We start from the raw sequence: 143,635 nt of genomic DNA on the forward strand, positions 1-143,635 counted from the left end.
AGAGCCTGTCAGTAGGGGGCGATGGTTGATGTGGCATCTTAGTTGTGGAGTTTGTAGGTAATGTTTAGAATTTGATCAATTTTGACTCAGACGCCAGCATGCAATGGCCTACTCGTTTTGAATGATGCAACAATAGTACGTTGTACATACACTGTTAAGCAGACGGTGCGTATTTTTTTAAATAGCTTCTTGTTAATACGATGTAACGTGGTGCAGTATATTTCAGTGCAGTAATTCAATTTTGTTAATATGCCTGTCAATAATTTAGAATGAATACTTGTTTGATTGTGTGCGTACATATAACATTTTGTCTGAGGGTCAAACATTGAATAAATGATGTTAGGACAAAGTGTGTGTGTGTTTGGAAGTAACCTGTACAGATAACTCAGGTGACACTCATTGTTCTTGTGATACAGGTCAAAGGGTATTTTTGTTTTTCGATTTAAAGCTTTCGTGACTGCAAGGATTCATCTTCTGTGGTTCTTTCGGTAAAGTCATGTAGAATGAGAATAAAATATTAAATTGATAAAATAAAATAACACAATAAAATTATGACGTTTCGGCCACAACACAAGTGGCCTTCATCAGGTGAAGGGACGAGACTGTCTGGAGGAAAGAACCAAAGAAGGGTATTTTTGTGTTTTCAGGAAGCATCTCCCTCTGGAGCAACTCATTGTCTTTGAAATAGGGAGAACACTCGGATCATTAATCAGTTACATGGCACACCACTCAAAGATTAGACGTAGAGGAGGTTCATTCTCTGCAACACGAATTGTAGTTTTGTATTACGTGTTGACGTAGATTTTGTCGAACAAGGACATAGTTCATAGTTCATTTATTTGGTATAGCCCTGTGAGCCATTCGGCTCTTGAATCGGGTGCAACCACAACAAACAAAAAACATGAACAAGAAAACATCTTAAAGTGACTTTGTGTGACTGTGCAAACAGAAAATACAGGAAAAAAAATATCAAAATATTCCTGAAATAGCACCGTACACCAACGCTGTGTGCAAAAATCCCAGTGGGATGCAAGTCAAATAACAACAACAACCACAACACAACTAAGATTAAGGCCATCAGTCTAACTCCGTACTACAATAAACAAAAACATGGCCAAAACAAAAAAAAACTTTTCGAAATCAAAATAAAAGCCATAAATCCAATGTAACAGTGATCATAGGGACTGTGACCGAATTTTTAACAATAAACTACATAAATTATAACACCAAAATCTAGAGCCATATTTTAGGCCACTGAATAGCAGTGGCAGCTAGGGTTGTACAACTCCTCTAGCGCAGTTTTGAGTGAAGATCTCATAGGTAGTGATTCAAGTTGCAGTTTATTGGCAATAGCATTACAGACCCTGGGGGCATCGATAGCAAAGGCCCTTCCTCCGGTTTTTGTACGGCAATAGGGAATGTGAAGCTGGTAAATGAGCGAAGACCTGAGGTCAAATTTGTTCTTTGAAACAGGAGATCCAGTAGGTAGTCTGCGGAATTTTTTGTAAGCACATCGTGAATAAATAAGATCTGGTGCACAAGCTGTCGAATATTAAGAGATGTTAAGTTTGACCCAATGTAGAGATCACAGTGGTGAGTCCTATATGGGCAGTTCAATGCAAATCTTAAGGCCGAGTGATAGATGGAATCAAGCTTCTTCAGTACAGTACTTGGGGCTGATTTATACACGATGTCACAGTAGTCAAGTAGAGGCAGTATGGTAGCTTTTATCAATTCCAAACGGAACATTGGGGGGAAGCAGTGCTTGTGTCGATACAGAAAACCAATTTTTATTTTTGTCTTTTTACCAATATAATCAATGTGATCTTCAAAACTAAGTTTTGAATCCAGGATGACCCCAAGATACTTATAGATCTTGACTTGCTCTATTTGATAATTATTCAAGGAATTGTAATTGGGGAAAAATAACTTCCTGCTTTAGTCCCGGAGAGAAGCATAGCACCTTGGTTTTGGAGGTATTCAGGACTAGTTTAAGAGAAACTAGCTGATGTTGTAGTTTGTTGAAATCACCCTGGAGCTTAGCAATCACGTCATCCGGAGAGCGGCCAGCAGTAATCAGTATCGTGTCATCTGCAAAAAGATTTACCCTGGAATTATCCAGTTCAGTGGCCAAGTCATTGACATACATACATACACACACACAGAGACACAGATACACACATACACACAGATACACACACTATTACACTATTCAACTACAGACGAGAGACCTTCTGCAGTGATCTGTCAGTGCAGGAGCGGAGCTGCTGTGAGGCGAGGCGCTTGGAGCTCTCTGATTGGTCCAAGCGGCGACTTGGAGCCAATCAGATTTGGTTCCTCCCTAGCCACGTGACGCGGGATTTTTTTTTTCCGCCAAATTTTTGAGACTCCTCCTCGGCCAGGCGCCATTTTGAGAGTCGTGAGGTGCGGATTTGAATTTTTTTTATTTCGGAGCAGAAATTAACGACGATGACGACCCCCCAGGGGTGCGAGATCGCCTCTCGTGAGGGAAAACGTGAGGTAAAAAGTGGCCTCAAATGTCCAGCCCGTGATTCTCAGATAGTTTAAATATGCACTGTTGAATTTATGGGCAGTGTTGGGTCTATGGGGCGGTGCTGAATCTATGGGGCAGTGTTGAGTCTATGGGCAGTGCTGAGTCTATGGGGCAGTGCTGAGTCTATGGGGCAGTGTTGAGTCTATGGTGCAGTGTTGAGTCTATGGGGCAGTGTTGAGTCTATAGGCAGTGCTGAGTCTATGGGGCAGTGCTGAGTCTATGGTGCAGTGTTGAGTCTATGGGGCAGTGTTGAGTCTATGGGCAGTGCTGAGTCTATGGGGCAGTGTTGAGTCTATGGTGCAGTGCTGAGTCTATGGGGCAGTGCTGAGTTTATGGGGCAGTGCTGAGTCTATGGGGCAGTGCTGAGTCTATGGGGCAGTGCTGAGTATATGGGGCAGTGCTGAGTCTATGGGGCAGTGCTGAGTCTATGGGACAGTGCTGAGTCTATGGGCAGTGTTGAGTCTATGGTGCAGTGCTGAGTCTATGGGACAGTGCTGAGTCTATGGGGCAGTGCTGAGTCTATGGTGCAGTGCTGAGTCTATGGGGCAGTGCTGAGTCTATGGACAGTGCTGAGTCTATGGGGCAGTGCTGAGTCTATGGGGCAGTGCTGAGGCTATGGTCATTGACAAAATACAAACGATTTAATTTGTGAATAGTTTACCTCGTGAGGGGCATAAGATGCGCCAGTATTCGTCGAGATGACTGTTTTCTTTTCACCCCGTGAGTAATTTATTGCTTACAGGAGACATCGTGGAGGGAAACAATGGGAGTGATATAAAACTACATCTGTGTGCTTTGTGGTTGTTCCTACAAGTAACTAAACCTACCCACGTGACGCGGGAGTTTTTTCCCCGCCACATTTTTTTTGGCTCCTCCCCGCCCCCGCCTTGGAGCCAATCAGGTTTCGTTCCCTCCTACCCACGTGACACGAGATTTTTTTTTTATCCCGCTAAATTATTTTGGCGTCTCGCCCTCCTCGCTACGCCTTGGAGCCAATCAGGTTTGAGTCCTCTCTACCCACGTGACGTGATATTTTTTTCCCGCCAAATTTTTTGTGACTCCTTTTCCTCGGCCAGGCGCCGTTTTTAAAGTCGTGAGGTGCGGTTTTGATATTTTTTTTATTTCGGAGCAGAAATTAACGACGATGACGACCCCCCAGGGGTGCGAGATCGCCTCTCGTGAGGGAAAACGTGAGGTAAAAAGTGGCCTCAAATGTCCAGCCCGTGATTCGCAGATAGTTTACAAATGCACTGTTGAGTTTATGGGCAGTGATGAGTCTATGGGACAGTGCTGAGTCTATGGGGCAGTGCTGAGTCTATGGGGACAGTGTTGAGTTTATGGGGCAGTGCTGAGTCTATGGCACAGTGATGAGTCTATGGGACAGTGCTGAGTCTATGGGACAGTGCTGAGTCTATGGGACAGTGTTGAGTCTATGGGACAGTGCTGAGTCTATGGGACAGTGTTGAGTCTATGGGACAGTGCTGAGTCTATGGGACAGTGCTGAATCTATGGGACAGTGGTGGGTCTATGGGGCAGTGCTGAGTCTATGGGACAGTGCTGAGTCTATGGGACAGTGCTGAGTCTATGGGGCAGTGCTGAGTCTATGGGACAGTGCTGAGTCTATGGGACAGTGCTGAGTCTATGGGACAGTGCTGAGTCTATGGGGCAGTGCTGAGTCTATGGGACAGTGTTGAGTCTATGGGGCAGTGTTGAGTCTATGGGACAGTGCTGAGTCTATGGGGCAGTGCTGAGGCTATGGTCATTGACAAAATACAAACGATTTAATTTGTGAATAGTTTACCTCGTGAGGGGCATAAGATGTGCCAGTATTCGTCGAGATGACTGTTTTCTTTACACCCCGCGAGTCATTTATTGCTTAAAGGAGACATCGTGGAGGGAAACAATGGGAGTGATATACAACTACATCTGTGTGCTTTGTGGTTGTTCTTACACGAATGTAGACTGTAGTAATGGTTATTAACCAGAGTGTACTGACAGTCTATAATGTAGACTGTAGTAATGGTTATTAAGTATGGTGAGTGTACTGACAGTCTATAATGTAGACTGTAGTAATGGTTATTAAGTATGGTGAGTGTACTGACAGTCTATAATGTAGACTGTAGTAATGGTTATTAAGTATGGTGAGTGTACTGACAGTCTATAATGTAGACTGTAGTAATGGTTATTAAGTATTGTGAGTGTACTGACAGTCTATAATGTAGACTGTAGCCTGGTTATTAAGTATGGTGAGTGTACTGACAGTCTATAATGTAGACTGTAGTAATGGTTATTAAGCTGAGTGAGTGTACTGACAGTTTATAATGTAGACTGTAGTAATGGTTATTAAGTATGGTGAGTGTACTGAGAGTCTATAATGTAGACTGTAGCCTGGTTATTAAGTATGGTGAGTGTACTGACAGTCTATAATGTAAACTGTAGCCTGGTTATTAAGTATGGTGAGTGTACTGAGAGTCTATAATGTAGACTGTAGTAATGGTTATTAATTCTGGGTGAGTGTACTGACAGTCTATAATGTAGACTGTAGTAATGGTTATTAAGTATGGTGAGTGTACTGATAGTCTATAATGTAGACTGTAGTAATGGTTATTAAGTATGGTGAGTGTACTGACAGTCTATAATGTAGACTGTAGTAATGGTTATTAAGTATGGTGAGTGTACTGACAGTCTATAATGTAGACTGTAGTAATGGTTATTAAGTATGGTGAGTGTACTGAGAGTCTATAATGTAGACTGTAGCCTGGTTATTAAGTATGGTGAGTGTACTGACAGTCTATAATGTAAACTGTAGCCTGGTTATTAAGTATGGTGAGTGTACTGAGAGTCTATAATGTAGACTGTAGCCTGGTTATTAAGTATGGTGAGTGTACTGACAGTCTATAATGTAAACTGTAGCCTGGTTATTAAGTATGGTGAGTGTACTGAGAGTCTATAATGTAGACTGTAGTAATGGTTATTAATTCTGGGTGAGTGTACTGATAGTCTATAATGTAGACTGTAGTAATGGTTATTAAGTATGTTGAGTGTACTAATAGTCTTTAATGTAGACTGTAGTAATGGTTATTAAGTATGGTGAGTGTACTGACAGTCTATAATGTAGACTGTAGCCTGGTTATTAAGCTGGGTGAGTGTACTGAAAGTCTATAATGTAGACTGTAGTAATGGTTATTAAGTATGGTGAGTGTACTGACAGTCTATAATGTAGACTGTAGCCTGGTTATTAAGTATGGTGAGTGTACTGACAGTCTATAATGTAGACTGTAGTAATGGTTATTAAGTATGGTGAGTGTACTGACAGTCTATAATGTAGACTGTAGCCTGGTTATTAAGTATGGTGAGTGTACTGACAGTCTATAATGTAGACTGTAGCCTGGTTATTAAGTACGGTGAGTGTACTGACAGTCTATAATGTAGACTGTAGTAATGGTTATTTATTATGGTGAGTGTACTGACAGTCTATAATGTAGACTGTAGTAATGGTTATTAAGTATGGTGAGTTTACTGACAGTCTATAATGTAGACTGTAGTAATGGTTATTAACCTGAGTGAGTGTACTGACAGTCTATAATGTAGACTGTAGCCGGGTTCTTAACCTTGGTGAGTGTACTGACAGTCTATAATGTAGACTAGTAATGGTTATTAACCTGAGTGAGTGTACTGACAGTCTATAATGTAGACTGTAGTAATGGTTATTAAGCTGAGTGAGTGTACTGACAGTCTATAATGTAGACTGTAGCCTGGTTATTAAGCTGAGTGTACTGACAGTCTATAATGTAGACTGTAGTAATGGTTATTTATTATGGTGAGTGTACTGACAGTCTATAATGTAGACTGTAGTAATGGTTATTAAGTATGGTGAGTGTACTGACAGTCTAGAATGTAGACTGTAGTAATGGTTATTAAGTATGGTGAGTGTACTGACAGTCTATAATGTAGACTGTAGCCTGGTTCTTAACCTTGGTGAGTGTACTGACAGTCTATAATGTAGACTAGTAATGGTTATTAACCTGAGTGAGTGTACTGACAGTCTATAATGTAGACTGTAGTAATGGTTATTAAGCTGAGTGAGTGTACTGACAGTCTATAATGTAGACTGTAGCCTGGTTATTAAGTATGGTGAGTGTACTGACAGTCTATAATGTAGACTGTAGTAATGGTTATTAAGTATGGTGAGTGTACTGACAGTCTATAATGTAGACTGTAGCCTGGTTATTAAGTATGGTGAGTGTACTGACAGTCTATAATGTAGACTGTAGCCTGGTTATTAAGTACGGTGAGTGTACTGACAGTCTATAATGTAGACTGTAGTAATGGTTATTTATTATGGTGAGTGTACTGACAGTCTATAATGTAGACTGTAGTAATGGTTATTAAGTATGGTGAGTTTACTGACAGTCTATAATGTAGACTGTAGTAATGGTTATTAACCTGAGTGAGTGTACTGACAGTCTATAATGTAGACTGTAGCCGGGTTCTTAACCTTGGTGAGTGTACTGACAGTCTATAATGTAGACTAGTAATGGTTATTAACCTGAGTGAGTGTACTGACAGTCTATAATGTAGACTGTAGTAATGGTTATTAAGCTGAGTGAGTGTACTGACAGTCTATAATGTAGACTGTAGCCTGGTTATTAAGCTGAGTGTACTGACAGTCTATAATGTAGACTGTAGTAATGGTTATTTATTATGGTGAGTGTACTGACAGTCTATAATGTAGACTGTAGTAATGGTTATTAAGTATGGTGAGTGTACTGACAGTCTAGAATGTAGACTGTAGTAATGGTTATTAAGTATGGTGAGTGTACTGACAGTCTATAATGTAGACTGTAGCCTGGTTCTTAACCTTGGTGAGTGTACTGACAGTCTATAATGTAGACTAGTAATGGTTATTAACCTGAGTGAGTGTACTGACAGTCTATAATGTAGACTGTAGTAATGGTTATTAAGCTGAGTGAGTGTACTGACAGTCTATAATGTAGACTGTAGCCTGGTTATTCAGCTGGGTGAGTGTACTGACAGTCTATAATGTAGACTGTAGTAATGGTTATTAAGTATGGTGAGTTTACTGACAGTCTATAATGTAGACTGTAGTAATGGTTATTAACCTGAGTGAGTGTACTGACAGTCTATAATGTAGACTGTAGCCGGGTTCTTAACCTTGGTGAGTGTACTGACAGTCTATAATGTAGACTAGTAATGGTTATTAACCTGAGTGAGTGTACTGACAGTCTATAATGTAGACTGTAGTAATGGTTATTAAGTATGGTGAGTTTACTGACAGTCTATAATGTAGACTGTAGTAATGGTTATTAACCTAACCATTACTACAGTCTACATTATAGACTGTCAGTACACTCACCATACTTAATAACCAGGCTACAGTCTACATTATAGACTGTCAGTACACTCACTCAGCTTAATAACCATTACTACAGTCTACATTATAGACTGTCAGTACACTCACTCAGGTTAATAACCATTACTAGTCTACATTATAGACTGTCAGTACACTCACCAAGGTTAAGAACCAGGCTACAGTCTACATTATAGACTGTCAGTACACTCACCATACTTAATAACCATTACTACAGTCTACATTCTAGACTGTCAGTACACTCACCATACTTAATAACCATTACTACAGTCTACATTATAGACTGTCAGTACACTCACCATAATAAATAACCATTACTACAGTCTACATTATAGACTGTCAGTACACTCAGCTTAATAACCAGGCTACAGTCTACATTATAGACTGTCAGTACACTCACTCAGCTTAATAACCATTACTACAGTCTACATTATAGACTGTCAGTACACTCACTCAGGTTAATAACCATTACTAGTCTACATTATAGACTGTCAGTACACTCACCATACTTAATAACCATTACTACAGTCTACATTAAAGACTATTAGTACACTCAACATACTTAATAACCATTACTACAGTCTACATTATAGACTATCAGTACACTCACCCAGAATTAATAACCATTACTACAGTCTACATTATAGACTCTCAGTACACTCACCATACTTAATAACCAGGCTACAGTTTACATTATAGACTGTCAGTACACTCACCATACTTAATAACCAGGCTACAGTCTACATTATAGACTCTCAGTACACTCACCATACTTAATAACCATTACTACAGTCTACATTATAGACTGTCAGTACACTCACCATACTTAATAACCATTACTACAGTCTACATTATAGACTGTCAGTACACTCACCATACTTAATAACCATTACTACAGTCTACATTATAGACTATCAGTACACTCACCATACTTAATAACCAGGCTACAGTCTACATTATAGACTGTCAGCACACTCACCATACTTAATAACCATTACAACAGTCTACATTATAGACTGTCAGTACACTCACCATACTTAATAACCATTACTACAGTCTACATTATAGACTGTCAGTACACTCACCATACTTAATAACCATTACTACAGTCTACATTATAGACTTTCAGTACACTCACCCAGCTTAATAACCAGGCTACAGTCTACATTATAGACTGTCAGTACACTCACCATACTTAATAACCATTACTACAGTCTACATTAAAGACTATCAGTACACTCACCATACTTAATAACCATTACTACAGTCTACATTATAGACTGTCAGTACACTCACTCAGCTTAATAACCATTACTACAGTCTACATTATAGACTTTCAGTACACTCACCCAGCTTAATAACCAGGCTACAGTCTACATTATAGACTGTCAGTACACTCACCATACTTAATAACCATTACTACAGTCTACATTAAAGACTATCAGTACACTCACCATACTTAATAACCATTACTACAGTCTACATTATAGACTGTCAGTACACTCACTCAGCTTAATAACCATTACTACAGTCTACATTATAGACTGTCAGTACACTCACCATACTTAATAACCAGGCTTCAGTCTACATTATAGACTGTCAGTACACTCACCATACTTAATAACCATTACTACAGCCTACATTATAGACTGTCAGTACACTCACTCAGCTTAATAACCATTACTACAGTCTACATTCTAGACTGTCAGTACACTCACCATACTTAATAACCATTACTACAGTCTACATTATAGACTGTCAGTACACTCACCATACTTAATAACCAGGCTACAGTCTACATTATAGACTGTCAGTACACTCACCCAGCTGAATAACCAGGCTACAGTCTACATTATAGACTGTCAGTACACTCACTCAGCTTAATAACCATTACTACAGTCTACATTATAGACTGTCAGTACACTCACTCAGGTTAATAACCATTACTAGTCTACATTATAGACTGTCAGTACACTCACCAAGGTTAAGAACCAGGCTACAGTCTACATTATAGACTGTCAGTACACTCACCATACTTAATAACCATTACTACAGTCTACATTCTAGACTGTCAGTACACTCACCATACTTAATAACCATTACTACAGTCTACATTATAGACTGTCAGTACACTCACCATAATAAATAACCATTACTACAGTCTACATTATAGACTGTCAGTACACTCAGCTTAATAACCAGGCTACAGTCTACATTATAGACTGTCAGTACACTCACTCAGCTTAATAACCATTACTACAGTCTACATTATAGACTGTCAGTACACTCACTCAGGTTAATAACCATTACTAGTCTACATTATAGACTGTCAGTACACTCACCAAGGTTAAGAACCCGGCTACAGTCTACATTATAGACTGTCAGTACACTCACTCAGGTTAATAACCATTACTACAGTCTACATTATAGACTGTCAGTAAACTCACCATACTTAATAACCATTACTACAGTCTACATTATAGACTGTCAGTACACTCACCATAATAAATAACCATTACTACAGTCTACATTATAGACTGTCAGTACACTCACCGTACTTAATAACCAGGCTACAGTCTACATTATAGACTGTCAGTACACTCACCATACTTAATAACCAGGCTACAGTCTACATTATAGACTGTCAGTACACTCACCATACTTAATAACCATTACTACAGTCTACATTATAGACTGTCAGTACACTCACCATACTTAATAACCAGGCTACAGTCTACATTATAGACTGTCAGTACACTCACTCAGCTTAATAACCATTACTACAGTCTACATTATAGACTGTCAGTACACTCACTCAGGTTAATAACCATTACTAGTCTACATTATAGACTGTCAGTACACTCACCAAGGTTAAGAACCAGGCTACAGTCTACATTATAGACTGTCAGTACACTCACCATACTTAATAACCATTACTACAGTCTACATTCTAGACTGTCAGTACACTCACCATACTTAATAACCATTACTACAGTCTACATTATAGACTGTCAGTACACTCACCATAATAAATAACCATTACTACAGTCTACATTATAGACTGTCAGTACACTCAGCTTAATAACCAGGCTACAGTCTACATTATAGACTGTCAGTACACTCACTCATCTTAATAACCATTACTACAGTCTACATTATAGACTGTCAGTACACTCACTCAGGTTAATAACCATTACTAGTCTACATTATAGACTGTCAGTACACTCACCAAGGTTAAGAACCCGGCTACAGTCTACATTATAGACTGTCAGTACACTCACTCAGGTTAATAACCATTACTACAGTCTACATTATAGACTGTCAGTAAACTCACCATACTTAATAACCATTACTACAGTCTACATTATAGACTGTCAGTACACTCACCCAGCTGAATAACCAGGCTACAGTCTACATTATAGACTGTCAGTACACTCACTCAGCTTAATAACCATTACTACAGTCTACATTATAGACTGTCAGTACACTCACTCAGGTTAATAACCATTACTAGTCTACATTATAGACTGTCAGTACACTCACCAAGGTTAAGAACCAGGCTACAGTCTACATTATAGACTGTCAGTACACTCACCATACTTAATAACCATTACTACAGTCTACATTCTAGACTGTCAGTACACTCACCATACTTAATAACCATTACTACAGTCTACATTATAGACTGTCAGTACACTCACCATAATAAATAACCATTACTACAGTCTACATTATAGACTGTCAGTACACTCACCATACTTAATAACCAGGCTACAGTCTACATTATAGACTGTCAGACAGTCTATAATGTAGACTGTAGTAATGGTTATTTATTATGGTGAGTGTACTGACAGTCTATAATGTAGACTGTAGCCGGGTTCTTAACCTTGGTGAGTGTACTGACAGTCTATAATGTAGACTGTAGCCTGGTTATTAAGCTGGGTGAGTGTACTGAAAGTCTATAATGTAGACTGTAGTAATGGTTATTAAGTATGGTGAGTGTACTGACAGTCTATAATGTAGACTGTAGCCTGGTTATTAAGCTGAGTGTACTGACAGTCTATAATGTAGACTGTAGTAATGGTTATTTATTATGGTGAGTGTACTGACAGTCTATAATGTAGACTGTAGTAATGGTTATTAAGTATGGTGAGTGTACTGACAGTCTAGAATGTAGACTGTAGTAATGGTTATTAAGTATGGTGAGTGTACTGACAGTCTATAATGTAGACTGTAGCCTGGTTCTTAACCTTGGTGAGTGTACTGACAGTCTATAATGTAGACTAGTAATGGTTATTAACCTGAGTGAGTGTACTGACAGTCTATAATGTAGACTGTAGTAATGGTTATTAAGCTGAGTGAGTGTACTGACAGTCTATAATGTAGACTGTAGCCTGGTTATTCAGCTGGGTGAGTGTACTGACAGTCTATAATGTAGACTGTAGTAATGGTTATTAAGTATGGTGAGTTTACTGACAGTCTATAATGTAGACTGTAGTAATGGTTATTAACCTGAGTGAGTGTACTGACAGTCTATAATGTAGACTGTAGCCGGGTTCTTAACCTTGGTGAGTGTACTGACAGTCTATAATGTAGACTAGTAATGGTTATTAACCTGAGTGAGTGTACTGACAGTCTATAATGTAGACTGTAGTAATGGTTATTAAGATGAGTGAGTGTACTGACAGTCTATAATGTAGACTGTAGCCTGGTTATTAAGCTGAGTGTACTGACAGTCTATAATGTAGACTGTAGTAATGGTTATTTATTATGGTGAGTGTACTGACAGTCTATAATGTAGACTGTAGCCGGGTTCTTAACCTTGGTGAGTGTACTGACAGTCTATAATGTAGACTGTAGTAATGGTTATTAAGTATGGTGAGTGTACTGACAGTCTATAATGTAGACTGTAGCCTGGTTCTTAACCTTGGTGAGTGTACTGACAGTCTATAATGTAGACTAGTAATGGTTATTAACCTGAGTGAGTGTACTGACAGTCTATAATGTAGACTGTAGTAATGGTTATTAAGCTGAGTGAGTGTACTGACAGTCTATAATGTAGACTGTAGCCTGGTTATTAAGTATGGTGAGTGTACTGACAGTCTATAATGTAGACTGTAGTAATGGTTATTAAGTATGGTGAGTGTACTGACAGTCTATAATGTAGACTGTAGCCTGGTTATTAAGTATGGTGAGTGTACTGACAGTCTATAATGTAGACTGTAGCCTGGTTATTAAGTACGGTGAGTGTACTGACAGTCTATAATGTAGACTGTAGTAATGGTTATTTATTATGGTGAGTGTACTGACAGTCTATAATGTAGACTGTAGTAATGGTTATTAAGTATGGTGAGTTTACTGACAGTCTATAATGTAGACTGTAGTAATGGTTATTAACCTGAGTGAGTGTACTGACAGTCTATAATGTAGACTGTAGCCGGGTTCTTAACCTTGGTGAGTGTACTGACAGTCTATAATGTAGACTAGTAATGGTTATTAACCTGAGTGAGTGTACTGACAGTCTATAATGTAGACTGTAGTAATGGTTATTAAGCTGAGTGAGTGTACTGACAGTCTATAATGTAGACTGTAGCCTGGTTATTAAGCTGAGTGTACTGACAGTCTATAATGTAGACTGTAGTAATGGTTATTTATTATGGTGAGTGTACTGACAGTCTATAATGTAGACTGTAGTAATGGTTATTAAGTATGGTGAGTGTACTGACAGTCTAGAATGTAGACTGTAGTAATGGTTATTAAGTATGGTGAGTGTACTGACAGTCTATAATGTAGACTGTAGCCTGGTTCTTAACCTTGGTGAGTGTACTGACAGTCTATAATGTAGACTAGTAATGGTTATTAACCTGAGTGAGTGTACTGACAGTCTATAATGTAGACTGTAGTAATGGTTATTAAGCTGAGTGAGTGTACTGACAGTCTATAATGTAGACTGTAGCCTGGTTATTCAGCTGGGTGAGTGTACTGACAGTCTATAATGTAGACTGTAGCCTGGTTATTAAGTATGGTGAGTGTACTGACAGTCTATAATGTAGACTGTAGTAATGGTTATTAAGTATGGTGAGTGTACTGACAGTCTAGAATGTAGACTGTAGTAATGGTTATTAAGCTGAGTGAGTGTACTGACAGTCTATAATGTAGGCTGTAGTAATGGTTATTAAGTATGGTGAGTGTACTGACAGTCTAAAATGTAGACTGAAGCCTGGTTATTAAGTATGGTGAGTGTACTGACAGTCTATAATGTAGACTGTAGTAATGGTTATTAAGCTGAGTGAGTGTACTGACAGTCTATAATGTAGACTGTAGTAATGGTTATTAAGTATGGTGAGTGTACTGATAGTCTTTAATGTAGACTGTAGTAATGGTTATTAAGTATGGTGAGTGTACTGACAGTCTATAATGTAGACTGTAGCCTGGTTATTAAGCTGGGTGAGTGTACTGAAAGTCTATAATGTAGACTGTAGTAATGGTTATTAAGTATGGTGAGTGTACTGACAGTCTATAATGTAGACTGTAGTAATGGTTATTAAGTATGGTGAGTGTACTGACAGTCTATAATGTAGACTGTAGTAATGGTTATTAAGTATGGTGAGTGTACTGACAGTCTATAATGTAGACTGTAGTAATGGTTATTAAGTATGGTGAGTGTACTGAGAGTCTATAATGTAGACTGTAGCCTGGTTATTAAGTATGGTGAGTGTACTGACAGTCTATAATGTAGACTGTAGCCTGGTTATTAAGCTGGGTGAGTGTACTGAAAGTCTATAATGTAGACTGTAGTAATGGTTATTAAGTATGGTGAGTGTACTGACAGTCTATAATGTAGACTGTAGTAATGGTTATTAAGTATGGTGAGTGTACTGACAGTCTATAATGTAGACTGTAGTAATGGTTATTAAGTATGGTGAGTGTACTGACAGTCTATAATGTAGACTGTAGTAATGGTTATTAAGTATGGTGAGTGTACTGAGAGTCTATAATGTAGACTGTAGCCTGGTTATTAAGTATGGTGAGTGTACTGACAGTCTATAATGTAAACTGTAGCCTGGTTATTAAGTATGGTGAGTGTACTGAGAGTCTATAATGTAGACTGTAGTAATGGTTATTAATTCTGGGTGAGTGTACTGATAGTCTATAATGTAGACTGTAGTAATGGTTATTAAGTATGTTGAGTGTACTAATAGTCTTTAATGTAGACTGTAGTAATGGTTATTAAGTATGGTGAGTGTACTGACAGTCTATAATGTAGACTGTAGCCTGGTTATTAAGCTGGGTGAGTGTACTGAAAGTCTATAATGTAGACTGTAGTAATGGTTATTAAGTATGGTGAGTGTACTGACAGTCTATAATGTAGACTGTAGCCTGGTTATTAAGTATGGTGAGTGTACTGACAGTCTATAATGTAGACTGTAGTAATGGTTAAGTATGGTGAGTGTACTGACAGTCTATAATGTAGACTGTAGTAATGGTTATTAACCTGAGTGAGTTTACTGACAGTCTATAATGTAGACTGTAGTAATGGTTATTAAGTATGGTGAGTGTACTGACAGTCTATAATGTAGACTGTAGTAATGGTTATTAAGTATGGTGAGTGTACTGACAGTCTATAATGTAAACTGTAGTAATGGTTATTAAGTATGGTGAGTGTACTGACAGTCTATAATGTAGACTGTAGTAATGGTTATTAAGTATGGTGAGTGTACTGACAGTCTATAATGTAGACTGTAGCCTGGTTATTAAGCTGAGTGTACTGACAGTCTATAATGTAGACTGTAGTAATGGTTATTTATTATGGTGAGTGTACTGACAGTCTATAATGTAGACTGTAGTAATGGTTATTAAGTATGGTGAGTTTACTGACAGTCTATAATGTAGACTGTAGTAATGGTTATTAACCTGAGTGAGTGTACTGACAGTCTATAATGTAGACTGTAGCCGGGTTCTTAACCTTGGTGAGTGTACTGACAGTCTATAATGTAGACTAGTAATGGTTATTAACCTGAGTGAGTGTATTGACAGTCTATAATGTAGACTGTAGTAATGGTTATTAAGCTGAGTGAGTGTACTGACAGTCTATAATGTAGACTGTAGCCTGGTTATTCAGCTGGGTGAGTGTACTGACAGTCTATAATGTAGACTGTAGCCTGGTTATTAAGTATGGTGAGTGTACTGACAGTCTATAATGTAGACTGTAGTAATGGTTATTAAGCTGAGTGAGTGTACTGACAGTCTATAATGTAGACTGTAGTAATGGTTATTAAGTATGGTGAGTGTACTGATAGTCTATAATGTAGACTGTAGTAATGGTTATTAAGTATGTTGAGTGTACTAATAGTCTTTAATGTAGACTGTAGTAATGGTTATTAAGTATGGTGAGTGTACTGACAGTCTATAATGTAGACTGTAGCCTGGTTATTAAGCTGGGTGAGTGTACTGAAAGTCTATAATGTAGACTGTAGTAATGGTTATTAAGTATGGTGAGTGTACTGACAGTCTATAATGTAGACTGTAGCCTGGTTATTAAGTATGGTGAGTGTACTGACAGTCTATAATGTAGACTGTAGTAATGGTTAAGTATGGTGAGTGTACTGACAGTCTATAATGTAGACTGTAGTAATGGTTATTAACCTGAGTGAGTTTACTGACAGTCTATAATGTAGACTGTAGTAATGGTTATTAAGTATGGTGAGTGTACTGACAGTCTATAATGTAGACTGTAGTAATGGTTATTAAGTATGGTGAGTGTACTGACAGTCTATAATGTAAACTGTAGTAATGGTTATTAAGTATGGTGAGTGTACTGACAGTCTATAATGTAGACTGTAGTAATGGTTATTAAGTATGGTGAGTGTACTGACAGTCTATAATGTAGACTGTAGCCTGGTTATTAAGCTGAGTGTACTGACAGTCTATAATGTAGACTGTAGTAATGGTTATTTATTATGGTGAGTGTACTGACAGTCTATAATGTAGACTGTAGTAATGGTTATTAAGTATGGTGAGTTTACTGACAGTCTATAATGTAGACTGTAGTAATGGTTATTAACCTGAGTGAGTGTACTGACAGTCTATAATGTAGACTGTAGCCGGGTTCTTAACCTTGGTGAGTGTACTGACAGTCTATAATGTAGACTAGTAATGGTTATTAACCTGAGTGAGTGTATTGACAGTCTATAATGTAGACTGTAGTAATGGTTATTAAGCTGAGTGAGTGTACTGACAGTCTATAATGTAGACTGTAGCCTGGTTATTCAGCTGGGTGAGTGTACTGACAGTCTATAATGTAGACTGTAGCCTGGTTATTAAGTATGGTGAGTGTACTGACAGTCTATAATGTAGACTGTAGTAATGGTTATTAAGCTGAGTGAGTGTACTGACAGTCTATAATGTAGACTGTAGTAATGGTTATTAAGTATGGTGAGTGTACTGACAGTCTAGAATGTAGACTGTAGTAATGGTTATTAAGTATGGTGAGTGTACTGACAGTCTATAATGTAGACTGTAGCCTGGTTCTTTACCTTGGTGAGTGTACTGACAGTCTATAACGTAGACTAGTAATGGTTATTAACCTGAGTGAGTGTACTGACAGTCTATAATGTAGACTGTAGCCTGGTTATTCAGCTGGGTGAGTGTACTGACAGTCTATAATGTAGACTGTAGCCTGGTTATTAAGTATGGTGAGTGTACTGACAGTCTATAATGTAGACTGTAGTAATGGTTATTAAGTATGGTGAGTGTACTGACAGTCTATAATGTAGACTGTAGTAATGGTTATTAAGTATGGTGAGTGTACTGACAGTCTAGAATGTAGACTGTAGTAATGGTTATTAAGCTGAGTGAGTGTACTGACAGTCTATAATGTAGGCTGTAGTAATGGTTATTAAGTATGGTGAGTGTACTGACAGTCTATAATGTAGACTGAAGCCTGGTTATTCAGTATGGTGAGTGTACTGACAGTCTATAATGTAGACTGTAGTAATGGTTATTAAGCTGAGTGAGTGTACTGACAGTCTATAATGTAGACTGTAGTAATGGTTATTAAGTATGGTGAGTGTACTGACAGTCTATAATGTAGACTGTTGTAATGGTTATTAAGTATGGTGAGTGTACTGACAGTCTATAATGTAGACTGTAGTAATGGTTATTAAGTATGGTGAGTGTACTGACAGTCTATAATGTAAACTGTAGTAATGGTTATTAAGTATGGTGAGTGTACTGACAGTCTATAATGTAGACTGTAGTAATGGTTATTAAGTATGGTGAGTGTACTGACAGTCTATAATGTAGGCTGTAGTAATGGTTATTAAGCTGAGTGTACTGACAGTCTATAATGTAGACTGTAGTAATGGTTATTTATTATGGTGAGTGTACTGACAGTCTATAATGTAGACTAGTAATGGTTATTAAGTATGGTGAGTTTACTGACAATCTATAATGTAGACTGTAGCCTGGTTATTCAGCTGGGTGAGTGTACTGACAGTCTAGAATGTAGACTGTAGCCTGGTTATTCAGCTGGGTGAGTGTACTGACAGTCTATAATGTAGACTGTAGCCTGGTTATTCAGCTGGGTGAGTGTACTGACAGTCTATAATGTAGACTGTAGTAATGGTTATTAAGTATGGTGAGTGTACTGACAGTCTATAATGTAGACTGTAGTAATGGTTATTAAGCTGAGTGAGTGTACTGACAGTCTATAATGTAGGCTGTAGTAATGGTTATTAAGTATGGTGAGTGTACTGACAGTCTATAATGTCGACTGAAGCCTGGTTATTAAGTATGGTGATTGTACTGACAGTCTATAACAGGGGTCGGGAACCTTTTTGACTAAGAGAGCCATGAAAGCAAAACATTTGGAAATTTATTTCAGTGAGAGCCATATAATATATTTTAAAAGTGAATTCAACTAAATGTCAGTATAATAAGCCTCTGAATTTATTCTTTTAAATAATGTTGTTATAACACTCACCATTAATGCGACTTCTGGTGCTGCATGGATTGCTGATGTCTTTGTAGTCGGGTTGGTACTTGGTGAGGTTAAGCTTCATGCAAGCGTTGAGGCTTTCATCCGTTAAACGTGATCGTAGGTTGGACTTGATGTTTTTAAGATGTGAGAATGACTGCTCACATGCATACGTAGATCCAAACATGGTCAATACAGCAATACTCACACGCTGCAGTGTGTGGTATGTGACAGGAAGCGCGTTCCAAGTTTTGAGAATCAGCTGGTCTTCGGGTTGGAGTTTTTTCATTTCTGTCCACATGTGCTTGCTCGCCAACTCCGCTTTCTGTCATGTGATTCTTTCCAAATCTTCATTCAGTGACTTGAACTTATTCACCCACATGTCTGAGGCCTTCAGGTCAGCCACTTCTGCTTCAAAATCTCTGACGGAGACCCCAGGGATGTAATTCAGGTCGGCTGTGTTCAGTGAACACTCGTTTGGATGGGTGATGAACTTAAAAAGACGAGTGTGCTCACGAAATTCTCCAAAGCGTGCTTTGAAGGACTGTAGGAGACTGGATGTGCAGCCAGCTAGCTGGTGGAGATCAAGGTTTTGAATGGGCTCACTTGCTGTGCATGCATCTTTAAATTGGCTCAGTTTTTCAAAATGTAGTAAACGACCTGTTTCAAGATCCGTGATGAAAAGCTCCAGCTTGTTTTCAAAAGCAAATACAGCTTGTTGAAGGGATAACACTGTATTTCCAATGCCTTGCATTTTCACGTTGAGCTGGTTCAGATGTTCAGTCAGATCTACGAGATAGTAAAACTTGAGGAGCCACTCGGTGTCGGCTAGCTCAGGATGCCCGACGCCTTTCATTTCAAGGAAAGTCCGGATTTCGTTCAGGCAAGCCGCAAAACGGCTAAGCACCTTCCCTCTTGACAACCAACGCACATTGCTGTGCAAAAGCAGACCAGGATAGTTATTTACAACTTCATCCAGCAGTGTTTTAAACTGGCGATCATTTAAGGCTCGGGCAACAATAAAGTTGATCACACGAATGACCAGCGACATCACTTCGCCAAACTGCCTGTCACACATCTGAGCACAAAGTGCCTCCTGGTGTATAATGCAATGGAAACTTAGGATGGGTCTATTTTCATGTTCACGGAGAAGCGCCACAAATCCTTTGTTTTTCCCCACCATACACGGAGCACCATCAGTACACACTGAGAGAAGTTTATCCATAGGTAGACTTTTTTCTTGAGCAAACTCCATGAAAGACTTGAATAAATCCTCACCTCTTGTGGACCCTTTTAATGGCAGAACAGCAAGACTTTCTTCGCGCAGTGTGTCACCAACAGCATATCTTGCAATCACGCTGAACTGCGACAAATGGCTCACGTCTGTTGACTCATCCAAAGCCAGAGAAAAGAACGGCGCTGCATTTATGTCCTTCACTTGCGTTTCCTCCACTTTGTTTGCCATCACGATGGTACGATCATGAACAGTTCTTGCCGACAGAGGCATGTCTTGTATCCGTTTGATTATCTTGTCTTTGTTCGGAAGATCATCAAAAAGTTCATTGGCTACATCCAGCATGAACGTTTTAGCATACTCGCCATCTGTGAATGGTTTTCCGTTCCTCACTATTGCTAAAGAACCAGCAAAGCTAGCCGAATTATAGTCACCTTGCCGGGTCCATACGCGGAGTTGCTGCTGGCTAGCTTGCACCCTGCTCATAAGCTCTTGGCACGCTTTCTTTCTGCTGTCTCCCGCAGGGTATTTTGATGCAAAGGTAGCGTGGCGCGTGTCGAAGTGCCGCTTTACATTCGACCGTTTCAACGATGTAATTTTGTCATTGCAAATTAGACACACCGCAGAACCCGCTCTCTCCACAAAGGCGAATTCTTCGGTCCATTCGTCCTGAAATGTACGATACTCGTCGTCTTTTTTTCTTTTCGCCATCTTCTTCGTCGAAGGGTTAGCTTTGAGCTAATGACCGAGCAGACGCAGTCTCAGACTGATTAAAAAGGGGGCGTTTACCTGTTTTACCCAGCAACGGCAAACGTAGGCCAGTATCATCCAATTAAAATAATGGACAATTGCTCCTGCAGCCCTGAACAGGACATGCGCAGTGAAAAATCGATGGATGGATTAAAACAAGTGAGAATATTTAGTTTTATCTGCGAGCCATATGCAATCATCAAAAGAGCCACATCTGGCTCGCGAGCCATAGGTTCCCGACCCCTGGTCTATAATGTAGGCTGTAGTAATGGTTATTAAGTATGGTGAGTGTACTGACAGTCTATAATGTAGACTGTAGCCTAGTTATTAAGTATGGTGAGTTTACTGACAGTCTATAATGTAGACTGTAGCCTGGTTATTAAGCTGAGTGTACTGACAGTCTATAATGTAGACTGTAGTAATGGTTATTTATTATGGTGAGTGTACTGACAGTCTATAATGTAGACTAGTAATGGTTATTAAGTATGGTGAGTTTACTGACAGTCTATAATGTAGACTGTAGTAATGGTTATTAACCTGAGTGAGTGTACTGACAGTCTATAATGTAGACTGTAGCCTGGTTCTTAACCTTGGTGAGTGTACTGACAGTCTATAATGTAGACTAGTAATGGTTATTAACCTGAGTGAGTGTACTGACAGTCTATAATGTAGACTGTAGCCTGGTTATTCAGCTGGGTGAGTGTACTGACAGTCTATAATGTAGACTGTAGCCTGGTTATTAAGAATGGTGCGTGTACTGACAGTCTATAATGTAGACTGTAGTAATAGTTATTAAGTATGGTGAGTGTACTGACAGTCTATAATGTAGACTGTAGTAATGATTATTAAGTATGGTGAGTGTACTGACAGTCTAGAATGTAGACTGTAGCCTGGTTATTCAGCTGGGTGAGTGTACTGACAGTCTATAATGTAGACTGTAGTAATGGTTATTAAGTATGGTGAGTGTACTGACAGTCTATAATGTAGACTGTAGCCTGGTTATTAAGTATGGTGAGTGTATTGACAGTCTATAATGTAGACTGTAGTAATGGTTATTAAGCTGAATGAGTGTACTGACAGTCTATAATGTAGACTGTAGTAATGGTTATTAAGTATGGTGAGTGTACTGGCAGTCTATAATGTAGACTGTAGCCTGGTTATTAAGTATGGTGAGTGTACTGACAGTCTATAATGTAGACTGTAGCCTGGTTATTAAGTATGGTGAGTGTACTGACAGTCTATAATGTAGACTGTAGTAATGGTTATTAAGTATGGTGAGTGTACTGACAGTCTATAATGTAGACTGTAGCCTGGTTATTAAGTATGGTGAGTGTACTGACAGTCTATAATGTAGACTGTAGTAATGGTTATTAAGCTGAATGAGTGTACTGACAGTCTATAATGTAGACTGTAGTAATGGTTATTAAGTATGGTGAGTGTACTGGCAGTCTATAATGTAGACTGTAGTAATGGTTATTAAGTATGGTGAGTGTACTGACAGTCTAGAATGTAGACTGTAGCCTGGTTATTAAGTATGGTGAGTGTACTGACAGTCTATAATGTAGACTGTAGCCTGGTTATTAAGTATGGTGAGTGTACTGACAGTCTATAATGTAGACTGTAGCCTGGTTATTAAGTATGGTGAGTGTACTAACAGTCTATAATGTAGACTGTAGCCTGGTTATTAAGTATGGTGAGTGTACTGACAGCCTATATTGTAGACTGTAGTAATGGTTATTAAGCTGAATGAGTGTACTGACAGTCTATAATGTAGACTGTTGTAATGGTTATTAAGTATGGTGAGTGTACTGGCAGTCTATAATGTAGACTGTAGTAATGGTTATTAAGTATGGTGAGTGTACTGACAGTCTATAATGTAGACTGTAGTAATGGTTATTAAGCTGAGTCAGTGTACTGGCAGTCTATAATGTAGACTGTAGCGGTACGTAGCTAACCGTGCTAATTGTGTTTTGGTTGCATTTTGCACAATTATAATCGTACAATATGGCACCAATCTTTAGCACGAATGTTCAGTTTTATCCTGAACATTCAGCTCTGACACTTTCAGTGAATACCTGAAATGATTTCCATTGAGAATGTCAATCTCTTGACGCTTAAGGGGAAAATACCCCGGTGGGTTATGACCACGCGATGCCTCGCATTCACCAAGACAATGCAGTGAATGTGCTAGGGGAAAGTAAGCACATTAAGAGCAAATATCCTAAAAAATTTTTTTTTATAAAACTTGACCATAACGTACTCTTTGGCTTTTTCGGTGAAGTCACATAACGGCCAGCATGGTTTTTTTTCCCTCCAAATGTTTTTGTAATCTGTGCACATGACCTGATGAAACGAATAACCTTTTTTATTTAAATAACCCACGTGACAGATCCAACTCATCTCTCTTCTTAAACTATAAACTAGTTTTCTATTTTATTGTACAAGGTAAGGACCACTGAGCTATGTAGCGTTTTTTCACAAGCGACCTGCCCATCACAAATGAAAGCTCAACACAAAGTGACTTAATCGTGTGGAAATGTATTGCAGTTAAATATTTTAAATGCGTGATGTTAATTCTAAATCTGGAGGGGGGGAAACCGGAGGAACCAGAAACAAATCCACGTGACCACGAGGCGAGAGACACTCACACTCCAAATATACTACCAGCAGCTCCACTGTCAACAACAACAACCGCAGTTCGCCACCAAGTGGCGGTGACGTCACCACGACGCTTGTGCCAGGCCATGTGCACCTTGAGGCCACGTGAAATGTCGAACGCCCGCTGGCAGGAGGTCACGGGGCAGACCCAGGTGCCACGGGTCGACTGACTGAGACGACTGGCTGATGCACCACCTGTGCCCCCTACTGTGCCAACTTGCTGTCCTCAACGGATGGCACCTCAGCCAGCCAATCACAGTGGGTGACTTCCTCCAATATTTGAGGCACCGCAACCTCAGCAGGGTCATCCCCACTTTGTCCCACGTTTTCCTGGCTGAGGGATTTCCCCTTTCCCAGGACCTCAGGAATGCTCAGAAAATCTGCAAACCTGTTCCTGGGGGTCGGATATTGGATCACCGTTCTTTCCCCTAATGACGGTAATAGGTGTGGCGCTGCAGGTTACTTTTTTGATGGAGTTAAATAGAGATTTGTGATCGCGGGCCACTGAGGCAGACTCCATCTCCTCAGCAACCCGCGACCACCACCCATCCTTGCAGCGCCTCACGGCTCCCCGAACCTCCGAGCGAAGGCTGCGGTAAGCCTCCTCATTCTCCGACGTGGGACGCTGTAGCCGATGAGAGTGGGCCTGTCGATTTTTCTCAGCCAGCTTGAACACCTCCTCTTGTCAGCCAGGGTCTCTGGGGAGGTCTGGACCGTGTACCCAAATGCAGCCATTGCAACTACATGAGCTACAGTCCTAAACCTCGCCCATTTCCCCTCGACATCAAGAGGAGTGGGAGACGATGCCAATCCCAGCCGCAAGCGATGATGAAATTCTCGTTTGTAACTTTCATCAGCTAGCTGAGACCATGCCACTAAGGGTTTGAATGGGGTCCTGGGTGTACACCCACCACCGGAGTGGAAGAATTGCAGGTGCATCTTACAGATGACAAGTCGATGGTCAGTGGGCAGATCAGCTCCACGGTCGGTCCTGGTGTCAAGGACATGGGCTCGCATTCGCTGTTCCGTCACTATGTAGTCCAGCAGATGTTCTTGCTTGGACCCGGCATGCATCCATGATGTGGTGTGGATGCTCCGATGCCGGAACAGTGTGTTGGTAATTACAAGCCCATGGGTTGCACAAAAATTTAGCAGCCTCCTGCCGTTGTTATTGAGCTGATCTGCCCGATGCCTTCCAATTACTCCAGACCAGGTGCCAGCATCATGACTAACTTGGGCATTGAAGTCACCCAACAAGATGACTATCCCGAGGGGCCACTTTAGCCAGCACCTGTGACAGGAGGTCATAGAAGGCATTTGACTCATTGGCCTTGCTTGCATCCCTCCACGGATGTTCGTCTTTGGTGGGGGCATAAGTTACCATGACCACCACTCCTCGCCTGTGGTTGATGGGAAGGCGAGCCCAAAGTAGCCTGGAGCTTACAGCTTCCCACACCTCATCACCACGCTCCCACAGCCCTTCATTCTTTTATTCAGAAAAAGAGCCACACCCTGTTGTTTGGCAGTCTCCTGCCCCGTATAGAGGACTGTCCACCCCTCATGGTGGCAGGAGCCAGAGCCGGTCCACAGGACCTCCTTATTACCACAGAGATCCAGGCGGTACCGGTCCAGCTCTTGACAGAGGAGTGGCAGCCTCTCCTCCGCAGTGAGCATTCGAACATTCCACGTGGCCACACGTAGTGTTTTTTTTGTTGTTTTTGGAGGAGCCCCGAGAGGAAGGATTCAGTCTCCTGGCTCCGCCAAATGGGGTTTGGTCAGGAGACGTCATAGACGCCTGTCCCCCCGGGGCCTCCGGCACAAGCTTATTTATAAAATGTTGTGGTCGTGGTTTAGTGGTAATTAATTGGAGGTGGAGGGGTTTCCAGCCCTTCACACCTGTCCAGAGCCCCCACTTAGCCACTGTGGTGGTTACAAACGCCATGAGGGGAAAGGCCAATCCGAATTGGCCCTCCCCCCCGGCACTGCCCACGGCAGCATTGCCCGTCCGGCACCACAAGGAGGTAGGGGGTTGTTTTGCCGGACACCACCACCATTACCACCACTACTACCACCAACACTACCACCACCATTACACCACCACTACTACCACCACCACTAGCACCACCACCACTTCCACCACTTCCACCATTACCACCACTACTACCATACACTACCATCACTACCACCACCACCATTACCACCACTACTACCAGCAACACTACCACCACCATTACACCACCACTACTACCACCACCACTAGCACCATCACCACCACCACTTCTACCGCCACTTCCACCATTACCACCACCACCACCACTACTACCATACACTACCATCACTACCACCAATACCACCACCACCACTACTACCGTACACTACAATCACTACCATCACCACCACCATTACCAACATCACTACAATCACTGACCACCACCGCTACCACCAATACCACCACCACTACCAGGACGTTTGCGTGCTGAATGCTGGAATCTGATCCCGCGTCTCCTCCCTCTCCTCCGGCCCTCCCCCCTCACCAGTGGCCTCCCAGACGGCCTCCCCCGGCCCGGGCCCCGGCCCCGGCCATGGCCACGGCCGCCCCCTCCGTGAGGGCTCGCTCCTCCTGGCCCATCCGGGTGCCCAAGCGCTCCGCGGACGACGCCGGAGGAGGAGGAGCCGAGTCCCACGCGGCGCCCTCCAAGGTCGCTCGCCCGCTCCACGACGACGACGCTGGGGGGCCGGGGCCCGCGCCGGGGCCTCCCCTCCACGACCGTCATCTTCGTCGCCCCGTGACGTTCCGGGCTCTCGAGGGGGGGCGCCGCTGCCGGGAGACTCCGGTGGCGGCGGCGCCCCCCCAGGAGAGCTCCCGCGGTGGCGGCGGCGGCGCCCGGCCGACGCCGGGAATCGGCCCGAGGGTCGCCCCGAAGCGCGGAGACGGCGGCGGAGAGTCGGGGCCGGCGCTCGGTGCCGACGAGTCGGCGGGCAAGGAGGAGGCGGAGGCGGAGAGACGCAGGGAGGCCGCGGTTGGACCGCGTGCGGCGTGGAAGAGACACTTCGACTTTTGGTGGCAGGGCGTGGGCAGGAGGGCGAGCAGCAGGATGGGCGGAGGAGGCGGAGCGAGAGGAGGAGGAGGGGAAGAGGAGGCCGAGGCGGTGATGAAGGCGGAGGAGGAAGAGGAGGAGGTTTTGGCCGGGCGGTCGCTGCTAAGCAAGCGGCGGGAGGTGGCGGCGGCGGCGGATTGCCCGGCGGGACCGAATCCCGATCCCTGCCCGGGCTCCTCTACCTGCCGCGCTCCTCCGCCTCCTCCGCCTCCTCCGCCTCCTCCGCCTCCTCCGTCGCCGCCGGCTCCTCTTCTGCCGCCGCCGCCGCCACCGGCGCCGGCGGTCGCGGGCAAGCGGCGCTCGGCCCCGCGTGGGGCGACGTTCCACTTCTCCTCGCTGATGCCGCGGCCGCTGGCTGAGCCGCCGCCGCCCACCGAGAGGCGCCGGGGTCGCGCCCTGGAGAAGCAGCGGCAGCGACGGAAACAAACTCAGCAACAATACCGGCAGCAGAGAGCGTCGTCGTCGTCATCCAGCTGTTGGTCGTTCTCGGACGCATCGTCGTTGTCGTCGTCTTCATCATCGTCGTCGTCATCGCCGGAGGAGGTGGTGGAGGGGGACGAGGCGAAGGAGCGGAGGGACGAGGAGGAGGAGGTGGTGGTAGATGACGAGGTGAAGGAGCGGAGGGACGACGAGGAGGAGGTGGTGGTGGAGGGTAACGAGGTGAAGGAGCGGAGGGACGAGGAGGAGGAGGAGGTGGTGGTGGAGGGTGACGAGGCGAAGGAGCGGAGGGACGAGGAGGAGGAGGAGGGGGAGGTGGTGGTGGAGGGTGACGAGGTGAAGAAGCGGACGGACGATGAGGAGGAGGAGGGGGAGGTGGTGGTGGAGGGTGACGAGGTGAAGGAGCGGAGGGACGACAAGGAGGAGGAGGTGGTGGAGTCTACAGGGGGCGTCCGCAGGCTGCTGCTGAAGTTTCGCGCCAGCCGCCTGCAGCCGAGCGTCGACAGAGCACGAGACGAGGAGGAGGCGGCGGACAACGAGGAGGAGGAAGAAGAAGAAGAGGAGGAGGAGGAGGGGACTACGGAGATCACGCAGTGCAGCCGATGATGGCGACTGCAAGTCGGGCGACGGGGTGGAGGAGGAGGAGAGGGTGGCGAGTCTCAAGAGGGTGGAGGAGTGCCGGATTCTCAAGCAGATAGACGACATCATGGCTGAGATACACCAGCTGGAGGGGAGATGCAGGGTGAGGAGGAGCAGATGAGGTGTAGGGTGGTGAGGAGGGGCTGGGTGGTGAGGTGTAGGGTGGTGAGGAGGGGCTGGGTGGTGAGGTGTAGGGTGGTGAGGAGGAGCAGATGAGGTGTAGGGTGGTGAGGAGGGGCTGGGTGGTGAGGTGTAGGGTGGTGAGGTGGGACTGGGTGGTGGGTCTTCCTCTGGATTTGGAAACTCGACAGATATAACATCGATTTGGATTGGATGATTTTTTTCTTTCAGCCAGATTAAAATATGAGCGTGGGGAAGTCATCTACATCATTAGACCTCCTTTGGCAGTACCAAAATATAATAATAGGGGTTTTTCCCCTTTTTTCTGGCAACAAACTGAAACCTTTTTACAAGGATTTATATTACAGCATTAACCACAATACCTGCAGTCAAAATGCAAGCAAAAAACACGCACTATGATAATATATATGTGGAATTGTCCTTGAAACCGCTTGTTCCACACCAAGGGACGGCTTTCTTGAGAGCCTCGACCCAATTGGTGCTCGACCAGAGGACGCCAAAAGGTTTCAGTTTTCTTGCCACAAAAAAAGGGGAAACCCCTATGATGTGGAAGTCCTCGTTTCTGCCACTCAGTTGAGTACATCCAGCATCGTTTCTCCAAAAAACACGACTCTCAGTGAATGCTCTCGATGAATTTGACTTGCTTTTGTCTGAACACCCTGGCTGTGAAGTCGTATCGACGGCTGGGTGTCTGGCCGAATGAAAGTTATTATTATTTTTGTTTTATCTCAGGCCAAGCTGGATTACATGTAAAGGTAATAAATAAGTCGGGGACATCCATACGCTTGAACGTATGACATGGCACCTTGAGCATATTTGTGCATGCGTCTAGGGCTTCCTGTGAACGTAGCAGACGCCTGGATGCTACAAGGGGGGGGGGGGGATGATGTAACGCCATTGTTGGGCTGTATGCGTATTACCACGGGAGCTGACCTGTAATAGCGGACATGTGTCAGCAGGGGGTGGTGTACAGACCAGGTGTGACGAACAGGGCCCCCAGACCCCAAGATGGGGGGGGGGGGGGCTGGGGGATGTTCCAGGGCCCCCTAGAGAGTTCCAGAAGGCTTGGCCAGGGGCGGAGAGACCCTGGAACGGGGATAAAAGCCGGACCCCTGAACGGGTTTGGCGGTCCTCGTCCACCTGAAGCTCTGAAGAAGTCTCTGAGCGCTATCCAAGGTCGCTCGCCCGCTCCACGACGACGACGCTGGGGGGCCGGGGCCCGCGCCGGGGCCTCCCCTCCACGACCGTCATCTTCGTCGCCCCGTGACGTTCCGGGCTCTCGAGGGGGGGCGCCGCTGCCGGGAGACTCCGGTGGCGGCGGCGCCCCCCCAGGAGAGCTCCCGCGGTGGCGGCGGCGGCGCCCGGCCGACGCCGGGAATCGGCCCGAGGGTCGCCCCGAAGCGCGGAGACGGCGGCGGAGAGTCGGGGCCGGCGCTCGGTGCCGACGAGTCGGCGGGCAAGGAGGAGGCGGAGGCGGAGAGACGCAGGGAGGCCGCGGTTGGACCGCGTGCGGCGTGGAAGAGACACTTCGACTTTTGGTGGCAGGGCGTGGGCAGGAGGGCGAGCAGCAGGATGGGCGGAGGAGGCGGAGCGAGAGGAGGAGGAGGGGAAGAGGAGGCCGAGGCGGTGATGAAGGCGGAGGAGGAAGAGGAGGAGGTTTTGGCCGGGCGGTCGCTGCTAAGCAAGCGGCGGGAGGTGGCGGCGGCGGCGGATTGCCCGGCGGGACCGAATCCCGATCCCTGCCCGGGCTCCTCTACCTGCCGCGCTCCTCCGCCTCCTCCGCCTCCTCCGCCTCCTCCGTCGCCGCCGGCTCCTCTTCTGCCGCCGCCGCCGCCACCGGCGCCGGCGGTCGCGGGCAAGCGGCGCTCGGCCCCGCGTGGGGCGACGTTCCACTTCTCCTCGCTGATGCCGCGGCCGCTGGCTGAGCCGCCGCCGCCCACCGAGAGGCGCCGGGGTCGCGCCCTGGAGAAGCAGCGGCAGCGACGGAAACAAACTCAGCAACAATACCGGCAGCAGAGAGCGTCGTCGTCGTCATCCAGCTGTTGGTCGTTCTCGGACGCATCGTCGTTGTCGTCGTCTTCATCATCGTCGTCGTCATCGCCGGAGGAGGTGGTGGAGGGGGACGAGGCGAAGGAGCGGAGGGACGAGGAGGAGGAGGTGGTGGTAGATGACGAGGTGAAGGAGCGGAGGGACGACGAGGAGGAGGTGGTGGTGGAGGGTAACGAGGTGAAGGAGCGGAGGGACGAGGAGGAGGAGGAGGTGGTGGTGGAGGGTGACGAGGCGAAGGAGCGGAGGGACGAGGAGGAGGAGGAGGGGGAGGTGGTGGTGGAGGGTGACGAGGTGAAGAAGCGGACGGACGATGAGGAGGAGGAGGGGGAGGTGGTGGTGGAGGGTGACGAGGTGAAGGAGCGGAGGGACGACAAGGAGGAGGAGGTGGTGGAGTCTACAGGGGGCGTCCGCAGGCTGCTGCTGAAGTTTCGCGCCAGCCGCCTGCAGCCGAGCGTCGACAGAGCACGAGACGAGGAGGAGGCGGCGGACAACGAGGAGGAGGAAGAAGAAGAAGAGGAGGAGGAGGAGGGGACTACGGAGATCACGCAGTGCAGCCGATGATGGCGACTGCAAGTCGGGCGACGGGGTGGAGGAGGAGGAGAGGGTGGCGAGTCTCAAGAGGGTGGAGGAGTGCCGGATTCTCAAGCAGATAGACGACATCATGGCTGAGATACACCAGCTGGAGGGGAGATGCAGGGTGAGGAGGAGCAGATGAGGTGTAGGGTGGTGAGGAGGGGCTGGGTGGTGAGGTGTAGGGTGGTGAGGAGGGGCTGGGTGGTGAGGTGTAGGGTGGTGAGGAGGAGCAGATGAGGTGTAGGGTGGTGAGGAGGGGCTGGGTGGTGAGGTGTAGGGTGGTGAGGTGGGACTGGGTGGTGGGTCTTCCTCTGGATTTGGAAACTCGACAGATATAACATCGATTTGGATTGGATGATTTTTTTCTTTCAGCCAGATTAAAATATGAGCGTGGGGAAGTCATCTACATCATTAGACCTCCTTTGGCAGTACCAAAATATAATAATAGGGGTTTTTCCCCTTTTTTCTGGCAACAAACTGAAACCTTTTTACAAGGATTTATATTACAGCATTAACCACAATACCTGCAGTCAAAATGCAAGCAAAAAACACGCACTATGATAATATATATGTGGAATTGTCCTTGAAACCGCTTGTTCCACACCAAGGGACGGCTTTCTTGAGAGCCTCGACCCAATTGGTGCTCGACCAGAGGACGCCAAAAGGTTTCAGTTTTCTTGCCACAAAAAAAGGGGAAACCCCTATGATGTGGAAGTCCTCGTTTCTGCCACTCAGTTGAGTACATCCAGCATCGTTTCTCCAAAAAACACGACTCTCAGTGAATGCTCTCGATGAATTTGACTTGCTTTTGTCTGAACACCCTGGCTGTGAAGTCGTATCGACGGCTGGGTGTCTGGCCGAATGAAAGTTATTATTATTTTTGTTTTATCTCAGGCCAAGCTGGATTACATGTAAAGGTAATAAATAAGTCGGGGACATCCATACGCTTGAACGTATGACATGGCACCTTGAGCATATTTGTGCATGCGTCTAGGGCTTCCTGTGAACGTAGCAGACGCCTGGATGCTACAAGGGGGGGGGGGGGATGATGTAACGCCATTGTTGGGCTGTATGCGTATTACCACGGGAGCTGACCTGTAATAGCGGACATGTGTCAGCAGGGGGTGGTGTACAGACCAGGTGTGACGAACAGGGCCCCCAGACCCCAAGATGGGGGGGGGGGGGGGCTGGGGGATGTTCCAGGGCCCCCTAGAGAGTTCCAGAAGGCTTGGCCAGGGGCGGAGAGACCCTGGAACGGGGATAAAAGCCGGACCCCTGAACGGGTTTGGCGGTCCTCGTCCACCTGAAGCTCTGAAGAAGTCTCTGAGCGCTACCCTGAAGACCCTGAAGACCCTGAAGCGAAGAGCCCAGTGACCCTGGCTAGGGTCGGGTTCAGACATAACCAGTGTAGGGTTAGCGCTAGAACCAGAGTAAGGGCACCGTAGTGTGGAGGGACTGCCTCCTGAGGTTATCGGCTGTGAGGGGTCGTCACCCCTCTGTGCTGTGGTTCCCTTGTTGAATAAACGTGTTGCCTCCAGCGAACCGTCTCGCCTCGTCTTGGACCCACTGCACGTGTAACCTGTGGTAATGAAACCTCTTGTCGCAAAAAATTAGCGGCGTGCGAACGTGAAAGGTGTTAACGAAGTAAAAATAAATTTTGATTTTAAGCTTTCGTGACTGCTAGGAATTCATGTTCTTGGTTCTTTCGGTAAAGTCACCACGTAGAAGGGAAATAATACAATAATAAAAATATAAAACAATACAATTCTCACGACGTTTCAACTGCAACACAAGCAATCGTCGTCAGGTGTGAAAACCACAACAAGAAAAATAATAAAAATATAAAATAAAAATTCTCACAACGTTTCGACTGCAACACAAGCATTCATCATCAGGTGTGAAAACCACAGCAAGAAAATTTGAAAAAAGTGGCGTTTTTTTAACGTTAGCACCACGGAGAGCGATTTGACAGTCATTCAGATGGACGAGCCCATCTATGTTCGGGATAGAGGAGGGGGGAGACGAAAATAATGGATGCGGTCTGAAAGCCACCATAAGTGTGAACAATCATTTAAGACCCGAAATGGTTTATCAAATCCTTCCAATGATTGCTAAGCCAGAATTCCTTCCTCTCGGTTGAAATTGTCTCTGTGTATATGTGGATAGCCTCATGAACGAATCTCTCATGGTAGCCAGATGGATTGCAAAGAACCTCCGTCTTGGAGAAGTCAATGTCATGTGAGCCTACTGAATAATAACAGTGATCTGCCACGGCCGAGGTGTTGGTCCTACCGTTTTTTAGGTCTGCATTCTGTTCACGAATGAGGTCCGAGACATGTCGTTTAGTTTCTCCAATGTAACTACTACCACAGAGGCAACTTAGTTTGTAGACGCCAGGGTACTGTATGTCCGGAATCACATCTTTTACAGACGGAACCAGATCACGGATTTTATGTAATGTGTTGAAACGGAACTGGATCTTGTCTTTAGTCAAGATTTTGGAGATCTCTTTTGTGATCCCCGCAATGTAGGGTAAAGTGATGGTTTTGAAAGTCTCCTCAAGAGGGTCCTTCTTCATGGTTGGAGTGATAGCTTTGCGGATTGTGTAGTCGGAGTAACCATTAGCCTTAAGAGCTTGGTGTACGTGCTTGAGTTCACTGGCTATGTGTTCCTGGTCGGATATGCATTGGGCTCTATGGTGCAGAGTCTTGATGAGGGAATTCTTCTGGGATGGATGGTGGTGGGAATCCGGTTTCAGGTAAGCATCCGTATGGGTAGCTTTCCCGTAGACAGAGTGGCTCATTGAACCATCATTTTTTTTTACCAATTCCACTTTACAGTAAAATTGTAGACACGGCACAATATATACTTCTGAATCTTTATTTTTACCAACATTTAAAAAAAATATTCTCCGTTAAGGCAAAATTCTGAAATATTGGATTTTTTACCAAGCCTTGTGAATTCACCTTGTATCTGAACAAGTTAAATTTGTGCAAATATTTGTTTTCAAACGTAAAAATAACAGACATTGCTTACAAATATCAGCTCTATGTTTTCAAGTAAATACATTTTGGGTAGTGAATAAATTATAGTCTAAATAAGCTACACATGACGAATTGTAGGCAATTATAGTTATAATCAAATACATTTTTAAACAATCACGTGGTCCCTGTAGTCGCCGTTAGAGACAATCTGCTTGAAACAGTTTATCAACATATATACGAATACATTGATTCGAATAAGCAGAGTTAATTTCCTATTTATGGCATGCCAGTTATGTGTCAGTTTTCAATATTAACATCACCTTATAAAAGAATAACATTTAAAATACGCACAGAGAAGTATTCATTCGTAATTATTGACAGGCATATTAACAAAATTGAATTGCTGCAGTGAAATATACTGCATCAGGTTACATCGTATTAAGAAGCTATTTTAAAAATACGCACCGCCTGCTTAACAGTGTATGTACAACAAACTATTGTAGTGTCATTCAAAACGAGTAGGCCATTGCATGCTTGCATCTGGGTCAAAATGTAGCAAATTCTAAACATTGCCAACAAATAATAGATCACGGAGTTTAGATCGCAACACAAACAATCGTCATCAGGTGGGACAACCACAGCAGCAAGACAACTGCTGAAGTAGGCGCCTACTTCAGCGTCTTCTTCTTGCTGTGGTTGTCCCACCTGATGACGATTGCTTGTGTTGTGATATAAACGCCGTGATCTGTTATGTTTCTACCCACGTGGTGACTTTACCGAAATAACTTGAGAGTGTGGATTCCTGCAGTCACAAAAGCTTCGAATCAAGATTGCCGACAAACTACACAACTGAGATGATGCATCAATCATCGCCCCCTACTGACAGGCTCTTGTCCACATGCAGGCCGGTGCAGGGCCACCACCTTGTGCCACACAGGGGCAGCTGCTACCTGGGGATGCCCTTCGAGCATCTCAGACGAGATACGAAACTCCGAGTTGCCGAGGCGATTAAGCAAGCACCATGTAAAAGCAATTATCATTAGAACATCGTGAATGCTTGGGAGCGTATTGGCTCTCGCTCCTGGTCAGAGATTGACCCAACCCACAGGTCCACAAAGACTGGCCGCTCGCTCTTACTCTGCAGGTTAAACCTAGGAATTGAGTGTTCAACTTCACATTCTTGTCATTAAAGGCCTGTGACAAAGGTGCATCTATTGGAGCGACATCGTCTCTGGCTTACACATCTACCGGGTCTCCACTTGACTTTGTATTGTCTAGGAAGTCCACCCACACCTCCACTTCCACAAACTGCTGAGAGTTGCCTCGCTCTGCCTCACAGTCAGAATTCTCCTCCTGCTTCACGTTGCCTCCATCGATTAGAAGGTCCCATTTTGGAGTTGAATCTTCATCTTCACATTTCACCTTCACTTCTTCACATTTCACCATCACTTCTTCACATTTCACCTTCACTTCTTCGCTCTTCACCATCACTTCTTCCCTCTTCACCATCACCTCTTCATATTTCACCTCGATACCTTTAAAAGTGTCCAAGCTGGAATTTTCTTCCGGTTCTTGTTTAATGAGGGATGGGCTCATGGTGGCACTTTGACTTTCACAAGTGGATTTCAGACTCCACTCCTTGCAGATCTTCTGATGCTTCTGTGTTCTCTGGTGTACTTGAAGATTTGATGAATCTGCAAACGCCTTCCCACACACACTGCACTTGAAGGGTTTCTCTCCCGTGTGTGTTCTCTGGTGTACTACAAGAGATGAACGTGCAAATGCCTTCACGCACACACTGCACTTGAAGGGTTTCTCTCCTGTGTGTGTTCTCTGGTGTTCTACAAGAAGAGATGAACGTGGAAACGCCTTCAAGCACACACTGCACTTGAAGGGTTTCTCTCCTGTGTGTGTCCTCTGGTGTATTACAAGAGCAGATGAATATGCAAACGCCTTTCCACACACACTGCACTTGAAGGGTTTCTCTCCTGTGTGTGTTCTCTGGTGTGCTACAAGAGTACATGAATGTGCAAACGCCTTCACACACACACTGCACTTGAAGGGTTTCTCTCCCGTGTGTGTTCTCTGGTGTGTTACAAGAGCAGATGACCGTGAAAATGCCTTCCCACACACACTGCACTTGAAGGGTTTCTCTCCCGTGTGTGTTCTCTGGTGTTCTACAAGAAGAGATGAACGTGGAAACGCCTTTAAGCACACACTGCACTTGAAGGGTTTCTCTCCTGTGTGTGTCCTCTGGTGTATTACAAGAGCAGATGAATATGCAAACGCCTTTCCACACACACTGCACTTGAAGGGTTTCTCTCCTGTGTGTGTTCTCTGGTGTGCTACAAGAGTACATGAATGTGCAAACGCCTTCACACACACACTGCACTTGAAGGGTTTCTCTCCCGTGTGTGTTCTCTGGTGTGTTACAAGAGCAGATGACCGTGAAAATGCCTTCCCACACACTGCACTTGAAGGGTTTCTCTCCTGTGTGAGTTCTCTTGTGCCGTGTCAAATCTCCAGTCCGATCCGTGCTGTATGCACACCAGTCGCATTGTTGACTTGTCCTACCGAGCTGCGCTGAGTGCATTTGCTCCATCAGACCAATTCTGCAGAGGAAGCGTCAGAGGAAGCGTCAGCTGCAGACAGAAAAAAATAATATCCACACCATCTACACGTCAGTATCGATGCACAGAGGAAAGCATACATACACAGTAACACGTGTGTCTATACTTATTCATATATTCATGATATAGTGGAAAAGTGTCCCAAATTCATCACATGGGCTGTTATGGCACACAATGAGAGGGCAAATGGTTATAAACATGCCTGGAAGCCCTCGTATCTTCAAAATGAATGTTCACCAAAAACTCCGAGCACACAATTATAGCTGTCTGGCTACAAAAGGAATATTTATGAGAGCTAAATTCAGCTGACATAGCAAAGGGTGTTGAAAACAATACTATTTGTCTTCTTTGGTTCTTTCGGTAAAGTCACGTAGAATGAGAATAAAATAATAAATTGATAAAATAAAATAACACAATAATATTCTCACGACGTTTCGGCCACAACACAAGCGGCCTTCATCAGGTGAAGGGAGCGAGACTGTCTGGTAGGACAGCGCTGGAGTGAGAGAGCCACGTTCAGATCACGGCTTTTAAGCTGTGTGAGAGGAACAAAGAGCCTTCACGAAGGAATTAGCATAAAATTTAGCATTGAAAAGGCTGAATGATTAGCTTGTGACTGGTCAAAGAAATAGCTATGTTAAAAGTTAAAGCATACACATCCGCAGAGGCACCCATTGTTAAAAGGAATTAGCATAGAATTTAGCATTGAAATAGCTAAATTAAGGCATTCGCTTGTAACTGCTACAGAAATAGTTACGTTGAAGTCAGAGCATACACATTCACCGAGGCACTTAGTACAAATCAAAACAGGAGAATTTAGCATTGAAATAACTAGGCGAATTTAGCATTGAAATAACTGGGTGATTTGCTAGTGACTGGTCACAGAAATGACTACAAATCTGAGCTATTCACAGTACTATATAGTGAACCAATAAAAACTAAAATATAAATTACCTTCATGTTATCAATAAACTCTATATTCTCCAATCAGCTAAGCTACCAACCATGAGTCGTTATATATCACAATGCTATATGGCGAAAAAATGGGTGGATTCTTACCCTCAAATTTCCGTACCACAGATAGCTACGGGCCCCATTCAGACGGACGAGTTCGTCCATGGTCGGAACAGAGGAGGGGGAAAGAGACAGCTGCGAAGCCCTAGTATACTCCATGTTGTAAACCATACCATTAACCGTGGTGTGAGAGGTATTAAGAGGCAATGCTGGCGAAAGAGCTGCGGTCTGAAGGTCATCGTAAAATTACAATTAATTAAGAACAGAAATGATTTAACACATCTTTCCAGTGGTTACTGAGCCTGAATCCATCTTCTCGGTTGAAATTGTCTCTGTGCTTGTATATGTGAATGGCCTCATGAACGAATCTCTCATGGTAGCCAGTTGGTTTGCAAAGAACCTCCGTCTTGGAGAAGTCAATGTCATGTGAGCCCACTGAATTGTAACAGTGATCTGCCACGGCAGAGGAGTTCGTCTTACCGTGTTTCAAGTCTGCTTTATGTTCGCGGATGCGATCCGAGATATGTCTTTTGGTTTCTCCAATGTAGCTACTACCACAGAGGCACTTTAGTTTGTAAACGCCCGGGTACTGTATGTCTGGAAGAGCATCTTTTACAGATGGAACTAAATCACGGATTTTGTGTACTGTGTTGAATCGGACCTGGATCTTGTGTTTATTCAGGATTTTGGAGATCTTTTTAGTGACCCCTGCAATGTAGGGTAAGGTGATGGTTTTGAGTGGCTTGAGTCACATCTCTGCAGACGTAGCAAGATCTGAAATCGCTGCAACCCTCAAAAACGCTAAGTTGCCACCTAGCAACATCAGCAAAGACGAACGTTTTGAATTATCTCAATTAAAAAAGAGGGATGATATTGTCGTTCTCTCAGCCGACAAAGGCAATGCCACTGTCATCATGGACAAAACAGAATATAACAACAAAATTCAAGAACTACTCAACGATGGCAGCTATACAAAAATAAAAAGAGATCCCACCAACAGCCTGGTCACCAAAACGAACAAAATTATCTCTGATTCAACAGCATTAATTGATGAGAACAAACAGTTCTTGTTGAAACCCTCTGCTGCCAGACCACCAAGATTATATGGCCTTCCAAAGATACACAAAGAAGATACACCCCTTCGTCCCATCGTCTCTACTATCAGCTCCCCCACCTACAAACTGGCACGTTTTCTGGCTGATATACTGCGACCTTTCACTGGAAAAACCACCTCTGCGGTACTAAATTCTACTCACCTGGTATCGACAATCAAAGACATTTCCCTGTCCCCAAACGACCTGCTTGTCAGTTTTGATGTGGTGTCCTTGTTCACCAAAGTCCCGGTACCTGACACCATCGCTATCATTGAAGACCTGGTTCATCAAGGACTGCATACTGATGTACCCCCCTGGTGAGACATTGCTTAACCAACACATACTTCACCTGGAATGGAACTTTCTACAAACAAACTGAGGGCACCCCAATGGGCTCCCCCCTATCTCCGGTTGTAGCCAACGTATTCATGGAAAAATTTGAAACTGACGCCATCCAGACTGCCACTCTACGCCCGACCTTATGGAAGAGGTACGTTGATGACACCTTTGTCATCTGGCCACATGGCCAGCCTGCTCTAGACCAATTCCGCGACCACATCAATTCCATACACCCAGCCATCAGATTTACCATGGAGGTCGAAAAAGATGGCAAACTACCCTTTCTGGATGTCTTAATTAAAAGGAGACATGATGGTTCAATGAGCCACTCTGTCTACAGGAAAGCTACCCATACAGATGCTTACTTGAAACCAGATTCCCACCACCATCCATCCCAGAAGAACTGCCTCATCAAGACTCTATACCATAGAGCCCAATGCATTTCCGACCAGGAACACATTACCAGTGAACTCAAACACGTACACCAGGCTCTCAGGGCTAATGGCTACTCCGACTACACAATCCGCAAAGCCATCACTCCAGTCATGAAGAAGGATCCTCTTGTGGAGCCACTCAAAACCATCACCTTACCCTACATTGCAGGGGTCACTAAAAAGATCTCCAAAATCCTGAATAAACACAAGATCCAGGTCCGATTCAACACAGTACACAAAATCCGTGATTTAGTTCCATCTGTAAAAGATGCTCTTCCAGACATACAGTACCCGGGCGTTTACAAACTAAAGTGCCTCTGTGGTAGTAGCTACATTGGAGAAACCAAAAGACATATCTCGGATCGCATCCGCGAACATAAAGCAGACTTGAAACACGGTAAGACGAACTCCTCTGCCGTGGCAGATCACTGTTACAATTCAGTGGGCTCACATGACATTGACTTCTCCAAGACGGAGGTTCTTTGCAAACCAACTGGCTACCATGAGAGATTCGTTCATGAGGCCATTCACATATACAAGCACAGAGACAATTTCAACCGAGAAGATGGATTCAGGCTCAGTAACCACTGGAAAGATGTGTTAAATCATTTCTGTTCTTAATTAATTGTAATTTTACGATGACCTTCAGACCGCAGCTCTTTCGCCAGCATTGCCTCTTAATACCTCTCACACCACGGTTAATGGTATGGTTTACAACATGGAGTATACTAGGGCTTCGCAGCTGTCTCTTTCCCCCTCCTCTGTTCCGACCATGGACGAACTCGTCCGTCTGAATGGGACCCGTAGCTATCCGTGGTACGGAAATTTGAGGGTAAGAATCCACCCATTTTTTCGCCATATAGCATTGTGATATATAACGACTTATGGTTGGTAGCTTAGCTGATTGGAGAATATAGAGTTTATTGATAACATGAAGGTAATTTATATTTTAGTTTTTATTGGTTCACTATATAGTACTGTGAATAGCTCAGATTTGTAGTCATTTCTGTGACCAGTCACTAGCAAATCACCCAGTTATTTCAATGCTAAATTCGCCTAGTTATTTCAATGCTAAATTCTCCTGTTTTGATTTGTACTAAGTGCCTCGGTGAATGTGTATGCTCTGACTTCAACGTAACTATTTCTGTAGCAGTTACAAGCGAATGCCTTAATTTAGCTATTTCAATGCTAAATTCTATGCTAATTCCTTTTAACAATGGGTGCCTCTGCGGATGTGTATGCTTTAACTTTTAACATAGCTATTTCTTTGACCAGTCACAAGCTAATCATTCAGCCTTTTCAATGCTAAATTTTATGCTAATTCCTTCGTCAAGGCTCTTTGTTCCTCTCACACAGCTTAAAAGCCGTGATCTGAACGTGGCTCTCTCACTCCAGCGCTGTCCTACCAGACAGTCTCGCTCCCTTCACCTGATGAAGGCCGCTTGTGTTGTGGCCAAAACGTCGTGAGAATATTATTGTGTTATTTTATTTTATCAATTTATTATTTTATTCTCATTCTACGTGACTTTACCGAAAGAACCAAAGAAGATGAATCATTGCAGTCACGAAAGCTTTAAATCGAAATACTATTTGTGTTAGGCAGAAATTCATAAATTAATGTTCAATCACAACTTAGAGGTGTGAATCCAGGCTCAGATGTCCTTGAATGCTGGGATGAACAGTTCCGACTTCAGCTGCATGTGCGTGCTGTGTTCACCTCCTGTTTCCATTCTTACAAAGAGTTCCAGAGGAAAACAAAAGTAAACTATTGTTTTGATATAACCTCCGTGTTCAATAGAGTTGATAGACTTTACTGCAAACACAAACTTGACACTGTCACACACTGGCGGTGGCGTGTCCAGAATCATGCCTGGCCACCTTCATCTGCTCAGCATTAATGCTTCCTCACTACACCAAGTAATTAATCGAGGATCAACGAACATAGCCGAGGCTAACTGGAGTTTGCGTGTCTCTCTCCGTGGTGAGATGTTAACTACCTCACCTGGTGTACAGGAAGTCGTGGGTTTGATCCCGACCGTGACGCCTGCTGTATATTTGGAGTTTGCACATCTCTCCGTATAGCGTCTTTGACCGATAGACATTGACACACGTATTCTTGTTTCTTTCAGCAAAGTTACGTAGACAGAAAATAACAATAACAGATAATACAATTACATTAAATTAAGACCACTTGTGTTGCGATCAAAACGACGTCAGTTTTTTTAGCTTTATTTACAATTTTTTAAATTATTTTTATTTTCTGTTATTTTCATTAAATTTTCTATCTATGTGACTTTACCGAAAGAACCAAAAATATTAATTCCTGCAGTAACCAAAGTTTTAAGTCAAAACATTCACACACGTTGACAAAGCCTCACCTTGTGTTGTTGTGGGCAGGTCGCTTCTGATAACAAGAGCGGTATAGCAGCTCAAGCGGGCTTGGCCTTGTGAAAAATATAAAAACTGCGTGAATATTTACAATAAAACAAAGCTACAAAGTGGTGATCCGGGTGAAGGCAAATTAAACTTAAAGCGAGATAATTAAAGTGAATGCAATCAGGCGAGGGCAGGAGGCAAGGCCACCGCGTGGCTAGGCCCCGCGTTGTAAAGTTCCAACTTGGACATCGATTCCCATGCTCGCTGCTACTCAACTGACATCCCTACGAGAGAGAGCGAGGCTCTACCTTGGTAAACAACAACCACCACCACCAGCACAACAACCACAATCGCAATGAGAATTTCTCACCTCGGATTTCAGTGCAGGAAGCGATAGCTTCCTGTTACCTCGTGACGTCACGCAGCAGCAGGTGACATGACGTCACATCCGAGATACGAGACACGCTCCTCCCACAATGAGCGGTCTGTAACTTACTATATTAGAGAATGAATAAATTATGTTAATGTACCATCCGTTATGTCGTGAGTGCTGAACCCGTCGCAATAAACTCGCGAGGGCTTTAACGAGTACATTATGTTAATGAGCCGCCAGTCACTGGGCGTAGCTTTGCCCAAATAAGGATTGGCAATGGAACGATATCGGCAGTGACCCCAGCGGAGGTGACGTCACGCTCAAGAACGCGGTGGATGGGGGAGGGGTAAATACTTTGGTGACATGACGTCACTGGCAAGGTACACCACCCCATGGCGTTTCACGCTAATGAAGTAATGCTGAGTGGTGACGTCACAGAGCGGGGTTGGAGTTTAAGTTGATTTAGATTCATTTTACATTGCTCCCTCCCTTGGGTGCGTGGGCTCAGCTGCAACAACGTGGACATTATTGTGTGTACACTGTGTGTGTGTGTACACTGTGTGTGTGTATACTGTGTGTATACACTGTGTGTGTACACTGTGTGTATACACTATGTGTGTGTGTACACTGTATACACTGTGTGTATACAGTGTACACTGTGTGTATACACTGTGTGTGTGTACACAATGTGTGTGTACACTGTGTGTGTTTACACTGTGTGTGTGTACACTGAGTGTGTGTAGGTGTTCACGCCACGTCCCTTTCTCTGTGTGTGTACACTCTGTGTGTGTGTACACTGAGTGTGTGTAGGTGTTCACGCCACGTCCCTTTCTCTGTCACCATTTTAATTCTGGGCCAAAGAGGTCCCGCAAATGTAAACATTTTCTGTTTAAAATGTAACACGAACATAACAAACAATGAATTATATTCTTGGTTCTTTCGGTAAAGTCACGTTGAAGGGAAACAATAAAAATATATAAAATAATAAAATTCTCACGACGTTTCGACTGTAACACAAGCAGTCATCATCAGGTGTCAAAACCAACGGCAAGAAACATTTGAAAGAAGTGGCGGTTTGTATTTATTTTTAAACGTTAGCGCCACGGAGAGTGATTTGGAAGGTATTCAGATGGACGAGTCCATCTATGTTCGGAAAAGAGGAGGGGGGAGACGAAAAATTAATGTATGCTGTCTGAAAGCCACCGTAAGCGTGAACAATCAAAAGACCCGAAATGGTTTATCAAATCCTTCCAATGATTGCTAAGCCAGAATTCCTTCCTCTCGGTTGAAATTGTCTCTGTGCTTGTATATGTGGATAGCCTCATGAACGAATCTCTCATGGTAGCCAGATGGATTGCAGAGAACCTCCGTCTTGGAGAAGTCAATGTCATGTGAGCCTACTGAATTATAACAGTGATCTGCCACGGCCGAGGTGTTGGTCCTACCGTGTTTAAGGTCTGCTTTGTGTTCACGAATGCGGTCTGAGACATGGCGTTTGGTTTCTCCAATGTAACTACTACCACAGAGGCAACTTAGTTTGTAGACACCAGGGTATTGTATGTCCGGAATCACATCTTTTACAGACGGGACCAGATCACGGGTTTTATGTAATGTGTTGAATCGGACCTGGATCTTGTGTTTATTCAAGATTTTGGAGATCTTTTTTGTGATCCCCGCAATGTAGGGCAAAGTGATGGTTTTGAAAGGCTCCTCAAGAGGGTCCTTCTTCATGGTTGGAGTGAGAGCTTTGCGGATTGTAAGAGCTTGGTGTAACGTGCTTGAGTTCACTGGCTATGTGTTCCTGGTCGGATATGCATTGGGCTCTATGGTGCAGAGTCTTGATGACGGAATTCTTCTGGGATGGATGGTGGTGGGAATCCGGTTTCAGGTAAGCATCCGTATGGGTAGCTTTCCTGTAGACAGAGTGGCTCATTGAACCATCATTTTTTTACCAATTACACTTTACAATAAAATTGTAGACACGGCACAATATATACTTCTGAATCTTTATTTTTACCAACATTTAAAAAAATATTCTCTGTTAAGGCAAAATTCTGAAATATTGGATTTTTTACAAAGCCTTGTGAATTCACCTTGTATCTGAACAAGTTCAATTTGTGCAAATATTTTTTTTCAAACGTAAAAATAACAAAGACATTGCTTACAAATATCAGCTCTACGTTTTCAAGTAAATACATTTTGGGTAGTGAATAAATTATAGTCTAAATAAGCTACACATGACGAATTGTAGGCAATTATAGTTATAATCAAATACATTTTTAAACAATCACGTGGTCCCTGTAGTCGCCGTTAGAGACAATCTGCTTGAAACAGTTTATCAACATATATACGAATACATTGATTCGAATAAGCAGAGTTAATTTCCTATTTATGGCATGCCAGTTACGTGTCAGTTTTCGATATCAACATCACCTTATAAAAGAATAACATTTAAAATATGCACAGACAAGTATTCATTCGTAATTATTGACAGGCATATTAACAAAATTGAATTACTGCAGTGAAATATACTGCATCAGGTTACATCGTATTAACAAGAAGCTATTTTAAAAATACGCACCGCCTGCTTAACAGTGTATGTACAACGTACTATTGTAGTGTCATTCAAAACGAGTAGGCCATTGCATGCTGGCGTCTGGGTCAAAATGTAGCAAATTCTAAACATTAGCTACAAATAATAGATCACGGAGTTTAGATCGCAACACAAGCAATCGTCATCAGGTTGGACAAGCACAGCAGCAAGAAGAAACTGCTGGAGTAGGCGCCTACTACTTCAGCGTCTTCTTCTTGCTGTGGTTGTCCCACCTGATGACGATTGCTTGTGTTGTGATCTAAACGCCGCGGTCTGTTATGTTTCTACTACGTGGTGACTTTACTGAAATAACTCGAGAGTGTGGATTCCTGCAGTCACGAAAGCTTCGAATCAAGATTACCTACAAACTACACAACTGAGATGACGCATCAATCATCGCCCCCTACTGACAGGCTCTTGTCCACATGCAGGCCGGTCTAGGGCCACCACCCTGTGCCACACAGGGGCAGCTGCTACTTGGGGATGCTCTTCGAGTGTTTCAGACGAGGTACGACACGAAACTCCGAGTTGCTGAGGCGGTTAAGCAAGCACCGTGTAAATGCAATTATTATTATAACATAGTGAATGCTTGGGGGCTTGTCTCTCGCTCCTGGTGAGAGATTGACCCAACCCACAGGTCCACAAAGACTGGCCGCCCTTACTCTGCAGGTTGAATCTAGGAATTGAGTGTTCAACTTCACATTCTTGTCATTAAAGGCCTGTGACAAAGGTGCATCTATTGGAGCGACATCGTCTCTGGCTTACACATCTACGGGGTCTCCACTTGACTTTGTATTGTCTAGGAGGAAGTCCACCCACACCTCCACTTCCTCAAACTGCTGGGAGTCGCCTCGCTCTGCCTCAGTCAGAATTCTCCTCCTGCTTCACGTTGCCTCCATCGATGTGAAGGTCCCATTTTGGAGCTTAATTTTCATCTTCACATTTTACCGTCACTTCTTTGCTCTTCACCATCACCTCTTCACATTTCACCTCGGTTCCTTTACAGTGTCAAAGCTGGGATTTTCCTCCGGTTCTTGTTTCATGAGGGATGGGCTCATTGTGGAACTTTGACTTTCACAAGCTGATTTCAGACTCCTCTCCTTGCAGATCTTCTGATGCTTCTGTGTTCTCTGGTGTACTTGAAGATTTGATGAATCTGGAAACGCCTTCCAGCAGAGTGCACCGGAAGGGTTTCTCTCCTGTGTGTGTCCTCTGGTGTTTTTTTAGAAAAGATGACTGTGAAAAGGCCTTCCCACACAGACTGCACTTGAAGGGTTTCTCTCCCATGTGTGTTCTATGGTGTCTTTGACGATTTGATGAACGTGCAAACGCCATCCCGCATAGAGTGCACCTGAAGGGTTTCTCTCCCGTGTGTGTTCTCTGGTGTACTTTAAGATGTGGCAACTGTGCAAACATCATCCCGCACAGAGTGCACCTGAAGGGTTTCTCTCCCGTGTGTATTCTCTCGTGTCTTTGAAGATGTGACACACGTACAAACGCCATCCCGCACAGAATGCACCTGAAGGGTTTCTCTCCTGTGTGTGTTCTCTGGTGTACTTTAAGATGTGGTGACTGTGCAAACGCCTTCCCGCACAGAGTGCACCTGAAGGGTTTCTCTCCTGTGTGTGTTCTCTGGTGTTTTACAAGAACAGATGACTGTGAAAATGCCTTCCCACACACACTGCACTTGAAGGGTTTCTCTCCTGTGTGTGTTCTCTGGTGGATCTGAACAACTGATGAATATGCAAACGCCTTCCCGCACAAGGTGCACCTGAAGGGTTTCACTCCTGTGTGTGTTCTCTGGTGGGTCTGAAGAACTGATGGCCAGGCAAATGCCTTCCCACACACAGTGCACTTGAAGGGTTTCTCTCCTGTGTGTGTTCTCTGGTGGGTCTGAAGAACTGATGGCCATGCAAATGCCTTCCCACACACAGTGCACTTGAAGGGTTTCACTCCTGTGTGTGTTCTCTGGTGGGCCTGAAGAACTGATGGCCATGCAAATGCCTTCCCACACACAGTGCACTTGAAGGGTTTCTCTCCCGTGCGTGTTCTCTGGTGTTTTTTCAGAGCAGATGAATTTGCAAACGCCTTCCCACACACAGTGCACTTGAAGGGTTTCTCTCCCGTGTGTGTTCTCTGGTGTCTTTTAAGATTATATGACTGTGAAAATGCCTCCCCACACACACTGCACTTGAAGGGTTTCTCTCCCGTGTGTGTTCGCTGGTGTCTTTTATGAGCAAATGACTGTGAAAATGCCTCCCCACACACACTGCACTTGAAGGGTTTCTCTCCCGTGTGTGTTCTCTGGTGTATTTTAAGAGCAGATGACGGTGAAAATGCCTTGTCACACACACTGCACTTGAAGGGTTTCTCTCCAGTGCGAGTTCTCTGGTGCTGTGTCAAATTTCCAGTCCGATCCGTGCTGTATGCACGCTGGTCGCATTGTTGACTTGTCGTACAGAGCTGCGCTGAGTGCCTTTGCTCCATCAGACCAGCGTCAGCTGCAGACAGAAAATAAGAATATACACACCATCTACACGTCAGTATCGAGGCACAGAGGAATGCATATATACACAGTAACACGTGACTTATACGTCTATACTTATTCATATATTCATGATGCAGTGAAAAAGTTTCCCAAATTCCTCGCACGGGCTGTGATGGCACACAATGAGAGGGCAATGTCATAAACATGCCTGGAAGCCCTCGCATCTTCAAAATGAATGTTCACCCAAAACTCTAAGTACACAATTTCGGCTGTCTGGCTACAAAAGGAATATTTATAAGAGCTAAATTCAGCTGACATAGCAAAGGGTGTTGAAAACAATACTATTTGTGTTATGCAGAAATGCATAAATTAATGTTCAATCGCAACTTAGAGGTGTGAATCCAGGCTCAGATGTCCTTGAATGCTGGGGATGAACAGTTCCAACTTCAGCTGAATGTGTGTGCTGTGTTCACCTCCTGTTTCCATTCTTACAATGAGTTCCAGAGGAAAACAAAAATAAACTATTGTTTTGATATAACCTCCGTGTGCAATAGAGTTAATAGACTTTACTGCAAACACAAACTTGACACTGTCACACACTGGCGGTGGCGTGTCCAGAATCATGCCTGGCCACCTTCATCTGCTCGGCATTAATGCTTCCTCACTCCACCAAGTAATTAATCGAGGATCAATGAACATAGCCGAGGCTAACTGGAGTTTGCGTGTCTCTTTCCGTGGTGAGATGTTAACTACCTCACCTAATATACAGGAAGTCATGGGTTCGATCCCGACCCTGACGCTTGCTGTATATTTGGAGTTTGCGCGTCTTTGACCGATAGACATTGACACACGTATTCTTGTTTCTTTCAGTAATGTTACGTAGACAGAAAATAACAATAACAGATAATACAATTAAATTAAATAAAGACTACTTGTGTTGCGATCAAAACGAGGGTTTTTTTTTGCTTTATTTACTATTTTTTTATTTTTATTGTTATTTTTTATTTTCTATCTACGTGACTTTACCGAAAGAACCAAGAATATTAATTCCTGCAGTCACCAAAGTTTTAAGTCAAAACATTCACACACGTTGATAAAGCCTCACCTTGTGTTGTTGTGGGCAGGTCGCTTCTGATAACAAGAGCGGTATAGCAGCTCAAGCGGGCTTGGCCTGCTAACAAAAGAAAATAAAAACTGCGTGAATATTTACAATAAAACAAAGTTACAAAGTGACGAGCCGGGTGAAGACAAATTAAACTTAAGCGAGATAATTAAAGTAAATGCAATCAGGTGAGGGCAGGAGGCAAGGCCCCGCGTGGCTAGGCCCCGCGTTGTAAAGTTGCAACCTGGACATCGATTCCCATGCTCGCTGCTACTCAACTGACATCCCTACGAGAGAGAGAGGCTCTACCTTGGTAAACAACAACCACCAAAACCACCACCACAACAACCACAATGAGAATTTCTCACCTCGGATTTCAGTGCAGGAAGCGATAGCTTCCTGTTTAGATCGTGACGTCACACGGTAGCAGGTGACGTGACGTCACGTCCGGAGAACGAGATACGTTCCTCCCACAATGAGCGGCTCCGTAACTAAATTAGAGAATGAATGTTAATGTTACTCGTCCCATGTGTCGTGGGCAATGAACTCGTCGCAATTAACTCGCGAGGGCTTTAACGAGTACATTATGTTAATGAGCCGCCAGTGACTGGGCGTAGCTTTGCCCAAATAAGGATTGGCACTGGAACGCAATCGGCAGTGACCCAAGCGCAAAGTGACGTCACGCTCAAGAGCACAGTGGAATACTTTGGTGACATGACGTCACTAGCAAGGTACACCTCCCCCTGGCGTTTCACGCCGATGAAGTAATGCTGAGTGGTGACGTCACAGAGCGGGATTGGAGTTTAAGTTGATTTAGATTCATTTTCCATTGCTCCCTCCCTTGGGTGTGTGGGCTCAGCTACAACAACGTGGACATTATTGTGTATACACTGTGTGTGTGTACACTGTGTGTGTGTGTGTACACTGTGTGTGTACACTGTGTGTGTATACACTGTGTGTATACACTGTGTGTGTGTACACTGTGTGTGTACACTGTGTGTGTGTACACTGTGTGTGTGTACACTGTGTGTGTGTACACAGTGTGTGTACACTGTGTGTGTGTGTACACTGTGTGTGTACACTGTGTGTGTGTGTACACTGTGTGTGTACACAATGTGTGTGTATACACTGTGTGTGTACACTGTGTGTGTGTACACTGTGTGTATACACTGTGTGTGTATACACTGTGTGTGTATACACTGTGTGTACATTGTGTGTGTATACTGTGTGTGTACACAATGTGTCTGTGTGTACACTGTGTGTGTACGCAATGTGTCTGTGTGTACACTGTGTGTGTACGCAATGTGTCTGTGTGTACACTGTGTGTGTGTACACTGTGTGTGTGTACACTGTGTGTGTGTGTACACAATGTGTGTGTACACAATGTGTGTGTATACTGTGTGTGTGTACACAATGCGTGTGTGTGTACACTGTGTGTGTACACTCTGTGTACACTGTGTGTGTTTACACTGTGTGTGTACACTCTGTGTGTTTACACTGTGTGTGTGTGTTCACTGTGTCTGTGTACACTGTGTGTGTACACTGTGTGTGTTTATACTGTGTGTTTACACTGTGTGTGTACACTCTATGTGTGTGTACACTGTGTGTGTGTACACTGTGTCTGTGTACACTGTATGTGTGTGTACACTGTCTGTGTACGGTGTGTGCACACTGTGTGTACAGTGTGTGTGTGTACACTGTGTGTGTGTACACTGTGTCTGTGTACACTATGTGTGTTTACACTATGTGTTTGTGTACACTGTGTGTGTGTGTACACTGTGTGTGTACACTGTGTGTATGTGTGTACAGTGTGTGTACACTGTGTGTGTACACTCTGTGTGTGTACAATCTGTGTGTGTGTACACTGTGTGTGTGTTTACACTGTGTGTGTGTACAATGTGTGTGTGTGTACACTCTGTGTGTGTACAATCTGTGTGTGTGTACACTGTGTGTGTGTTTACACTGTGTGTGTGTACAATGTGTGTGTGTGTACACTGTGTGTGTTTACACTGTGTCTGTGTATACACACAGACACAACCTCTACCGTCAGCAGTGGATGGGTGTAGCGAGGTGCAATGCCCCCCCCCCCCATCTCTGTGATTAAAACACACAAACACCACTAGCCTATAATAATGTGACCAAAAAGGACAAAGAGTACGTTTGACCTGTCAACTGATGTAAATTCCACATTTATATGGCGTAGCCCAGTCTCTCCATTGGATGACTCCTGTTAACCTCACACAGAGTAGTACTCAATTTATTGAGCTCTGATGCCCAAACTGTATTTTGAAATTGCAACCTTTAAAACTGCGAGACAAACGTTTTAACCACATCACTTTCCAGCCAGATATCTCTGCCCAAGTTGGAGCACTCTACCAATGAATCCAGTCATCTGAAATGAACGTTATTGTAACATGCATTCGGAATTCCTTTGGTCGCCAAAATGAGCCTCCGCACCTTGGCATGGATAGCGAGTCCTGCACTCACGTCAGAAGCAATAACGTCCAGCTATTTTATTTCAGCATGGCAGATTTTAAGCCACGTTGACTTGGGATAAACCTCCCCACGTACTTGGTCCGATTGAAACTGTAAAAATAAAATTGTACCCTTAGGGGTTAGCCTGAATTGAACCCATGAGATCGGATCCAAGCGTAATACATCAAAGCAGCACTCCCATCTCACTGGGTTTGTACGAAATATCTGTGCTATACACCATACTACTTTACAGTCATATACTACTATACTTTAGCTGGAATGTAGCATGTTTATGGTAGAGTGGATTATTTGTAAATTTTGATTGAAAATCCGAAGTGTCTTCAGTTATAAGACTCCGTCATTCTTCAAGCTGCATACCAATGTTGAACAAACATTTACATTGCTAAAGGACATTTGCAGATGATACATTATTAATGTTTGAGACAGAGGGACATGCCAATGCACGTGAATGTTTTTCAATAAAACATATCAAAACTATACAGTTGCAATGATATTAAAATTAAATCCAAGCAACATTACCATTTTCCCTGCTCCTTGAGTTTGTGCTCAATACTTTAACGTGTACAGGGCCATGGCGGTGTGGGGGCCGACGTCCACCCCACCGCCCTCGCTGGGCAGGTGGGGCGCGACGTCCGCCCCTTCCGCCGCCTCCTCCACCGCGTCGGTCGGCTCCCGCCGGGACCCCGCCAACCGAGCGATCGGGCCCCCCGCGCTAGCGCCCTCTCCGAGGGACAGACTCGTGCTGCTGGCTCACGGCCGCACGGAGTAAACCCACGCACCCCCGCGCGCACCGCGGCTATCGCTAATGCAGCGGACAGCGGCACGCTAGCGCCTACACCGGCGAGTGATTACCTCCACGAGCATCCGCACGCACCGCAGCCGTCGTTAACACGGGGCCTGAACGGTCTCGCACCTGCGGGCGATTATCTCAACGCGTGTCCGTGCACGCCGCGCGCCCACTACGGCTGACGCTGACGCAGCACGCGGCGGCCCACCCGTGTCCACGCCGACGGGCGATGATCTCAACGCGCGAGCTCCGGCCGCGGTTCCGCCCTCGCTCTCGCCGCGCATCCGCCCACGGAGCCACTCCGCACGGGAATCACACGCGCACCACACCGATGCTCTCTGCTAACTTTTATTCGTGGCGCAAATTCCCGCACCGCCCGAAGGGAATATTCTACGAGCCGACCCTAGGCCTACCGCTACCCAAGTCCGCAAATGCTCGCACGCCCCATCACGTACCTCGCGGCCGTGCTCACGGCGTCGCGCGGACGCCGTGAGAGTCGGAGGGACGAAGACGAAAGGGAACTTTGCCTATCGCCGCCTCGTAGCGGCGCTCGCCGGCGTCACACGGATTCCGCGATCGGCTTGAGACGGCGGGGAGCGTCGCGTGCGACTCGTCGCCGCCGACCCGGCGAACCTTCGCGCGCCCAAACAATTTGAAGCCAACTCAGGGGCGCCGCAATGTGACTTGCTCTGCGAGGGTCGGCCATTCTCCTGGCACCGGGAAACCGCGGGACTTCATCCCAGAGACCCTTCGGATGAAAACCCGTCGTGACGGGCAATCCCCCGCCAGGACGCTACATGTGCGCGCTGCAGGTGCGTGCTCGGTGTGGGGGGCCACGGGGGAGTCGAGGCGGCGGCAGAGTTGCTCCGAGACCGTGGCACCACAACGGATCGGGAATTGTGTTGAAATCCGGCTCACGCAAAAGCACAAAAGGGGCGACCCAACGGGACCCGAAATCAAATCGATTCGCCGAGTCGACAAATGTGCACATTGCCCCGGGGATGGCAACTGACAGTCGAGTACGGAAAATCGTGATGTGAACAGATTCTGTTTATGTGCGACACAACTTCACGCCACATGGTCCCACGGGGAAAGACGGTGGCATAAGTAAATACAAAAACGAACCAGTAAACCATTGGTGATTGAATTTAGATTTAAAGCTTTCGTGACTGCAGGGATTCATATTCTTGGTTCTTTCGGTAAAGTCACGTATAAGGAAAACAATAAAATAATAAAAATATAAAACAATAAAATTCTCACAACGTTTCGACTGCAACACAAGCAATCATCATCAGGTGTGAAAACCACAGCAAGAAAATTTGAAAAAAAAAGTTGGTAATGGATCAAAGCTATGAAGGTGATGATCCAGGAAAATTATATTATGATGCTGTGGGAAAAGGTAATAAGTTACTCTAAAGTGCCTGGCCATGGAAACGTTGGTAATGATTAGGAAAAAGTCTTAAATATGTTGACGTGTAAATCAGCAAATCAAATTAAATCCACAGAGGAGGGAAAGAAGGATCCCAAACATGCGACACTCAGAACCAAAAGTGGCAGAGACTCGGCCGAGAGAGTGGAGAGAGAGAGAGGAAGAGACTTTTCAGGACTTTATTTCCACTAAAAAATTTACAAAAAAACATTACAGGAAAAAAACACCTAAATGGAAAATCAATAAAACATCAAACTCTTAACAGCGGTATGTGCATGAAATACAAATGGCAGCGGGATAGAAGCTGTGGAAACGAGGCATGCACGGACATCTCCGTGTGCAGCAAAGTTGTTCAAGGGTTTTTGAATTTTATAAAGAATCAAATGTTTTGACATCAGAATGCGATGTGAACAATATATATTTTTCTCCCGTACAAAACGAAATGTCAAACACCTGAATTCGTTTTTTCTTCAAGGATTCTGTTGTCGTAGTTACGTATGCAGTCTGCAAGTTTTTTTAATGTGGGCACGTGCAAATATTGTCTGGGTACATGAAAATATTTCTTTGAAAATGTGTCCTAGACAATATATTTGTAAGTTAATAAAAGTAGAATTGAAACATTAGCACAATGTAGATTTGTATATTGTAGGGTAGAAATATATTTATCATAGCGATGATCTAACATTGGTTTAATACAATTTATATTTTTACTTAGAATACTTTAGCCATGCAATAGACTAAATATAATGCTTGTGTTTTAAAAGAAAAAAATATATTTACTAGGATTAAAGTTGCGCGAAAGATTTTCTAAAATCTGAGGCTTGGAGAATTGCATGCTGGGAATTAAATTGAGACAGAAAGGGGTTAATGCATGGCTTGCAGAGCAGTCGCACGTTACAGAGATCATTGACAAAACAGAATGCGATGTGAACAATATATATTTTTCTCCGCTACATTTTCAAAACGAAATGGCGTCGACATGTCAAACACCTGAATTAGTTTTTTTCTTCAAGGATTCTGTTGTCGGTTTTCATTAAAGTGCAATGACAGGGTGACACCTGCTGACATCACAGGGTGACACCTGCTGACATCACAGGGTGACACCTGCTGACATGACAGGGTAACACCTGCTGACATGACAGGGTGACACCTGCTGACATGACAAGGTGACATCTGCTGACATCACAAGGTGACACCTGCTGACATGACAGGGTGACACCTGCTGACATGACAGGGTGACACCTGCTGACATGACAGGGTGACACCCGCTGGCCTGGCAAGGGCTTCACGGGTACGGCCACGGAGGTAACAACCAATCAGGGAAGGAGGCGCATCTGGGGCAAAGGCAACAGGTGGGGCTAGCCGAGTTACTCCGGTAACCTTTGCGAAAGGTTCCACGAGAGGGCGTGGCCGGAGGCGGGGCCTAGCCACGCCTCTGGCCACATTCTCAGAGGATTTGCCTTGCTGAGGATGTTGTAGGCGAGCTGACATGCCACCTCCCGTGCTCCCTCCTCGCTGGAGCTCAGAAATTCGGGGAAGATGTCGGCGCCTTCTTCCACCCCGGGAATCGACACCTTATAGAGGAGGCCCACAGGTATCCCGGGCTCCGAGTGAGCGTGCAGCTCGAAGATTGGGTAGCTGATGCCGGCGGTCCGGCACAGCATCCGCAGCCGCACCTCCCACGACAGCATGGCCGCCTCCGGCAGCGCCTCGAGAGCTACGGGCATGGGCCGCAGGTGGAGAGGTACCCACCACAGCCACGTGCGTGCCCCCCAGCCCTCAAACAGGCTGTGTGCGGCTTTGCCGGTGCCCGTGCACTCCGGCTGCAGCAGGTCTGGCACGGCCGCCTCCATCTCCACCGCCGCGGCCGCAGCCACCCGTTCCGGGATGGCCCAGTCCACCTTGATGGTCCGGCCCCATAGCTGCAAGGTGATTCGAAGGAGCTTCTTCCGGGCCATGGCGGCCGCGCGATGGCTCCCGTACTCGACGAACGCGTAGCCTCGGTTGAGGGTTTTGTCCCAGCAACAGAAGCTCATCTTGACGTCCACCACGCCCTCCGTGGCACCGCTCATCGCCATCATCACCTCCGCTCGCTTCTTGTCCTTTGGCAGCCCCCCAATGAAGAGGCAGCGATTGTCCACGCTGATGCAGACTGCAATGCGGCGTCCGGGACGGATCTCTACCTTGTCGAGTTTCTTGACGGGATCCGTGGCTTGGGCGAGCGTCGTGTAGGTAGCGAACGCGTAGCCGCGGTTCTCTCCGCTATAATCCATCATGAGGTGGAGCTGGTAGAGCTTCCACACCGTCTCCAGCACGGGCACCAGCTCATCCTCGTAGAGGTCGCGCGGGATCCTCCCCAGAAACACCTCGCAGCCACGGGCGGGAGGGGGCCCCCGCCAGTCGGGCGGCGGTCCGAACCTCCTCTGTCCGTTCTCCCGAACGATGTTGTACCCCGTGCGCAACATGAGGTCCAGCAGGACCTTCTTCATGCAGGCCATGCCGAGCACCGGTGGTTTGGCTGCTACGGTGGTGCTGGGGCAGCGCCTTGGGGCCCGGTGGAGCCCTTGACGCTCTGCGCGGTCGCCTCGTGCCGACAAAGCCACGGGGGGAATCAACCCCTGAAGAGCCAAATCCCCGGCAGGAACTCGCTCGGGCCCGAACCTACAGGGGATAGGAAGAGAGGGAGAGAGTGGAGACAGAGATGGATGGAGAGAGAGAGAGAGAGACGCGTTTAAGCAGAGCCACCTATATAGACTCATGATAAAGGTGTTTGGGTTAGATCGCGTTATTTATAAATGTGTCGTAACCCTCCACCACCCGACACGGCCAATCAGCAAAAAAAAGTGTCACGTTGACAAAAGACAAATAATTCACAATAAAACCATCTTTTTGGTTTAGATATGTGGATGACACTTTGGTTGTCTGGCCACATGGTAAAGATACGCTTAATGATTTTCTAAGTCATCTCAATGCACAAAACCCGGCCATCCAGTTCACCATGGAAATGGAGGTGAATAACACACTCCCATTCCTAGATATTTTGCTTGGACATGGCCTAAACGGTAAAATAACACACAGCGTTTACAGAAAGCAAACGCACACTGATGCCTATCTGAATGCAGATTCGCATCATTATCCAGCTCAGAAATCCTCTCTTATCAAGACGCTCATACATCGGGCTAAAACAGTGTCAGATGGTGAAGTCTAGTGAGAGAGATCAAACACGTTAAAGACGCACTACGACAGAATGGCTACAATAATGTTCAAATCAACAGAGCACTGAATGCCAAATCACGGTCGCAAAGCAATACTGCTGAAAGCGATCAGATTGTTAAAACAATAAAAATTCCATATATCTCAGGAGTAACTGACAAATTAGCTCGTGTTTTGCAAAAGCAAAACATTACAGTAAGATTTGGTACAGTACACAAAATTCAAAAACTAGTATCTTGCACTAAAGACGCATTACCTAAATTATCAACATAAGGTGTATATCGGATTGATTGTTTATGTGGCAGATGCTATATTAGACAGACGGGACGTAACATCAGCGTAAGACTAAAAGAACATCAAATAAATATTAAATTATCTCAAAAACAACTGTCGGCAGTGGCAGAACATGCTTGTCAACAAGGACACTCAATTGATTTTGATAACGTTGAAGTGTTGTGTAAAACTAATTATTACTGGCAAAGACTAATTAGAGAATCCATTGAAATTGAGAGGAATAAAAATAACTTTAATCGCTCTGACAGCTACAGGCTTAGTGCGGCCTGGAAGCGTATTATTAAATAATACATATTACAATTCCTTATAGGGGAAACACATACTAATTAACGGATTACTAACATAGCATATAATCACTAACTCATATTACAACTAATTACTAATCTACAACTCATTACTAATCATAACCATTGACTGATTACTAATCGATTACATAATTACAATACCCCCCTCCGCCTCTAATCACTGCACCTGATATGAGTTAAATGATGACGTCACCCTGCTGCCCTATATAAAACCGGGAGCAAGCGAGGGCTTTACCATTCTGGCGAATTGCCCGATGATGCTGGATGTATTTACGAGCGAAAAGTCACAGTACTACTCACACTGTAAATGTTGTGGATTCACTCTTCAACACACCGGTGGGTTTAAGTAGTGAACTATTTGTCTTTTGTCAACGTGACACTTTTTTTGCTGATTGGCCGTGTCGGGTGGTGGAGGGTTACGACACATTTATAAATAACGCGATCTAACCCAAAAACCTTTATTATGAATAATATTGGTCGCGAAAGCCTACGTGTTAAACTTTATAAACTCGAAAAATCCAATGAACTTAAAGAGAAACCCAAGAAACTGTGTCCTAACTTTTGGACTGCCTTGTATAATAATCATTACCCCTCACCCCCTGTACATCCCCCCCACCCTCCGCAGCACCCCTCCTCACTCATCCACTCACTCACCGAGTCGCTCACACATTCACCCAACCATTTACTCACCCACTCACTCAGCCACTCCCCAATCACTCACCTGCTGGCTCACCCACTCACTTGCTCACTTACTCGCCCACTCACTCAGCCACTCACCCACCCACACACTCACCCAACCACTCATACACTCACTCGTCCAGTCGCTCACATACTCATCTACACACACACCCACTCACTCACCCAGTCGCACACCCAGTTGCTCACTCACTCACACAGTCACCCACCCACTCATCCACCTACACACTCACCTAGTCGCTCACCCAGTCGCTCACACACTCACCTCACACACTCACTCACTCACCCACACACTCACTCACCCAGTCGCTCACACACTCACCACCCACTCACCCACCCACTCACCCAGTCGCCCACACACTCACCTCACACACTCACTCACTCACCCAGTTGCTCACCCAGTTGCTCATTCACTCACACAGTCACCCACCCACTGATCCAGCCACACACTCACCTAGTCGCTCACCCAGTCGCTCACACATTCACCTCACACACTCACTCACTCACCCACTCACCTACACACTCACCCAGTCGCCCACACACTCACCTCACACACTCACTCACCCACTCATTCACTCACTCACCCACCCACACACTCACTCACCCAGTCGCTCACACACTCACCACCCACTCACCCACCCACTCACCCGCTCGCTCACCCAGCCACTCACCCACTCACTCACCTGCTCGCTCACCCAGCCACTCACCCAGCCACACACAACAATCGCCACTAATTGGCGGTGACGTCACCACGACGCTTGTGCCAGGGTCACGTGGTTAGCGGTAATCAATTGAAGGTGGAGGGGTTAATTAATTGAAGGTGGAGAGGGGCTTAATTCATTAATTACTGCTAACCACGTGAGCCTGGCACATGCGTCGTGGTGACGTCACCGCCAATTAGTGGCGATTGTTGTGAGTGGCTGGGTGTGTGGGTGAGCGTGTAAGTGGGCCACTGGGTGATTGGGCGACTGGGTGAGTGGGTGGGTGAGTGGGTGGTGAGTGTCTGGATGAGTGTCTGGGTGAGTGGGTGGGCGACTGGGTGAGTGGGTGGATGTGTGAGTGTCTGGGTGAATGGGTGGGTGAGTGGATGTGTGAGTGGGTGGTGTCTGGGTGAGTGGGTGGGTGAGTGGGTGGGCGACTGGGTGAGTGGGTGGATGTGTGAGTGTCTGGGTGAGTGGGTGGGTGAGTGGGTAACCCCTCCACCTTCAATTAAGTAAATGAAGGTGGAGGGGTTACCAGCCCCTCCACCTTCAATTAATTAGCCGCTATGGTGGTCGCAAATGCCCTGAGAGAAGAGGCCGATTGGAATTGGCCCTCCACCCCACAGCACTGTCCACGACAACGTTGTCCGTCCGGCACCGCGGGGAGGTAGGGAGTTGTTTTTGTCAACAACAACAACAATCGCCATTCGCCACTAAGTGGCGGTGACGTCACCACGACGCTTGTGCCAGGCTAGGTGCACCTTGAGGCCACGTGAAGTGTCGAACGCCCGCTGGCAGGAGGTCACGGGGCAGGCCCAGTAGGTGTCACGGGTCGACTGACTGAGATGACTGAGATGACTGGCTGATGCACCACCTGTGCCCCCTACTGCGCCAAAGTCACCCACTCACCCAGACACTCACACCCACCCACACCCACTCACTCACCCAGACACTCACACACACACTCACACACTCACCCAGTCGCCCACACACTCACTCACACACCCAGTTGCTCACCCAGTTGCTCACTCACTCACACAGTCACACATACACCCACTCACCCAGTCGCTCACACACTCACCCACACACTACCCACTCACCCAGTCGCTCACTCACTCACTCACCCACACACTCACCCAGACACTCATACACTCACTCGTCCAGTCGCTCACATACTCATCTACACACTCACCCACCCACACACTCACCCAGTCGCTCACTCACACACCCATTCGCTCACACACACACCCACTCACTCTCCCATTTACACACACACTCACACATCCACTCACTCACACAGTTGCTCACTCACTCACACAGTCACCCACCCACTCATCCACCCACTCACTCACCTAGTCGCTCACCCAGTCGCTCACACACTCACCTCACACACTCACTCACTCACCCACCCACACACTCACTCACCCAGTCGCTCACACACTCACCCACACACTCACCACCCACTCACCCACCCACTCACCCAGTCGCCCACACGCTCACCCACCCACTCTCTCAGCCACTCACCCACTCACTCACCTGCTCGCTCACCCAGCCACTCACCCAGCCACTCACAACAACCGCCACTAATTGGTGGTGACGTCACCACGACGCTTGTGCTAGGGTCACGTGGTTAGCGGTAATTAATTGAAGGTGGAGATGGTTTAATTAATTAATGCTAACCACGTGAGCCTGGCACAAGCGTCGTGGTGACGTCACCGCCAATTAGTGGCGGTTGTTGTGAGTGGCTGGGTGAGTGGGCGGGTGGGTGAGTGGGTGAGTGGGTGGTGAGTGTCTGGGTGAGTGGGTGGGTCAGTGGGTGGGCGACTGGGTGAGTGTGTGTGTGTGGGCGGGTGGTTGGGTGGGTGAGTGGGCGACTGTGTGAGTGGGTGGGTGAGTGAGTGGGTGGTGAGTGTCTGGGTGAGTGGGTGGGCGACTGGGTGAGTGGGTGGATGTGTGAGTGTCTGGGTGAGTGTGTGGGTGAGTGTGTGGGTGAGTGGGTGGGTGAGTGGGTAACCCCTCCACCTTCAATTAATTAGCCGCTATGGTGGTCGCAAATGCCCTGAGAGTAGAGGCCGATTGGAATTGGCCCTCCACCCCACAGCACTGTCCACGACAACGTTGCCCGTCCAGCACCACGTGGAGGTAGGGAGTTGTTTTTGCCAACAACAACAACCACCATTCGCCACTAAGTGGCGGTGACGTCACCATGACGCTTGTGCCAGGCTAGGTGCACCTTGAGGCCACGTGAAGTGTCGAACGCCCACTGGCAGGAGGTCACGGGGCAGACCTAGGTGCATCGGGTCTACTGACTGAGATGACTGGCTGATGCACCACATGTGCCCCCTACTATGGCAACTTGTTGTGCTTTAGCCACCTGGCGCTCCGCTCGTTGTTCTGAGCGTCGCTCCTCCGCCCTCCGTTGTTGTTGGAGGGCGACTATCTCCAAGTGCCCAGTAACGTCCTTCACGAGCCTCCTCCACAGAGGCCGATCTTGACACCGCTGGTACGAGTCAACGTCAAGTCCACTCAGCTCCACGTCCTCCTGTACCACATCACTCCATCTCCTCTCTAGCCCTTGCCGCGCCCGTTTAGCCCCCTCGATCCGGCCGGACAAAATCTGTTTCGGCATGCGGTGGCTGGGCATGCGGGCTACATGACCCAGCCAACGCAGCCTTGCCTGCCGGAGGAGCTCACCGTTGGGACCGTGCCCAGATCTTTCAAGGATTTGTGAGCTCCTCACACAATCCAGCCTGGTTAAACCCAGGATGGATTGTAGGCGGGCCAGCCTAAATGTTTCTAACCGGCGAAGATGTTCCATTAGGGGGTCCACGTTTCGCAAGCGTAGAGAAGGGAGGGAATGACCGTGGCCGAGATCTGAAGCTTAGTGCCGAGCGACAGATCAGGTAGCTTCCACACAGCGTTACGCAACCGATGAAAAGATATTGGCGCTCGACTGATTCGGAGTGAGACCTCTGCTGTTAAACTGGAGCCGCTCATAAGCACACTGCCCAGGTATGGGAAACTCTCCACTCTCTCCACAAATGCCCCATCACCGATTGGGAGTTGTGGGGGTGGAGTGTCCGATGGTACAAAATACCCAGGCAGGTGCTTAGTTTTGGTGAGGCTGATGGTAAGGCCCCATCTCGTAGTGGCACGCTCCAGTCTCAGCAGCAGCGTCTCCAACTCCTCCACTGCATGAGCAGAGTCACACACACACAGACACACAGACAGACACACAGACAGACACACACACAGACACACACACAGACACACACAGACACACAGACACACCCACACACAGACACACACACAGACACACACAGACACACACACCCACACAGACACACACTCACACACACACAGACACACACACATCCACACAGACACACACACCCACACACACACCCACACACACACAGACACACCCACAGACACACAGACACACATACACCCACACACACCCACACAGACACACACACACACACCTACACACACACCTACCCACACACCCACCCACCCACACACCCACACACACACACCCACACACACACCCACACTGACACACACACACCCACATACACATCCACACACACACACAGAGACACTTACACAGACACACACACACCTACACACAGACACACAAAAACCTACACACACACCCACACACACACCCACATCCACACAACAACAACAACCGCCATTCACCACTAAGTGGCGGTGACGTCACCACGACGCTTGTGCCAGGCTATGTGCACCCTGAGGCCACGTGAAGTGTCGATCCACACACACCCACAGACACCCACACACACACATACACCTACCCACACACCCACACACACACACACCCACACACACACCCACACAGACAGACACACCCACCCACACACCCACACACAGAGAAAAAGACAAAGATCCCCCATATAGCCTTAACAGACTGTAGGGGCAAGTGCTGCTAGCGAGTAGCACCTGTAAAGGCTGGAACAGTACACGAGGGGTTGGGTGTCCAGCACCACGCCCGACCACCTTTGTCTCCCCCGTGGCGATGTTTACACACCGCACCAGGTACTAATTTGAGGCTGAGTCGACCTAGGGGAGGCCCGGGACCGGTTCAGATAATCGTCACTGGTGTTGGCCGTGAGCGGGATTCGAACTTGGGTCGCCGGGTTCGTAGCGCAGCGTAGCGCTAACCACTACACCACCGCTCCCCACTTTGACACACACACACAGATAGACACACACGGACACACACAGACACGGACACACACACAGACACACACACAGACACACACACGGACACACAGACACACACACACAGACACAGACACACACACGGACACACACAGACACACACAGACACACACACAGACACACACACACAGATAGACACACACGGACACACACAGACACGGACACACACACAGACACACACACAGACACACACACGGATACACACACATGAATACACACACACACATAGACACACACACGGACACAGACACACACACGGACACAATGTATAAACCTCCACCCACTCGTGCGAGTGATGAATATAATAGATAAGTGCCAATGATGCATTGTAAACACGCGTCCACGTCACGTGCTCTCGCAATTAACTCATTAACCCGATTGGCAATCATTGACATCCACGCGCGTGGCTTCCCAGCGTCACGTGGCCGTCAAGGCATCGGCCAATCAATTATGCAAATTAGTGTCGCAATCCCACTGATTGATGAATCAAGGCGGGCAGGCTGAAGGAGGAGTGAGCCTAGTGAATAGTGAATTGTTCACTCGGTGTGTGTGTGGAGCGGTGGCTACCGCCGGCGCTGTGGAGGGCTTGTTAATGATCGTTCACTGGACTCGACATTGGTGGTGGTGGTGATGTTGTAAGGAGTTGGGGCACAAAGTGAACCTTCACCTGGCCAGCAGGACGGTCTGTTGTCTCGAGTTTACGACGTTTGTTATTCGAGCTACAAATAGCTGAGTGGGGGGTGGGGTGTGGACGCGTGACAGACCCCCAACTCTGTGCGTTCTCTACCGTAGTCTCCAGATTCATAGACGCACTTTCTGGAGAATGTGATCATTCTTAATTTCAACAACAACAACAAACACCGCGTTAAGCAGTAGTGGTAGTAATAATGCTGTAGCTCTTGGGTTACGTTATGCATTTCGTACAATGCCGAGCCGTTAGGATGTTTTGCGATGACCATAATATTAATGACTTAAAGCTTTCGTGACTGCAGGAATCACATCTATGTTTCCTGCCTCAGCAGCTCTCCCGCTATATGATATTGTTATTATTTTTATATATATTTTTTCTATCTACGTGGCTTTACAGAAAGAACCAAAGAATATAATAATCATGTTTGTCAATCATCATCATCGTCACCAGCTGCGATAGCATTAAGTGGCATCATCAGTTGAATCATCATCATCAGCAGCATCATCATCGGCCCTCGACAGCAGCAGCATCATCACAGCCCTTGTCGCTATCTGACAGCATCATCATCACTGCCCTTGTCGCTATCTGACAGCATCATCATCACTGCCCTTGTCGCTATCTGACAGCAGCATCATCACTGCCCTTGTCGCTATCTGACATCATCATCATCACTGCCCTTGTCGCTATCTGACAGCATCATCATCACTGCCCTTGTCGCTATCTGACAACATCATCATCACTGCCCTTGTCGCTATCTGACAGCATCATCATCATCACTGCCCTTGTCGCTATCTGACAGCATCATCATCGGCAACAGAGGCAGCAGCAGCGTCACGACCGCCATGCAGTGCAGCGCTGCCAGCGAGACTCTTCCCAACTCCAACTCCTTAGCAGGAGGAGAAGGAGGAGAGGCCGCAGCCGCGAGCACCATGTGGCCACTCGCAGGCGCTGCGTCACGTGGTGTCGGCACCGGGCTAGTCTCACAATCGCAGGGTTACCTGCACGTACCTCCAGGTGTGCCTCGGACAGGTGTGTCTGTGTATCGGCCAGGTGTAGATAAGTACCAGCCAGGTGTGTCTGTGTATCAGCCAGGTGTACCTGTGTACCAGCCAGGTGTGTCTGTGTATCAGCCAGGTGTGTCTGTTTATCAGCCAGGTGTGCCTGTGTATCAGCCAGGTGTGTCTGTGTATCGGCCAGGTGTGTCTGTGTATCGGCCAGGCATGACTGAGTGCCAGCCAGGTGTGTCTGTGTATCAGCCAGGTGTGGCTGAGTGCCAGCCAGGCTCTCAGAAGGGCTACGCTTGTTGGGGGTTCGCGACGGGCGTGCGGCCGGTGTCGACGCCGGCGTGGGCAACGGGCGAGTGGCAGGTAGGGCGGCTTATTCCACGTGCTAGCAGCGGTGATGGCAGTGGTGGTATTGATTACGGTGGCAGTGGTGGTTATGACATTGGTGGTGATGGTAGTGGTGGTATTGATGGTGGTGGTGGTGTTGGTAGTGCTGGTTGTAATATTGATGGTGGCAATGGTGGTGATGGTAGTAGTGGTATTGATGATGGTGGTGGTGGTAGTGTTGGTAGTGGTGGTTGTAATATTGATGGTGGCAATGGTGGTGGTATTGACGGTAGTGTTGGTAGTGATAGTGCTGGTTGTAATATTGATGGTGGCAATGGTGGCGATGGTAGTAGTGGTAGTGACGGTGGTGTTGGTCGTGGTAGTGCTGGTTGTAATATTGATTGTGGCATTGGTGGTGATGGTAGTAGTGGTATTGACGGTGGTGTTGGTCGTGGTAGTGCTGGTTGTAATATTGACGGTGGCGATGGTGGTGATGGTAGTAGTGGTAGTGACGGTGGTGTTGGTAGTGATAGTGCTGGTTGTAATATAGATGGTGGCAATGGTGGCGATGGTAGTAGTGGTAGTGACGGTGGTGTTGGTCGTGGTAGTGCTGGTTGTAATATTGATGGTGGCAATGGTGGTGATGGTAGTGGTGGTATTGACGGTGGTGTTGGTAGTGATAGTGCTGATTGTAATATTGATGGTGGCGATGGTGGCGATGGTGGCGATGGTAGTAGCGGTAGTGACGGCGATGGTGGTGGTGGTAGCAGTGGGGTGTTATTGTGGCACGGCGTGAAAGCCCTCGGCGCTGCTGCCGCTGCTGCCGCTGTGAGCCAGGCCGGCACCAGGCGCGCCCCGCCGGCACCCCCGGCCGGGGTGATCTGCTGCGTGGCGGCGCGCGACGCCTCGCACGGCCGTGCCATCCCACAACGCTCACAGGTAACGGAGCTCCCTCACACCCCCCCTCCCCCCCGCGATGTCGCGAACGTCAACACACATTGCACAGTAGGTCCTCATTAAGACCACACATTTATTTCACCGATCTGTAGTGCAAACGAATGAATGCATGTGTGTGTGTGTATGCATCTTCATTCGCGTGCGCCTATCTCCGACATTTCAGGAGATTAATTCCCGCCGCCTTTCCAGTCCTGCCAGGGTCGATAAAATAACGACCACTTTGTTGGGGGGGGGGGGGGGGGGGAGTTGAAAGGGATCGGCCCCGCCAGAGGAATATGGAATTTCCACCATCGGCTCAGGGCTGTGAAACCGGACACGAGCACCGCCGCTCACCTGAGCGGCAAATCACTTTGACCTCGACTTGACCTTCAGCAGAAACAAAATCACGTGCCTTGTGAACGCCTCTGATGCACCACAGTGCCTTGTGAATGCCTCTGATGTGCCACGTGCCTTGTGAACGCCTCTGATGCACCACAGTGCCTTGTGAATGCCTCTGATGTGCCACGTGCCTTGTGAACGCGTCTGATGCACCACAGTGCCTTGTGAACGTCTCTGATGCACCACAGTGCCTTGTGAACGCCTCTGATGCACGTGACGTGCCTTGTGAACGCTTCTGATGCACCACAGTGCCTTGTGAACGCCTCTGATGTGCCACAGTGCCTTGTGAACGCCTCTGATGCACGTGTGTGCCTTGTGAATGCCTCTGATGCACCACGGTGCCTTGTGAACGCGTCTGATGCACCACAGTGCCTTGTGAACGCCTCTGATGCACCACAGTGCCTTGTGAACGCCTCTGATGCACGTGACGTGCCTTGCCTTGTGAACGCCTCTGACGCACCACAGTGCCTTGTGAACGCCTCTGATGGACCACGGTGCCTTGTGAACGCCTCTGATGCACCACAGTGCCTTGTGAACGTCTCTGATGCACCACAGTGCCTTGTGAACGCCTCTGATGCACCACGGTGCCTTGTGAACGCCTCTGATGCGTCACGTGCCTTGTGAACGCCTCTGATGTACCACAGTGCCTTGTGAACGCCTCTGATGCACCACAGTGCCTTGTGAACGCCTCTGATGCACCACAGTGCCTTGTAAACTCCTCTGATGCACCACAGAGCCTTGTGAACGCCTCTGATGCACCACGGTGCCTTGTGAACGTCTCTGATGCACCACGGTGCCTTGTGAACGCCTCTGATGCACCACAGTGCCTTGTGAACGTCTCTGATGCGCCACAGTGCCTTGTGAACGCCTCTGATGAACCACGGTGCCTTGAGAACGTCTCTGATGCACCACGGTGCCTTGTGAACGTCTCTGATGTACCACAGTGCCTTGCGAACGCCTCTGATGCACGTGACGTGCCTTGTGAACGCCTCTGATGCACGTGACGTGCCTTATGAACGCCTCTGATGCACCACAGTGCCTTGTGAACGTCTCTGATGCACCACAGTGCCTTGTGAACGTCTCTGATGTACCACGGTGCCTTGCGAACGCCTCTGATGCACGTGACGTGCCTTGTGAACGCCTCTGATGCACGTGACATGCCTTATGAACGCCTCTGATGCACCACAGTGCCTTGTGAACGTCTCTGATGCACCACAGTGCCTTGTGAACGTCTCTGATGCACGTGACGTGCCTTGTGAACGCCTCTGATGCACGTGACGTACCTTGTGAACGCCTCTGATGCACGTGACGTGCCTTGTGAACGCCTCTGATGCACCACAGTGCCTTGTGACCGCCTCTGATGCACCACAGTGCCTTGTGAACGCCTCTGATGCACCACAGTGCCTTGTGAACGCCTCTGATGCACCACAGTGCCTTGTGAACGCCTCTGATGCACCACGGTGCCTTGTGAACGTCTCTGATGCACCACGGTGCCTTGTGAACGTCTCTGATGCACCACGGTGCCTTGTGAACGCCTCTGATGCACGTGACGTGCCTTGTGAACGCCTCTAATGCACGTGACGTGCCTTGTGAACGTCTCTGATGCACCACAGTGCCTTGTGAACGTCTCTGATGCACCACAGTGTCTTTTGAACGTCTCTGATGCACGTGACGTGCCTTGTGAACGCCTCTGATGCACGTGATGTGCCTTGTGAACGTCTCTGATGCACCACAGTGCCTTGTGAACGTCTCTGATGCACCACAGTGCCTTGTGAACGCCTCTGATGCACGTGACATGCCTTGTGAACGTCTCTGATGCACCACAGTGCCTTGTGAACGCCTCTGATGCACGTGACGTGCCTTGTGAACGCCTCTGATGCACCACAGTGCCTTGTGACCGCCTCTGATGCACCACAGTGCCTTATGAAAGCCTCTAATGCACCACAGTGCCTTGTGAACGTCTCTGATGCACCATAGAGCCCCGTCGCCCCCTGCCCCACGGAGCGGCTGCACGCCGGCTCCCGGGGGTCACGTGACCTGTGGGGCTCCGTGATCCCTCTGGGACCCGTGGCCTCCGCGGACCCGGCGAGACTCCGGCAGTGGCCTTCGGGACCCGCGGGGCCTTCGGAGCCGGGCCGACCCCCGGGGCACCCCTGGCCTGGCCAGCCGGTGAGGGGCGGTGTTGACTGTGTTGTCTTCACTGTGTTGTGTTCACTGTGTTGTGTTCGATGTGTTGTGTTCGCTGTGTTGGCTGTGTTCGCTGTGTTGTGTTGGCTGTGTTGTGTTCGCTGTGATGTGTTCGCTGTGTTGTGTTGGGTGTGTTGTGTTGGCTGTGCTGTGTTGGCTGTGTTGTGTGTGTTTGTTGTGTTCGCTGTGCTGTGTTCGCTGTGCTGTGTTCACTGTGTTGTGTTGGCTGTGTTGTGTTCACTGTGTTGTGTTCGCTGTGTTGTGTTCGCTGTGTTGTGTTGGCTGTGTTGTGTTTGCTGTGCTGTGTTCACTGTTTTGTGTTGGCTGTGTTGTGTTGGCTGTGCTGTGTTCGCTGTGTTGTGTTCGCTGTGCTGTGTTCGCTGTGTTGTGTTGGCTGTGTTGTGTTCGCTGTGTTGTGTTCACTGTGTTGTGTTGGCTGTGTTGTGTTTGTTGTGTTGGCTGTGTTGTGTTTGTTGTGTTCGCTGTGTTGTGTTGGCTGTGCTGTGTTGGCTGTGTTGTGTTGGCTGTGTTGTGTTTGTTGTGTTCGCTGTGTTGTCTTCGCTGTGCTGTGTTCACTGTGTTGTGTTGGCTGTGTTGTGTTCACTGTGTTGTGTTGACTGTGTTGTGTTCGCTGTGTTGTGTTCGCTGTGTTGTGTTCGCTGTGTTGTGTTCGCTGTGTTGTGTTGGCTGTGTTGTGTTTGCTGTGTTCACTGTGTTGTGTTCGCTGTGTTGTGTTGGCTGTGTTGTGTTGGCTGTGCTGTGTTCGCTGTGTTGTGTTCGCTGTGTTGTGTTGGCTGTGTTGTGTTCACTGTGTTCGCTGTGTTGTGTTCACTGTGTTGTGTTGGCTGTGTTGTGTTCACTGTGTTGGCTGTGCTGCGTTCACTGTGTTGTGTTGGCTGTGTTGTGTTCGCTGTGCTGTGTTCGCTGTGTTGTGTTCACTGTGTTGTGTTCGCTGTGCTGTGTTCGCTGTGTTGTGTTCACTGTGTTGTGTTGGCTGTGTTGTGTTGGCTGTGTTGTGTTCGCTGTGCTGTGTTCGCTGTGTTGTGTTCACTGTGCTGTGTTGGCTGTGTTGTGTTCGCTGTGTTGTGTTGGCTGTGTTTGCTGTGTTGTGCTGTTTTGGCTGTGTTGTGTTCGCTGTATTCGCTGTGCTGTGTTGGCTGTGTTGTGTTCACTGTGTTGGCTGTGTTGTGCTGTGTTGGCTGTGTTGTGTTCGCTGTGTTCGCTGTGTTTGCTGTGTTGGCTGTGCTGTGTTCGCTGTGTTGTGTTCGCTGTGCTGTGTTCGCTGTGTTCGCTGTGTTGTGTTCGCTGTGTTCGCTGTGCTGTGTTGGCTGTGCTGTGTTGGCTGTGTTGTGTTCACTGTGTTGTGTTAGCTGTGTTGTGTTGGCTGTGTTGTGTTCGCTGTGTTGTGTTGGCTGTGTTCGCTGTGTTGTGCTGTTTTGGCTGTGTTGTGTTCGCTGTATTCGCTGTGCTGTGTTGGCTGTGTTGTGTTCGCTGTGTTGGCTGTGTTGTGCTGTGTTGGCTGTGTTGTGTTCGCTGTATTCGCTGTGCTGTGTTGGCTGTGTTGTGTTCGCTGTGTTGGCTGTGTTGTGCTGTGTTGGCTGTGTTGTGTTCGCTGTGTTCGCTGTGTTTGCTGTGTTGGCTGTGCTGTGTTCGCTGTGTTGTGTTCGCTGTGTTGGCTGTGTTGGCTGTGCTGTGTTGGCTGTGTTGTGTTGTGTTGGCTGTGTTGTGTTCGCCGTGCTGTGTTGGCTGTGCTGTGTTGGCTGTGCTGTGTTCGCTGTGTTGTGTTCGCTGTGTTGTGTTCGCTGTGTTGTTTTGGCTGTGTTGTGTTCACTGTGTTCGCTGTGTTGTGTTCACTGTGTTGTGTTGGCTGTGTTGTGTTCGCTGTGCTGTGTTCGCTGTGTTGTGTTCACTGTGTTGTGTTCGCTGTGCTGTGTTCGCTGTGTTGTGTTCACTGTGTTGTGTTGGCTGTGTTGTGTTGGCTGTGTTGTGTTCGCTGTGCTGTGTTCGCTGTGTTGTGTTCACTGTGCTGTGTTGGCTGTGTTGTGTTCGCTGTGCTGTGTTCGCTGGGTTGTGTTCACTGTGTTGTGTTGGCTGTGTTGTGTTGGCTGTGTTGTGTTCGCTGTGTTGTGTTGGCTGTGTTCGCTGTGTTCGCTGTGTTTGCTGTGTTGGCTGTGCTGTGTTCGCTGTGTTGTGTTCGCTGTGTTCGCTGTGTTGGCTGTGTTGGCTGTGCTGTGTTGGCTGTGTTGTGTTGTGTTGGCTGTGTTGTGTTCGCCGTGCTGTGTTGGCTGTGCTGTGTTGGCTGTGCTGTGTTCGCTGTGTTGTGTTCGCTGTGTTGTGTTCGCTGTGTTGTTTTGGCTGTGTTGTGTTCACTGTGTTCGCTGTGTTGTGTTCACTGTGTTGTGTTGGCTGTGTTGTGTTCGCTGTGCTGTGTTCGCTGTGTTGTGTTCACTGTGTTGTGTTCGCTGTGCTGTGTTCGCTGTGTTGTGTTCACTGTGTTGTGTTGGCTGTGTTGTGTTGGCTGTGTTGTGTTCGCTGTGCTGTGTTCGCTGTGTTGTGTTCACTGTGCTGTGTTGGCTGTGTTGTGTTCGCTGTGCTGTGTTCGCTGGGTTGTGTTCACTGTGTTGTGTTGGCTGTGTTGTGTTGGCTGTGTTATGTTCGCCGTGCTGTGTTGGCTGTGCTGTGTTGGCTGTGCTGTGTTCGCTGTGTTGTGTTTGCTGTGTTGTGTTCGCTGTGTTGTTTTGGCTGTGTTGTGTTCACTGTGTTCGCTGTGTTGTGTTCACTGTGTTGTGTTGGCTGTGTTGTGTTCGCTGTGCTGTGTTCGCTGTGTTGTGTTCACTGTGTTGTGTTCGCTGTGCTGTGTTCGCTGTGTTGTGTTCACTGTGTTGTGTTGGCTGTGTTGTGTTGGCTGTGTTGTGTTCGCTGTGCTGTGTTCGCTGTGTTGTGTTCACTGTGCTGTGTTGGCTGTGTTGTGTTCGCTGTGCTGTGTTCGCTGGGTTGTGTTCACTGTGTTGTGTTGGCTGTGTTGTGTTGGCTGTGTTGTGTTCGCTGTGTTGTGTTGGCTGTGTTCGCTGTGTTGTGCTGTTTTGGCTGTGTTGTGTTCGCTGTATTCGCTGTGCTGTGTTGGCTGTGTTGTGTTCGCTGTGTTGGCTGTGTTGTGCTGTGTTGGCTGTGTTGTGTTCGCTGTGTTTGCTGTGTTGGCTGTGCTGTGTTCGCTGTGTTGTGTTCGCTGTGCTGTGTTCGCTGTGTTCGCTGTGTTGTGTTCGCTGTGTTTGCTGTGTTCGCTGCGCTGTGTTGGCTGTGCTGTGTTGGCTGTGTTGTGTTCACTGTGTTGTGTTAGCTGTGTTGTGTTGGCTGTGTTGTGTTCGCTGTGATGTGTTGGCTGTGTTCGCTGTGTTGTGCTGTTTTGGCTGTGTTGTGTTCGCTGTATTCGCTGTGCTGTGTTGGCTGTGTTGTGTTCACTGTGTTGGCTGTGTTGTGCTGTGTTGGCTGTGTTGTGTTCTCTGTATTCGCTGTGCTGTGTTGGCTGTGTTGTGTTCACTGTGTTGGCTGTGTTGTGCTGTGTTGGCTGTGTTGTGTTCGCTGTGTTCGCTGTGTTTGCTGTGTTGGCTGTGCTGTGTTCGCTGTGTTGTGTTCACTGTGTTCGCTGTGTTGGCTGTGTTGGCTGTGCTGTGTTGGCTGTGTTGTGTTGTGTTGGCTGTGTTGTGTTCGCCGTGCTGTGTTGGCTGTGCTGTGTTGGCTGTGCTGTGTTCGCTGTGTTGTGTTCGCTGTGTTGTGTTCACTGTGTTCGCTGTGTTTGCTGTGTTGGCTGTGTTGTGTTCGCTGTGTTGTGTTCGCCGTGCTGTGTTGGCTGTGCTGTGTTCGCTGTGTTGTGTTCGCTGTGTTGTGTTCACTGTGTTCACTGTGTTGGGTGTGTTCGCTGTGTTGTGTTTGCTGTGTTCGCTGTGCTGTGTTCACTGTGTTGGCTGTGTTGTGTTTGCTGTTTGCCACGAGGGTGACCGCGGTTTGTCAGTGACTCGCAGTCTCTGTTGCGGTCTCTGTGGTGCGGCAGTCGAAGCCCAACGGGGCAGGTCGCGTGCGGCGGGCCGAGGCGTGGGGGTGGCCGCCGCCTCTCCCCGAGTCGTCTTGGCCAGCGTGGAAGAGCAGGCCGACGAATTTACCCCCCCCCCCCCCCCCCCATCGAGAGGGGTCGCTCGCTCTCGCCCTGCGCTTCTCTTTCCGCAGCGCCGAGCACCGGGCCACCGGGGGGGAGGCCCGGCGCCGCCACCCCGGTTGTTCCGCACCCCGGCACCGGAGCTCTTCTCTGCCGTGCAGCGCGGCGAGACGACTCCCAGCCAAGTCTCATCGATATCGTCCTCCTGCAGCACCACTACCACCAGCAGCAGCAGCAGCAGGTCCACTACCACCAGCAGCAGCAGCAGGTCCACCACCAGTAGCAGCAGGTCCACTACCACCACCAGCAGCAGCAGCAGGTCCACCACCACCACCAGCAGCAGCAGGTCCACTACCACCACCAGCAGCAGCAGCAGGTCCACCACCACCACCAGCAGCAGCAGCAGGTCCACTACCACCAACAGCAGCAGCAGCAGGTCCACCACCACCACCAGGTCCACCACCACCAGCAGCAGCAGCAGCAGGTCCACCAGCAGCAGCAGGTCCACCACCACCAGCAGCAGCAGGTCCACCAGCAGCAGCAGGTCCACCACCAGCAGCAGGTCCACCACCAGCAGCAGGTCCACCACCACCAGCAGCAGGTCCACCACCACCAGCAGCCACAGCAGCAGCGGATGCTGCAAACTGGGTCGTCCTGCGTGGTTCTCAAGGGGTCTCAGATTCCAGCTGGGCTCTGCAGGACTCTCACGGGTCCCTCCAGCACCTCCAGCACCTCCACCACCTCCACCGCCGTCTGCTCCACCACCTCCACCGCCGTCTGCTCCAGCACCACCACCACCGTCTGCTCCACCGCCGTCTGCTCCACCACCTCCACCACCGTCTGCTCCACCTCCTCGCGCTCCTCCCGCTGGAGCTCCTCCGCCTCCCAGAGGACAGCGGCTGCTGCCGCGTTAGCTCGGAAGAGCAAAGCGAACGTGCGCGAAAGGTTCCGGGTGAGAAGCCACGATCCCCTTAGGTTGACTCAGACTAAAATAAAACTTGGGGGGGGAGGGGAGGGGGGGTGATATGGCCCAGCGGTGGCACGTTCGAGACTCAGTTCGGATCTCGCAGGCCACCCCAGCGATTACATGAATAGAGTAGCCCATCGTGGTCCATGTGAGTGACGTTTTAAACATTGACACTGCACCTACATCAGTTGGGACCACACGTAGCAGCGACAGTCTCCTCCAGACTGGCCCCCACTTGCAGGCCGGGCGTCACGTGGTGCAGCACGAGGACAGCTGCCACTGGGAGAGCTGGCGGGTGCCCTTTCAAACGTCTGAGGTGTAAAACGTAAAGTCGCTCATCGTCGCGCGAAGAAATGGCCCAAGACGAGGACGCCGCGTAAAACAAATAATTTTTTAACTTAAAACTCGGATCCGTCCGTCCGTCCGTGTGCCCATCCTCCCACGCGTCCGTTTCTCTCCCCGTGCTTTTGAGTGACTTCGCGTTTACATTATGAGACCTCCTTTGCCAGTAACAAGATATAGTAATAGGTTTTACCCTTGTACGCCTTTTGGCGTCATCTGGTCCAACACCAATGGAGACTAGGCTCTAAGAAAAGCCGTCTCGGGTGTGGACCAATCAAATTCAAGGACAGTGCATATTATTATCAGAGTTGTCTCTTTTGTTTACATTTTGACTGCTTGTGTTGTGGTTATTGCAAACATGATGCCTTGAATAAATGTGTCAGTTTTTGTGCCAGTTAAAAGGGTAAAACCTATTACTATGACTTCGCGTTATCGTGGCCTGCCGTGCGGTTGTTGGAACGCGGCACGGGGTGACGCGAGACGGTTGAAGTCTGGTCGAACCGAGTCCTCGCCCACGGGTGGCGGAACAAGTTAAATTCACGGGAACAAAAATCCCGTGCTGGTGGCGAGAGAAGAGCGATAGGGAGGGCGACTGACCGCCAGCGAGCGACGGGAAGCGAATCGGCGATTCACCGGATCGTCAATCGCCTTCGACGCCGCTCGGCCCTCGAGCGCCGCCGCTCAAGGGCCAAGCGGCGTCCATCCCCGGCACTGACGGCGTGTCCGCGCACGTCCGTCCGTCTGCGTGTCCGTGCCCTCAGGTGCGAAACCTGAACCGCGCGTTCCTGCTCCTGCGTCGCCTGCTGCCGCCGGACCGCCTCCGGCCGTCGCGGGCGGCGACGCTGCGCGCGACGGTTCGCTACATCGGCCTGCTGCAGGCCGTGCTGGTGGAGACCGCCGCGGCACGCGGCTCCTCCCCGCGTGGCGCGTGACAGCGCGGGGAGGGAGGGGGGAGCGGCGGTCAACCCACCTCGGAATGCAGCAGTATGTGTGCTTGGTGAAGGGTGTCCCACCGACTCGGCCAGGTGCGTACACGTAGGTGCGCGTGAGCACGATGCCAACCGTGCGCTAGTCGGAGATGGGGGGGCGAGGGGGGGGGAAGGACAAAAACAGTTCTAAGTAATATTATATTCTTAGCTCTTTCAGTAAAGTCACGTTGAAGGGAAACAATAAAATAATAAAATATATATAGCAATAACATATGTATTATTTTATTGTTTCCTTTCAACGTGACTTTACTGAAAGAGCTAAGAATATGAATTACTGCAGTCACGAAAGCTTTAAATCAGTTGTAAGTGAATTAGTTTTCAACGTCAGATGATCATTTCAAAGTGCACAGCTCCCGTGGTGAGCGTTGTGTACACGTCATGATGCCACGTGCACACGGCACGATGCCACGTGTACGCGTCACGATGCCACGTGCACGCGTCACGATGCCACGTGCACGGACCGCCCGCGTACCCGCCGGGTAGGTGGCTACGAGTTTGCCGGAACGCTCGACGACCCTCGCCACTCGTTCCCCGAGCTCCTTAGCCCGTCACCCAGTGGCGTGGGCTCCGTGGCGAGACCTTTGACGTCCGCTCGTGCTGCGGCCGAAACGTCGTGATTTTTTATTGTTTTATTTTATTTTTACCCGCGTGACTTTACCGAATAGAACCAAAGAGCGTGGATCCTCGCAGTCACGAAAGCTTCAAATCTAGAATTGATAGCCTGTACGGGGAGGGTTTTCACCTATCTGTTAGAGCTTTTAACAGACAACGGGACAAGAATCACCTGATGAAGGCCGCTTGTGTTGTGGCCGAAACGTCGTGATTTTTTATTGTTTTTTTACCCACGTGACTTTACCGAATAGAACCAAAGAGCGTGGATCCTCGCGTTCACGAAAGCTTCCAATCTAGAATTTTTTTGCTCGTCTGCTTCGGCACCGTCGCCGCGGTACGTCGGGACTTGCGAGCGCGCCACGCCGCCCCACGGTTTGTTATTTAGGGTCGCGTTCCTTAATATTTGTTGTTTGAGTGAGCCTCGAGATTTATTGTTTTCCCCCAATCGTTGACGCGGTTTCAACAACATTCTCAAATTTGCGCGGCGTTCTGGTTTTGTGTGCGTGGGCGCGTCGAAGGATTATCGACTTATTTCCACGTGAGCTAAAGTTTCTACAGCCGCGTGATTTGCAACGTTCCGCGCGTACGAGCTTGTCGCCCCGGTCGCACGTTTGCTGCCGCGCGATTCGTCCGAAACGCTAAAATAAACAACCGCCGGATGAACCGATAGCGTGTACATCGCGAGCCGCGAGGACCGACGTCGCAGACAGCGGGGTCGAAATACGGCGCGCGGAGGCCGCGGGAGAGTCCGGCTTCGGCTCTGCCGAGTCCGGGAGGTCAAAACCGCCGACCTCTGGGCGGCGATTCGGGCGCGTGACACCGTCCGTTGCAACTGCGTCGGCTTGCCCGGCGTGACGCGTGTGGCGGACCGCGCGCGTGTAACTAACGCGGCGTGTGCGACGCGCGAGCGACGTTGCGAATCGCGCGGGCCAACGCGTGCGAATCGCGCGCAAGTTACGCGCCGACGTAACGACGCCTCGGGTGACGGCTCAAGCAAAGCGTTGCTCGTGGGGCGTTGGAAACCAGACGCCGGATAGTTGGACGGAGATCGCGAATGCAAGGCATCCGGGCCACCCCGCGCTAAACGTTGTACGCATTGAACACGAAGCGCGCAATCCCGCCAGGCACTCCGTGCCGCTACAACCACCGCAATATTGTTCTTGGTTCTTGCGGTAAAGTCACCGCCACGTAGAAGGGAAACAATAAAATAATAAAAATATAAAACAATAAAATTCTCACGACGTTTCGACTGCGACACAAGAAGCAATCATCATCAGGTGTGAAAACCACAGCAAGAACAATTTGAAAAAAGTGGCGTTTTTTTTACTACTACACCTGATGATGATTGCTTGTGTTGCATTCAAAACGTCGTGAGAATTTTATTGTTTTATATTTTTATTATTTTATTGTTTCCCTTCTACGTGTTGGTGACTTTACCGAAAAGAACCAAGAATATGAATCCCCGCAATCGCGAAAGCTTTACATCAAAATTCACCACAATCTTGTAAAGCAAATACAACACATATTGTGGATTCAACATGGTGGGGGGCGGAGGGGGTATGTTAGACCCCCTAATGTAATGTCGTAGTGGGGGGGGGGTACGTTGAGACCCCCTAATGTAATATTGTAGTGGAGGGGGTACGTTAGACCCCCTAATGTAATATGTCGTAGTGGAGGGGGTACGTTAGACCCCCTAATGTAATGTTGTAGTGGAGGGGGTACGTTAAACCCCCTAATGTAATGTCGTAGTGGAGGGGGTATGTTAGACCCCCTAATGTAATATGTTGTAGTGGGGGGGGTACGTTAGACCCCCTAATGTAATATGTCGTAGTGGAGGGGGTACGTTAGACCCCCTAATGTAATGTCGTAGTGGAGGGGGTACGTTAAACCCCATAATGTAATGTCGTAGTGGAGGGGGTACGTTAGACCCCCTAATGTAATGTTGTAGTGGAGGGGGTACGTTAGACCCCCTAATGTAATATGTCATAGTGGGGGGGAGGGGTACGTTAGACCCCCTAATGTAATATGTTGTAGTGGAGGGGGGTACGTTAGACCCCCTAATGTAATGTCGTAGTGGAGGGGGTACGTTAGACCCCCTAATGTAATATGTCGTAGTGGGGGGGGTACGTTAGACCCCCTAATGTAATGTCATCGTAGTGGAGGGGTGGCGATGCTGATGCCATCCTGGAAGGCGTCAGGAGCTTGCTACTGTGGAGTGAGTGTCACGAGTTGAACGCCCCCTGGCGCATTCCCAAGTCGCGGGACGCGGCACCACCACCACCACCGCCACCACCACATCATCTCGCACTCTCATCCCTCTCCGCACTTCCTCCTCTCTCACGACCACCCACCCGCCTCCCTCCGTCTCACTCACACTCCCCTCTCTCTCACTCACTCTTCCTCACTCGCTCACTCATCCACCAACATCCAACATCGGGGCCGGATTCGGGCGTGGGGGGGGGGCTTTAGGGGCTGCAGCCCAGGGGCCTCGTCCAGCTGAAGCGCCTCCAGAGACGAAGTGAAAAGTGATTTCAGTTGCGCATGCTGAATTTTATTCGTCGTTAGCCTAGTAACAAAAAATACTTTTTATTTTTCTTTAACTTTGTTTTCCTTATTCTTAGCTCTTTTGGTAAAGTCACGTTGAAGGGAAACAATAAAATAATAAAATATATATAAAGTCACGTTGAAGGGAAACAATAAAATAATAAAAATATATATAAAACAATAAAAAAAAATTGTTTCCCTTCAACGTGACTTTACCGAAAGAGCTAAGAATATGAATTACTGCAGTCACGAAAGCTTTAAATCAAAATTTGTTTTCCTTTTGAACATTTTTTACCGGGGTGCCTCACGGTACCTGTAGCCCAGGGGGCTTACACAATCTTAACCCGGCTCTGTCTCCAGTGGACTCCTATTAGTATTTGCCCTAACACGCTGTTAAGGCTGGGGGGCGCTACTGGGGGGTGTGGGTTGTTCTTGTAAGTGCACGGGAAGGGTGCGGGGTGCGGGGTGCTCGCGTAGCCTTAGGAATGCGGAATTCGGTCGTGCGGGTCAAGAGGTCACGTGCGGGGGAATCACGTGGTGAGGCGCGGCCACGTGTCTACCCCAACTGGCGATCTTCCCATCAGCATCGGGGCCCCTGAATTGTCGCGGTGAACTTTCGGGGGCCCACCACAACTCTACGCACACTGCCTCCTCTCTCTCTCTCGCTCTGGTAGAGTTGGCTTCAGGACGACCATAACGCCTCTCAGAACAATATAATATTACCGTGGAGGCGTCCTGTTGAGTTTGGCCAGGGCGGCACGGCGATAAGGGGGCGATAACCGATGAACGCAGACGAGGCGGTAAGATCACAGCTCACGGGCAGAAAAAGCTCGGTGGCTTTTTTGCCACCGCAGCCACGATTGAAGGGAGGTATTCAGCCGGAAAACGACAGATCGTAGCTGACGACGTATTTGCGGATTTCGGATCCGCTCCAAATTGGCGAGGAATTTTGAACGCGCGTCCATTTCGTGCAACTTTTATTCATAGGTTTCAACAGTCGACACGTAACCATCCGTGACAATTACAAAAACACATTAAACATTCCAAAAAAAGTCGTGCGCGTGCACACGTCATGTGACGTGTGTGCACACGTCATGTGACGCGCACGCACACGTCATGTGATGCGTGTGCACACGTCATGTGATGCACGTCACACGTCATGTGACGCGTGTGCACACGCAACTATAAAAATACTATGCTGTCAACAAACATGTGGAGGGACTGCGTTAACCAGTCCCCCAGTACTTAGAGGTACATTACGCTCCGCTCCAGAAATGCCTCTCTATAAATCTCACCAACGAAATATTTTTTTGTTATTTTTGTTCGCATCAACACTCTTCTGGGATCTTTGACGAGCCATATCCTCGTGTATCCTCATTGTTCTTGTATAAAGATCTCATTGGATTGATTGTAAGGATATTTGGTGCAATAAACATAGCGGTGGAATAATACAAAAAGAAGGATTTACCCTTTCTGGCAATAAGGCGGCAGGTGTTAAGATGTTCAAACACCAAATGGACCCCTGTTACAAGGCATCCAGTCTGCATTAACCACACATACTTGCGGTAAACCGTTCAAACAAATATACTTCGGTAATGTATGCATTGCCCTTTAAACTGATTGGCCTACACAACAACATGTACTCTTACGATGGGTGTATCTCACACTCACTAGGTGCAGTGCCTTCTGCTGATAATTCCTAACTCCAAGCCAGCACGCATTCTAGGGAAACATTGAGAGCCCTGCTTGTAGGAGAGTTTGTGAATACTGCTGAAATATATTTCCATTCTCTCTTCACGTGAAACACATGCTTGTACTGTGTAGGAACCTCCTGGTTATTACACCAGCAGCCCACAGGGGATTATTGTTGTGTCCGTCCGTCGTGCATCCAAAAATGGGAGGGGAGGGGCTGGGTGGGGAGGGAGGGGCTGGGTGGGGAGGGGAGGGGAGGGTGGGGAGGGGAGGGTAGGGAGGAGCTGGGTGGGGATGGTGGGGAGCGGCTGGGTGTGGAGGGAGGGGCTGGGTGGGGGGTGGGAGAGGTGGGGCTGTGTGGGGAGGGGCTGGTCACCCCGTGGTGCCCTTATAAAACTCAACATTTCACCTACTCACGCCGGCTTGTGCCCGCCCTCACAGTCGGACCTATTTGTGGAATACACCACGTGGTGCCGCCGTTGACCCTGGCCATTGACCGAGCAACCCAACGTTCCTACCAGCTCCCTCCCTCCGCAGGAATGTGTTTATCGATGAACCGTCTTCAAATTGGGGATTTTTGTAACATTTTAGCTGTAACGGTGGTCGCTCTTCGTAACTACGCCGTACTCTTCTGCACCTCATAGCACGGCAAATTGTCTGACATGTTCAGCGATTAAAGGTTTCAGTCGTGAGGAAGCGTTTGTTAATAATGTGGGCTTATTAAAGTTAGTCACTGTTATGTTGTCCCCAAAGCAGTTTGTGGCATGCGACAACCTTAATGTGCGTCCTCTGTTACAAGCTACGTCTCAATTTACGGAATGTAATTTAATTAATCATACCTCATCATCACCACTCATCGTGTAATTATTTAACCCTCTACAATCGATTTAATTAATGCGATGAGTGTTCTATATTGGATAATTTAGAGGACTTCAATCGACGGGCTTGAAAGACTCCGGCTACAGCTTATATAAAACTGTCATCTCTTTCCCAAAAATGTTTCTGCAGTTTGCCCAACGGCCCACAGAAGCATGTCACGCAGAACTACCACCAGGAGCCACGGCTTCCCTACGCGCATGGCGATCAAACCAACATTTTAAATTCTGAAACCCAGAATTATTCGACAAATCAACTTTAAGATTTTGATTTAAAGCTTTCGTGACTACAGTAATTCATATTCTAAGCTCTTTCGGTAAAGTCACGTTGAAGGGAAACAATAAAATAATAAAATATATTTTTATTCCGAAATATTTATTTTATTATTTTATTGTTTCCCTTCAACGTGACTTTACCGAAAGAGCTAAGAATACAACTTTAAGATGGCAATTTTTGCGCAGTCAACTCGCCGAACTTAAGAACCCAATATAATCACGGCTGGGCAGCTGAAACATCGATTTAAATGGTTGCTATATCAATGTTTCTGAGCCCTCACACTCGGTTTGTGACTACAACAACACGACCATTTAAAAGGCCCTTCCCCCGCCCCCCCACCCCCGTCTTGTTCGACCACGTCTTTCTCCGCAACGGTGAACCGTGCATCCTCACCGACCCTCCTCCCGGCGGGGCGGTCTCCTCGCGCAAACCCGGAGCAGCAGCTTCAAGTGCTTCTCCAGCCTCCTTCCCCCCTGCTTCCCGCGCCGCCGCCGCCCTGCGTAGAGAGAGAGAAAGATGAGAAGAGAATAGGCATAAATTTCGATTTAAAGCTTTCGTGACTGCAAGGATTCATCTTCTTTGGTTCTTTCGGTAAAGTCACCACGTAGAATGAGAATAAAATAATAAATTAACACAATAAAATTCTCACGACGTTTCGGCCACAACACAAGTGGCCTTCTTCAGGTGAAAGGAACAGACCTGTCGGGACGACTTGAAGCTCTGTCGTCCCGACAGGTCTGTTCCTTTCACCTGAAGGGCACTTGCGTTGTGGCCGAAACGTCGTGAGAATTTTATTGTGTTATTTTATTATTTTATTCCCATTCTACGGGGTGACTTTACCGAAATAACCAAAGAAGAAGAAGAATAGGCACAAATTGGCGCCGGGAGATAGCTGGGAGATAGGAGAGTGGAGATAAGATTCCCCCCGACTTGACGAGCACTGGCCGGCGGGGCACAGTAAATACGTTTACAAATGAATGATCATCAAAAGAGTGAAAGTAGGAACCAATTGATTTCTGAGTGGGGTAGAAATCTCGCGCTGCGCGCGAAGGAGCTCTGTCCCGATGGAACGTGAACGATTTAACCTCTAGCCAATGAATGAAGAATGCATGAACGGGGAGTTTGGGCGTTCGTGCGTTTTTCGCCGCAGGGATCTGTTGACGGGGGAGGCCACGCGGAACGAACCCTTATCGATTCAACTAATTAAATCGGACGCAACGATTGAGCGGCGTCTTTGGTCACGGGCGAATCGATCGCCGGACGAATGGCAACGACACACGTAGTGTAGCCCAGCCCCTCCCCGCCCACCCCGCCCAGCCCCCCACCCCGCGCGTGCCTTTGGTGACGACGCCGTGCCCGGCGGCACAGCCGCTGTGCCGCTCGCAGAACTCCTGCGGCAGCGTCAGGAAGGTGCCCGGCTCGCACTCGCACACGCGGTCGTGCGTGGGGCTGCACTCCTTCGCGAGCCGCTGGCCCTCCTTGCACGGCGAGCCGCAGTAGAGACACCGGTCCAGGGAGTTCCAGAACTGCGTGTAGTGGCGCGGCGGGCACGGCGTGCAACGCGCCTCCACGTCGGACGTGTCCTCCAGGAGGAGCTGTTGCTGCTGCTGCTCGCTGGCCTTGGTGGAACACGGCAGCGAGACGTGGTGGCCCGGGGGACACAGCCCGCACGGCGGCTGGGACGGTGAAGGCATCGGCGAGACGTCTGCCGACGCCGCCGCCGCCGCCCCCGTCATCACCACCAGCAGCAGCAGCAACATCGTCGTCGTCATCGTCGTCATCATTGTCATCGCTAGCGTAGCCCCGATGCGATCTGCGAGGGGGGGGGGTGCGGGAGGAGCGCGCACGTTTTGTGTTTAAGCACAGGCGGGCGGGAGATGCCGTGCATTGCGTTACATCGCTGGTGCGTCGTCACCAGCGACCGCTGAGAGACGGCCGTGGGTTGGCGGGAGCGTCTTCATCTCCGCCAAGGATCGAGCGTGGCTGACGAAAACGATGACCGCGTGGCTGACGACAACGATGACCGCCGCGTCGAGATCAGCAAGGCGGGGGGGGCGGTATCATCGCCGACCATTCGATGGGCACCGATGCGATCACCACAAGTGTTGTTCGGCAAAGAGACGGACCGCGCGGGGGCGCAACGAGACGAAGGCAAAACCGCAGAGTTCAAACGCGAGTTCACAGACAACGGGGATAAAACAATGAGACAAATTATACATTACTCATTGTGTTTTTTCGGTAAAGTCACGTGTGTAGGAATACCATAACATTATATTAAAAAAAAATCAATCACGATGTTTCGACCGCAACACAAGCGATCCTCATCAGGCGTAAGAAACGAATCACGGAGGCAAATACAACAAGGAGAGACGAGAATTCAACAAACCTAAGGAAAATTACGTGATACACAACCAGTCAGGTCAACAACACAGACACTTACCTGGCGGACCACGAATTTCAGAAGAGTGTTAAATTTCGTGTTCAACCTCTGGATTGAACATACCAGCATAGACAGAGTGAACAAATACGAGGTACAAGTCAGAAATACAGAGACACCAAGAGGCAAGGACGGACAGAGAAGTGAGGTCGGATGAAACGGAAGCCTTAAATAAGAAGTGAAGGTGGGGGGAGGGGCCAGAGAGAAAGGACGGGGCAGGAGGAAACGTCGTGATTTATTTGTTTTAATATAACGTTATGGTATTCCTACATACGTGACTTTACCGAAAAAACCAATGAGTAATTTATGCAGTCACAGAAGCTTTAATTCTTTATTAACACACTTCTACGGGGAAGTTACCTTTACATCGTGATTGATTTATTTTAATATAACGTTATGGTATTCCTACATACGTGACTTTACCGAAAAAACCAGTAACTAATTTATGCAGTCACGAAAGCTTTAATTCTTTATTAAATAATCCATTCTTCTGGAATCTTCTCGACACAATCGGATCGTGGTGGTGGGGGGGGATGAGAGGACGGGGATCTTGGGACATCGAGGTGGGGGGAGGGATACGGGGAATGTTTGGTGGGGAGTGCGAGGTTGTATGCCGAGTGGATCGCCACATCCTGCCGCACAGAGACATCAGCAGGGGACTCAAGCCCCAAGCCTGGGGCAGTGTCGCGAGCGACTTCGGCATTTCGCCTTGGTCAAACGCTACAATCACGTATTCCAATCACGGCTCCAACTCTTTATCAATCGCACGATTTGTAATAATAATAGGGTTTTTCCCCTTTTTTTCTGGCAACAAAACTGAAACCTTTTAACAAGGAATCATGTCTACTGCATTAACCACAATACCTGCAGTCAAAATGCAAACAAAAAACATACTATGATAATATATGTGGCATTGTCCCTTAGAAAGAAAGCCGTCCCTTGGTGTGGACCAATCAGTTTCAAGGTCAATGCATTATATATTATCATAGTATGTTTTTTGTTTACATTTTGACTGGAGGTATTGTGTAAAGTCACCACGTAGAATGAGAATAAAATAATAAATTGATAAAATAACACAATAAAATTCTCACGACGTTTTGGCCACAACACAAGTGGCCTTCATCAGGTGAAGGGACAAGACTGTCTGGAGGACAGCGCTGGAGCGAACAAAGCCAAGCTCAGACCTTTAAGCTGTGTGAGAAGAAACAGAGCGCCTTGACAAAGGAATTAGCATAGCATTTAGCATTGAAACGGCTTGTGTTGTGGCCGAAACGTCGTGAGAATTTTATTATTTTATTTAATCAATTTATTATTTTTATTCTTATTCTACGTGTTGGTGACTTTACCGAAAGAACCAAAGATGATTAATCCTTGCAGTCACGAAAGCTTTAAATCGAAATTCCGACTGGTGCTTTTTAATCGATTTGTGTACACGCCACGAGGCTCTCTCCGCTCGTCGCGTTCACCGCGGCAGGGAGTCAAACTTCGGCCCCCACTGTCTCAGGTCACGCTCGATGTACCCAAAGACAAAGATCCCCCGGGTAGCCTCCGGCAAGACCGCCGGGGGCAAAGCGCTGCCGGCGAGCAGGGCCGCGAAGGCCGGGGAAAGGTTGCACGAGGCGGGAGGGTGGACCAAGCGCCAGGGCCGCACCCGACGAGGAGCTCACTCGAGGCCGAGTCGACCACCGGGGGGCACGGCCAGGAACGGCGCGGGCGTCCCCACCGCTCCATCCTCGCCGCGTCCCGTCTCTTACCTCGGGGGGCGTGGAGGCGGTGCGGAGCCCCGGGCGACTGTGAGTGGAGTCGCCCTTCGGATGTGCCGCTCGCCACTCGCTCGCTTCTCGTCGACTTGTGGGAAACTCCCCACCCCCACCACCACCCCCACCCCACCCACGTGCTCAGCCACCGAACAGCAGAGCCAAGGGGCGTGGGCGGAAGTGACGGGCGTGGGCAGGAAGTGAGGCGTGGGCAGGAATTGAGGCGTGAGCGGAAGTGAGGCGTGGGCAGGAAGTGAGATGTGGGCAGGAAGTGAGGCGTGGGCGGAAGTGAGGCGTGGGCAGGAAGTGAGGCGTGGGCAGGAAGTGAAAGTGACGGGCGTGGGCGGAAGTGACGTAATTGGGCGGAAGTGAGGCGTGGGCAGAGAGTGACGGGCGTGGGCAGGAAGTGAAACTGAGGGGCGTGGGCGGAAGTGACGTGTATGAGCGGAAGTGTGTGTGGGGTGGGGGGGACAGGGGGGGTGATGCTCATTGCTGTGGCTTGTCACGTGTTCCGTAATGTAAGGACCAAGTCAGTCCTTACGCTTTGGTTCTTTCGGAAAAGCCACGTGACTTTACCGAAAGAACATTTTATTTTATACGTAGGTATAAAATAAAATATATATTTTTATTTTCTACCTACTACGTATGGATTCCTGCAGTCACGAAATCTTTAAATAAAGATTGAAGTCAGTCCTTGATTGACCCACTGCTGGATGATGGTCACGGTCACTTCACCCCTTCCGCACGCCGTTGTTGTCGGTCGTGATGGTGGTGGTGGGGGGGTGATTCACCATATTTGACCACTCTGGCCAGTGGGGGCTGGTGAAGTGTGGGGAGGGAGGGGTGTGTGGGGAGGGAGGGGTGGGTGGGCAGGTCCAGGACCGGTTCGAATATTGCCACTGATGCGCGCCGCCGTGGGCGAGGAATCGAATCCGGGATGTGTGCTAACCACTGCGCCACCGTTCCACTCGGCTCATGCGGCAATAAGCATTTTAAATGTCACACTCGCAACCTGATGACGGTTATAATTACCCACAACAGCAAAACGTTTAACAACACCGTGGCCTTAGAATGTTTAAACGTATATATTCTTCACTCTTTCGGTAAAGTCACGTGAAGGGAAACAAAATAATAAAATATATGAGAATTAAATTGCGTTATTTTATTAATTTATTATTTTATTCTCATTCTACGTGACTTTACCGAAAGAACCAAAGAAGATATATTATATTTTGATTTAAAGCTTTCGTGACTGCAGTAATTCATATTCTTAGTTTTTTCGGTAAAGTCACGTTGAAGAGAAACAACAAAATAACAAAAATATATATAAAACAATAAAAAATTCTCACGACGTTTCGACCATAACTCAAACGGTCATCATCAGGTGTGTCGGTTTGCATAAATTTATTTTGAAAACGGCATATTTATTTATATATATATAAAAATAACGTTTGCGTCACGCGCAGCGATTGGCAGTTTGCCCAGGACTAGTCCATCTATTTTTTGAAAAGAGGAGGGGGGAGACGAAATTTGTTTTTATGTATGCTGTCTGAAAGCCACTGTAAGTGTGAACAATCAATCAAGAACTGCAATTATTTATCAAATCTTTCCAATGATTGCTAAGATAGAATCCATCTTCTCGGTTGAAATTGTCTCTGTGCCTGTATATGTGGATAGCCTCATGAACGAATCTCTCATGGAAGCCAGATGGCTTACAAAGAACCTCCGTCTTGGAAAAGTCAATGGCATGTGAGCCTACTGAATTAGAACAATGATCTGCTACGGCCGAGGTGTTGGTCCTACCGTGTTGAAGGTCTGCTTTATGTTCACGAATGCGGTCCGAGATATGGCGTTTGGTTTCTCCAATGTAACTACTACCACAGAGGCAACTTAGTTTGTAGACACCAGGGTATTGTATGTCCGGAATCACATCTTTTACAGACGGAACCAGATCACGGATTTTATGTAATGTGTTGAAACGGACCTGGATCTTGTGTTTATTCAAGATTTTGGAGATCTTTTTTGTGATCCCAGCAATGTAGGGTAAAGTGATGGTTTTGAAAGGCTCCTCAAGAGGGTTCTTCTTCATGGTTTGAGTGATAGCTTTGCGGATTGTATAGTCGGAGTAACCATTAGCCCTAAGAGCTTGGTGTACGTGCTTGAGTTCACTGCTTATGTGTTCCTGGTCGGATATGCATTGGGCTCTATGATACAGAGTCTTGATGAGAGAATTCTTCTGTGATGGATGGTGGTGGGAATCCGGTTTCAGATAAGCATCCGTATGGGTAGCTTTCCTGTAGACAGAGTGGCTCATTGAACCATCAGGTCTCTTTTTAATTAGGACATCCAAAAAAGGTATCTTGCCATCTATTTCGACTTCCATGGTAAATCTGATGGCTGGGTGTATGGAATTGATGTGGTCGAAGAATTGGTCTAGAGCAGGCCGGCCATGTGGCCAGATGACAAAAGTGTCATCCACGTACCTCTTCCATAAGGTTGGGCGCAGAGTGGCAGTCTGGATGGCGTCAGTCTCAAATTTCTCCATGAAAATGTTAGCTATAACTGGAGAAAGGGGGGAGCCCATTGGGGTGCCCTCAGTTTGTTTGTAGAAAGTTCCATTCCAAGTGAAGTATGTATTGGTTAAACAGTGTCTCACCAGGGGGGGTACCTCAGTGTTTAGTCCTTGATGAACCAAGTCTTCAATGATTGCAATGGTGTCAGGTACAGGAACCTTGGTGAATAAGGAAACTACATCAAAACTGACAAGCAGGTCGTCTGGGGACAGGGAAATACCCTTGATTGTTGATACCAGGTGAGTAGAATTTTGTACCGCAGAGGTGGTCTTTCCAGTGAAAGGACGCAGGATTTCAGACAAAAAACGAGCTAGTTTGTAGGTGGGGGAGCTGATAGTAGAGACTATGGGACGAAGAGGTGTATCAACTTTATGTATTTTTGGTAAGCCGTATAATCTTGGTGGCCTGGCAGCAGAAGGTTTCAACGAAAACTGTTTAGATTGATTAATTAATGCGGTTGAATCAGAAATTATTTTGTTGGTTTGTGTGACGAGGCTGTTGGTGGGATCTCTTTTTATTTTTGTATAACTACCATCGTCGAGTAATTCTTTAATTTTGTTGTTGTATTCTATTTTATCCATGATGACAGTAGCATTGCCTTTGTCAGCTGAGAGAACTACAATATCATTCCTCTTTTTTAATTTATATAATTCAAAACGCTCATCTTTGCTGAGGTTGCTAGCTGGCAAAGATGAGCGTTTTGAATTATATAAATTAAAAAAGAGGAATGATATTCTTCTTCTTTGGTTCTTTCGGTAAAGTCACGTAGAATGAGAATAAAATAATAAATTGATAAAATAAAATAACACAATAATATTCTCACGACGTTTCGGCCACAACACAAGCGGCCTTCATCAGGTGAAGGGAGCGAGACTGTCTGGTAGGACAGCGCTGGAGTGAGAGAGCCACGTTCAGATCACGGCTTTTAAGCTGTGTGAGAGGAACAAAGAGCCTTGACGAAGGAATTAGCATAAAATTTAGCATTGAAAAGGCTGAATGATTAGCTTGTGACTGGTCAAAGAAATAGCTATGTTAAAAGTTAAAGCATACACATCCGCAGAGGCACCCATTGTTAAAAGGAATTAGCATAGAATTTAGCATTGAAATAGCTAAATTAAGGCATTCGCTTGTAACTGCTACAGAAATAGTTACGTTGAAGTCAGAGCATACACATTCACCGAGGCACTTAGTACAAATCAAAACAGGAGAATTTAGCATTGAAATAACTAGGCGAATTTAGCATTGAAATAACTGGGTGATTTGCTAGTGACTGGTCACAGAAATGACTACAAATCTGAGCTATTCACAGTACTATATAGTGAACCAATAAAAACTAAAATATAAATTACCTTCATGTTATCAATAAACTCTATATTCTCCAATCAGCTAAGCTACCAACCATAAGTCGTTATATATCACAATGCTATATGGCGAAAAAATGGGTGGATTCTTACCCTCAAATTTCCGTACCACGGATAGCTACGGGCCCCGTTCAGACGGACGAGTTCGTCCATGGTCGGAACAGAGGAGGGGGAGAGAGACAGCTGCGAAGCCCTAGTATACTCCATGTTGTAAACCATACCATTAACCGTGGTGTGAGAGGTATTAAGAGGCAATGCTGGCGAAAGAGCTGCGGTCTGAAGGTCATCGTAAAATTACAATTAATTAAGAACAGAAATGATTTAACACATCTTTCCAGTGGTTACTAAGCCTGAATCCATCTTCTCGGTTGAAATTGTCTCTGTGCTTGTATATGTGAATGGCCTCATGAACGAATCTCTCATAGTAGCCAGTTGGTTTGCAAAGAACCTCCGTCTTGGAGAAGTCAATGTCATGTGAGCCCACTGAATTGTAACAGTGATCTGCCACGGCCGAGGAGTTCGTCTTACCGTGTTTCAAGTCTGCTTTATGTTCGCGGATGCGGTCCGAGATATGTCTTTTGGTTTCTCCAATGTAGCTACTACCACAGAGGCACTTTAGTTTGTAAACGCCCGGGTACTGTATGTCTGGAAGAGCATCTTTTACAGATGGAACTAAATCACGGATTTTGTGTACTGTGTTGAATCGGACCTGGATCTTGTGTTTATTCAGGATTTTGGAGATCTTTTTAGTGACCCCTGCAATGTAGGGTAAGGTGATGGTTTTGAGTGGCTCCACAAGAGGATCCTTCTTCATGACTGGAGTGATGGCTTTGCGGATTGTGTAGTCGGAGTAGCCATTAGCCCTGAGAGCCTGGTGTACGTGCTTGAGTTCACTGGTAATGTGTTCCTGGTCGGAAATGCATTGGGCTCTATGGTATAGAGTCTTGATGAGGCAGTTCTTCTGGGATGGATGGTGGTGGGAATCCGGTTTCAAGTAAGCATCTGTATGGGTAACTTTCCTGTAGACAGAGTGGCTCATTGAACCATCATGTCTCCTTTTAATTAAGACATCCAGAAAGGGTAGTTTGCCATCTTTTTCGACCTCCATGGTAAATCTGATGGCTGGGTGTATGGAATTGATGTGGTCGCGGAATTGGTCTAGAGCAGGCTGGCCATGTGGCCAGATGACAAAGGTGTCATCAACGTACCTTTTCCATAAGGTCGGGCGTAGAGTGGCAGTCTGGATGGCGTCAGTTTCAAATTTTTCCATGAATACGTTGGCTACAACCGGAGATAGGGGGGAGCCCATTGGGGTGCCCTCAGTTTGTTTGTAGAAAGTTCCATTCCAGGTGAAGTATGTGTTGGTTAAGCAATGTCTCACCAGGGGGGGTACATCAGTATGCAGTCCTTGATGAACCAGGTCTTCAATGATAGCGATGGTGTCAGGTACCGGGACTTTGGTGAACAAGGACACCACATCAAAACTGACAAGCAGGTCGTTTGGGGACAGGGAAATGTCTTTGATTGTCGATACCAGGTGAGTAGAATTTAGTACCGCAGAGGTGGTTTTTCCAGTGAAAGGTCGCAGTATATCAGCCAGAAAACGTGCCAGTTTGTAGGTGGGGGAGCTGATAGTAGAGACGATGGGACGAAGGGGTGTATCTTCTTTGTGTATCTTTGGAAGGCCATATAATCTTGGTGGTCTGGCAGCAGAGGGTTTCAACAAGAACTGTTTGTTCTCATCAATTAATGCTGTTGAATCAGAGATAATTTTGTTCGTTTTGGTGACCAGGCTGTTGGTGGGATCTCTTTTTATTTTTGTATAGCTGCCATCGTTGAGTAGTTCTTGAATTTTGTTGTTATATTCTGTTTTGTCCATGATGACAGTGGCATTGCCTTTGTCGGCTGAGAGAACGACAATATCATCCCTCTTTTTTAATTGAGATAATTCAAAACGTTTGTCTTTGCTGATGTTGCTAGGTGGCAACTTAGCGTTTTTGAGGGTTGCAGCGATTTCAGATCTTGCTACGTCTGCAGAGATGTGACTCAAGCCCTTGAGTGCAACGTCGACATGGGCAATGATATCATTAACCGGTAAGTGTCTCGGTGTGACAGCAAAGTTTAGACCTTTAGCTAAAACGGATTTCAGACCATCAGAAATGGAACTGTTACTGCGATTATTTACGACTTTGTTGACGTCTCTCAGCTGACAAAGGCAATGCTACTGTCATCATGGATAAAATAGAATACAACAACAAAATTAAAGAATTACTCGACGATGGTAGTTATACAAAAATAAAAAGAGATCCCACCAACAGCCTCGTCACACAAACCAACAAAATAATTTCTGATTCAACCGCATTAATTAATCAATCTAAACAGTTTTCGTTGAAACCTTCTGCTGCCAGGCCACCAAGATTATACGGCTTACCAAAAATACATAAAGTTGATACACCTCTTCGTCCCATAGTCTCTACTATCAGCTCCCCCACCTACAAACTAGCTCGTTTTTTGTCTGAAATCCTGCGTCCTTTCACTGGAAAGACCACCTCTGCGGTACAAAATTCTACTCACCTGGTATCAACAATCAAGGGTATTTCCCTGTCCCCAGAAGACCTGCTTGTCAGTTTTGATGTAGTTTCCTTATTCACCAAGGTTCCTGTACCTGACACCATTGCAATCATTGAAGACTTGGTTCATCAAGGACTAAACACTGAGGTACCCCCCTGGTGAGACACTGTTTAACCAATACATACTTCACTTGGAATGGAACTTTCTACAAACAAACTGAGGGCACCCCAATGGGCTCCCCCCTTTCTCCAGTTATAGCTAACATTTTCATGGAGAAATTTGAGACTGACGCCATCCAGACTGCCACTCTGCGCCCAACCTTATGGAAGAGGTACGTGGATGAGACTTTTGTCATCTGGCCACATGGCCGGCCTGCTCTAGACCAATTCTTCGACCACATCAATTCCATACACCCAGCCATCAGATTTACCATGGAAGTCGAAATAGATGGCAAGATACCTTTTTTGGATGTCCTAATTAAAAAGAGACCTGATGGTTCAATGAGCCACTCTGTCTACAGGAAAGCTACCCATACGGATGCTTATCTGAAACCGGATTCCCACCACCATCCATCACAGAAGAATTCTCTCATCAAGACTCTGTATCATAGAGCCCAATGCATATCCGACCAGGAACACATAAGCAGTGAACTCAAGCACGTACACCAAGCTCTTAGGGCTAATGGTTACTCCGACTATACAATCCGCAAAGCTATCACTCAAACCATGAAGAAGAACCCTCTTGAGGAGCCTTTCAAAACCATCACTTTACCCTACATTGCTGGGATCACAAAAAAGATCTCCAAAATCTTGAATAAACACAAGATCCAGGTCCGTTTCAACACATTACATAAAATCCGTGATCTGGTTCCGTCTGTAAAAGATGTGATTCCGGACATACAATACCCTGGTGTCTACAAACTAAGTTGCCTCTGTGGTAGTAGTTACATTGGAGAAACCAAACGCCATATCTCGGACCGCATTCGTGAACATAAAGCAGACCTTCAACACGGTAGGACCAACACCTCGGCCGTAGCAGATCATTGTTCTAATTCAGTAGGCTCACATGCCATTGACTTTTCCAAGACGGAGGTTCTTTGTAAGCCATCTGGCTTCCATGAGAGATTCGTTCATGAGGCTATCCACATATACAGGCACAGAGACAATTTCAACCGAGAAGATGGATTCTATCTTAGCAATCATTGGAAAGATTTGATAAATCATTTCAGTTCTTGATTGATTGTTCACGCTTACAGTGGCTTTCAGACAGCATACATAAAAACAAATTTCGTCTCCCCCCTCCTCTTTTCAAAAAATAGATGGACTAGTCCTGGGCAAACTGCCAATCGCTGCGCGTGACGCAAACGTTATATTTTTTATATATAAATAAATAAATATGCCGTTTTCAAAATAAATTTATGCAAACCGACACACCTGATGATGACCGTTTGAGTTATGGTCGAAACGTCGTGAGAATTTTTTATTGTTTTATATATATTTTTGTTATTTTGTTGTTTCTCTTCAACGTGACTTTACCGAAAAAACTAAGAATAAGATATATTATTTTATATATTTTATTATTTTATTGTTTCTCTTCTATGTGACTTTACCGAAAGAGCTAAGAATATGAATCACTGCAGTCACGAAAGCTTTAAATCAAAATGTTTAAACGTGTATACAGTCGGCGGCGTTTCGGGCAATGACTCTTTAATTGTGCGTAAAAATAAAAGAGGCGAGCGATGGGAGTTGGGGTACAAAGGGAAACGCCAGCGGTGTTGACAATCTCTCTGCTGCTCGTGTTGAGGGAAGTTCGTCTGGCTGCTTTGACATTTACTGATGACGTCCGGCTGCATCAGAGGCTCAAATGGCATACCTTGTCCTTGACAACAACAAAAATCCATTTCAACTTACACGTAATTATATTAATATTTCCTCCCTTGCAGGTTTGCACTCATTTTATAAAGAGACGTATATACGCACACACGTACGTGTGGGGTGAAACGTTCCCCGGGGGAATACAGGAATGCATTCAGATGCGTCAGCTGTGACTTCACTCCATTCCGGTGTTCCACATTAAAGATAGAGACGTCCCTGTAGGATCTTGGTGTGTGGCTGTGGACCAATCTTAGCACGCAAACTCAACAACAAAATAACACAATAAAAGTCTCACGACGTTTCGGCCACAACGCAAGCGGCCGTCTTCAGGTGAAAGGTACAGACCTAACGGGATGACAGACATTGAAGCTCTGTTGTCCCGACAGGTCTGTACCTTTCACCTGAAGACGGCCGCTTGCGTTGTGGCCGAAACGTCGTGAGAATTTTATTGTGTTATTTTATTATTTTATTCTCATTCTACGTGACCTTACCGAAAGAACCAAAGAAGATGAATCCTTGCAGTCACGAAAGCTTTAAAGCGAAATTTAAACTCGACGTTTTAATTTAGGCACAGGAATTCTGGAAAGGCTGCAACAACCGGGGGGTGGGGGGAGAGTAAACCACCCCAGGTGGCTGTGGTTGCAGGCCGGTTTGATCGCCTACGCTCAACGTTATGAGAGAGATGAAAAAAGCAGCGTTGAACATTAATTCACCCGATTCCAATCACACGCTCGAGAACCCAAATTCAAACAGCCGTGGCGAACGTCGCGCCCGCTAGCGGCACCTGGGCCCTGCGGCACGATGAGACAGATTACTTGTGGGGAGACAGCCGTCGTGTGAAACCAATCTTAGAAAGCCTCGCAAAGAGGGCACCGCCACCACGCGCCCCGCCGAGGCGTTCACAAGCGGCTTCGCGTCGCGACGCGCGTTGCTGTTGTTGATTGTGCGGTTGTTGTTGTTGTTTGTGCGGTTGTTGATTGTGCGGTTGTTGTTGTTGTTGATTGTGCAGCTGTGGTTGGAGTGGTGATGTCGCCGTGCTCCTGGCGAAGGGGAGCGGTGGTGTAGCGGTCAGCACGCTGCGCTACGAACCTGCCAACCCGAGTTCGATTCCCGCTCGCGGCCAACGCCAGTGAATATTATTATTATCCGAACCGGGGACCTGCGCATTCCCCAGGTCCCGGTTCGGATTAAAAAAAAAGGGCTTAAGGCCATCCTCTGTATGTAAGTGTCTCAGTGTCTGTAAGTAATTGTCTGTATGTAAGTGTCTGTATGTAAGTGTCTCAGTGTCTGTATGTAAGTGTCTGTATGTAAGTGTCTCAGTGTCTGTATGTAAATGTCTGTTTGTAAGTGTCTGTATGTAAGTGTCTTAGTGTCTGTATGTAAGTGTCTGTATGTAATTGTCTGTATGTAAGTGTCTTTATGTAAGAGTCTGTATGTAAGTGTCTTTATGTAAGAGTCTGTATGTAAGTGTCTGTATGTAAGTGTCTAAGTGTCTGTATGTAAGTGTCTTTATGTAAGAGTCTGTATGTAAGTGTCTGTATGTAAGTGTCTAAGTGTCTGTATGTAAGGGTCTGTATGTAAGTGTCTGTATGTAAGCATATGTATGTAAGTATCTATGTAAGTGTCTCAGTGTCTTTATGTAAGTGTCTGTATGTAAGTTTCTCAGTGTCTGTATGTAAGTGTCTGTATGTAAGTGTCTCAGTGTCTGTATGTAAGTGTCTGTATGTAAGTGTCTGTATGTATGTGTCTGTATGTAAGTGTCTGTATGTAAGTGTCTCAGTGTCTGTATGTAAGTGTCTGTATGTAAGTGTCTCAGTGTCTGTATGTAATTGTCTGTATGTAAGTGTCTGTATGTAAGTGTCTCAGTGTCTGTATGTAAGTGTATGTAAGCGTCTGTATGTAAGTGTCTATGTAAGTGTCTCAGTGTCTGTATGTAAGTGTCTGTATGTAAGTGTCTTAGTGTCTGTATGTAAGTGTCTGTATGTAATTGTCTGTATGTAAGTGTCTTTATGTAAGAGTCTGTATGTAAGTGTCTGTATGTAAGTGTCTGTATGTAAGTGTCTAAGTGTCTGTATGTAAGTGTCTTTATGTAAGAGTCTGTATGTAAGTGTCTGTATGTAAGTGTCTAAGTGTCTGTATGTAAGGGTCTGTATGTAAGTGTCTGTATGTAAGTGTCTGTATTTAAGTGTCTGTATGTAAGTGTTTGTATGTAAGTGTCTGTATGTAAGTGTCTCAGTGTCTGTTTGTGTCAGTATGTAAGTGTCTGTATGTAAGTGTCTATGTAAGTGTCTGTATGTAAGTGCCTGTATGTAAGTGTCTGTATGTAAGTGTGTGTATGTAAGTGTCTGTATGTAAGTGTCTGTATGTAAGTATCTCTATGTAAATGTCTGTGTGTAAGTGTCTGTATGTAAGTGTCTTAGTGTCTGTATGTAAGTGTCTGTATGTAAGAGTCTGTATGTAAGTGTCTGTATGTAAGTGTCTAAGTGTCTGTATGTAAGGGTCTGTATGTAAGTGTCTGTATTTAAGTGTCTGTATGTAAGTGTTTGTATGTAAGTGTCTGTATGTAAGTGTCTCAGTGTCTGTATGTAAGTGTCTGTATGTAAGTGTCTGTATGTAAGTGTCTATGTAAGTGTCTCAGTGTCTTTATGTAAGTGTCTGTATGTAAGTGTCTCAGTGTCTGTATGTAAGTGTCTCAGTGTCTGTATGTAATTGTCTGTATGTAAGTGTCTGTATGTAAGTGTCTCAGTGTCTGTATGTAAGTGTCTGTATGTAAGTGTCTCAGTGTCTGTATGTAAATGTCTGTTTGTAAGTGTCTGTATGTAAGTGTCTTAGTGTCTGTATGTAAGTGTCTGTATGTAAGTGTCTGTATGTAAGTGTCTGTATGTAAGTGTCGGTATGTAAGTGTCTGTATGTAAGTGTCTCAGCGTCTGTATGTGTCTGTTTGTAAGTGTCTGTATGTAAGTGTCTTAGTGTCTGTATGTAAGTGTCTGTATGTAATTGTCTGTATGTAAGTGTCTTTATGTAAGAGTCTGTATGTAAGTGTCTGTATGTAAGTGTCTAAGTGTCTGTATGTAAGTGTCTTTATGTAAGAGTCTGTATGTAAGTGTCTGTATGTAAGTGTCTAAGTGTCTGTATGTAAGGGTCTGTATGTAAGTGTCTGTATGTAAGCATATGTATGTAAGTATCTATGTAAGTGTCTCAGTGTCTTTATGTAAGTGTCTGTATGTAAGTTTCTCAGTGTCTGTATGTAAGTGTCTGTATGTAAGTGTCTCAGTGTCTGTATGTAAGTGTCTGTATGTAAGTGTCTGTATGTATGTGTCTGTATGTAAGTGTCTGTATGTAAGTGTCTCAGTGTCTGTATGTAAGTGTCTGTATGTAAGTGTCTCAGTGTCTGTATGTAATTGTCTGTATGTAAGTGTCTGTATGTAAGTGTCTCAGTGTCTGTATGTAAGTGTATGTAAGCGTCTGTATGTAAGTGTCTATGTAAGTGTCTCAGTGTCTGTATGTAAGTGTCTGTATGTAAGTGTCTTAGTGTCTGTATGTAAGTGTCTGTATGTAATTGTCTGTATGTAAGTGTCTTTATGTAAGAGTCTGTATGTAAGTGTCTGTATGTAAGTGTCTGTATGTAAGTGTCTAAGTGTCTGTATGTAAGTGTCTTTATGTAAGAGTCTGTATGTAAGTGTCTGTATGTAAGTGTCTAAGTGTCTGTATGTAAGGGTCTGTATGTAAGTGTCTGTATGTAAGTGTCTGTATTTAAGTGTCTGTATGTAAGTGTTTGTATGTAAGTGTCTGTATGTAAGTGTCTCAGTGTCTGTTTGTGTCAGTATGTAAGTGTCTGTATGTAAGTGTCTATGTAAGTGTCTGTATGTAAGTGCCTGTATGTAAGTGTCTGTATGTAAGTGTGTGTATGTAAGTGTCTGTATGTAAGTGTCTGTATGTAAGTATCTCTATGTAAATGTCTGTGTGTAAGTGTCTGTATGTAAGTGTCTTAGTGTCTGTATGTAAGTGTCTGTATGTAAGAGTCTGTATGTAAGTGTCTGTATGTAAGTGTCTAAGTGTCTGTATGTAAGGGTCTGTATGTAAGTGTCTGTATTTAAGTGTCTGTATGTAAGTGTTTGTATGTAAGTGTCTGTATGTAAGTGTCTCAGTGTCTGTATGTAAGTGTCTGTATGTAAGTGTCTGTATGTAAGTGTCTATGTAAGTGTCTCAGTGTCTTTATGTAAGTGTCTGTATGTAAGTGTCTCAGTGTCTGTATGTAAGTGTCTCAGTGTCTGTATGTAATTGTCTGTATGTAAGTGTCTGTATGTAAGTGTCTCAGTGTCTGTATGTAAGTGTCTGTATGTAAGTGTCTCAGTGTCTGTATGTAAATGTCTGTTTGTAAGTGTCTGTATGTAAGTGTCTTAGTGTCTGTATGTAAGTGTCTGTATGTAAGTGTCTGTATGTAAGTGTCTGTATGTAAGTGTCTGTATGTAAGTGTCGGTATGTAAGTGTCTGTATGTAAGTGTCTCAGCGTCTGTATGTGTCTGTTTGTAAGTGTCTGTATGTAAGTATCTGTATGTAAGTGGCTGTATGTAAGTGGCTGTATGTAAGTGTCTGTATGTAAGTGTCTGTATGTAAGTGTCTGTATGTGTCTGTATGTAAGTGTATATGTAAGTGGTTGTATGTAAGTGTCTGTATGTAAGTGTCTATGTAAGTGTCTGTATGTAAGTGCCTGTATGTAAGTGTCTGTATGTAAGTGTCTGTATGTAAGTGTATGTATGTAAGTGTCTCAGTATCTGTATGTAAATGTCTTTATGTAAGTGTCTGTATGTAAGTGTCTGTATGTAAGTCTTAGTGTCTGAATGTCAGTGTGTGTTTGTAAGTGTCTGTATGTAAGTGTCTGTATGTAAGTGTCTGTATTTAAGTGTCTCAGTGTCTGTAAGTAAGTGTCTAAGTAAGTGTCTGTATGTAAGTGTCTCTATGTAAGCGTCTATATATAAGTGTCTGTATGTAAGTGTCTGTATGTTAAGTGTTTGTATGTAAGTGTCTGTATGTAAATATCTCAGTGTCTGTATGTAAGTGTCTGTATGTAAGTGTCTGTATGTAAGTGTCTCAGGGTCTGTATGTAAGTGTCTGTATGTAAGTGTCTGTATGTGTATGTATGTAAGTGTCTGTATGTAAGTGTCTGTATGTAAGTATCTGTATGTAGGTGGCTGTATGTAAGTGTCTGTAAGTGTCTGTATGTAAGTATCTGTATGTAAGTGTCTGTGTGTAAGTTTCTGTATGTAAGTGTCTGTTTGTAAGTGTCTGTTTGTAAGTGTCTGTATGTAAGTGTCTGTATGCAAGTGTCTGTATGTAAGTGTCTTCGTGTCTGTATGTAAGTGTCTGTATGTAAGTGTCTGTATGTAAGTGTCTCAGCGTCTGTATGTGTCTGTATGTAAGTGTCTGTATGTAAGTGTCTCAGTGTCTGTATGTAAGTGTCTGTATGTAAGCATATGTATGTAAGTGTCTATGTAAGTGTCTCAGTGTCTTTATTTAAGTGTCTGTATGTAAGTGTCTCAGTGTCTGTATGTAAGTGTCTCAGTGTCTGTATGTAAGTGTCTGTATGTAAGTGTCTCAGTGTCTGTATGTAAGTGTCTGTATGTAAGTGTCTGTATGTATGTGTCTGTATGTAAGTGTCTGTATGTAAGTGTCTCAGTGTCTGTATGTAAGTGTCTGTATGTAAGTGTCTCAGTGTCTGTATGTAATTGTCTGTATGTAAGTGTCTGTATGTAAGTGTCTCAGGGTCTGTATGTAAGTGTCTGTATGTAAGTGTCTGTATGTGTATGTATGTAAGTGTCTGTATGTAAGTGTCTGTATGTAAGTATCTGTATGTAGGTGGCTGTATGTAAGTGTCTGTAAGTGTCTGTATGTAAGTATCTGTATGTAAGTGTCTGTGTGTAAGTTTCTGTATGTAAGTGTCTGTTTGTAAGTGTCTGTTTGTAAGTGTCTGTATGTAAGTGTCTGTATGCAAGTGTCTGTATGTAAGTGTCTTCGTGTCTGTATGTAAGTGTCTGTATGTAAGTGTCTGTATGTAAGTGTCTCAGCGTCTGTATGTGTCTGTATGTAAGTGTCTGTATGTAAGTGTCTCAGTGTCTGTATGTAAGTGTCTGTATGTAAGCATATGTATGTAAGTGTCTATGTAAGTGTCTCAGTGTCTTTATTTAAGTGTCTGTATGTAAGTGTCTCAGTGTCTGTATGTAAGTGTCTCAGTGTCTGTATGTAAGTGTCTGTATGTAAGTGTCTCAGTGTCTGTATGTAAGTGTCTGTATGTAAGTGTCTGTATGTATGTGTCTGTATGTAAGTGTCTGTATGTAAGTGTCTCAGTGTCTGTATGTAAGTGTCTGTATGTAAGTGTCTCAGTGTCTGTATGTAATTGTCTGTATGCAAGTGTCTGTATGTAAGTGTCTCAGTGTCTGTATGTAAGTGTATGTAAGCGTCTGTATGTAAGTGTCTATGTAAGTGTCTCAGTGTCTGTATGTAAGTGTCTGTATGTAAGTGTCTTAGTGTCTGTATGTAAGTGTCTGTATGTAATTGTCTGTATGTAAGTGTCTTTATGTAAGAGTCTGTATGTAAGTGTCTGTATGTAAGTGTCTGTATGTAAGTGTCTAACTGTCTGTATGTAAGTGTCTTTATGTAAGAGTCTGTATGTAAGTGTCTGTATGTAAGTGTCTAAGTGTCTGTATGTAAGGGTCTGTATGTAAGTGTCTGTATGTAAGTGTCTGTATTTAAGTGTCTGTATGTAAGTGTTTGTATGTAAGTGTCTGTATGTAAGTGTCTCAGTGTCTGTTTGTGTCAGTATGTAAGTGTCTGTATGTAAGTGTCTATGTAAGTGTCTGTATGTAAGTGCCTGTATGTAAGTGTCTGTATGTAAGTGTGTGTATGTAAGTGTCTGTATGTAAGTGTCTCAGTGTCTGTTTGTGTCAGTATGTAAGTGTCTGTATGTAAGTGTCTATGTAAGTGTCTGTATGTAAGTGCCTGTATGTAAGTGTCTGTATGTAAGTGTCTGTATGTAAGTGTCTGTATGTAAGTATCTCTATGTAAATGTCTGTGTGTAAGTGTCTGTATGTAAGTGTCTTAGTGTCTGTATGTAAGTGTCTGTATGTAAGAGTCTGTATGTAAGTGTCTGTATGTAAGTGTCTAAGTGTCTGTATGTAAGGGTCTGTATGTAAGTGTCTGTATTTAAGTGTCTGTATGTAAGTGTTTGTATGTAAGTGTCTGTATGTAAGTGTCTCAGTGTCTGTATGTAAGTGTCTGTATGTAAGCGTCTGTATGTAAGTGTCTCAGTGTCTGTATGTAAGTGTCTGTATGTAAGTGTCTGTATGTAAGTGTCTATGTAAGTGTCTCAGTGTCTTTATGTAAGTGTCTGTATGTAAGTGTCTCAGTGTCTGTATGTAAGTGTCTCAGTGTCTGTATGTAATTGTCTGTATGTAAGTGTCTGTATGTAAGTGTCTCAGTGTCTGTATGTAAGTGTCTCAGTGTCTGCATGTAATTGTCTGTATGTAAGTGTCTGTATGTAAGTGTCTCAGTGTCTGTATGTAAATGTCTGTTTGTAAGTGTCTGTATGTAAGTGTCTTAGTGTCTGTATGTAAGTGTCTGTATGTAAGTGTCTGTATGTAAGTGTCTGTATGTAAGTGTCTCAGCGTCTGTATGTGTCTGTATGTAAGTGTCTGTATGTAAGTGTCTGTATGTAAGTGGCTGTATGTAAGTGTCTGTATGTAAGTGTCTGTATGTGTCTGTATGTAAGTGTATATGTAAGTGGTTGTATGTAAGTGTCTGTATGTAAGTGTCTATGTAAGTGTCTGTATGTAAGTGCCTGTATGTAAGTGTCTGTATGTAAGTGTCTGTATGTAAGTGTATGTATGTAAGTGTCTCAGTATCTGTATGTAAATGTCTTTATGTAAGTGTCTGTATGTAAGTGTCTGTATGTAAGTCTTAGTGTCTGAATGTCAGTGTGTGTTTGTAAGTGTCTGTATGTAAGTGTCTGTATGTAAGTGTCTGTATTTAAGTGTCTCAGTGTCTGTAAGTAAGTGTCTAAGTAAGTGTCTGTATGTAAGTGTCTCTATGTAAGCATCTGTATATAAGTGTCTGTATGTAAGTGTCTGTATGTTAAGTGTTTGTATGTAAGTGTCTGTATGTAAGTGTCTCAGTGTCTGTATGTAAGTGTCTGTATGTAAGTGTCTGTATGTAAGTGTCTATGTAAGTGTCTCAGTGTCTTTATGTAAGTGTCTGTATGTAAGTGTCTCAGTGTCTGTATGTAAGTGTCTCAGTGTCTGTATGTAATTGTCTGTATGTAAGTGTCTGTATGTAAGTGTCTCAGTGTCTGTATGTAAGTGTCTGTATGTAAGTGTCTCAGTGTCTGTATGTAAATGTCTGTTTGTAAGTGTCTGTATGTAAGTGTCTTAGTGTCTGTATGTAAGTGTCTGTATGTAAGTGTCTGTATGTAAGTGTCTGTATGTAAGTGTCGGTATGTAAGTGTCTGTATGTAAGTGTCTCAGCGTCTGTATGTGTCTGTATGTAAGTGTCTGTATGTAAGTGTCTGTATGTAAGTGGCTGTATGTAAGTGGCTGTATGTAAGTGTCTGTATGTAAGTGTCTGTATGTAAGTGTCTGTATGTGTCTGTATGTAAGTGTATATGTAAGTGGTTGTATGTAAGTGTCTGTATGTAAGTGTCTATGTAAGTGTCTGTATGTAAGTGCCTGTATGTAAGTGTCTGTATGTAAGTGACTGTATGTAAGTGTATGTATGTAAGTGTCTCAGTATCTGTATGTAAATGTCTTTATGTAAGTGTCTGTATGTAAGTGTCTGTATGTAAGTCTTAGTGTCTGAATGTCAGTGTGTGTTTGTAAGTGTCTGTATGTAAGTGTCTGTATGTAAGTGTCTGTATTTAAGTGTCTCAGTGTCTGTAAGTAAGTGTCTAAGTAAGTGTCTGTATGTAAGTGTCTCTATGTAAGCGTCTGTATATAAGTGTCTGTATGTAAGTGTCTGTATGTTAAGTGTTTGTATGTAAGTGTCTGTATGTAAATATCTCAGTGTCTGTATGTAAGTGTCTGTATGTAAGTGTCTGTATGTAAGTGTCTCAGGGTCTGTATGTAAGTGTCTGTATGTAAGTGTCTGTATGTTGTATGTATGTAAGTGTCTGTATGTAAGTGTCTGTATGTAAGTATCTGTATGTAGGTGGCTGTATGTAAGTGTCTGTAAGTGTCTGTATGTAAGTATCTGTATGTAAGTGTCTGTGTGTAATTTTCTGTATGTAAGTGTCTGTTTCTAAGTGTCTGTTTGTAAGTGTCTGTATGTAAGTGTCTGTATGCAAGTGTCTGTATGTAAGTGTCTTCGTGTCTGTATGTAAGTGTCTGTATGTAAGTGTCTGTATGTAAGTGTCTCAGAGTCTGTATGTGTCTGTATGTAAGTGTCTGTATGTAAGTGTCTCAGTGTCTGTATGTAAGTGTCTGTATGTAAGCATATGTATGTAAGTGTCTATGTAAGTGTCTCAGTGTCTTTATTTAAGTGTCTGTATGTAAGTGTCTCAGTGTCTGTATGTAAGTGTCTCAGTGTCTGTATGTAAGTGTCTGTATGTAAGTGTCTCAGTGTCTGTATGTAAGTGTCTGTATGTAAGTGTCTGTATGTATGTGTCTGTATGTAAGTGTCTGTATGTAAGTGTCTCAGTGTCTGTATGTAAGTGTCTGTATGTAAGTGTCTCAGTGTCTGTATGTAATTGTCTGTATGCAAGTGTCTGTATGTAAGTGTCTCAGTGTCTGTATGTAAGTGTATGTAAGCGTCTGTATGTAAGTGTCTATGTAAGTGTCTCAGTGTCTGTATGTAAGTGTCTGTATGTAAGTGTCTTAGTGTCTGTATGTAAGTGTTTGTATGTAATTGTCTGTATGTAAGTGTCTTTATGTAAGAGTCTGTATGTAAGTGTCTGTATGTAAGTGTCTGTATGTAAGTGTCTAAGTGTCTGTATGTAAGTGTCTTTATGTAAGAGTCTGTATGTAAGTGTCTGTATGTAAGTGTCTAAGTGTCTGTATGTAAGGGTCTGTATGTAAGTGTCTGTATGTAAGTGTCTGTATTTAAGTGTCTGTATGTAAGTGTTTGTATGTAAGTGTCTGTATGTAAGTGTCTCAGTGTCTGTTTGTGTCAGTATGTAAGTGTCTGTATGTAAGTGTCTATGTAAGTGTCTGTATGTAAGTGCCTGTATGTAAGTGTCTGTATGTAAGTGTGTGTATGTAAGTGTCTGTATGTAAGTGTCTGTATGTAAGTGTCTGTATGTAAGTATCTCTATGTAAATGTCTGTGTGTAAGTGTCTGTATGTAAGTGTCTTAGTGTCTGTATGTAAGTGTCTGTATGTAAGAGTCTGTATGTAAGTGTCTGTATGTAAGTGTCTAAGTGTCTGTATGTAAGGGTCTGTATGTAAGTGTCTCAGTGTCTGTATGTAAGTGTCTGTATGTAAGTGTCTGTATGTAAGTGTCTGTATGTAAGTGTCTGTATGTAAGTGTCTCAGTGTCTGTATGTAAGTGGCTGTATGTAAGCGTCTGTATGTAAGTGTCTCAGTGTCTGTATGTAAGTGTCTGTATGTAAGTGTCTGTATGTAAGTGTTTATGTAAGTGTCTCAGTGTCTTTATGTAAGTGTCTGTATGTAAGTGTCTCAGTGTCTGTATGTAAGTGTCTCAGTGTCTGTATGTAATTGTCTGTATGTAAGTGTCTGTATGTAAGTGTCTCAGTGTCTGTATGTAAGTGTCTCAGTGTCTGCATGTAATTGTCTGTATGTAAGTTTCTGTATGTAAGTGTCTCAGTGTCTGTATGTAAATGTCTGTTTGTAAGTGTCTGTATGTAAGTGTCTTAGTGTCTGTATGTAAGTGTCTGTATGTAAGTGTCTGTATGTAAGTGTCTGTATGTAAGTGTCTCAGCGTCTGTATGTGTCTGTATGTAAGTGTCTGTATGTAAGTGTCTGTATGTAAGTGGCTGTATGTAAGTGTCTGTATGTAAGTGTCTGTATGTGTCTGTATGTAAGTGTATATGTAAGTGGTTGTATGTAAGTGTCTGTATGTAAGTGTCTATGTAAGTGTCTGTATGTAAGTGCCTGTATGTAAGTGTCTGTATGTAAGTGTCTGTATGTAAGTGTATGTATGTAAGTGTCTCAGTATCTGTATGTAAATGTCTTTATGTAAGTGTCTGTATGTAAGTGTCTGTATGTAAGTCTTAGTGTCTGAATGTCAGTGTGTGTTTGTAAGTGTCTGTATGTAAGTGTCTGTATGTAAGTGTCTGTATTTAAGTGTCTCAGTGTCTGTAAGTAAGTGTCTAAGTAAGTGTCTGTATGTAAGTGTCTCTATGTAAGCGTCTGTATATAAGTGTCTGTATGTAAGTGTCTGTATGTTAAGTGTTTGTATGTAAGTGTCTGTATGTAAATATCTCAGTGTCTGTATGTAAGTGTCTGTATGTAAGTGTCTGTATGTAAGTGTCTCAGTGTCTGTATGTAAGTGTCTGTATGTAAGTGTCTGTATGTGTCTGTATGTAAGTGTCTGTATGTAAGTGTCTGTATGTAAGTATCTGTATGTAGGTGGCTGTATGTAAGTGTCTGTAAGTGTCTGTATGTAAGTATCTGTATGTAAGTGTCTGTGTGTAAGTTTCTGTATGTAAGTGTCTGTTTGTAAGTGTCTGTTTGTAAGTGTCTGTATGTAAGTGTCTGTATGCAAGTGTCTGTATGTAAGTGTCTTCGTGTCTGTATGTAAGTGTCTGTATGTAAGTGTCTCAGCGTCTGTATGTGTCTGTATGTAAATGTCTGTATATAAGTGTCTCAGTGTCTGTATGTAAGTGTCTGTATGTAAGCATATGTATGTAAGTGTCTATGTAAGTGTCTCAGTGTCTTTATTTAAGTGTCTGTATGTAAGTGTCTCAGTGTCTGTATGTAAGTGTCTCAGTGTCTGTATGTAAGTGTCTCAGTGTCTGTATGTAAGTGTCTGTATGTATGTGTCTGTATGTAAGTATCTGTATGTAAGTGTCTGTATGTAAGTGTCTCAGTGTCTGTATGTAAGTGTCTGTATGTAAGTGTCTCAGTGTCTGTATGTAAGTGTCTGTATGTAAGTGTCTGTATGTAAGTGTCTCAGTGTCTGTATGTAAGTGTATGTAAGCGTCTGTATGTAAGTGTCTATGTAAGTGTCTCAGTGTCTGTATGTAAGTGTCTGTATGTAAGTTTCTGTATGTAAGTGTCTTAGTGTCTGTATGTAAGTGTCTGTATGTAATTGTCTGTATGTAAGTGTCTTTATGTAAGAGTCTGTATGTAAGTGTCTGTATGTAAGTGTCTAAGTGTCTGTATGTAAGTGTCTTTATGTAAGAGTCTGTATGTAAGTGTCTGTATGTAAGTGTCTAAGTGTCTGTATGTAAGGGTCTGTATGTAAGTGTCTGTATGAAAGTGTCTGTATTTAAGTGTCTGTATGTAAGTGTTTGTATGTAAGTGTCTGTATGTAAGTGACTCAGTCTCTGTTTGTGTCAGTATGTAAGTGTCTGTATGTAAGTGTCTATGTAAGTGTCTGTATGTAAGTGCCTGTATGTAAGTGTCTGTATGTAAGTGTGTGTATGTAAGTGTCTGTATGTAAGTGTCTGTATGTAAGTATCTCTATGTAAATGTCTGTGTGTAAGTATCTGTATGTAAGTGTCTTAGTGTCTGTATGTAAGTGTCTGTATGTAAGTGTCTGTATGTGTCTGTATGTAAGTGTCTGTATGTAAGTGTCTGTATGTAAGTGTCTGTATGTAAGTGGCTGTATGTAAGTGTCTGTAAGTGTCTGTATGTAAGTATCTGTATGTAAGTGTCTGTATGTAAGTTTCTGTATGTAAGTGTCTCTATGTAAGTATCTGTATGTAAGTGTCTGTATGTCAGTGTCACAGTGTCAGTATGTAACTGTCTGTATGTAAGTGTCTGTATGTAAGTGTCTGTATGTAAGCGTCTGTATGTAAGTGTCTCAGTATCTGTATGTAAGTGTCTGTATGTAAGTGTCTGTATGTAAGTGTATCAGTGTCTGTATGTAAGTGTCTGTATGTAAGCGTCTGTATGTAAGTGTCTATGTAAGTGTCTCAGTGTCTTTATGTAAGTGTCTGTATGTAAGTGTCTCAGTGTCTGTATGTAAGTGTCTCAGTGTCTGTATGTAAGTGTCTGTATGTAAGTGTCTCAGTGTCTGTATGTAATTGTCTGTATGTAAGTGTCTATATGTAAGTGTCTCAGTGTCTGTATGTAAGTGTCTGTATGTAAGTGTCTCAGTGTCTGTATGTAAATGTCTGTTTGTAAGTGTCTGTATGTAAGTGTCTTAGTGTCTGTATGTAAGTGTCTGTATGTAATTGTCTGTATGTAAGTGTCTTTATGTAAGAGTCTGTATGTAAGTGTCTGTATGTAAGTGTCTCAGGGTCTGTATGTAAGTGTCTCAGTGTCTGTATGTCAGTGTCTGTATGTAAGTGTCTCAGTGTCTGTATGTAAGTGTCTGTATGTAAGTGTCTGTATGTATGTGTCTGTATGTAAGTGTCTGTATGTAAGTGTCTCAGTGTCTGTATGTAAGTGTCTGTATGTAAGTGTCTCAGTGTCTGTATGTAATTGTCTGTATGTAAGTGTCTGTATGTAAGTGTCTCAGTGTCTGTATGTAAGTGTATGTAAGCGTCTGTATGTAAGTGTCTATGTAAGTGTCTCAGTGTCTGTATGTAAGTGTCTGTATGTAAGTGTCTTAGTGTCTGTATGTAAGTGTCTGTATGTAATTGTCTGTATGTAAGTGTCTTTATGTAAGAGTCTGTATGTAAGTGTCTGTATGTAAGTGTCTGTATGTAAGTGTCTAAGTGTCTGTATGTAAGTGTCTTTATGTAAGAGTCTGTATGTAAGTGTCTGTATGTAAGTGTCTAAGTGTCTGTATGTAAGGGTCTGTATGTAAGTGTCTGTATGTAAGTGTCTGTATTTAAGTGTCTGTATGTAAGTGTTTGTATGTAAGTGTCTGTATGTAAGTGTCTCAGTGTCTGTTTGTGTCAGTATGTAAGTGTCTGTATGTAAGTGTCTATGTAAGTGTCTGTATGTAAGTGTCTGTATGTAAGTATCTCTATGTAAATGTCTGTGTGTAAGGGTCTGTATGTAAGTGTCTTAGTGTCTGTATGTAAGTGTCTGTATGTAAGTGTCTGTATGTGTCTGTATGTAATTGTCTGTATGTAAGTGTCTGTATGTAAGTGTCTGTATGTAAGTGTCTGTATGTAAGTGGCTGTATGTAAGTGTCTGTAAGTGTCTGTATGTAAGTATCTGTATGTAAGTGTCTGTATGTAAGTTTCTGTATGTAAGTGTCTCTATGTAAGTATCTGTATGTAAGTGTATGTATGCCAGTGTCACAGTGTCAGTATGTAACTGTCTGTATGTAAGTGTCTGTATGTAAGTGTCTGTATGTAAGTGTCTGTATGTAAGTGTCTGTATGTAAGTGTCTGTATGTAAATGTCTCAGTGTCTGTATGTAAGTGTCTGTATGTAAGCGTCTGTATGTAAGTGTCTCAGTGTCTGTATGTAAGTGTCTGTATGTAAGTGTCTGTATGTAAGTGTCTCAGTGTCTGTATGTAAGTGTCTGTATGTAAGCGTCTGTATGTAAGTGTCTATGTAAGTGTCTCAGTGTCTTTATGTAAGTGTCTGTATATAAGTGTCTCAGTGTCTGTATGTAAGTGTCTCAGTGTCTGTATGTAAGTGTCTGTATGTAAGTGTCTCAGTGTCTGTATGTAAGTCTCTGTATGTAAGTGTCTGTATGTAAGTGTCTGTATGTAAGTGTCTCAGTGTCTGTATGTAAGTGTCTGTATGTAAGTGTCTCAGTGTCTGTATGTAAATGTCTGTATGTAAGTGTCTGTATGTAAGTGTCTTAGTGTCTGTATGTAAGTGTCTGTATGTAATTGTCTGTATGTAAGTGTCTTTATGTAAGAGTCTGTATGTAAGTGTCTGTATGTAAGTGTCTAAGTGTCTGTATGTAAGGGTCTGTATGTAAGTGTCTGTATGTAAGTGTCTGTATGTAAGTGTCTGTATGTAAGTGTTTGTATGTAAGTGTCTGTATGTAAGTGTCTCAGTGTCTGTTTGTGTCAGTATGTAAGTGTCTGTATGTAAGTGTCTATGTAAGTGTCTGTATGTAAGTGCCTGTATGTAAGTGTCTGTATGTAAGTGTGTGTATGTAAGTCTCTGTATGTAAGTGTCTGTATGTAAGTGTCTCAGTGTCTGTATGTAAATGTCTTTATGTAAGTGTCTGTATGTAAGTGTCTGTATGTAAGTGTCTGTATGTAAGTCTCAGTGTCTGTATGTCAGTGTGTGTTTGTAAGTGTCTGTATGTAAGTGTCTGTATGTAAGTGTCTGTATTTAAGTGTCTCAGTGTCTGTAAGTAAGTGTCTAAGTAAGTGTCTGTATGTAAGTGTCTGTATGTAAGTGTCTGTATGTTAAGTGTTTGTATGTAAGTGTCTGTATGTGAATATCTCAGTGTCTGTATGTAAGTGTCTGTATGTAAGTGTCTGTATGTAAGTGTCTCAGTGTCTGTATGTAAGTGTCTGTATGTAAGGGTCTGTATGTAAGTGTCTGTATGTAAGTGTCTGTATTTAAGTGTCTGTATGTAAGTGTTTGTATGTAAGTGTCTGTATGTAAGTGTCTCAGTGTCTGTATGTAAGTGGCTGTATGTAAGCGTCTGTATGTAAGTGTCTCAGTGTCTGTATGTAAGTGTCTGTATGTAAGTGTCTGTATGTAAGTGTTTATGTAAGTGTCTCAGTGTCTTTATGTAAGTGTCTGTATGTAAGTGTCTCAGTGTCTGTATGTAAGTGTCTCAGTGTCTGTATGTAATTGTCTGTATGTAAGTGTCTGTATGTAAGTGTCTCAGTGTCTGTATGTAAGTGTCTCAGTGTCTGCATGTAATTGTCTGTATGTAAGTTTCTGTATGTAAGTGTCTCAGTGTCTGTATGTAAATGTCTGTTTGTAAGTGTCTGTATGTAAGTGTCTTAGTGTCTGTATGTAAGTGTCTGTATGTAAGTGTCTGTATGTAAGTGTCTGTATGTAAGTGTCTCAGCGTCTGTATGTGTCTGTATGTAAGTGTCTGTATGTAAGTGTCTGTATGTAAGTGGCTGTATGTAAGTGTCTGTATGTAAGTGTCTGTATGTGTCTGTATGTAAGTGTATATGTAAGTGGTTGTATGTAAGTGTCTGTATGTAAGTGTCTATGTAAGTGTCTGTATGTAAGTGCCTGTATGTAAGTGTCTGTATGTAAGTGTCTGTATGTAAGTGTATGTATGTAAGTGTCTCAGTATCTGTATGTAAATGTCTTTATGTAAGTGTCTGTATGTAAGTGTCTGTATGTAAGTCTTAGTGTCTGAATGTCAGTGTGTGTTTGTAAGTGTCTGTATGTAAGTGTCTGTATGTAAGTGTCTGTATTTAAGTGTCTCAGTGTCTGTAAGTAAGTGTCTAAGTAAGTGTCTGTATGTAAGTGTCTCTATGTAAGCGTCTGTATATAAGTGTCTGTATGTAAGTGTCTGTATGTTAAGTGTTTGTATGTAAGTGTCTGTATGTAAATATCTCAGTGTCTGTATGTAAGTGTCTGTATGTAAGTGTCTGTATGTAAGTGTCTCAGTGTCTGTATGTAAGTGTCTGTATGTAAGTGTCTGTATGTGTCTGTATGTAAGTGTCTGTATGTAAGTGTCTGTATGTAAGTATCTGTATGTAGGTGGCTGTATGTAAGTGTCTGTAAGTGTCTGTATGTAAGTATCTGTATGTAAGTGTCTGTGTGTAAGTTTCTGTATGTAAGTGTCTGTTTGTAAGTGTCTGTTTGTAAGTGTCTGTATGTAAGTGTCTGTATGCAAGTGTCTGTATGTAAGTGTCTTCGTGTCTGTATGTAAGTGTCTGTATGTAAGTGTCTCAGCGTCTGTATGTGTCTGTATGTAAATGTCTGTATATAAGTGTCTCAGTGTCTGTATGTAAGTGTCTGTATGTAAGCATATGTATGTAAGTGTCTATGTAAGTGTCTCAGTGTCTTTATTTAAGTGTCTGTATGTAAGTGTCTCAGTGTCTGTATGTAAGTGTCTCAGTGTCTGTATGTAAGTGTCTCAGTGTCTGTATGTAAGTGTCTGTATGTATGTGTCTGTATGTAAGTATCTGTATGTAAGTGTCTGTATGTAAGTGTCTCAGTGTCTGTATGTAAGTGTCTGTATGTAAGTGTCTCAGTGTCTGTATGTAAGTGTCTGTATGTAAATGTCTGTATGTAAGTGTCTCAGTGTCTGTATGTAAGTGTATGTAAGCGTCTGTATGTAAGTGTCTATGTAAGTGTCTCAGTGTCTGTATGTAAGTGTCTGTATGTAAGTTTCTGTATGTAAGTGTCTTAGTGTCTGTATGTAAGTGTCTGTATGTAATTGTCTGTATGTAAGTGTCTTTATGTAAGAGTCTGTATGTAAGTGTCTGTATGTAAGTGTCTAAGTGTCTGTATGTAAGTGTCTTTATGTAAGAGTCTGTATGTAAGTGTCTGTATGTAAGTGTCTAAGTGTCTGTATGTAAGGGTCTGTATGTAAGTGTCTGTATGAAAGTGTCTGTATTTAAGTGTCTGTATGTAAGTGTTTGTATGTAAGTGTCTGTATGTAAGTGACTCAGTCTCTGTTTGTGTCAGTATGTAAGTGTCTGTATGTAAGTGTCTATGTAAGTGTCTGTATGTAAGTGCCTGTATGTAAGTGTCTGTATGTAAGTGTGTGTATGTAAGTGTCTGTATGTAAGTGTCTGTATGTAAGTATCTCTATGTAAATGTCTGTGTGTAAGTATCTGTATGTAAGTGTCTTAGTGTCTGTATGTAAGTGTCTGTATGTAAGTGTCTGTATGTGTCTGTATGTAAGTGTCTGTATGTAAGTGTCTGTATGTAAGTGTCTGTATGTAAGTGGCTGTATGTAAGTGTCTGTAAGTGTCTGTATGTAAGTATCTGTATGTAAGTGTCTGTATGTAAGTTTCTGTATGTAAGTGTCTCTATGTAAGTATCTGTATGTAAGTGTCTGTATGTCAGTGTCACAGTGTCAGTATGTAACTGTCTGTATGTAAGTGTCTGTATGTAAGTGTCTGTATGTAAGCGTCTGTATGTAAGTGTCTCAGTATCTGTATGTAAGTGTCTGTATGTAAGTGTCTGTATGTAAGTGTATCAGTGTCTGTATGTAAGTGTCTGTATGTAAGCGTCTGTATGTAAGTGTCTATGTAAGTGTCTCAGTGTCTTTATGTAAGTGTCTGTATGTAAGTGTCTCAGTGTCTGTATGTAAGTGTCTCAGTGTCTGTATGTAAGTGTCTGTATGTAAGTGTCTCAGTGTCTGTATGTAATTGTCTGTATGTAAGTGTCTATATGTAAGTGTCTCAGTGTCTGTATGTAAGTGTCTGTATGTAAGTGTCTCAGTGTCTGTATGTAAATGTCTGTTTGTAAGTGTCTGTATGTAAGTGTCTTAGTGTCTGTATGTAAGTGTCTGTATGTAATTGTCTGTATGTAAGTGTCTTTATGTAAGAGTCTGTATGTAAGTGTCTGTATGTAAGTGTCTAAGTGTCTGTATGTAAGTGTCTTTATGTAAGAGTCTGTATGTAAGTGTCTGTATGTAAGTGTCTCAGGGTCTGTATGTAAGTGTCTCAGTGTCTGTATGTCAGTGTCTGTATGTAAGTGTCTCAGTGTCTGTATGTAAGTGTCTGTATGTAAGTGTCTGTATGTATGTGTCTGTATGTAAGTGTCTGTATGTAAGTGTCTCAGTGTCTGTATGTAAGTGTCTGTATGTAAGTGTCTCAGTGTCTGTATGTAATTGTCTGTATGTAAGTGTCTGTATGTAAGTGTCTCAGTGTCTGTATGTAAGTGTATGTAAGCGTCTGTATGTAAGTGTCTATGTAAGTGTCTCAGTGTCTGTATGTAAGTGTCTGTATGTAAGTGTCTTAGTGTCTGTATGTAAGTGTCTGTATGTAATTGTCTGTATGTAAGTGTCTTTATGTAAGAGTCTGTATGTAAGTGTCTGTATGTAAGTGTCTGTATGTAAGTGTCTAAGTGTCTGTATGTAAGTGTCTTTATGTAAGAGTCTGTATGTAAGTGTCTGTATGTAAGTGTCTAAGTGTCTGTATGTAAGGGTCTGTATGTAAGTGTCTGTATGTAAGTGTCTGTATTTAAGTGTCTGTATGTAAGTGTTTGTATGTAAGTGTCTGTATGTAAGTGTCTCAGTGTCTGTTTGTGTCAGTATGTAAGTGTCTGTATGTAAGTGTCTATGTAAGTGTCTGTATGTAAGTGTCTGTATGTAAGTATCTCTATGTAAATGTCTGTGTGTAAGGGTCTGTATGTAAGTGTCTTAGTGTCTGTATGTAAGTGTCTGTATGTAAGTGTCTGTATGTGTCTGTATGTAATTGTCTGTATGTAAGTGTCTGTATGTAAGTGTCTGTATGTAAGTGTCTGTATGTAAGTGGCTGTATGTAAGTGTCTGTAAGTGTCTGTATGTAAGTATCTGTATGTAAGTGTCTTATGTAAGTTTCTGTATGTAAGTGTCTCTATGTAAGTATCTGTATGTAAGTGTATGTATGCCAGTGTCACAGTGTCAGTATGTAACTGTCTGTATGTAAGTGTCTGTATGTAAGTGTCTGTATGTAAGTGTCTGTATGTAAGTGTCTGTATGTAAGTGTCTGTATGTAAATGTCTCAGTGTCTGTATGTAAGTGTCTGTATGTAAGCGTCTGTATGTAAGTGTCTCAGTGTCTGTATGTAAGTGTCTGTATGTAAGTGTCTGTATGTAAGTGTCTCAGTGTCTGTATGTAAGTGTCTGTATGTAAGCGTCTGTATGTAAGTGTCTATGTAAGTGTCTCAGTGTCTTTATGTAAGTGTCTGTATATAAGTGTCTCAGTGTCTGTATGTAAGTGTCTCAGTGTCTGTATGTAAGTGTCTGTATGTAAGTGTCTCAGTGTCTGTATGTAAGTGTCTGTATGTAAGTGTCTCAGTGTCTGTATGTAAATGTCTGTATGTAAGTGTCTGTATGTAAGTGTCTTAGTGTCTGTATGTAAGTGTCTGTATGTAATTGTCTGTATGTAAGTGTCTTTATGTAAGAGTCTGTATGTAAGTGTCTGTATGTAAGTGTCTAAGTGTCTGTATGTAAGGGTCTGTATGTAAGTGTCTGTATGTAAGTGTCTGTATGTAAGTGTCTGTATGTAAGTGTTTGTATGTAAGTGTCTGTATGTAAGTGTCTCAGTGTCTGTTTGTGTCAGTATGTAAGTGTCTGTATGTAAGTGTCTATGTAAGTGTCTGTATGTAAGTGCCTGTATGTAAGTGTCTGTATGTAAGTGTGTGTATGTAAGTCTCTGTATGTAAGTGTCTGTATGTAAGTGTCTCAGTGTCTGTATGTAAATGTCTTTATGTAAGTGTCTGTATGTAAGTGTCTGTATGTAAGTGTCTGTATGTAAGTCTCAGTGTCTGTATGTCAGTGTGTGTTTGTAAGTGTCTGTATGTAAGTGTCTGTATGTAAGTGTCTGTATTTAAGTGTCTCAGTGTCTGTAAGTAAGTGTCTAAGTAAGTGTCTGTATGTAAGTGTCTGTATGTAAGTGTCTGTATGTTAAGTGTTTGTATGTAAGTGTCTGTATGTGAATATCTCAGTGTCTGTATGTAAGTGTCTGTATGTAAGTGTCTGTATGTAAGTGTCTCAGTGTCTGTATGTAAGTGTCTGTATGTAGGTGTCTGTATGTAAGTGTCTGTATGTAAGTGTCTGTATGTTAAGTGTCTGTATGTAAGTGTCTGTATGTAAGTATCTCAGTGTCTGTATGTAAGTTTCTGTATGTAAGTGTCTGTATGTAAGTGTCTCAGTGTCTGTATGTAAGTGTCTGTATGTAAGTGTCTGTATGTAAATATCTGTATGTAAATGTCTGTATGTAAGTGTCTATGTAAGTGTCTCAGTGTCTTTATGTAAGTGTCTGTATGTAAGTGTCTCAGTGTCTGTATGTAAGTGTCTGTATGTAAGTGTCTCAGTGTCTGTATGTAAGTGTCTGTATGTAAGTGTCTGTATTTAAGTGTCTCAGTGTCTGTAAGTAAGTGTCTAAGTAAGTGTCTGTATGTAAGTGTCTGTATGTAAGTGTCTGTATGTTAAGTGTTTGTATGTAAGTGTCTGTATGTGAATATCTCAGTGTCTGTATGTAAGTGTCTGTATGTAAGTGTCTCAGTGTATGTATGTAAATGTCTGTATGTAAGTGTCTGTATGTAAGTGTCTTAGTGTCTGTATGTAAGTGTCTGTATGTAATTGTCTGTATGTAAGTGTCTTTATGTAAGAGTCTGTATGTAAGTGTCTGTATGTAAGTGTCTAAGTGTCTGTATGTAAGTGTCTTTATGTAAGAGTCTGTATGTAAGTGTCTGTATGTAAGTGTCTAAGTGTCTGTATGTAAGGGTCTGTATGTAAGTGTCTGTATGTAGGTGTCTGTATGTAAGTGTCTTAGTGTCTGTATGTAAGTGTCTTTATGTAATTGTCTGTATGTAAGTGTCTTTATGTAAGAGTCTGTATGTAAGTGTCTGTATGTAAGTGTCTAAGTGTCTGTATGTAAGTGTCTTTATGTAAGAGTCTGTATGTAAGTGTCTGTATGTAAGTGTCTAAGTGTCTGTATGTAAGGGTCTGTATGTAAGTGTCTGTATGTAAGTGTCTGTATTTAAGTGTCTGTATGTAAGTGTTTGTATGTAAGTGTCTGTATGCAAGTGACTCAGTCTCTGTTTGTGTCAGTATGTAAGTGTCTGTATGTAAGTGTCTATGTAAGTGTCTGTATGTAAGTGCCTGTATGTAAGTGTCTGTATGTAAGTGTGTGTATGTAAGTGTCTGTATGTAAGTGTCTGTATGTAAGTATCTCTATGTAAATGTCTGTGTGTAAGTATCTGTATGTAAGTGTCTTAGTGTCTGTATGTAAGTGTCTGTATGTAAGTGTCTGTATGTGTCTGTATGTAAGTGTCTGTATGTAAGTGTCTGTATGTAAGTGTCTGTATGTAAGTGTCAGTATGTAAGTGGCTGTATGTAAGTGTCTGTAAGTGTCTGTATGTAAGTATCTGTATGTAAGTGTCTGTATGTAAGTTTCTGTATGTAAGTGTCTCTATGTAAGTATCTGTATGTAAGTGTCTGTATGTCAGTGTCACAGTGTCAGTATGTAACTGTCTGTATGTAAGTGTCTGTATGTAAGTGTCTGTATGTAAGTGTCTGTATGTAAGTGTATGTATGTAAGTGTCTGTATGTAAATGTCTCAGTGTCTGTATGTAAGTGTCTGTATGTAAGCGTCTGTATGTAAGTGTATCAGTGTCTGTATGTAAGTGTCTGTATGTAAGTGTCTGTATGTAAGTGTATCAGTGTCTGTATGTAAGTGTCTGTATGTAAGCGTCTGTATGTAAGTGTCTATGTAAGTGTCTCAGTGTCTTTATGTAAGTGTCTGTATGTAAGTGTCTCAGTGTCTGTATGTAAGTGTCTCAGTGTCTGTATGTAAGTGTCTGTATGTAAGTGTCTCAGTGTCTGTATGTAATTGTCTGTATGTAAGTGTCTATATGTAAGTGTCTCAGTGTCTGTATGTAAGTGTCTGTATGTAAGTGTCTCAGTGTCTGTATGTAAATGTCTGTTTGTAAGTGTCTGTATGTAAGTGTCTTAGTGTCTGTATGTAAGTGTCTGTATGTAATTGTCTGTATGTAAGTGTCTTTATGTAAGAGTCTGTATGTAAGTGTCTGTATGTAAGTGTCTAAGTGTCTGTATGTAAGTGTCTTTATATAAGAGTCTGTATGTAAGTGTCTGTATGTAAGTGTCTAAGTGTCTGTATGTAAGGGTCTGTATGTAAGTGTCTGTATGTAAGCATATGTATGTAAGTATCTATGTAAGTGTCTCAGTGTCTTTATGTAAGTGTCTGTATGTAAGTGTCTCAGTGTCTGTATGTAAGTGTCTCAGTGTCTGTATGTAAGTGTCTGTATGTAAGTGTCTCAGTGTCCGTATGTAAGTGTCTGTATGTAAGTGTCTGTATGTATGTGTCTGTATGTAAGTGTCTGTATGTAAGTGTCTCAGTGTCTGTATGTAAGTGTCTGTATGTAAGTGTCTCAGTGTCTGTATGTAAGTGTCTGTATGTAAGTGTCTGTATGTAAGTGTCTCAGTGTCTGTATGTAAGTGGATGTAAGCGTCTGTATGTAAGTGTCTATGTAAGTGTCTCAGTGTCTGTATGTAAGTGTCTGTATGTAAGTGTCTTAGTGTCTGTATGTAAGTGTCTGTATGTAATTGTCTGTATGTAAGTGTCTTTATGTAAGAGTCTGTATGTAAGTGTCTGTATGTAAGTGTCTGTATGTAAGTGTCTAAGTGTCTGTATGTAAGTGTCTTTATGTAAGAGTCTGTATGTAAGTGTCTGTATGTAAGTGTCTAAGTGTCTGTATGTAAATGTCTTTATGTAAGAGTCTGTATGTAAGTGTCTGTATGTAAGTGTCTAAGTGTCTGTATGTAAGGGTCTGTATGTAAGTGTCTGTATGTAAGTGTCTGTATGTAAGTGTCTGTATGTAAGTGTTTGTATGTAAGTGTCTGTATGTAAGTGTCTCAGTGTCTGTTTGTGTCAGTATGTAAGTGTCTGTATGTAAGTGTCTATGTAAGTGTCTGTATGTAAGTGCCTGTATGTAAGTGTCTGTATGTAAGTGTGTGTATGTAAGTCTCTGTATGTAAGTGTCTGTATGTAAGTGTCTCAGTGTCTGTATGTAAATGTCTTTATGTAAGTGTCTGTATGTAAGTGTCTGTATGTAAGTGTCTGTATGTAAGTCTCAGAGTCTGTATGTCAGTGTGTGTTTGTAAGTGTCTGTTTGTAAGTGTCTGTATGTAAGTGTCTGTATTTAAGTGTCTCAGTGTCTGTAAGTAAGTGTCTAAGTAAGTGTCTGTATGTAAGTGTCTGTATGTAAGTGTCTGTATGTTAAGTGTTTGTATGTAAGTGTCTGTATGTGAATATCTCAGTGTCTGTATGTAAGTGTCTGTATGTAAGTGTCTGTATGTAAGTGTCTCAGTATCTGTATGTAAGTGTCTGTATGTAAGTGTCTGTATGTAAGTGTCTGTATGTAAGTGTCTGTATGTTAAGTGTCTGTATGTAAGTGTCTGTATGTAAGTATCTCAGTGTCTGTATGTAAGTTTCTGTATGTAAGTGTCTGTATGTAAGTGTCTCAGTGTCTGTATGTAAGTGTCTGTATGTAAGTGTCTGTATGTAAGTATCTGTATGTAAATGTCTGTATGTAAGTGTCTATGTAAGTGTCTCAGTGTCTTTATGTAAGTGTCTGTATGTAAGTGTCTCAGTGTCTGTATGTAAATGTCTTTACGTAAGTGTCTGTATGTAAGTGTCTGTATGTAAGTGTCTGTATGTAAGTCTCAGAGTCTGTATGTCAGTGTGTGTTTGTAAGTGTCTGTATGTAAGTGTCTGTATGTAAGTGTCTGTATTTAAGTGTCTCAGTGTCTGTAAGTAAGTGTCTAAGTAAGTGTCTGTATGTAAGTGTCTGTATGTAAGTGTCTGTATGTTAAGTGTTTGTATGTAAGTGTCTGTATGTGAATATCTCAGTGTCTGTATGTAAGTGTCTGTATGTAAGTGTCTGTATGTAAGTGTCTCAGTGTCTGTATGTAAGTGTCTGTATGTAAGTGTCTGTATGTAAGTGTCTGTATGTAAGTGTCTGTATGTTAAGTGTCTGTATGTAAGTGTCTGTATGTAAGTATCTCAGTGTCTGTATGTAAGTTTCTGTATGTAAGTGTCTGTATGTAAGTGTCTCAGTGTCTGTATGTAAGTGTCTGTATGTAAGTGTCTGTATGTAAGTATCTGTATGCAAATGTCTGTATGTAAGTGTCTATGTAAGTGTCTCAGTGTCTTTATGTAAGTGTCTGTATGTAAGTGTCTCAGTGTCTGTATGTAAGTGTCTCAGTGTCTGTATGTAAGTGTCTGTATGTAAGTGTCTCAGTGTCTGTATGTAAGTGTCTGTATGTAAGTGTCTGTATGTAAGTGTCTGTATGTAAGTCTCTCAGTGTCTGTATGTAAGTGTCTGTATGTAAGTGTCTCAGTGTATGTATGTAAATGTCTGTATGTAAGTGTCTGTATGTAAGTGTCTTAGTGTTTCTGTATGTAAGTGTCTGTATGTAATTGTCTGTATGTAAGTGTCTTTATGTAAGAGTCTGTATGTAAGTATCTGTATGTAAGTGTCTAAGTGTCTGTATGTAAGTGTCTTTATGTAAGAGTCTGTATGTAAGTGTCTGTATGTAAGTGTCTAAGTGTCTGTATGTAAGAGTCTGTATGTAAGTGTCTGTATGTAAGTGTCTGTATGTAAGTGTCTTAGTGTCTGTATGTAAGTGTCTGTATGTAATTGTCTGTATGTAAGTGTCTTTATGTAAGTGTCTGTATGTAAGTGTCTGTATGTAAGTGTCTATGTAAGTGTCTGTATGTAAGTGCCTGTATGTAAGTGTCTGTATGTAAGTGTGTGTATGTAAGTGTCTGTATGTAAGTGTCTGTATGTAAGTATCTCTATGTAAATGTCTGTGTGTAAGTATCTGTATGTAAGTGTCTTAGTGTCTGTATGTAAGTGTCTGTATGTAAGTGTCTGTATGTGTCTGTATGTAAGTGTCTGTATGTAAGTGTCTGTATGTAAGTGTCTGTATGTAAGTGGCTGTATGTAAGTGTCTGTAAGTGTCTGTATGTAAGTATCTGTATGTAAGTGTCTGTATGTAAGTTTCTGTATGTAAGTGTCTCTATGTAAGTATCTGTATGTAAGTGTCTGTATGTCAGTGTCACAGTGTCAGTATGTAACTGTCTGTATGTAAGTGTCTGTATGTAAGTGCCTGTATGTAAGTGTCTGTATGTAAGTGTATGTATGTAAGTGTGTGTATGTAAATGTCTCAGTGTCTGTATGTAAGTGTCTGTATGTAAGCATCTGTATGTAAGTGTCTCAGTGTCTGTATGTAAGTGTCTGTATGTAAGTGTCTGTATGTAAGTCTCAGAGTCTGTATGTCAGTGTGTGTTTGTAAGTGTCTGTATGTAAGTGTCTGTATGTAAGTGTCTGTATTTAAGTGTCTCAGTGTCTGTAAGTAAGTGTCTAAGTAAGTGTCTGTATGTAAGTGTCTGTATGTAAGTGTCTGTATGTTAAGTGTTTGTATGTAAGTGTCTGTATGTGAATATCTCAGTGTCTGTATGTAAGTGTCTGTATGTAAGTGTCTGTATGTAAGTGTCTGTATGTAAGTGTCTGTATGTTAAGTGTCTGTATGTAAGTGTCTGTATGTAAGTATCTCAGTGTCTGTATGTAAGTTTCTGTATGTAAGTGTCTGTATGTAAGTGTCTCAGTGTCTGTATGTAAGTGTCTGTATGTAAGTGTCTGTATGTAAGTATCTGTATGTAAATGTCTGTATGTAAGTGTCTATGTAAGTGTCTCAGTGTCTTTATGTAAGTGTCTGTATGTAAGTGTCTCAGTGTCTGTATGTAAGTGTCTCAGTGTCTGTATGTAAGTGTCTGTATGTAAGTGTCTCAGTGTCTGTATGTAAGTGTCTGTATGTAAGTGTCTGTATGTAAGTGTCTGTATGTAAGTCTCTCAGTGTCTGTATGTAAGTGTCTGCATGTAAGTGTCTCAGTGTATGTATGTAAATGTCTGTATGTAAGTGTATGTATGTAAGTGTCTTAGTGTTTCTGTATGTAAGTGTCTGTATGTAATTGTCTGTATGTAAGTGTCTTTATGTAAGAGTCTGTATGTAAGTATCTGTATGTAAGTGTCTAAGTGTCTGTATGTAAGTGTCTTTATGTAAGAGTCTGTATGTAAGTGTCTGTATGTAAGTGTCTAAGTGTCTGTATGTAAGGGTCTGTATGTAAGTGTCTGTATGTAAGTGTCTGTATGTAAGTGTCTTAGTGTCTGTATGTAAGTGTCTGTATGTAATTGTCTGTATGTAAGTGCCTTTATGTAAGTGTCTGTATGTAAGTGTCTGTATGTAAGTGTCTAAGTGTCTGTATGTAAGTGTCTGTATGTAAGGGTCTGTATGTAAGTGTCTGTATGTAAGTGTCTGTATTTAAGTGTCTTTATGTAAGTGTTTGTATGTAAGTGTCTGTATGTAAGTGACTCAGTCTCTGTTTGTGTCAGTATGTAAGTGTCTGTATGTAAGTGTCTATGTAAGTGCCTGTATGTAAGTGCCTGTATGTAAGTGTCTGTATGTAAGTGTGTGTATGTAAGTGTCTGTATGTAAGTGTCTGTATGTAAGTATCTCTATGTAAATGTCTGTGTGTAAGTATCTGTATGTAAGTGTCTTAGTGTCTGTATGTAATTGTCTGTATGTAAGTGTCTGTATGTGTCTGTATGTAAGTGTCTGTATGTAAGTGTCTGTATGTAAGTGTCTGTATGTAAGTGTCTGTATGTAAGTGGCTGTATGTAAGTGTCTGTAAGTGTCTGTATGTAAGTATCTGTATGTAAGTGTCTGTATGTAAGTTTCTGTATGTAAGTGTCTCTATGTAAGTATCTGTATGTAAGTGTCTGTATGTCAGTGTCACAGTGTCAGTATGTAACTGTCTGTATGTAAGTGTCTGTATGTAAGTGCCTGTATGTAAGTGTCTGTATGTAAGTGTATGTATGTAAGTGTCTGTATGTAAATGTCTCAGTGTCTGTATGTAAGTGTCTGTATGTAAGCGTCTGTATGTAAGTGTCTCAGTGTCTGTATGTAAGTGTCTGTATGTAAGTGTCTGTATGTAAGTGTATCAGTGTCTGTATGTAAGTGTCTGTATGTAAGCGTCTGTATGTAAGTGTCTATGTAAGTGTCTCAGTGTCTTTATGTAAGTGTCTGTATGTAAGTGTCTCAGTGTCTGTATGTAAGTGTCTCAGTGTCTGTATGTAAGTGTCTGTATGTAAGTGTCTCAGTGTCTGTATGTAAATGTCTGTATGTAAGTGTATATATGTAAGTGTCTCAGTGTCTGCATGTAAGTGTCTGTATGTAAGTGTCTCAGTGTCTGTATGTAAATGTCTGTTTGTAAGTGTCTGTATGTAAGTGTCTTAGTGTCTGTATGTAAGTGTCTGTATGTAATTGTCTGTATGTAAGTGTCTTTATGTAAGAGTCTGTATGTAAGTGTCTGTATGTAAGTGTCTAAGTGTCTGTATGTAAGTGTCTTTATGTAAGAGTCTGTATGTAAGTGTCTGTATGTAAGTGTCTAAGTGTCTGTATGTAAGGGTCTGTATGTAAGTGTCTGTATGTAAGCATATGTATGTAAGTATCTATGTAAGTGTCTCAGTGTCTTTATGTAAGTGTCTGTATGTAAGTGTCTCAGTGTCTGTATGTAAGTGTCTCAGTGTCTGTATGTAAGTGTCTGTATGTAAGTGTCTCAGTGTCCGTATGTAAGTGTCTGTATGTAAGTGTCTGTATGTATGTGTCTGTATGTAAGTGTCTGTATGTAAGTGTCTCAGTGTCTGTATGTAAGTGTCTGTATGTAAGTTTCTCAGTGTCTGTATGTAAGTGTCTGTATGTAAGTGTCTGTATGTAAGTGTCTCAGTGTCTGTATGTAAGTGTATGTAAGCGTCTGTATGTAAGTGTCTATGTAAGTGTCTCAGTGTCTGTATGTAAGTGTCTGTATATAAGTGTCTTAGTGTCTGTATGTAAGTGTCTGTATGTAATTGTCTGTATGTAAGTGTCTTTATGTAAGAGTCTGCATGTAAGTGTCTGTATGTAAGTGTCTGTATGTAAGTGGCTAAGTGTCTGTATGTAAGTGTCTTTATGTAAGAGTCTGTATGTAAGTGTCTGTATGTAAGTGTCTAAGTGTCTGTTTGTAAGGGTCTGTATGTAAGTGTCTGTATGTATGTAAGTGTCTGTATTTAAGTGTCTGTATGTAAGTGTTTGTATGTAAGTGTCTGTATGTAAGTGTCTCAGTGTCTGTTTGTGTCAGTATGTAAGTGTCTGTATGTAAGTGTCTATGTAAGTGTGTGTATGTAAGTGCCTGTATGTAAGTGTCTGTATGTAAGTGTGTGTATGTAAGTGTCTGTATGTAAGTGTCTGTATGTAAGTATCTCTATGTAAATGTCTGTGTGTAAGTGTCTGTATGTAAGTGTCTTAGTGTCTGTATGTAAGTGTCTGTATGTAAGTGTCTGTATGTGTCTGTATGTAATTGTCTGTATGTAAGTGGCTGTATGTAAGTGTCTGTATGTAAGTGTCTGTATGTAAGTGGCTGTATGTAAGTGTCTGTAAGTGTCTGTATGTAAGTATCTGTATGTAAGTGTCTCTATGTAAGTATCTGTATGTAAGTGTATGTATGTCAGTGTCACAGTGTCAGTATGTAACTGTCTGTATGTAAGTGTCTGTATGTAAGTGTCTGTATGTAAGTGTCTGTATGTAAGTGTCTGTATGTAAGTGTTTGTATGTAAATGTCTCAGTGTCTGTATGTAAGTGTCTGTATGTAAGCGTCTGTATGTAAGTGTCTCAGTGTCTGTATGTAAGTGTCTGTATGTAAGTGTCTGTATGTAAGTGTCTCAGTGTCTGTATGTAAGTGTTTGTATGTAAGCGTCTGTATGTAAGTGTCTATGTAAGTGTCTCAGTGTCTTTATGTAAGTGTCTGTATATAAGTGTCTCAGTGTCTCTATGTAAGTGTCTCAGTGTCTGTATGTAAGTGTCTGTATGTAAGTGTCTCAGTGTCTGTATATAAGTCTCTGTATGTAAGTGTCTGTATGTAAGTGTCTGTATGTAAGTGTCTCAGTGTCTGTATGTAAGTGTCTGTATGTAAGTGTCTGTATGTAAGTGTCTCAGTGTCTGTATGTAAATGTCTGTATGTAAGTGTCTGTATGTAAGTGTCTTAGTGTCTGTATGTAAGTGTCTGTATGTAATTGTCTGTATGTAAATGTCTTTATGTAAGAGTCTGTATGTAAGTGTCTGTATGTAAGTGTCTAAGTGTCTGTATGTAAGTGTCTTTATGTAAGAGTCTGTATGTAAGTGTCTGTATGTAAGTGTCTAAGTGTCTGTATGTAAGGGTCTGTATGTAATTGTCTGTATGTAAGTGTCTGTATGTAAGTGTCTGTATGTAAGTGTTTGTATGTAAGTGTCTGTATGTAAGTGTCTCAGTGTCTGTTTGTGTCAGTATGTAAGTGTCTGTATGTAAGTGTCTATGTAAGTGTCTGTATGTAAGTGCCTGTATGTAAGTGTCTGTATGTAAGTGTGTGTATGTAAGTCTCTGTATGTAAGTGTCTGTATGTAAGTGTCTCAGTGTCTGTATGTAAATGTCTTTATGTAAGTGTCTGTATGTAAGTGTCTGTATGTAAGTGTCTGTATGTAAGTCTCAGTGTCTGTATGTCAGTGTGTGTTTGTAAGTGTCTGTATGTAAGTGTCTGTATGTAAGTGTCTGTATTTAAGTGTCTCAGTGTCTGTAAGTAAGTGTCTAAGTAAGTGTCTGTATGTAAGTGTCTGTATGTAAGTGTCTGTATGTTAAGTGTTTGTATGTAAGTGTCTGTTTGTGAATATCTCAGTGTCTGTATGTAAGTGTCTGTATGTAAGTGTCTGTATGTAAGTGTCTCAGTGTCTGTATGTAAGTGTCTGTATGTAAGTGTCTTTATGTAAGTGTCTGTATGTAAGTGTCTGTATGTTAAGTGTCTGTATGCAAGTGTCTGTATGTAAGTATCTCAGTGTCTGTATGTAAGTTTCTGTATGTAAGTGTCTGTATGTAAGTGTCTCAGTGTCTGTATGTAAGTGTCTGTATGTAAGTGTCTGTATGTAAGTATCTGTATGTAAATGTCTGTATGTAAGTGTCTATGTAAGTGTCTCAGTGTCTTTATGTAAGTGTCTGTATGTAAGTGTCTCAGTGTCTGTATGTAAGTGTCTCAGTGTCTGTATGTAAGTGTCTGTATGTAAGTGTCTCAGTGTCTGTATGTAAGTGTCTGTATGTAAGTGTCTGTATGTAAGTGTCTGTATGTAAGTGTCTCAGTGTCTGTATGTAAGTGTCTGTATGTAAGTGTCTCAGTGTCTGTATGTAAATGTCTGTATGTAAGTGTCTGTATGTAAGTGTCTTAGTGTCTGTATGTAAGTGTCTGTATGTAATTGTCTGTATGTAAGTGTCTTTATGTAAGAGTCTGTATGTAAGTGTCTGTATGTAAGTGTCTGTATGTAAGTGTCTAAGTGTCTGTATGTAAGTGTCTTTATGTAAGTGTCTGTATTTAAGTGTCTGTATGTAAGTGTTTGTATGTAAGTGTCTGTATGTAAGTGTCTCAGTGTCTGTTTGTGTCAGTATGTAAGTGTCTGTATGTAAGTGTCTATGTAAGTGTCTGTATGTAAGTGCCTGTATGTAAGTGTCTGTATGTAAGTGTGTGTATGTAAGTGTCTGTATGTAAGTGTCTGTATGTAAGTATCTCTATGTAAATGTCTGTGTATAAGTGTCTGTATGTAAGTGTCTTAGTGTCTGTATGTAAGTGTCTGTATGTAAGTGTCTTTATGTAAGTGTCTGTATGTAAGTGTCTGTATGTTAAGTGTCTGTATGCAAGTGTCTGTATGTAAGTATCTCAGTGTCTGTATGTAAGTTTCTGTATGTAAGTGTCTGTATGTAAGTGTCTCAGTGTCTGTATGTAAGTGTCTGTATGTAAGTGTCTGTATGTAAGTATCTGTATGTAAATGTCCGTATGTAAGTGTCTATGTAAGTGTCTCAGTGTCTTTATGTAAGTGTCTGTATGTAAGTGTCTCAGTGTCTGTATGTAAGTGTCTCAGTGTCTGTATGTAAGTGTCTGTATGTAAGTGTCTCAGTGTCTGTATGTAAGTGTCTGTATGTAAGTGTCTGTATGTAAGTGTCTGTATGTAAGTGTCTCAGTGTCTGTATGTAAGTGTCTGTATGTAAGTGTCTCAGTGTCTGTATGTAAATGTCTGTATGTAAGTGTCTGTATGTAAGTGTCTTAGTGTCTGTATGTAAGTGTCTGTATGTAATTGTCTGTATGTAAGTGTCTTTATGTAAGAGTCTGTATGTAAGTGTCTGTATGTAAGTGTCTGTATGTAAGTGTCTAAGTGTCTGTATGTAAGTGTCTTTATGTAAGTGTCTGTATTTAAGTGTCTGTATGTAAGTGTTTGTATGTAAGTGTCTGTATGTAAGTGTCTCAGTGTCTGTTTGTGTCAGTATGTAAGTGTCTGTATGTAAGTGTCTATGTAAGTGTCTGTATGTAAGTGCCTGTATGTAAGTGTCTGTATGTAAGTGTGTGTATGTAAGTGTCTGTATGTAAGTGTCTGTATGTAAGTATCTCTATGTAAATGTCTGTGTATAAGTGTCTGTATGTAAGTGTCTTAGTGTCTGTATGTAAGTGTCTGTATGTAAGAGTCTGTATGTAAGTGTCTGTATGTAAGTGTCTAAGTGTCTGTATGTAAGGGTCTGTATGTAAGTGTCTGTATTTAAGTGTCTGTATGTAAGTGTTTGTATGTAAGTGTCTGTATGTAAGTGTCTCAGTGTCTGTATGTAAGTGTCTGTATGTAAGCGTCTGTATGTAAGTGTCTCAGTGTCTGTATGTAAGTGTCTGTATGTAAGTGTCTGTATGTAAGTGTCTATGTAAGTGTCTCAGTGTCTTTATGTAAGTGTCTGTATGTAAGTGTCTCAGTGTCTGTATGTAAGTGTCTCAGTGTCTGTATGTAATTGTCTGTATGTAAGTGTCTGTATGTAAGTGTCTCAGTGTCTGTATGTAAGTGTCTGTATGTAAGTGTCACAGTGTCTGTATGTAAATGTCTGTTTGTAAGTGTCTGTATGTAAGTGTCTTAGTGTCTGTATGTAAGTGTCTGTATGTAAGTGTCTGTATGTAAGTGTCTGTATGTAAGTGTCTGTATGTAAGTGTCTGTATGTAAGTGTCTCAGCGTCTGTATGTGTCTGTATGTAAGTGTTTGTATGTAAGTGTCTGTATGTAAGTGGCTGTATGTAAGTGGCTGTATGTAAGTGTCTGTATGTAAGTGTCTGTATGTAAGTGTCTGTATGTGTCTGTATGTAAGTGTATATGTAAGTAGTTGTATGTAAGTGTCTGTATGTAAGTGTCTATGTAAGTGTCTGTATGTAAGTGCCTGTATGTAAGTGTCTGTATGTAAGTGTCTGTATGTAAGTCTATGTATGTAAGTGTCTCAGTATCTGTATGTAAATGTCTTTATGTAAGTGTCTGTATGTAAGTGTCTGTATGTAAGTCTTAGTGTCTGAATGTCAGTGTGTGTTTGTAAGTGTCTGTATGTAAGTGTCTGTATGTAAGTGTCTGTATTTAAGTGTCTCAGTGTCTGTAAGTAAGTGTCTAAGTAAGTGTCTGTATGTAAGTGTCTCTATGTAAGCGTCTGTATATAAGTGTCTGTATGTAAGTGTCTGTATGTTAAGTGTTTGTATGTAAGTGTCTGTATGTAAATATCTCAGTGTCTGTATGTAAGTGTCTGTATGTAAGTGTCTGTATGTAAGTGTCTCAGTGTCTGTATGTAAGTGTCTGTATGTAAGTGTCTGTATGTATCTGTATGTAAGTGTCTGTATGTAAGTGTCTGTATGTAAGTATCTGTATGTAGGTGGCTGTATGTAAGTGTCTGTAAGTGTCTGTATGTAAGTATCTGTATGTAAGTGTCTGTGTGTAAGTTTCTGTATGTAAGTGTCTGTTTATGTAAGTGTCTTTATGTAAGAGTCTGTATGTAAGTGTCTGTATGTAAGTGTCTAAGTGTCTGTATGTAAGGGTCTGTATGTAAGTGTCTGTATGTAAGCATATGTATGTAAGTATCTATATAAGTGTCTCAGTGTCTTTATGTAAGTGTCTGTATGTAAGTGTCTCAGTGTCTGTATGTAAGTGTCTCAGTGTCTGTATGTAAGTGTCTGTATGTAAGTGTATCAGTGTCTGTATGTAAGTGTCTGTATGTAAGCGTCTGTATGTAAGTGTCTATGTAAGTGTCTCAGTGTCTGTATGTAAGTGTCTGTATGTAAGTGTCTCAGTGTCTGTATGTAATTGTCTGTATGTAAGTGTCTATATGTAAGTGTCTCAGTGTCTGTATGTAAGTGTCTGTATGTAAGTGTCTCAGTGTCTGTATGTAAATGTCTGTTTGTAAGTGTCTGTATGTAAGTGTCTTAGTGTCTGTATGTAAGTGTCTGTATGTAATTGTCTGTATGTAAGTGTCTTTATGTAAGAGTCTGTATGTAAGTGTCTGTATGTAAGTGTCTAAGTGTCTGTATGTAAGTGTATTTATGTAAGAGTCTGTATGTAAGTGTCTGTATGCAAGTGTCTAAGTGTCTGTATGTAAGGGTCTGTATGTAAGTGTCTGTATGTAAGCATATGTATGTAAGTATCTATGTAAGTGTCTCAGTGTCTTTATGTAAGTGTCTGTATGTAAGTGTCTCAGTGTCTGTATGTAAGTGTCTCAGTGTCTGTATGTAAGTGTCTGTATGTAAGTGTCTCAGTGTCCGTATGTAAGTGTCTGTATGTAAGTGTCTGTATGTATGTGTCTGTATGTAAGTGTCTGTATGTAAGTGTCTCAGTGTGTGTATGTAAGTGTCTGTATGTAAGTGTCTCAGTGTCTGTATGTAATTGTCTGTATGTAAGTGTCTGTATGTAAGTATCTCTATGTAAATGTCTGTGTGTAAGTATCTGTATGTAAGTGTCTTAGTGTCTGTATGTAAGTGTCTGTATGTAAGTTTCTGTATGTGTCTGTATGTAAGTGTCTGTATGTAAGTGTCTGTATGTAAGTGTCTGTATGTAAGTGTCTGTATGTAAGTGGCTGTATGTAAGTGTCTGTAAGTGTCTGTATGTAAGTATCTGTATGTAAGTGTCTGTATGTAAGTTTCTGTATGTAAGTGTCTCTATGTAAGTATCTGTATGTAAGTGTCTGTATGTGAGTGTCACAGTGTCAGTATGTAAGTGTCTGTATGTAAGTGTCTGTATGTAAGTGTCTGTATGTAAGTGTCTGTATGTAAGTGTATGTATGTAAGTGTCTGTATGTAAATGTCTCAGTGTCTGTATGTAAGTGTCTGTATGTAAGCGTCTGTATGTAAGTGTCTCAGTGTCTGTATGTAAGTGTCTGTATGTAAGTGTCTGTATGTAAGTGTATCAGTGTCTGTATGTAAGTGTCTGTATGTAAGCGTCTGTATGTAAGTGTCTATGTAAGTGTCTCAGTGTCTTTATGTAAGTGTCTGTATGTAAGTGTCTCAGTGCCTGTATGTAAGTGTCTCAGTGTCTGTATGTAAGTGTCTGTATGTAAGTGTATCAGTGTCTGTATGTAATTGTCTGTATGTAAGTGTCTATATGTAAGTGTCTCAGTGTCTGTATGTAAGTGTCTGTATGTAAGTGTCTCAGTGTCTGTATGTAAATGTCTGTTTGTAAGTGTCTGTATGTAAGTGTCTTAGTGTCTGTATGTAAGTGTCTGTATGTAATTGTCTGTATGTAAGTGTCTTTATGTAAGAGTCTGTATGTAAGTGTCTGTATGTAAGTGTCTAAGTGTCTGTATGTAAGTGTCTCAGTGTCTTTATGTAAGTGTCTGTATGTAAGTGTCTCAGTGTCTGTATGTAAGTGTCTCAGTGTCTGTATGTAAGTGTCTGTATGTAAGTGTCTCAGTGTCCGTATGTAAGTGTCTGTATGTAAGTGTCTGTATGTATGTGTCTGTATGTAAGTGTCTGTATGTAAGTGTCTCAGTTTCTGTATGTAAGTGTCTGTATGTAAGTGTCTGTATGTAATTGTCTGTATGTAAGTGTCTGTATGTAAGTGTCTCAGTGTCTGTATGTAAGTGTATGTAAGCGTCTGTATGTAAGTGTCTATGTAAGTGTCTCAGTGTCTGTATGTAAGTGTCTGTATGTAAGTGTCTTAGTGTCTGTATGTAAGTGTCTGTATGTAATTGTCTGTATGTAAGTGTCTTTATGTAGGAGTCTGTATGTAAGTGTCTGTATGTAAGTGTCTGTATGTAAGTGTCTAAGTGTCTGTATGTAAGTGTCTTTATGTAAGAGTCTGTATGTAAGTGTCTGTATGTAAGTGTCTAAGTGTCTGTATGTAAGGGTCTGTATGTAAGTGTCTGTATGTAAGTGTCTGTATTTAAGTGTCTGTATGTAAGTGTTTGTATGTAAGTGTCTGTATGTAAGTGTCTCAGTGTCTGTATGTAAGTGTCTGTATGTAAGTGTCTCAGTGTATGTATGTAAATGTCTGTATGTAAGTGTCTGTATGTAAGTGTCTTAGTGTCTGTATGTAAGTGTCTCTATGTAATTGTCTGTATGTAAGTGTCTTTTTGTAAGAGTCTGTATGTAAGTGTCTGTATGTAAGTGTCTAATTGTCTGTATGTAAGTGTCTTTATGTAAGAGTCTGTATGTAAGTGTCTGTATGTAAGTGTCTAAGTGTCTGTATGTAAGGGTCTGTATGTAAGTGTCTGTATGTAAGTGTCTGTATGTAAGTGTCTTAGTGTCTGTATGTAAGTGTCTGTATGTAATTGTCTGTATGTAAGTGTCTTTATGTAAGAGTCTGTATATAAGTGTCTGTATGTAAGTGTCTAAGTGTCTGTATGTAAGTGTCTTTATGTAAGAGTCTGTATGTAAGTGTCTGTATGTAAGTGTCTAAGTGTCTGTATGTAAGGGTCTGTATGTAAGTGTCTGTATGTAAGTGTCTGTATTTAAGTGTCTGTATGTAAGTGTTTGTATGTAAGTGTCTCAGTGTCTGTATGTAAATGTCTGTATGTAAGTGTCTGTATGTAAGTGTCTTAGTGTCTGTATGTAAGTGTCTGTATGTAATTGTCTGTATGTAAATGTCTTTATGTAAGAGTCTGTATGTAAGTGTCTGTATGTAAGTGTCTAAGTGTCTGTATGTAAGTGTCTTTATGTAAGAGTCTGTATGTAAGTGTCTGTATGTAAGTGTCTAAGTGTCTGTATGTAAGGGTCTGTATGTAATTGTCTGTATGTAAGTGTCTGTATGTAAGTGTCTGTATGTAAGTGTTTATATGTAAGTGTCTGTATGTAAGTGTCTCAGTGTCTGTTTGTGTCAGTATGTAAGTGTCTGTATGTAAGTGTCTATGTAAGTGTCTGTATGTAAGTGCCTGTATGTAAGTGTCTGTATGTAAGTGTGTGTATGTAAGTCTCTGTATGTAAGTGTCTGTATGTAAGTGTCTCAGTGTCTGTATGTAAATGTCTTTATGTAAGTGTCTGTATGTAAGTGTCTGTATGTAAGTGTCTGTATGTAAGTCTCAGTGTCTGTATGTCAGTGTGTGTTTGTAAGTGTCTGTATGTAAGTGTCTGTATGTAAGTGTCTGTATTTAAGTGTCTCAGTGTCTGTAAGTAAGTGTCTAAGTAAGTGTCTGTATGTAAGTGTCTGTATGTAAGTGTCTGTATGTTAAGTGTTTGTATGTAAGTGTCTGTTTGTGAATATCTCAGTGTCTGTATGTAAGTGTCTGTATGTAAGTGTCTGTATGTAAGTGTCTCAGTGTCTGTATGTAAGTGTCTGTATGTAAGTGTCTTTATGTAAGTGTCTGTATGTAAGTGTCTGTATGTTAAGTGTCTGTATGCAAGTGTCTGTATGTAAGTATCTCAGTGTCTGTATGTAAGTTTCTGTATGTAAGTGTCTGTATGTAAGTGTCTCAGTGTCTGTATGTAAGTGTCTGTATGTAAGTGTCTGTATGTAAGTATCTGTATGTAAATGTCTGTATGTAAGTGTCTATGTAAGTGTCTCAGTGTCTTTATGTAAGTGTCTGTATGTAAGTGTATCAGTGTCTGTATGTAAGTGTCTCAGTGTCTGTATGTAAGTGTCTGTATGTAAGTGTCTGTATGTAAGTGTCTTAGTGTCTGTATGTAAGTGTCTCTATGTAATTGTCTGTATGTAAGTGTCTTTTTGTAAGAGTCTGTATGTAAGTGTCTGTATGTAAGTGTCTAATTGTCTGTATGTAAGTGTCTTTATGTAAGAGTCTGTATGTAAGTGTCTGTATGTAAGTGTCTAAGTGTCTGTATGTAAGGGTCTGTATGTAAGTGTCTGTATGTAAGTGTCTGTATGTAAGTGTCTTAGTGTCTGTATGTAAGTGTCTGTATGTAATTGTCTGTATGTAAGTGTCTTTATGTAAGAGTCTGTATATAAGTGTCTGTATGTAAGTGTCTAAGTGTCTGTATGTAAGTGTCTTTATGTAAGAGTCTGTATGTAAGTGTCTGTATGTAAGTGTCTAAGTGTCTGTATGTAAGGGTCTGTATGTAAGTGTCTGTATGTAAGTGTCTGTATTTAAGTGTCTGTATGTAAGTGTTTGTATGTAAGTGTCTCAGTGTCTGTATGTAAATGTCTGTATGTAAGTGTCTGTATGTAAGTGTCTTAGTGTCTGTATGTAAGTGTCTGTATGTAATTGTCTGTATGTAAATGTCTTTATGTAAGAGTCTGTATGTAAGTGTCTGTATGTAAGTGTCTAAGTGTCTGTATGTAAGTGTCTTTATGTAAGAGTCTGTATGTAAGTGTCTGTATGTAAGTGTCTAAGTGTCTGTATGTAAGGGTCTGTATGTAATTGTCTGTATGTAAGTGTCTGTATGTAAGTGTCTGTATGTAAGTGTTTGTATGTAAGTGTCTGTATGTAAGTGTCTCAGTGTCTGTTTGTGTCAGTATGTAAGTGTCTGTATGTAAGTGTCTATGTAAGTGTCTGTATGTAAGTGCCTGTATGTAAGTGTCTGTATGTAAGTGTGTGTATGTAAGTCTCTGTATGTAAGTGTCTGTATGTAAGTGTCTCAGTGTCTGTATGTAAATGTCTTTATGTAAGTGTCTGTATGTAAGTGTCTGTATGTAAGTGTCTGTATGTAAGTCTCAGTGTCTGTATGTCAGTGTGTGTTTGTAAGTGTCTGTATGTAAGTGTCTGTATGTAAGTGTCTGTATTTAAGTGTCTCAGTGTCTGTAAGTAAGTGTCTAAGTAAGTGTCTGTATGTAAGTGTCTGTATGTAAGTGTCTGTATGTTAAGTGGTTGTATGTAAGTGTCTGTTTGTGAATATCTCAGTGTCTGTATGTAAGTGTCTGTATGTAAGTGTCTGTATGTAAGTGTCTCAGTGTCTGTATGTAAGTGTCTGTATGTAAGTGTCTTTATGTAAGTGTCTGTATGTAAGTGTCTGTATGTTAAGTGTCTGTATGCAAGTGTCTGTATGTAAGTATCTCAGTGTCTGTATGTAAGTTTCTGTATGTAAGTGTCTGTATGTAAGTGTCTCAGTGTCTGTATGTAAGTGTCTGTATGTAAGTGTCTGTATGTAAGTATCTGTATGTAAATGTCTGTATGTAAGTGTCTATGTAAGTGTCTCAGTGTCTTTATGTAAGTGTCTGTATGTAAGTGTATCAGTGTCTGTATGTAAGTGTCTCAGTGTCTGTATGTAAGTGTCTGTATGTAAGTGTCTCAGTGTCTGTATGTAAGTGTCTGTATGTAAGTGTCTGTATGTAAGTGTCTGTATGTAAGTGTCTCAGTGTCTGTATGTAAGTGTCTGTATGTAAGTGTCTCAGTGTCTGTATGTAAATGTCTGTATGTAAGTGTCTGTATGTAAGTGTCTTAGTGTCTGTATGTAAGTGTCTGTATGTAATTGTCTGTATGTAAGTGTCTTTATGTAAGAGTCTGTATGTAAGTGTCTGTATGTAAGTGTCTGTATGTAAGTGTCTAAGTGTCTGTATGTAAGTGTCTTTATGTAAGTGTCTGTATTTAAGTGTCTGTATGTAAGTGTTTGTATGTAAGTGTCTATGTAAGTGTCTGTATGTAAGTGCCTGTATGTAAGTGTCTGTATGTAAGTGTGTGTATGTAAGTGTCTGTATGTAAGTGTCTGTATGTAAGTATCTCTATGTAAATGTCTGTGTATAAGTGTCTGTATGTAAGTGTCTTAGTGTCTGTATGTAAGTGTCTGTATGTAAGAGTCTGTATGTAAGTGTCTGTATGTAAGTGTCTAAGTGTCTGTATGTAAGGGTCTGTATGTAAGTGTCTGTATTTAAGTGTCTGTATGTAAGTGTTTGTATGTAAGTGTCTGTATGTAAGTGTCTCAGTGTCTGTATGTAAGTGTCTGTATGTAAGCGTCTGTATGTAAGTGTCTCAGTGTCTGTATGTAAGTGTCTGTATGTAAGTGTCTGTATGTAAGTGTCTATGTAAGTGTCTCAGTGTCTTTATGTAAGTGTCTGTATGTAAGTGTCTCAGTGTCTGTATGTAAGTGTCTCAGTGTCTGTATGTAATTGTCTGTATGTAAGTGTCTGTATGTAAGTGTCTCAGTGTCTGTATGTAAGTGTCTGTATGTAAGTGTCACAGTGTCTGTATGTAAATGTCTGTTTGTAAGTGTCTGTATGTAAGTGTCTTAGTGTCTGTATGTAAGTGTCTGTATGTAAGTGTCTGTATGTAAGTGTCTGTATGTAAGTGTCTGTATGTAAGTGTCTGTATGTAAGTGTCTCAGCGTCTGTATGTGTCTGTATGTAAGTGTCTGTATGTAAGTGTCTGTATGTAAGTGGCTGTATGTAAGTGGCTGTATGTAAGTGTCTGTATGTAAGTGTCTGTATGTAAGTGTCTGTATGTGTCTGTATGTAAGTGTATATGTAAGTGGTTGTATGTAAGTGTCTGTATGTAAGTGTCTATGTAAGTGTCTGTATGTAAGTGCCTGTATGTAAGTGTCTGTATGTAAGTGTCTGTATGTAAGTCTATGTATGTAAGTGTCTCAGTATCTGTATGTAAATGTCTTTATGTAAGTGTCTGTATGTAAGTGTCTGTATGTAAGTCTTAGTGTCTGAATGTCAGTGTGTGTTTGTAAGTGTCTGTATGTAAGTGTCTGTATGTAAGTGTCTGTATTTAAGTGTCTCAGTGTCTGTAAGTAAGTGTCTAAGTAAGTGTCTGTATGTAAGTGTCTCTATGTAAGCGTCTGTATATAAGTGTCTGTATGTAAGTGTCTGTATGTTAAGTGTTTGTATGTAAGTGTCTGTATGTAAATATCTCAGTGTCTGTATGTAAGTGTCTGTATGTAAGTGTCTGTATGTAAGTGTCTCAGTGTCTGTATGTAAGTGTCTGTATGTAAGTGTCTGTATGTGTCTGTATGTAAGTGTCTGTATGTAAGTGTCTGTATGTAAGTATCTGTATGTAGGTGGCTGTATGTAAGTGTCTGTAAGTGTCTGTATGTAAGTATCTGTATGTAAGTGTCTGTGTGTAAGTTTCTGTATGTAAGTGTCTGTTTATGTAAGTGTCTTTATGTAAGAGTCTGTATGTAAGTGTCTGTATGTAAGTGTCTAAGTGTCTGTATGTAAGGGTCTGTATGTAAGTGTCTGTATGTAAGCATATGTATGTAAGTGTCTCAGTATGTAAGTGTCTCAGTGTCTTTATGTAAGTGTCTGTATGTAAGTGTCTCAGTGTCTGTATGTAAGTGTCTCAGTGTCTGTATGTAAGTGTCTGTATGTAAGTGTATCAGTGTCTGTATGTAAGTGTCTGTATGTAAGCGTCTGTATGTAAGTGTCTATGTAAGTGTCTCAGTGTCTGTATGTAAGTGTCTGTATGTAAGTGTCTTAGTGTCTGTATGTAATTGTCTGTATGTAAGTGTCTATATGTAAGTGTCTCAGTGTCTGTATGTAAGTGTCTGTATGTAAGTGTCTCAGTGTCTGTATGTAAATGTCTGTTTGTAAGTGTCTGTATGTAAGTGTCTTAGTGTCTGTATGTAAGTGTCTGTATGTAATTGTCTGTATGTAAGTGTCTTTATGTAAGAGTCTGTATGTAAGTGTCTGTATGTAAGTGTCTAAGTGTCTGTATGTAAGTGTCTTTATGTAAGAGTCTGTATGTAAGTGTCTGTATGCAAGTGTCTAAGTGTCTGTATGTAAGGGTCTGTATGTAAGTGTCTGTATGTAAGCATATGTATGTAAGTATCTATGTAAGTGTCTCAGTGTCTTTATGTAAGTGTCTGTATGTAAGTGTCTCAGTGTCTGTATGTAAGTGTCTGTATGTAAGTGTCTCAGTGTCCGTATGTAAGTGTCTGTATGTAAGTGTCTGTATGTATGTGTCTGTATGTAAGTGTCTGTATGTAAGTGTCTCAGTGTCTGTATGTAAGTGTCTGTATGTAAGTGTCTCAGTGTCTGTATGTAATTGTCTGTATGTAAGTGTCTGTATGTAAGTATCTCTATGTAAATGTCTGTGTGTAAGTATCTGTATGTAAGTGTCTTAGTGTCTGTATGTAAGTGTCTGTATGTAAGTGTCTGTATGTGTCTGTATGTAAGTGTCTGTATGTAAGTGTCTGTATGTAAGTGTCTGTATGTAAGTGTCTGTATGTAAGTGGCTGTATGTAAGTGTCTGTAAGTGTCTGTATGTAAGTATCTGTATGTAAGTGTCTGTATGTAAGTTTCTGTATGTAAGTGTCTCTATGTAAGTATCTGTATGTAAGTGTCTGTATGTGAGTGTCACAGTGTCAGTATGTAACTGTCTGTATGTAAGTGTCTGTATGTAAGTGTCTGTATGTAAGTGTCTGTATGTAAGTGTATGTATGTAAGTGTCTGTATGTAAATGTCTCAGTGTCTGTATGTAAGTGTCTGTATGTAAGCGTCTGTATGTAAGTGTCTCAGTGTCTGTATGTAAGTGTCTGTATGTAAGTGTCTGTATGTAAGTGTATCAGTGTCTGTATGTAAGTGTCTGTATGTAAGCGTCTGTATGTAAGTGTCTATGTAAGTGTCTCAGTGTCTTTATGTAAGTGTCTGTATGTAAGTGTCTCAGTGTCTGTATGTAAGTGTCTCAGTGTCTGTATGTAAGTGTCTGTATGTAAGTGTATCAGTGTCTGTATGTAATTGTCTGTATGTAAGTGTCTATATGTAAGTGTCTCAGTGTCTGTATGTAAGTGTCTGTATGTAAGTGTCTCAGTGTCTGTATGTAAATGTCTGTTTGTAAGTGTCTGTATGTAAGTGTCTTAGTGTCTGTATGTAAGTGTCTGTATGTAATTGTCTGTATGTAAGTGTCTTTATGTAAGAGTCTGTATGTAAGTGTCTGTATGTAAGTGTCTAAGTGTCTGTATGTAAGTGTCTTTATGTAAGAGTCTGTATGTAAGTGTCTGTATGTAAGTGTCTAAGTGTCTGTTTGTAAGGGTCTGTATGTTAGTGTCTGTATGTAAGCATATGTATGTAAGTATCTATGTAAGTGTCTCAGTGTCTTTATGTAAGTGTCTGTATGTAAGTGTCTCAGTGTCTGTATGTAAGTGTCTCAGTGTCTGTATGTAAGTGTCTGTATGTAAGTGTCTCAGTGTCCGTATGTAAGTGTCTGTATGTAAGTGTCTGTATGTATGTGTCTGTATGTAAGTGTCTGTATGTAAGTGTCTCAGTGTCTGTATGTAAGTGTCTGTATGTAAGTGTCTCAGTGTCTGTATGTAATTGTCTGTATGTAAGTGTCTGTATGTAAGTATCTCTATGTAAATGTCTGTGTGTAAGTATCTGTATGTAAGTGTCTTAGTGTCTGTATGTAAGTGTCTGTATGTAAGTGTCTGTATGTGTCTGTATGTAAGTGTCTGTATGTAAGTGTCTGTATGTAAGTGTCTGTATGTAAGTGTCTGTATGTAAGTGGCTGTATGTAAGTGTCTGTAAGTGTCTGTATGTAAGTATCTGTATGTAAGTGTCTGTATGTAAGTTTCTGTATGTAAGTGTCTCTATGTAAGTATCTGTATGTAAGTGTCTGTATGTGAGTGTCACAGTGTCAGTATGTAACTGTCTGTATGTAAGTGTCTGTATGTAAGTGTCTGTATGTAAGTGTCTGTATGTAAGTGTATGTATGTAAGTGTCTGTATGTAAATGTCTCAGTGTCTGTATGTAAGTGTCTGTATGTAAGCGTCTGTATGTAAGTGTCTCAGTGTCTGTATGTAAGTGTCTGTATGTAAGTGTCTGTATGTAAGTGTATCAGTGTCTGTATGTAAGTGTCTGTATGTAAGCGTCTGTATGTAAGTGTCTATGTAAGTGTCTCAGTGTCTTTATGTAAGTGTCTGTATGTAAGTGTCTCAGTGTCTGTATGTAAGTGTCTCAGTGTCTGTATGTAAGTGTCTGTATGTAAGTGTATCAATGTCTGTATGTAATTGTCTGTATGTAAGTGTCTATATGTAAGTGTCTCAGTGTCTGTATGTAAGTGTCTGTATGTAAGTGTCTCAGTGTCTGTATGTAAATGTCTGTTTGTAAGTGTCTGTATGTAAGTGTCTTAGTGTCTGTATGTAAGTGTCTGTATGTAATTGTCTGTATGTAAGTGTCTTTATGTAAGAGTCTGTATGTAAGTGTCTGTATGTAAGTGTCTAAGTGTCTGTATGTAAGTGTCTTTATGTAAGAGTCTGTATGTAAGTGTCTGTATGTAAGTGTCTAAGTGTCTGTTTGTAAGGGTCTGTATGTTACTGTCTGTATGTAAGCATATGTATGTAAGTATCTATGTAAGTGTCTCAGTGTCTTTATGTACGTGTCTGTATGTAAGTGTCTCAGTGTCTGTATGTAAGTGTCTCAGTGTCTGTATGTAAGTGTCTGTATGTAAGTGTCTCAGTGTCCGTATGTAAGTGTCTGTATGTAAGTGTCTGTATGTATGTGTCTGTATGTAAGTGTCTGTATGTAAGTGTCTCAGTGTCTGTATGTAAGTGTCTGTATGTAAGTGTCTGTATGTAATTGTCTGTATGTAAGTGTCTGTATGTAAGTGTCTCAGTGTCTGTATGTAAGTGTATGTAAGCGTCTGTATGTAAGTGTCTATGTAAGTGTCTCAGTGTCTGTATGTAAGTGTCTGTATGTAAGTGTCTTAGTGTCTGTATGTAAGTGTCTGTATGTAATTGTCTGTATGTAAGTGTCTTTATGTAGGAGTCTGTATGTAAGTGTCTGTATGTAAGTGTCTGTATGTAAGTGTCTAAGTGTCTGTATGTAAGTGTCTTTATGTAAGAGTCTGTATGTAAGTGTCTGTATGTAAGTGTCTAAGTGTCTGTATGTAAGGGTCTGTATGTAAGTGTCTGTATGTAAGTGTCTGTATTTAAGTGTCTGTATGTAAGTGTTTGTATGTAAGTGTCTGTATGTAAGTGTCTCAGTGTCTGTATGTAAGTGTCTGTATGTAAGTGTCTCAGTGTATGTATGTAAATGTCTGTATGTAAGTGTCTGTATGTAAGTGTCTTAGTGTCTGTATGTAAGTGTCTGTATGTAATTGTCTGTATGTAAGTGTCTTTTTGTAAGAGTCTGTATGTAAGTGTCTGTATGTAAGTGTCTAATTGTCTGTATGTAAGTGTCTTTATGTAAGAGTCTGTATGTAAGTGTCTGTATGTAAGTGTCTAAGTGTCTGTATGTAAGGGTCTGTATGTAAGTGTCTGTATGTAAGTGTCTGTATGTAAGTGTCTTAGTGTCTGTATGTAAGTGTCTGTATGTAATTGTCTGTATGTAAGTGTCTTTATGTAAGAGTCTGTATATAAGTGTCTGTATGTAAGTGTCTAAGTGTCTGTATGTAAGTGTCTTTATGTAAGAGTCTGTATGTAAGTGTCTGTATGTAAGTGTCTAAGTGTCTGTATGTAAGGGTCTGTATGTAAGTGTCTGTATGTAAGTGTCTGTATTTAAGTGTCTGTATGTAAGTGTTTGTATGTAAGTGTCTGTATGTAAGTGACTCAGTCTCTGTTTGTGTCAGTATGTAAGTGTCTGTATGTAAGTGTCTATGTAAGTGTCTGTATGCAAGTGCCTGTATGTAAGTGTCTGTATGTAAGTGTGTGTATGTAAGTGTCTGTATGTAAGTGTCTGTATGTAAGTATCTCTATGTAAATGTCTGTGTGTAAGTATCTGTATGTAAGTGTCTTAGTGTCTGTATGTAAGTGTCTGTATGTAAGTGTCTGTATGTGTCTGTATGTAAGTGTCTGTATGTAAGTGTCTGTATGTAAGTGTCTGTATGTAAGTGTCTGTATGTAAGTGGCTGTATGTAAGTGTCTGTAAGTGTCTGTATGTAAGTATCTGTATGTAAGTGTCTGTATGTAAGTTTCTGTATGTAAGTGTCTCTATGTAAGTATCTGTATGTAAGTGTCTGTATGTCAGTGTCACAGTGTCAGTATGTAACTGTCTGTATGTAAGTGTCTGTATGTAAGTGTCTGTATGTAAGTGTCTGTATGTAAGTGTATGTATGTAAGTGTCTGTATGTAAATGTCTCAGTGTCTGTATGTAAGTGTCTGTATGTAAGCGTGTGTATGTAAGTGTCTCAGTGTCTGTATGTAAGTGTCTGTATGTAAGTGTCTGTATGTAAGTGTATCAGTGTCTGTATGTAAGTGTCTGTATGTAAGCGTCTGTATGTAAGTGTCTATGTAAGTGTCTCAGTGTCTTTATGTAAGTGTCTGTATGTAAGTGTCTCAGTGTCTGTATGTAAGTGTCTCAGTGTCTGTATGTAAGTGTCTGTATGTAAGTGTCTCAGTGTCTGTATGTAATTGTCTGTATGTAAGTGTCTATATGTAAGTGTCTCAGTGTCTGTATGTAAGTGTCTGTTTGTAAGTGTCTGTATGTAAGTGTCTTAGTGTCTGTATGTAAGTGTCTGTATGTAATTGTCTGTATGTAAGTGTCTTTATGTAAGAGTCTGTATGTAAGTGTCTGTATGTAAGTGTCTAAGTGTCTGTATGTAAGTGTCTTTATGTAAGAGTCTGTATGTAAGTGTCTGTATGTAAGTGTCTAAGTGTCTGTATGTAAGGGTCTGTATGTAAGTGTCTGTATGTAAGCATATGTATGTAAGTGTCTCAGTATGTAAGTGTCTCAGTGTCTTTATGTAAGTGTCTGTATGTAAGTGTCTCAGTGTCTGTATGTAAGTGTCTCAGTGTCTGTATGTAAGTGTCTGTATGTAAGTGTATCAGTGTCTGTATGTAAGTGTCTGTATGTAAGCGTCTGTATGTAAGTGTCTATGTAAGTGTCTCAGTGTCTGTATGTAAGTGTCTGTATGTAAGTGTCTTAGTGTCTGTATGTAATTGTCTGTATGTAAGTGTCTATATGTAAGTGTCTCAGTGTCTGTATGTAAGTGTCTGTATGTAAGTGTCTCAGTGTCTGTATGTAAATGTCTGTTTGTAAGTGTCTGTATGTAAGTGTCTTAGTGTCTGTATGTAAGTGTCTGTATGTAATTGTCTGTATGTAAGTGTCTTTATGTAAGAGTCTGTATGTAAGTGTCTGTATGTAAGTGTCTAAGTGTCTGTATGTAAGTGTCTTTATGTAAGAGTCTGTATGTAAGTGTCTGTATGCAAGTGTCTAAGTGTCTGTATGTAAGGGTCTGTATGTAAGTGTCTGTATGTAAGCATATGTATGTAAGTATCTATGTAAGTGTCTCAGTGTCTTTATGTAAGTGTCTGTATGTAAGTGTCTCAGTGTCTGTATGTAAGTGTCTCAGTGTCTGTATGTAAGTGTCTGTATGTAAGTGTCTCAGTGTCCGTATGTAAGTGTCTGTATGTAAGTGTCTGTATGTATGTGTCTGTATGTAAGTGTCTGTATGTAAGTGTCTCAGTGTCTGTATGTAAGTGTCTGTATGTAAGTGTCTCAGTGTCTGTATGTAATTGTCTGTATGTAAGTGTCTGTATGTAAGTATCTCTATGTAAATGTCTGTGTGTAAGTATCTGTATGTAAGTGTCTTAGTGTCTGTATGTAATTGTCTGTATGTAAGTGTCTGTATGTGTCTGTATGTAAGTGTCTGTATGTAAGTGTCTGTATGTAAGTGTCTGTATGTAAGTGTCTGTATGTAAGTGGCTGTATGTAAGTGTCTGTAAGTGTCTGTATGTAAGTATCTGTATGTAAGTGTCTGTATGTAAGTTTCTGTATGTAAGTGTCTCTATGTAAGTATCTGTATGTAAGTGTCTGTATGTGAGTGTCACAGTGTCAGTATGTAACTGTCTGTATGTAAGTGTCTGTATGTAAGTGTCTGTATGTAAGTGTCTGTATGTAAGTGTATGTATGTAAGTGTCTGTATGTAAATGTCTCAGTGTCTGTATGTAAGTGTCTGTATGTAAGCGTCTGTATGTAAGTGTCTCAGTGTCTGTATGTAAGTGTCTGTATGTAAGTGTCTGTATGTAAGTGTATCAGTGTCTGTATGTAAGTGTCTGTATGTAAGCGTCTGTATGTAAGTGTCTATGTAAGTGTCTCAGTGTCTTTATGTAAGTGTCTGTATGTAAGTGTCTCAGTGTCTGTATGTAAGTGTCTCAGTGTCTGTATGTAAGTGTCTGTATGTAAGTGTATCAGTGTCTGTATGTAATTGTCTGTATGTAAGTGTCTATATGTAAGTGTCTCAGTGTCTGTATGTAAGTGTCTGTATGTAAGTGTCTCAGTGTCTGTATGTAAATGTCTGTTTGTAAGTGTCTGTATGTAAGTGTCTTAGTGTCTGTATGTAAGTGTCTGTATGTAATTGTCTGTATGTAAGTGTCTTTATGTAAGAGTCTGTATGTAAGTGTCTGTATGTAAGTGTCTAAGTGTCTGTATGTAAGTGTCTTTATGTAAGAGTCTGTATGTAAGTGTCTGTATGTAAGTGTCTAAGTGTCTGTTTGTAAGGGTCTGTATGTTAGTGTCTGTATGTAAGCATATGTATGTAAGTATCTATGTAAGTGTCTCAGTGTCTTTATGTAAGTGTCTGTATGTAAGTGTCTCAGTGTCTGTATGTAAGTGTCTCAGTGTCTGTATGTAAGTGTCTGTATGTAAGTGTCTCAGTGTCCGTATGTAAGTGTCTGTATGTAAGTGTCTGTATGTATGTGTCTGTATGTAAGTGTCTGTATGTAAGTGTCTCAGTGTCTGTATGTAAGTGTCTGTATGTAAGTGTCTCAGTGTCTGTATGTAATTGTCTGTATGTAAGTGTCTGTATGTAAGTATCTCTATGTAAATGTCTGTGTGTAAGTATCTGTATGTAAGTGTCTTAGTGTCTGTATGTAAGTGTCTGTATGTAAGTGTCTGTATGTGTCTGTATGTAAGTGTCTGTATGTAAGTGTCTGTATGTAAGTGTCTGTATGTAAGTGTCTGTATGTAAGTGTGGGGAGCGATAGTGTAGCGGTTAGCGCGCTGCGCTATGAACCTGGCGAGCCGGGTTCGATTCCCGCTCACGGCCAACACCAGTGACGATTATCTGAACCGGTCCCGGGCCTCCCCTAGGTCGACTCAGCCTCAAATGAGTACCTGGTGCGGTGTGTAAACATCGCCACTAGGGAGACGAAGGCGGTCGGGCGTGGTGCTGGCCACCCACCCCCTCGTGTACCGTTCCGGCCTTCATAGGTGCTCGCTAACAGCACTTGCCCCTACAGTCTGTTACAGGCTATATGGGGGATCTTTGTCTTTGTCTTTGTATGTAAGTGGCTGTATGTAAGTGTCTGTAAGTGTCTGTATGTAAGTATCTGTATGTAAGTGTCTGTATGTAAGTTTCTGTATGTAAGTGTCTCTATGTAAGTATCTGTATGTAAGTGTCTGTATGTGAGTGTCACAGTGTCAGTATGTAACTGTCTGTATGTAAGTGTCTGTATGTAAGTGTCTGTATGTAAGTGTCTGTATGTAAGTGTATGTATGTAAGTGTCTGTATGTAAATGTCTCAGTGTCTGTATGTAAGTGTCTGTATGTAAGCGTCTGTATGTAAGTGTCTCAGTGTCTGTATGTAAGTGTCTGTATGTAAGTGTCTGTATGTAAGTGTATCAGTGTCTGTATGTAAGTGTCTGTATGTAAGCGTCTGTATGTAAGTGTCTCAGTGTCTGTATGTAAGTGTCTCAGTGTCTTTATGTAAGTGTCTGTATGTAAGTGTCTCAGTGTCTGTATGTAAGTGTCTCAGTGTCTGTATGTAAGTGTCTGTATGTAAGTGTATCAATGTCTGTATGTAATTGTCTGTATGTAAGTGTCTATATGTAAGTGTCTCAGTGTCTGTATGTAAGTGTCTGTATGTAAGTGTCTCAGTGTCTGTATGTAAATGTCTGTTTGTAAGTGTCTGTATGTAAGTGTCTTAGTGTCTGTATGTAAGTGTCTGTATGTAATTGTCTGTATGTAAGTGTCTTTATGTAAGAGTCTGTATGTAAGTGTCTGTATGTAAGTGTCTAAGTGTCTGTATGTAAGTGTCTTTATGTAAGAGTCTGTATGTAAGTGTCTGTATGTAAGTGTCTAAGTGTCTGTTTGTAAGGGTCTGTATGTTACTGTCTGTATGTAAGCATATGTATGTAAGTATCTATGTAAGTGTCTCAGTGTCTTTATGTACGTGTCTGTATGTAAGTGTCTCAGTGTCTGTATGTAAGTGTCTCAGTGTCTGTATGTAAGTGTCTGTATGTAAGTGTCTCAGTGTCCGTATGTAAGTGTCTGTATGTAAGTGTCTGTATGTATGTGTCTGTATGTAAGTGTCTGTATGTAAGTGTCTCAGTGTCTGTATGTAAGTGTCTGTATGTAAGTGTCTGTATGTAATTGTCTGTATGTAAGTGTCTGTATGTAAGTGTCTCAGTGTCTGTATGTAAGTGTATGTAAGCGTCTGTATGTAAGTGTCTATGTAAGTGTCTCAGTGTCTGTATGTAAGTGTCTGTATGTAAGTGTCTTAGTGTCTGTATGTAAGTGTCTGTATGTAATTGTCTGTATGTAAGTGTCTTTATGTAGGAGTCTGTATGTAAGTGTCTGTATGTAAGTGTCTGTATGTAAGTGTCTAAGTGTCTGTATGTAAGTGTCTTTATGTAAGAGTCTGTATGTAAGTGTCTGTATGTAAGTGTCTAAGTGTCTGTATGTAAGGGTCTGTATGTAAGTGTCTGTATGTAAGTGTCTGTATTTAAGTGTCTGTATGTAAGTGTTTGTATGTAAGTGTCTGTATGTAAGTGTCTCAGTGTCTGTATGTAAGTGTCTGTATGTAAGTGTCTCAGTGTATGTATGTAAATGTCTGTATGTAAGTGTCTGTATGTAAGTGTCTTAGTGTCTGTATGTAAGTGTCTGTATGTAATTGTCTGTATGTAAGTGTCTTTTTGTAAGAGTCTGTATGTAAGTGTCTGTATGTAAGTGTCTAATTGTCTGTATGTAAGTGTCTTTATGTAAGAGTCTGTATGTAAGTGTCTGTATGTAAGTGTCTAAGTGTCTGTATGTAAGGGTCTGTATGTAAGTGTCTGTATGTAAGTGTCTGTATGTAAGTGTCTTAGTGTCTGTATGTAAGTGTCTGTATGTAATTGTCTGTATGTAAGTGTCT

General features: G+C 43.4%; 2 protein-coding genes across 2 annotated transcripts; one reads left to right on the plus strand and one right to left on the minus strand.

Annotated features, from left to right (window-relative positions):
• The first annotated feature begins 3,615 nt into the window (after positions 1-3,615).
• Positions 3,616-72,965, plus strand: LOC142918276 (uncharacterized). Its single transcript, XM_076062411.1, has 5 exons — positions 3,616-3,749; positions 26,104-27,531; positions 64,069-65,061; positions 67,435-68,456; positions 72,950-72,965. The coding sequence occupies exons 1-5, from the start codon at positions 3,699-3,701 to the stop codon at positions 72,963-72,965; spliced, it is 3,510 nt and encodes a 1,169-aa protein (XP_075918526.1). The 5' UTR covers positions 3,616-3,698.
• A 752-nt stretch (positions 72,966-73,717) lies between these two features.
• Positions 73,718-84,410, minus strand: LOC142918283 (uncharacterized). The gene is made up of 4 exons (XM_076062420.1): positions 84,284-84,410; positions 81,429-81,905; positions 80,486-80,588; positions 73,718-74,171 (listed from the first exon to the last, which is right to left on the minus strand). Exons 2-4 carry the CDS (start codon positions 81,880-81,882, stop codon positions 73,733-73,735), a joined length of 996 nt encoding a protein of 331 aa, XP_075918535.1. The 5' UTR covers positions 81,883-81,905; positions 84,284-84,410; the 3' UTR covers positions 73,718-73,732.
• Positions 84,411-143,635: the final 59,225 nt, after the last annotated feature.

This window comes from Petromyzon marinus, unplaced genomic scaffold (genome assembly GCF_048934315.1).
Source record: "Petromyzon marinus isolate PM22_M1 ecotype Great Lakes invasive population unplaced genomic scaffold, UKy_Petmar_22M1.pri1.0 PM_G_Scaffold_6, whole genome shotgun sequence".
Lineage (NCBI taxonomy): Eukaryota > Metazoa > Chordata > Hyperoartia > Petromyzontiformes > Petromyzontidae > Petromyzon > Petromyzon marinus.

What these genes read in the sequence shown, in the direction of transcription:
- LOC142918276 (XM_076062411.1), top strand. Translation starts at nt 3,699, where the DNA reads ATGACGACCCCCCAGGGGTGCGAGATCGCCTCTCGTGAGGGAAAACGT. An exon ending in GGGACGACAAGGAGGAGGAG is followed by an intron (nt 27,532 to 64,068) that starts GTGGTGGAGTCT and finishes GCTGAGTGCCAG; the next exon opens with CCAGGCTCTCAGAAGGGCTA. An exon ending in CCATCCCACAACGCTCACAG is followed by an intron (nt 65,062 to 67,434) that starts GTAACGGAGCTC and finishes GATGCACCATAG; the next exon opens with AGCCCCGTCGCCCCCTGCCC.
- LOC142918283 (XM_076062420.1), bottom strand. Translation starts at nt 81,882, where the DNA reads ATGACAATGATGACGACGATGACGACGACGATGTTGCTGCTGCTGCTG. An exon ending in GCACGGCGTCGTCACCAAAG is followed by an intron (nt 80,589 to 81,428) that starts GCACGCGCGGGG and finishes CTCTCTACGCAG; the next exon opens with GGCGGCGGCGGCGCGGGAAG. An exon ending in CCCCGCCGGGAGGAGGGTCG is followed by an intron (nt 74,172 to 80,485) that starts GTGAGGATGCAC and finishes ATCTCCGACTAG; the next exon opens with CGCACGGTTGGCATCGTGCT.